At 42.2% G+C, this 144,179-nt stretch overlaps 3 protein-coding genes across 4 annotated transcripts; 1 reads left to right on the top strand and 2 right to left on the bottom strand.

Moving 5' to 3' along the window:
• Positions 1-815: 815 nt before the first annotated feature.
• Positions 816-68,419, top strand: TRPC1 (transient receptor potential cation channel subfamily C member 1). 2 transcript variants are annotated; one of them, XM_072143070.1, is made up of 15 exons: positions 816-1,257; positions 11,391-11,545; positions 16,282-16,356; positions 16,585-16,686; positions 17,140-17,342; positions 19,193-19,324; positions 21,989-22,184; positions 22,794-23,130; positions 42,973-43,112; positions 43,334-43,477; positions 52,994-53,169; positions 55,711-55,818; positions 64,781-64,874; positions 65,954-66,148; positions 67,496-68,419. In XM_072143070.1, exons 1-15 carry the CDS (start codon positions 1,131-1,133, stop codon positions 67,721-67,723), a joined length of 2,412 nt encoding a protein of 803 aa, XP_071999171.1. In that variant the 5' UTR covers positions 816-1,130; the 3' UTR covers positions 67,724-68,419. The 2 variants fall into 2 exon arrangements, with proteins under 2 accessions (XP_071999171.1, XP_071999172.1); XM_072143071.1 differs by lacking the exon at positions 16,282-16,356 and having other exon boundaries at positions 817-1,257.
• Positions 23,267-29,109, bottom strand: LOC140120776 (uncharacterized). Its single transcript, XM_072139720.1, has 2 exons — positions 28,451-29,109; positions 23,267-23,330 (listed from the first exon to the last, which is right to left on the bottom strand). Exons 1-2 carry the CDS (start codon positions 29,107-29,109, stop codon positions 23,267-23,269), a joined length of 723 nt encoding a protein of 240 aa, XP_071995821.1.
• Positions 68,420-78,895: 10,476 nt separating the features above from the next.
• PCOLCE2 (procollagen C-endopeptidase enhancer 2) lies at positions 78,896-124,099 on the bottom strand. Its single transcript, XM_072143072.1, has 9 exons — positions 123,867-124,099; positions 106,635-106,743; positions 98,106-98,361; positions 97,420-97,544; positions 96,225-96,361; positions 93,473-93,627; positions 82,721-82,804; positions 81,219-81,386; positions 78,896-79,498 (listed from the first exon to the last, which is right to left on the bottom strand). The coding sequence occupies exons 1-9, from the start codon at positions 123,947-123,949 to the stop codon at positions 79,368-79,370; spliced, it is 1,248 nt and encodes a 415-aa protein (XP_071999173.1). The 5' UTR covers positions 123,950-124,099; the 3' UTR covers positions 78,896-79,367.
• Between the last annotated feature and the right edge of the window lie 20,080 nt (positions 124,100-144,179).

Genomic DNA, 144,179 nt, shown 5'->3' on the forward strand with positions numbered 1-144,179 from the left:
TAGGGTTCACAGTATGAGGGGGAGCTGATTGCTTTTAATAAGATGTTCTACCTAATGCTTGAATTACATTTTTTGAAGACATGTAACTGACATGCCCCTCTGAATGAGCCATAAAGCTATGTTGTTTTTATCCTTGTTCTATTAATTTTTTTTTAACTGATGGAACACTGACACATGAATATTAATGGCCCCATACACATGAACATATGTTCCACGCACCCTTGTAGAAGCTTGTCCTGTTTCTGGCAGTTTTTGTCGCTCAGTGTGAAAAATATAGACGACAAACGGTAGTCATCCGTGTGCTATCAGTAATTGCAGATCAGTGTATAGGTAACACAATTATAGGTGAAACCAGAGGGAGAAGTGGGAACTTTCTATGGTGGTAAAACCAATACTAGTACCTGGTATTACTAGGAACCAAGGAGCTCTGGCTTACTATCCTCCATCTATGCTAATGCAGGCCAATAGCGGGTACCAGTGGGAGAACAAATCCATGGCTGCTCTTAGCACTGACCTGCTTACACTAGGAAAATATTATATTCACTAAGGGGGATATGATATATTAAGCAGATATTATGAGCAGATAGTTATGATGTAAATAATATGTACATATAGCGTTTATGTTACATAATATAATAACACTTTTCCAGTATTTTGATCAGGATATTCTTATTATCATTTGTCAGCAAAGGAAGGATCCTCAGCTCCTTCTACTGAGTCACTAGCACATGCCTGAGTGGAGCTGAAGTGGTTAATCTGGGGATGTAATAATATCTGGCAGCAGTAAGCATTGTCCTGTGACAGCTGATGCAAAGCAACTCCTGAGGGAAAGCAGTGCACATCACTGACCATTCTGCACAAAGACCAATGAACGCACAAGCAAACGCCATGTAAGAGCCAATGATAAATCCCTGAGCACTGGCTGATAGAGACACAGAGCAACCAATGAGGCCCCACATTACATCCCAGCAGCACAGACCCCTGTACAGCTGGAGACTGTCATAGGAAGGAGTAGGAGGAATGTGATGGAGCAGAAGGCACAACAACACCACAACAAGGGAGAAAGCCACCTCTCCGACAGCTAGAGAGAAGTATAGAAGGACGAGGAATCCGATGGGAGAGCGCCCACCATGGCTGCTCTATATCAGAGCACTGACTCTTCCTCCCCAAATAAATTCCTGGCTCTAAAAGATGTCAGAGAAGTCAAGGAAGAGACCACTTTAGACGAAAAGCTCTTCTTACTGGCCTGCGAGAAAGGTACGTCACAGATAGGGGCTATATACATCTATCAACGGTATATAATATCTATCTGTAGTATCTATTAGTATCTACGTTATCTATCTACATCATAGCTATCTATCTACAGTATCTATATATATACAGTATTTACAGTATCTATGTATCTGTGGTATTTATCTATATATGCTATGGTATCTGTCTATATACAGTATCTACTTTTATCTATATACTTCATCTATAGTATATATCTTTAAATGGTATCTACATTATCTATCTATCTATCTATCTATCTATCTATCTATCTATCTATCTATCTGTATATCTATCTGTGGGTTAATCTATCGATTTATTCTATCTATCTGTTCATCTATATATCTTTCGAATAAATCTATATACATTATATAGAATTATTCTGTTTACTTATATAGCACATATCTGGTGGTGTTTCACAGAGAACATCTGGATTTTACTAAGATATATAGAGATCGATATAGATAGTTTTTACTTGGACCATTTTCATAGGAATTTAATAAACCTTTCTCTTGGGTCATGCAATGAAATAAGAAGCAAACAAGTCCAGGTGGGTTCTCAAATAAGCACATAGAAAATTACATAATTTGTCTATTTTCTAAGCATTCATTTGGAGCTGGAACAAAAGTTCAAATTGGTGCCCCCCTTTCCATATATAAAGGGGCATTCTGAGACAAATTCCAAGACCCTCACTACAGCCGTTGGCGGATGACACACAGGCCACAAAACCCGGATCAGTTGTTTTGGGACAAAATGTAGCACATGTCCGTGTACATGTAGCCTTTCCTCTATTACATTAGAGGATACCAAGGACAGGTCTCCCCTGTGAATTTGCTCTTGTTGGAGTTATCCTCTCTGTCATTTTTGGTTGTAGAAGTGGGCACATCTGTAAGAAGCGTGGCAGGTCTCCTACTGGTTTCTACCTTCTCATTACAAAGCAGGAATTAGGACTCAATGGGGCTTATTTACTGAGGGTCACCCTGCTCACTTTCAGTGGACTGTTTGCTGTTTTCGGTACTTGCACAGCTTTGACAGTTATTTAAGAGGGGTTTGCGCTGGGATTGTGTCGCAGGTGATGGTATTGTGGCGCAGCTGCACTGGCTTTCAGCTGACAGAAATCGGGGGCGGGCCATCAGACGATCCAACTGATTCAGACTGAGCGCTGGATTTAAGATTCAAATTGTGTCGCAAGACAATTCACTTACATGCACCAGGAAGAGGAAGGTGAACTCTATTGGACCTGAGCGGGGAAGCAACACATGCAGGATATCGGGCACACGTTCTTAGTGAATCGCGGCACAGTGCATTATCGTCTGACAATGCATTTTCTATGAACTCCAAGGAACAGGTAAGTAAATGTGCCCCATTTGGTTTTCTGGAGCTCAATCTTCACTGTAGTTCTCCTGAAAGACTTTAGACTGTTAGATACAAATTATGTAACTTTAGCCTTTAGGGTACATCTGCAGAGGAATGATAAATGCACATGTAATGGACCAAAACCTTTTAAACCTTAAAGGAAACCTACCACTTTAAAATGACCCTTCTGACCCACAAATACCTTAAGCTAGCTCAGGATGAGCTGATGCCGAACCATATTTTCAATTAAACCAGAAACCGCTGTATTTGTAGAAAAATGATTTTCTTGTGGTAGTAAAATCTGTCTTCGGCGCTTCTGTAAGCGTCATGCGGCGCGCACCCCGGACCCTGCTCCGCGGTAACGCTCTCGTCAGCGCCGCTCCCGTCACTAATTTTGCAGTGCCCGAGAGCCGGTGACGTCACCGAGCTCTCGGGCACACTAGCGCATGCGCACCACCTCCTCCCGGCGCGTCGCGGCCGGATCCCATTGCGCATGCGCGAAGTCCCGAAGCCTCGTAGTATCGCGAGGCTTCGGGACTTCACGCATGCGCAATGGGATCCGGCCGCGACGCGCCGGGAGGAGGTGGTGCGCATCCGCTAGTGTGCCCGAGAGCTCGGTGACGTCACCGGCTCTCGGGCACTGCAAAATTAGTGATGGGAGCGGCGCTGACGATAGCGTGACCGCGGAGCAGGGTCCGGGGTGCGCGCCGCATGACGCTTACAGAAGCGCCGAAGACAGATTTTACTACCACAAGAAAATCATTTTTCTACAAATACAGCGGTTTCTGGTTTAATTGAAAATATGGTTCGGCATCAGCTCATCCAGAGCTAGCTTAAGGTATTTGTGGGTCAGAAGGGTCATTTTAAAGTGGTAGGTTTCCTTTAAAGAAAATCAACCATTAAAATCAACCATGATAAACCAGGGACACTTACTCAGAGATCCAGGCACCATAACTGTGGTAATCATATTTTATTTTATATCCATGGTCTCCTTTCTTCTAAAATACACTTTTTTAATAATGTTAATGAGCCAGAAAGGCTCTGGGGTTGTTACCAATGCCCCTCTGTATTGCAGCTTGACAGACTGTTACATTGTGCAGGACACTTCCTCCTCCCTCTGTGTGAGATTACAGAAGGTAGAGGTAGGGGCAGTAGTGAGGGAGCAGGGTGAGGGGGAAACTTGCTCTTTAATAGTGTAAGGCCACATTCACACGTCCCCCATAGACGGCAATGGCCGCATGGAGTGACATGTCCTATCTTTTCCCCTGTACGGCCTGTACGCTATACATTTCAATGGAGAGGGGAGGGGCAGAGGAATGGCCGCCGGCCGTAGCCGTGCAGGCATACAGCACGTCACTGTGCATGTGGCCTAAGACCTTATGGTTTATTAGCATAATTAAAACTCTATTTTAAGAAGGAAGGAAGCCCTAAATAAGAATATGAGAATATTACAACAATGGTCCGAAGTCAACCTACCAGTGATGTGGCAATGTGCCCAATGTATTGTTCCTTATGACTTATATATCTACCCCTAGCTATAATATTATTATACTTTTATATTCATACAGTTGCATAGCTATAGGTGGTGCAGGGGCTGTAATAACACTAGGTGGTCTTAAGGTCCATCTTCCACATTCCAGTATTAGAAGTTTAACCTAGATGTCAGTAGATGGCACCCATATTTCTCTATTAACAGCACAATTCTGGTAATAGTGATTTATGCACTGGTAATACTGGTATGTAGTTCTGTCTTAGGATCTGTACATTACTTTTATACATTACTAAAATACAATCTGAAGCCTTAAAGGGAACCTGTCATCAGGAAGGTAATTTTTACATGATGAAAGGGAGGGCAATGAGTGAAAATGAGAGGAGAAATTGCGGAGAAGACAACTTGTGCTATGTGAACCAACACCCAGCTTCCCTGTGACTCACCACACACTGCTGGCACAGTGCCAGGTAATGTTAAAGAACTTATTAAAAAGCATTGAAATGATTCAAATACACAAGAAAGACATATTTGAAATCAACATGCCACAGGCTATTGGCTTCTGTTATCTTGTAAAAATGACCTTCCTGATGGCAGGTTCCCTTCATTTTCAGCATTTTCAGTTTTTACTTCTCATCTTCTAAGAGTTCTTGACATAACCAAGGAGAAAATCTGTGGCAAATATTAATTAATTTGTAACGCGAGCTATTTTTATTCTGGGAATTACATCTCATCACATGAAACGTAATTACTCTTCTCCAGGCACCAATGTACCAGTCATCCTGTAAAATTACAATTCTGTACAGATGAGAGGAGTTATCATGTTATTAATGGACGGATTTATGTATGTTCCATCAACAGTAAGAGGTGCAGATAGTAGTGTATGTCAGTGCCTTGGTGTAACTATTTATTTGGAAATATCTTTTCTTAGAAAAGTTACATTTGTTATTCTTTAGGGTACATTCACACGAATGATATCCGGCTGCGCACATGTTGTCGCACCGCACTGTGACCGTACATGGAGAAATATAGGACATGTCTTATACAGGCAGTCCCCTACTTAAGAACACCCAACTTACAGACGACCCCTAGTTACCAACGGACCTCTAGTAATTGTTAATTTACTGTACTTTAGCCTTGGACTACAATAAACAGCTATAAAAGTTATCAAAGGTGTCTGCAATTATTATTTATTTTTCATCCTGGTTCTTATGACAATCCAACATTTTTAAAATCCAATTGTCACAGAAATTTTTTTTGTCTGGGGCTACAATTATAAAGTACACAGTTCCGACTTACATACAAATTCAACTTAAAAACCTACAGAACCTGTCCTGTACGTCATCCGGGGACTACCTGTATATTGCCGTGTTATGGCACCGGCCCTGCGCTGCTCTATGGAGAGGGGAGAAGTGAGCAGTGCCCTTCTTCGCTCCAGGATGCTGACATGTGCTGACACATTTGTGTGAATGTACCCTTCCTCTGTTATTCTTTCTTACAAAGTGTGAATTAACTGTAAGAGTTTCTCATGTCCCTATACGGTGTCAAACTAGCTCTTCTACTTAGGGACACCTACCACTGACAAGGAAAATGTTACCACGCACTTAATAATAACAAACTTATAACAAACTTATAACAAACTTATAACAAACTTATAACAAACTTATAACAAACTTATAACAAACTTATAACAAACTTATAACAAACTTATAACAAACTTATATTCCACAAGAGTCCAAATTTAGAAAAAGGTTTGACTTGAGGTATGAAGGATCATGAATGAGGCTTAGGTTAATTTGTGTTGTGTTGGTTATAATATTGGTCTAAGCTGGATGGAGGCAAAATGGAAATGTTACAATTTCAGATGTCACCAGATCTATGGAGGAGCCATCACCTCTCCTGATCTGTGTGTTAGAGTAAGTTGTTCTATATTGCCTATGAGATAATATAAATGGAACATATTTATGTGGAAGTCTGTGTGTGAGGTTCTTCTGTTATTCTTCCTTAAAAATACATGAATAGGGCCAGTTGCCCACGGACGAAGTATCAAACATTACATTTTGACCGCAGTTTGGTTCTAGCATTTGGTCCCAATGCTATCCAAACCATCTGTTTTTTACAGTCATAGGGGCGCATGTATCACAGTGGGACACATTTACTTACCCGTCCATGCACGTTTTCCAAGGTGCGTTGCCCAACGAGAATGCACAGCTGCCACGATTCACTAAGATTGTGCGCCCAATTTCCTGCATGTGTCACTCCTCGCTCAGGTCCGCCGGAGTTCACCTTCCCGGTGTATGAAAGATTTTTCTAAAAAAAGTCACAACTTTCACATCTGGATTCAGGTGATAACTCAGGGAACACAGCCGAAAACTAGACAATGGGGAACTTTCATGTGAGACAGTTTTAAGCGCAAAAAAAGATGCAAGTGAGCACAAGCACCACGAAAAGTGTTAGAAATTAAAAAAAAAGGCAAGACAAAACTTTGATACATGTCCCCCATATTGTCATCCTGTTTGTGACAGATTTTCACATCTGAATTTCACAGCTCAGATCTACTTACTTGAAACATGAGCATGAAGAACTGATGGCATTAGCATGGTATCTTAGTAGGTTTTTTTCACCATTGACCTCAATGGGCGGGTTTCATGTACTTGATGTAGTGCATACTGCATTTTTCTCTCATAAGATGGGATCAGATAAATGGACTGTGAAATGAATCTGACATGGTGATTGAACATTTGGCTATCCAGGTTAGACTAGGCCAGAACTCATATGAGAAAATTGTTTAGGAACAAAGGACATAAGGCCGGCTTACAGAGAGAACTGAGTACACTGTTTGAGATATCATGTACCAGAATGCAGTGATCACTAAAATGTTCTATGTAGATCAGAGGATTTTAAATGGATCTTTCATGTATACAGAAAATTATATCTAATGCTATTTACTATATCAGACATTTCTAGAACAGTAACCAACTCCTAAATTGTCATGTATCACCATTGACTTCTGTGTATTATCATGTACAGTCTGCAGGGTGATAATACTCTGCACAGCACCTATATGGACCTTGTATCTGGAATCTATAGGGTGACCTTATGGCTATTTGTTTTAGTTGAGTTTGTATAGTGATAGCACACACCTGTTCTTGTGATTAGTAAAAAGCGAAATTACCTACAGCATTCATCTGCGGATCAATAGTGATGCTATTGTATGTGAGGTGGTTGTATGTCAGGGCTGCTTTTTATCCTAGTTCTGCTCTGGCCAGCCAGTATCTGTAGATAGAATAGAAGGATTTCTCTGTGTATATGGAAATATCATTATCAGTATCAATAATTCTATTCCTCCTATAGTCATCCTCTCCGTAAAATATGTTGGTTCCGCAGGGGCTTAAAGGTGGACTGCCCCTGAGGGGGTCCTCTGATCTGGGTCCGTCTATATTAGCCAGAGTAGAGAACCAATGCAAAGTGTTTTGGAGAACTTGTCATGACATGTATTGCATATACAGTAGGAACCTAAATTATACATTTTATCCATAGACCAAGTTCCCAAATACCTTAAAGGGTTAAGCCTGCACAATCCATGAATCTATGAGCAAGAAGTGACATTGTAGAGAGCTACCAAACATTGAGTGTCCCCTGCTAAGAGATTTACATGTAGATTTACTTGTGGACAGGTACTAAACGTGCACAAATCTATAAGGAATTATGTCAGGTGAAAAAAAAACTGTAAAAAACAAATCTGAGCCCTAATATATAGGAAAATAACATGTAAGGGTTTGTTTTTTGCACTATGGGTTGTAGTATCTAGTGTCAGTTTGGATGTTATGCCTTTTAAATGTATTTTTTTGGGAATATAACAGAAAACTAATTTACAACTATTTTCTTATTGCTTTATTATGTAATTTTCAAGATGTAAATTATTTTAATAGTAAAGGATGTTAATATTCAATATGTTTTCCATTTTTTCTCTAAACTAAGTATACTGTCATTAAGAAATTACCGTATATACTCCAGTATAAGCCGACCCAAGTATAAGCCATAAGCCGAGGGTGGTAATGCATTGCTTACAGGCTCCCCATTATATAGCCTGCCGGACCCTGCCCCATAGTGTATAGCCAGCATCCCCCCAATATATAGCCTGCCAGCCAATATCCTCCAGTATATAGCCAGCCCCCTGCCCCAGTATGTAGACAGCCCCCTGCCGCAGTATATAGCCAGCAGCGGGGGAAGCCGGAAAGGTGAGTTTTGATATATTTTTTGACTCGAGTATAAGCCGAGTTTGGGGTTTCATCACATTTTTTGTGCTGAAAAACTAGGCTTATACTCGAGTATATATGGTAGCTATTTTAGTTTTTTTTACATTTTCAGTATATGTTGTTTGAACTTTTTAAAAATACTTTAATATATGTTATTTGAACTTTTATTGAACTTTCCCACTAGAGGATGCAGATATTATACACTGTGGTACAGAAAGACTGCAGTGCATTAAACACGCTCACATTATACACTATTTAACTCTGCCTCCACATAGCTGCAAATAAGGGGCTCCTCCACTGCTCAAAACCCTTAGATGACCCACTAAATATTGATTGAAGCATCTAAGAGAATGAACATTCCTAATCAGTGTCTCTGAGCTAGAGCCACCTTAAAGTGTACCTGGGAGGGGAGGGGGGAGGAGAAGCTGCAGCAGCAGGTGTGCTGTGTCTCATGCACTATTCCACTCCTCCTCACATCCCCCTCCTTCCCCTTCCTGCTCAATGCACATGACAGGAAGTTGGATAAGTGTGGAGGAGAGAGACAGGCTGCTATAGCTGTCCCTCCCCACAACCCCCTACCTCTGGGACTACCCACACGCTGCTGGCAGGGAGCCAGGTAATATAAAATAAACTATTAGTAACTGAAAAAAATATTCAGAATGCTGACAATGGCATTTTAAAGGGAAGATCCTGGATAAAAACATTTTGTGGACATTAGCATGGGATATCTAAAAACGTATAGTCTGTACATCAGATAAGGTACTGAACCAATTTATTTGGTACGGTGGTGGGGTTTGCCTGTGCCACTGTATGTATCTGACAAAGGCCTTGGATCACAGCCATGTACAATAACTACTTTATTGATATAAATTAACAAAAAAAAGTCTTCATCGACATCATCTGTGACAAACACAGTCTAGCGGGGTTAATGATGTAAAAATATCACTGCACATCCCATCTCCCATATATATAAACACTTTCCTCTAAGCTTTTATGTGCAGCATTGCCCTATTCAGTGTTACCTCTCTACTTTCTCCTGTTATGCAGCGATGCTGTTGTACTTGTTTATTGCTGTATACGACCCTTAGGACATGCTCATTAAAGTTCTTTATTCAATTCACCCTCCCATCATGGTTAACCACTATATGCTGTCCTCAGGGGAAATGGCCGCTATGCATGGCATGATGACTTAGATCCTCTGGGGGATTTTTTACTTTAAAAAATTGCGCCACAATTCTCGCCCTTATTTATTACTGATCAAAACAGCTGTACAGACTAGGGGGATTGCATATTTATGGAGTTAGATATCGATATCATGAAATGATTTGCAGGAAAAATCTATTCTAAAAAATGGCCTTCCTGGTGAGTTTTTTTTTTTCTCAGGTTTTTTTAAGGGGGGGGGGCATAATAGGCAAACATTTTTGAGTACACAAAATGTCTTAGGAAAGTATTAATGCTTTGACTCAAAAATTGTTGATAAAAGCTCGAAATCCATTTCAGCTAGATGGATATGTAATAGCGGAGTAGTCAATGTTCAATAATGTGTGGTTTCCTTCCTTTAAGTAGGTAGATCTTTCTTGCAGTATCCAGCCACATCCTGTCAAGTGTTGCAATTATCCTCTTAAGTAGCAGTCTTTGCAGCTAAGTTGATGTCCTTCAAAGACTCTGTCCATCTCTATACATGTGAGGGCCTCTGCCCTGGTAACATGAGAATGTGCTTGGACCTACACTTGTGGATGTAAAGTCCTGGACCAGCTGGACTATGGTCTTGTCTATGACCTTAGCCTGAAAATGGGCACCCTTTGTGATGTTGTCGCTCCAAGTAACTGTTGTCACTTTTTTGCTTTATAGTAGATGACCATAATTCACAAATGTTCATGCTTCCTAAGTGGACAGATGGGAATCCCTGACGTTAATTGATTTGCCATCATGTTGATTAAAGGAAACCTCTAATTAGGAAGGTCATTTCTGCATGATGACAAGTTCCAATAGCCTCTGGCATGTTAATTCAAAAAATGGGGGTCATTTACTAAGGGCCCGAATCGCGTTTTTCCGACGTGTGTCCAAAAATTTCCGATTTGCGCCGATTTTCCCTGAATTGCCCTGGGATTTTGGCGCACGTGATCGGATTGTGGCGCATCGGTCCCGGCATTCACGTGATGGAAACCTGGGGGCGTGGCTGTACGAAAACCTGACAGATTCGTAAAAACCGCTTGACATGCGCTTACCTGCACCCGTCCCGGCTTGGTGAAGTTCAGTGCACTCCGACGAACTTCAGCGCAGCAGCGACACCTAGGGGACGTCGGAGTAACTACCTTAGTGAATTCCGGCAGAACCCGAATCCTCCACAGAGAACGCGCCGCTGGATCGCGAATGGACCAGGTAAATAAATCTGCCCCAATGCCTTTGTTGTGCATCTGAATAATTTTAAACATTACCTGGCATCTTTAACATTACCTTGCTCCCTGCCAGCAGTGGGTAGTTTGTCCTGAGTGGAAGCAAATTAGATGACAATTGCTGGCTGCAGTGAGCTGATGTATGTAAGGGGAAGGAGAATGGGAGAATTAAATGTAAATTAAAGCATTGTCTATGTTATAGCGTGGCTGTTCAGTGCATCTCTATTTTCTGTGAATGGAAAAATATAAAGACAAGATGACAGGTTGCAGACCGTACCATTCCTTAATCATAGAATGTAGGCGTCTCAGACCTTAACCGTCCTTATCCATAGCCTAAAGTCTATCGCTAATACTGATAAGGTCCGAAATTTGTCAATTTGTTTGTTATTTTTTCCATTTTTTGCTACTTTTTATGCTGTCATCTGTCTAATATAGCATGCAGCAGATATTTTGAAGGAACATGGAGTTCAGACCTTCCTTCTTCCATATGAAATACCCTGGGGTCGGCGTATCGGCACTTGTCGACCTTGACTTGTGAATTGAAATCCACTCTGGCCTAAATACTAATTTCTAATGTCATTCTAATGTCTAATGCATTATTTTTCATCTCTTTTGTTATAGGTGACTATTATATGGTTAAAAAGCTCTTGGAGGAAAACAGTTCAGATGAATTAAATATTAATTCAGTAGATGTCTTGGGAAGAAATGCTATTACAATATCCATCGAAAATGAGAACCTGGACATCCTACAACTTCTTTTGGACCATGACTGTCAGGTATAAGTAGTTATATTGTGTACAGCTTCTACATATTGTATATAATGTACATCACAGCCTGGTTGCCATTTCTATTTTACTTCATACATCCATATTTTCTCATTCTCAGAATTTTTTTTATAATAGTCTTGGAGATTAGTCCGCACAGCAGTGGGATGGATAACGTAAGCTTCCTCTTTGTGATGCAGATTTTCTGTGTTAGGTTTTCATATAATCCCCAGCATGTTTCAGCTGCTTATGAGATAATACTGTGTCTCTCTTATCCATTTTATCATTTTGTTGACATTTCCAATATTTTCTCCATGTCTCACATTTAGATACTATATATTTTTTGATCCGTTTAGATGTTTTTGTAGGGCGCAAAAACAATGGCTGAATCTTATGGTTAGGAATTATAGAAGGTTAACACATGACAAGGTCAACAACACTTCAGTAGTTCAATATTAGCTACAAGCCAAAATTTCCGAAGAGTATTATGTAGGGGGATCGCTACAGTGGTAAAAGATCCAATGCACATGTATCACACTTACAGTAATGCCCACTCCCGTACACAACCCCCTCACATTTGGTTGTGCCAATAACAACTTTACTGACGGTATATATAGCTACAGACAACACCGGAGAAATCCCTACTTGTTACATCCAGTGACTGCAGTTGACGTGTCCTCCATCTTCTAACTTAGGCCCAGTATCACCACATCTTATCTTCCTCATTGTCCCTACATCTTGGTTTGCTGACTGAGTTATCCTGGTGCTGCCCATTACACTCTGCCCAAATACTGTAAGGCTGCGCTCACATGTTTGCCTTGCATTTAAAGAATACAAGATACCATGTGCTTGGTACTGAACTCATGCGTTTCACTGGAAATGCATATGTGATCAAACCGAGGCCTGCCCTAGTGCCATGTGTGAACACGCCCCCAGTAACCTGCCCCACACAGTTACCCCCAGTAATATGCCCCACACAGTTACCCCAAGTAATGTGCCCCACACAGTTACCCCCGGTAATGTACCCCACACAGTTTCCCCCAGTAATGTGCCCCACAGAGTTACACCCATGTTCTCCCCCTACCTTAGCCCCTATCATGTTTACCCCTCAGTAGTGAGGTAGTGCAGCTCTGTGTACTGCTTTCCCCTGCAGGTCATGTGATCATGACATCATCACAGGTCCTTTAGCCTCCAGGTAGTAATATTCTCTCGGAGGCTACAGGTCCTGTATCATGATCTATGTCCTGAGGGCACAGATCATGATGAGAGTGGGAAGGAATGTCCAGACAGTGGGACAAATGTCCTACTGACCCGGCGAGATCCGCGGCTTCAACCAAAAGATTCAGGGAACAGGCCCCGTATGTTTTGACCTAACGATGACCTTGTATTATGTATGGTTTCCAATCATGGTTATTTGGATTGGTGAGGGTTATCGCAGTGTGCATTTAAAGGGACAACATCACCAACTTACTCCAATAAACTACCAGCCTCCTCAGGTAGGGTATGTACGGTAATAGAATTTCTAGAATTTCCTCCTTGATGATAACTCTCCAATATTTACTAAAAATAAAATCACCTCCAAAGTCAAGTGAAAATAGGCAGAGAAGAGACTTTTGTTTGATATATTTTGTTTCAGTGACCTTTTGAGGTTAGAGGGGTTGCATCATTCAGATTTTCACATGAGGGGATATGTAAAAGGTAGAACCATGGTTCTGGTAAAAAATGTAAATTGTGGTTCTGTGTGTCTATAATACCATTTAAAATACACAGGGGCATATCTACTAATTTGGCTTGGTCTTTTCCTTTCTTTTTTGTGACGTTTCATGGTGCATGTGAAATTTTTGCACCTAGACAATCTTCCTTTAAAGTTCACCATTCTATCAAAGTCATCACCTAAATCCAGATGTAAAACTTGTGACTTTTTAAAAAAGTCGCAAAAAGTTGCAAATTTTGGCACAAATCCATACCTGTCCCCTACCAGACATAGAAAATAGATTACAGTTGTTGTGTTGCGCGTTGTGGAGACTTTTTGTGACTTTTGTTTTAAAAAAGTCACAAATTCACTAAAAACTCCACAAATTACACATGTATCAATAAAGAAAAACTATATAAGATATGTGTAACCACCAGAAAAGCTAAACAAAACAAGGATCTTTATCTGCAACTCCCATTCCTAACTACAGGCAGTCCCCGGGTTACGTACAATATAGGGTCCGGAGGTTTGTTCTTAAGTTGAATTTGTATGTAAGTCGAAACTGTATATTTTATAATTATAGATCCAGACAAAAAATTTTTTTGCCCCAGTGACAATTGGAGCTTAAACATTTTTTGCTATAATGGGACCAAGGATTATCAATAAAGCTTCATTACAGACACCTTACAGCTGATCATTGCAACCTGGGACTATAGTAAAGCATTCAGAGAGCATCACCAGAGGTCAGAGGGGTCTGTCTGTAACTATGGGTTGTCTGTAAGTCGGGCGTCCTTAAGTAGGGGACCGCCTGTATGTCTTTAACTATCTGTACCTATAGTTCTGTAGCTCACAGAACCACCTGATGCATTGTGAAAGATAGGATTCTCATCTTTACTATAACACCAGATGGTTCTAGGTAGTGTAGAGCACAAAGGAAGGGCCCCTGAAGTGACACTCCTCTTCTTGCCTCTAAAAGTAATAGTAATTGTGTATTTAAAGGACATCTTCTATCAGTTTTACTGATGATAGATGTGTCCTTCTGACCAGTTCCTGAGGAATTATTTTCCTCAGGACTTCTCTTATTGTGAATGTGTGCACTGAGATTTCAGCAATATAGAGTTATAAACATTTCTCCTCAGAGAACCTCATTTGTTAATTTCATTGCAAAGCGAGGGATACCGAAAACTCAAGTATGGGTGGTGCTCATGTGGGGTTCTCACCCCAGCTTTATCAATTGAAGAGCATGGCACATACTACTGCCTATCTCTTCTATTCCTTTATTTACATAAATGTCGAAAGTTTTAAGCCTTCACCAAGAGATAGATATATATATATATATATATATATATATATATATATATATATATATATTACACACACAATTCCATCTACACAGAAACCAGATCAAATTTGGCCTTGGTCATCACAACCTTTGTGTGAGATATTATACATGGAGAAGCGAGGGATGATGAGGACTCAGAACGCCTCATCTTTTAATTTATTCACTTCCCTGTTCCTCTACCAGTCCCCTCCATCCACAGTGCATAGAAAAGGTGATGTCAGGGACATCATAATGTTGAGTGAATAAATTAAAAGATAAGGCATTCTTAGGCGCTCTGGTCACACAGCCGGAGAGCCCCAGATTGATTAGCATAATTTTATAACTCTATATTGTCAAAATCCTGGCTTATAGGTTTATATTGAGAAAAATAGTTACCTGGTTATTAGGACAAGTCTACCATCAGTAAAACTTTAAGGTTGTTTTTAAGAGATTATCAAGTCCTTAGCATAAGTCATCAATATAAGATATTGGGGGTTCAGTTTCCGGTTTAGCTTTCCAGCTGTTTGAAGGGATCTTCTCGTTGTCCGTCAGTCACACTGTTATGCAGTTTTATTTAATTTGGCTGACTACTGCTAGTAAATGAGATAGAGCTATGTATAGTGCCAAACATAAAATATAAAATACATTCCTTCTCAAGGTAATGAAGGCGTCACAGCCAAATCAAACACCTGCAATATAATATTGATAATCTATACTCATCATAGTTCATTAGTATTAAAAGGTTTAGAGATTTTTACATTAGTGTCTGGGTTTAGGGATTTTTACAAGGCCTTGAGGTAAAGGGGTGATGGGTGGCACCGTGCTGAGCGGGAGGGCCAGAGTGGCAGTCCCGGGTTACATTCAAGGTAGGTTCCATAGATTTGTATGTAATTCAAAACTGTATCTTTAATATATAATTTAATATATATAAAATACAGGCAGTCCCCGGGTTACATATAAGATAGGTGTCAAAGGTTTGTTCTTAAGTTGAATTTGTATGTAAGTCATAACTGTATATTTTACAATTGTAGATTTTTTTTGCCCCAGTGACAATTGTAGTTTCAAAAGTTTTTGCTGTAATTGGACCAAGGATTATCAATAAAGCTTCATTACAGACACCTTACAGCTGATCATTGCAGCCTGGGACTATAGTAAAGCATCCAGAGAGCTTCATCAGAGGTCACAGTGGGCAGAGGGGTCCGTCTTTAACTAGGGGTCGACTGTAAGTCGGATGTCCTTAAGTAGGGGACCGCCTGTATATGTAAAATTGTAAAACTCCTAAATTCATGAAAAATGCTTTACTGCTTTTTACTGTGTTTTGTTACCCAGAAAGATACATTATTAGCAATTTTTCAATGACTGGATACCCTTTAGGAGTTTAAGACTTAAGACTTGTCCGTGAATGTAGTTCAGCTAACCAGGGGTCTTCTTGATTTTCACTTTCACAATAGCTATGCCATTAATAATCCTTCAGGTTTTGGGCTGATCCCGCAGATCTAATAATTCACTATGTTATTGTGTTTGGTATCAATGTATTTTTCTGAACGGATAAAGTCTCCTCATCTTTACTGTGTCTCTCCAGTTGACAAGGACTTGTAAAGTTTTAGGCATAATCTATAACCATACATTGTGCACATCAGTTTGACATTATGATCGTGTGTTTACCCCTTCCATTTCTCATTATGTCTTTCTTCATGTCTCATCCATTGTCTTCTCTTGTCATGCCTCCTCAAGTGTCGTCGTATATGGGGTAGGAGGTGGTCTCCTTTTGTGAGCCCTGATGATGTCAATGACGTAGAGGGCTCTTTGGTAAGTTTTAGATGGGTGTTTCGATTTGTTTTATTATTATTACCATAATTTTTTTCTGCCTCCCTAATCATCCTTTTGCAACTTAATGCCCAATATATGTTTCAGCTTTTAGTTATGTAAAAAAAGTTTTCATAAGGTGAATTAGTAAATATGCACAAATACTGGGGAATCAAATGATACAATTATAAGTTCATGGATTTCATTACTATACACACAATTTTTCCACAGTCCACAGATGCATTGCTGGTGGCAATAGACTCTGAAGTGGTGGGAGCAGTAGATATACTACTGAATCATCGTCCAAAATGGACTACAAGGCCAACAATTGTGGTAGGTGTCAATGTAGCCACATGAATAAATGTGCTAAGTATTAGATTTTTAGTCAGCAGACGATTGTCTTCCATTGAAAGTTAAAGAAAGTTATTTTCATGTCATTATTTCCATCAGAAGTGACACAAAACAGATGCTCTCCAAGCTCCATTCCAGGCCCTTACTAAAAACAGATCAGTTTTGCATTTGCAATAAAAGTAATGGCATCCAGGTCTGAAGTTAATAAAATTGTAAATCTCAAATATGTGCAATTTCAGAGACAAATTTGTTACTTGGTAATAAACTTACCCTGGGATGGGAGTCATATATTTCCTAATATCAGGAATAAAAATATTGAATGTTATAACATTACTTGCATTGTCGTTATAATCCACTTTAAATTTAGTAGAAAATATGAGCATTTTGTATTATTCATAGATTCAATGTTTCTTTAACATCTGCTTCACATTTTAGAAACTCATGGAGCGTATACAGAACCCAGAATATTCTACAACTATGGATGTGGCTCCTGTTATCTTAGCTGCTCACAGAAACAACTATGAGATCCTGACAATGCTCTTAAAACAAGACGTCTCTCTTCCCAAACCTCATGCCGTAGGCTGTGAGTGTACCCTGTGTACAGCCAAGAATAAGAAGGACAGTCTGAGGCACTCCAGGTTAGGACTGTCAGAGATAGATGGGAGATTTCATGGTGGCTGCCTCTGTGCTCTTAAAGGGTTTGCTCATTTGCATACATCTAGCTCCTTACTGCAAAAATAATTGGTAACATAACTGAATGCTATCAAATCACCCCACGTGTAAAAAGAACATTGGCCCACGTTTACTAAAAACAGTGCAAACTGTACTATGTGCAGTTGCCAGTCTAGTGTGCAGAGGGTGTAGTGTGTAGTGCGCAGCCGCGCCACAATTGTGTCACGTGCGCCAAAAATGTGTCTCAGGCACTTCCTAAATACCTGTGCAAACAGTTTGGACTAGAAAGAACGTACAAAGTCAGCCAGAAAACTGGCACAACCTTTAGTAAATGTGGGCTGTTGTAAATGGAACATTCTAGAAAAACCTTTCCTGTGTCCTAGTGATCTTCTATATAACATAATTTTCATGTCTATGCATACTTCTAGGTGAACCATGTGACATGCATACTGGTGCAACCTATTTCTTTTTCCTACACTTCAACATGCAATGGCACTCTCAGGGGCGTAACTAACAGCCATAGCAGCTACTATGGGGCCTGATGTATTAGGGGGCCAACTGACCTGTCACATTACAGAATGGAGAATGTGCACCATTGTATACATATTGGGGGTCATTTATTACTGCCCTTCAAATGGAAAACTGGAGGTGTTTTTTTTGCTTTCTGCGTCTCTTGCACCTTAATTTATAAAGTGTTGGCACCAGAATATTGGTGTTTTATGACACTCTCAACATTTTTTGGTGGCGCAAAATTGTGACACTGCTTGTGAAACCAACAGTTTTCTGGCGCTTCTATTTTTCCGACTTATTTTGTGGCGCAATTTGTAGTACAGAATTCATGCAAGTCTAGGGAGTTCTAAACCTACTTCCCACCGGCCACGCCCCCCTTCACGGCCCTCTGGCGTGGAGGGGGTGGAAAGAGAATAATATTCGCAAGTTCTAGCAAGTTCTAGCAATAGTCGCAATCGATTATTGCGACTATTGCCGGGCTTCTTGGCCACTGGCATGGCGCAGATATGTGAATATGACTGCATACATGTATATATGCGTACATAAATGTGTGCATATGAGCATATACCAGTATGAGTATGAAAGTGTATAATTGTGTGTGGATCTGTAAACGTGTGTACACAAATATGTGTATATTTTTTAAGGGGTAAGGAGACCTCATGCAAATCTCTACTATGGAGCCCTGCCTCATGTCTACTATGGGGCCCAGCCTCTCCTAGTTACGTCCCTCGCCAATTTACACAATGATTGATCCCGTCCATAGAAATAAAGTGTGGTAACAAGAAAGTTTATTTGCATGTAGATAAAAACTGCCTTTTCATTAACCCTTCGATGATTGGTTAACGTAAAATTGCGATGAAGAAGGCTAAATGCAGTTACCTGTTAGGTATTCTGGTCGAAACCCCACTGCAACAATTATATTTATAATGGTGACCTTCTTGACATCATCATGGGAGCTTAAAGGTTGCTGGGAGAATGGAACAGGCTTTACATTGTATAAGAAATCAGGTCCCCTAGGGTTCAAGCACCCTAGGGGCCCGAAAATAATAACATTATTAATAAAGATTTTTCATATGAGTTCAAATCACCCCCCCCCTTCTCTAAAGTGCGGGGTTAAAGCCAAAGATTACTGGCGAACAGGATAGATATGTCTTAGAGCTTATAAAGTGTCCTATGTAATGCTGGTTTTACCTAGTATATCTGTCTGTTTTACAGTATAAGCCAGTTACAACACAACGTATTCTGTAGAATAATATCTATTTCATTACATCTATAAATATATGTGTGTCCCCTTTGTGTGTTGCAGATTTCGTCTTGATATTTACAGATGCTTGGCCAGTCCAGCCCTCATCATGTTAACGGAAGAGGATCCTATTTTACGTGCATTTGAGCTCAGTGCGGATTTGAAGGAACTGAGTCTTGTGGAGGTAGAATTTAGGTTAGCAACAAGAAATTACTCTGTTTTATGCAGAATCAGCACAGGGGCGTTACTAGTAAGCATGGGGCCCTAAAGCAAAGCTAGAAGTGGGATTCCCAAAATAAAATCACACATTTCAAGAGGCATAGATAATGCACACCGTGATGTCATAGTACAGGGATAATACACACAGTGATGTCACAGTACAGGGATAATAAAGAGGGATACATAGAAAATAAAGAGAGTGATTTCACAATTACAGGCAGTCCCCGGGTTACATACAAGATAGGGTCTGGAGGTTTGTTCTTAAGTTGAATTTGTATGTAAGTCGAAACTGTATATTTTATAATGGAAGTTCTAGACATTTTTTTTTCTTTTGCCCCAGTGACAATTGGAGTTTCAAAATTTTTGGTGTAATTGGACCAAGAATTATCAATAAAGCTTCATTACAGACATCTTACAGCTGATCATTGCAGTCTGGGACTATAGTAAAGCATCCAGAGAGCTTCACCAGAGGTCACAGTGGGCAGAGGGGTCCGTCTGTAACTATGGGTTGTCTGTAAGTCGGGTGTCCTTAAGTAGGGGACCGCCTGTAAATGGATAATAAACAGAGAGGTCACAGTACAGGATAATACACACAATGGCCCAAATCTATTAAACTGGCTGCACCAGTTTTCTGTCCTACTTTGCACTAGAAATAACGTCTTTGGAGCTTGCACATTTATTTATAAAGCCCCTGCGCAGGTTTTGTGTTGTGGGTGCTCTGTGTCCGTCTAGACTGTGCAAAAAATGTGCATCTAAAGGGGCATGTTAGTGCTTAGTCGGAGTTTGCAACACATTTAATACAGTGTCTCGACAGAATTGTGTCGCACGTTGTTTGTTAATCCCTTAACAAGGTGTGATGTATTAGTACGTCACATTCCGTCTGGCAAAGTTTGGAGAGAGTTCATGGGCTGAGCCCTCTCCAAACCCCGAGGTTGTTTGCTGCATATTGCAGCAAACACCAACCTGTAACACCTGCGATCAATGCTAGCACCGATAGTGGGTGTTTACATTACTTTCGAGCAGCAAAGATTGTCACTCCCTGTGATGTCAGGCATCTGGTCACAAGACAGCCAAAGACCCTAGGCTGTCTGAATTTAACTATTTCATTAAAATGTGCGATTTGCACATTGGAATGAATGTTGAGGAAAATCCCCAAATACTGCCAGGGTTAAAGTACCCTAGGGAGTCTGAAAAATAGTAAAAAAGTTTTACATTTAAAAAAAAAAAAACCCCTTTCCCTACAACTGTTATAAATAAACAGTAAAAATCATAAACATGTAAGGTATCAAGGCGCCCCAAAATGTCCCGGTGTTAAACCCTGTAACCGAAAATAGTGCAAAGTTGAAAACGCCACTTTTTTGCCTTTTTGCAAACTATAAAAAATTTAATAAAAAGTGATCAAAAGTCCGTACAGTCATCAAAATGGTAGCATTGAAAACGCCATAACATTTGGCAAAAAATGACTTCAGACACAGCTCTGTACACTGGAGTATGAAAAAGTTATTAACGCCAGGGCAAAATGAAAAAAAAAAATTTATGTACAGGAGGTTTTAATTTTTGTGAATATATGAAAACACTTTAAAACCTATATAAATTTGATATCCCCGTGATCGTACCGACCCAAATAAAAAGGAGACATGTGATTTGTGGAGCACAGTAAAAGCCGTAAAATCCTAGTCCACAAGTAAATGGCGCAAATGCATTTTTTTTTACCAATTTCACTGCAATTGGAAATTTTTTCCCGCTTCCCAGTACACAGCATAATTATTTAATACTGTCACTATGAAGTGCAATTTGTTATGCAGAAAACAAGCCCTCACACAGCTCCATACATGGAAAAATAAAAAACTTATAGATTGTTGAAGGTGGGGAGTGAAAAATGAAACCACAATGAAAAATGGTCATTAAGGGGTTAAAGGTGCACCAGCAGGGCGTAACTTGAGGGGGTGCAGAGGGCGCGGTCGCAAGAGTTTTAGGGGGCTGTTACTTTCCCATATGAGGAGACTAGTATTAAAAACCATAGATTATCTTAGGTGACCTGGTACAGACTTTGCACTGGGGCCCGTCAACTTGCCACTGTGCACCAGAAAAAGATGGGGCACACTTTCCGAGCAGCACAGGGTGCGCCAAAATTAAAGAGATGTCACAGTACAGAGGCAATAAACACAGTGATATCGCAGTACATAAACAATATACAATGTTACAGTACAGGGATAATACACACAGTGATATGACACAACACAAGTATAGGACACACAGTGATGTCACAAAGCAGATATAATACATACACTAATGTGACAGTATAGAGGTAATACACACAGCAAAGTCACAGTACAGAGATAAAAGGCACCCCAGCTGTCACAAACATACAGAGATATCTCCATAGTAAAATATGGTACAGCTAAGGAAAAATGTGAATGCAGCTTTTCAGTCTCTGCTGCTATGTCTGCTACCCTAGTAGTCTAGTAGTTATGTCCATAAAATGTCCTGTGTATTACTATGCTTGTAACAAAGTTGTTAACATCATAATTGTTGCACATTTAGCACTCAATACGTGAACAGGTTCTAAGTGCATTGTAAGATTTTGATTTACCACTTTATAGACCACATTTATCATGTACAAACATGTGAATCTTTTAGAAATGATTATGAAGAGCTCGCCCAGAAGTGTAAGACCTTTGCTAAGGACCTGTTGGCTCAAGCCAGGAATTCTAGGGAGCTGGAAGTGATCTTAAACCATCAATCGAGCGATGAACCAGTGGACAAGAGAGGACTTTTAGAAGAGCGGATGAACTTGAGCCGCTTAAAGCTGGCGATAAAGTACAACCAAAAAGAAGTAAGTATAGCCAAGAAAACACCACAATAAGTAAAAAAAAACATCTCAGCAGTGAAAGGGTCCATTTCCACTACAGTGTAGATAACTGACCCTCAATTTCTCTGGGAAACTACATACATGCATCTCAAGAAATTAGAATATCAGCAAAAAGTTATCAATTCAAAAAGTGAAACTCATATATTATATTAACACAAAAATGAACTTTTGCAAGTGTTACCAAGTGTTTATTTATGTTACCGTTGATGATTATGGTTTACAGCCAAGAAAAACCCAAAAGTTATTGGCCCACATTTATTAGAGCGGTATTCCCACGAAGACAAGTTTCTTATATGTACTCAGGATAACAAAATAACACATTCTCTAATTCACTGTTATTAACAAAAATGCAGCATTTCACAGATATAAGTCCAACCTGTCTCTATCAGTCCTGGTGTCCACAATTTCCGTTTCCCCTAGACACAACCCAGTAACTTCTCACTGTGCTAGCCATTGAAACAAAAGCTAGCACATGTCTCTAAACAACGTATAGGCCAGTATATGTGTGTATATGGCATTACACAGCATTGAACTATACAATGGAGAATCATAATTCATTATTTTTCTTTCCAGTTTGTATCCCAATCCAACTGCCAACAGTTTCTCAACACAGTCTGGTTTGGACAGATGGCGGGCTACCGGAGGAAACACACCTGCATGAAGATATTGATTGTCCTCACTGTGGGGCTTTGCTGGCCAATTCTTTCCCTGTGCTATCTGCTTGCCCCAAAGTCACAAGCTGGACGCATGATCCACACACCTTTCATGAAGTTCATCATACATGGTGCATCTTACTTCACTTTCCTACTCCTTCTTAATTTATATTCTTTAGTCTACAATGAGGATAAGAAGAACACTATGGGACCAGCCCTGGAGAGAATAGACTACCTTCTCATTATATGGCTCATAGGTAAACTATGACGTTTGCATGATTTCTGTTTTGGTTAATCTATGCTTATGCAGTGTCATTTCTCTGTAATGTGTTGTTAGGTTATGTTTCTATCTAGTTTTATACTCTCTTGAAAGTATATCTCAGCAATCTATATCTAAGCAATAGCCATTGATTTGCTGCTGATGTTATGGCATCCTCCATATATGGCAGTTACATCACTGTGGGGAACACCCACAGTTTATATGTTTAGCGGAGGACGGGGATGGCTGCCATACAGTTGCATTCATTACCCATGGGCTATTAAGGCGTCTGCTGAACATACTTTTTTTTACAAGCTTTTCATTGTGTTTTTCTGCTGTATGTGTAACATCCCGTCGGACAGTTATGTTACAAAATTGTGAACCTTTAATGCCTTCTAGATGTAGGAGGAGTGTGGCCAAGTAATTCTGCAATCTGTGTAGGTTCCATAGGACAGACACCTTTAAGAAAGAGTATTCTACCCAATCTAAGATGTCCATCCCTTAGCAATGCCGCCATCTACTGATTCAATTCGCTACTGCAGCTGCTTAACATTGGCTTGAGACTAATGTTGATTATTGTGACCAATCAAATGCATTCTTCCGATTGTATTATACAGAGGTGCTGGTTGAATAACCTGGACACTTCCAACTCACCACTACTCACAGCACTCCTCATCATGTGACCTACAGCCATCAGGTCTCTGCAGGACTCTGAGCAACCTACCCCTACTCCAAGACTACCTACCTACCTGCCTTGGAGTACTGCAGAGCAACTCCTCACCTCCAGCCCAAAGCTACTTATATCAGGTGGTCAGCAACCTCTGCCGAACACCACCAGTTGAATTGCTCCCTATTGTTATGGCCATTGTTCCAGAATAAATTAACTGTGAGTTTTATGGTTGACATCCCTTGTCTCTGCGTGATCCCTGCATAAAGCTGCTAACATCAAGGGTGCCTTATTTACCCTTACTCTGGGATCCCTACACCTACATCAGGGTTGTCCTAAGTTGAACTATCATATATCCACAGCCTATCCCTCCTTTCTTGCAAATCCCCCTGTTGGATATCTGCCAGGCGTGGATGAGGCTCAGCATGTAAATTGGGAAATGGGGTACATGCTAAGCATGTGCAACTTCCCCCACCGGGGCCTAGCCCTTGAGGTGAGGCCTGGAGACAGCCGGGGCCCGCGGTACCGGAGTGGCTGGCGGTTGCGGCCTAAGCACGCTATTGTCACGGTGCTTGGTACAGGGGAACCGGAGGGCTGTCCTACAGCCTGGCAGGTCTCCAGCAGGGTGGTGTTGGCAAGAAATGATGAGGGAGAGGCTGCTATAGCGGATCTCCCTGGGGCAACCCCTTAATGTCCCGAGTGTGAGTCTCTGGGTGATGGACAGGGTGCCGGTGATGAAGGCAGCCGTATTAGCAGGGACCAGACGGAGACAGAAGTTGAAGAAAACAACTTACAGTTCTTTATTTGAACCGGCAGGAACCGCAGCAACGTGCCTTTAACAGGTAGATGGAGTGCTGAGATGTAAGTTGGAGGGAGCCTCAGGAGATAGTTCACCAGCCTGGATGTAGAGGGCAGGCTGGGAAGGCAGCTGTGTCCTAGTAGGAAGCTTCAGCTTGTCCTGTAGGGCTTCAGGTATCACCTTTAAAGGTAAGATGATACCCCTTTTCCTCACTACACTAACTCTAGTCTTAGACTCCACTCTTCAGAGGCAGGGGCTAGGCACTTCCTGCTCTGGTATGGGCTAGACAGAGATTACTCACTCACTCACTGATCTCTAGGATTCTCCTACACTGGAATCTCTCTGAAAGAACTCTAGAACATTCCTGGCCAGGGGTTTTATTACCTCCCTTTGGTCAGGTGGTGGCTGCTCCTCCAATCACATCTCAGCTTACAAAGGACAGGATGTAACACAAATCATTGGACAATAGCATCTTGCATCATACAAAATACTTAACCTCTGCCTTGCCAGGCAGGATTCACCACTGCAATATCCCCCATGTCCTATCAGGACCATGTAGTGTGATGTGGGTACATGCAGGTGGGACGAATTCGCAAACACTCCCTCGCCATTGCATCAGCGAGGGTGTTGCATACCCCGGGGGCAATTGAAAGAGCCGCCCTCGGCTCGACTACAGATGGTTTGGGGCACAGAGGGGGCTAAGGGCACTTCTGGGAAGTGCAGGCTATGTGAGGTGTAGGGACAAACCGCCCATGGTCCTGGAGACAGGCACCTGGGTTGGTGTTGGACTAAGACAAAACATGTAACTGTATGACAGTTGGTCGCTGACGCCATTAAACCAAACTGTACAGTAGGAAAGGTGTGGTGTCATGTACTGTAATCCACTCCTTGCACCAAGGCCTGTATATTTGTTGTATCAACGCTTCTTCCCTGGCGGCAATTATATAGTGTGTGTATATGCATTACATTGGCATATGTGACACGAGTACCTCCTGACTGGCATCCTTACCCATGTATGAGTGGCATCCAGGTGCTATCTTTGTAACACCCCCGGTCCCCTAAAGACCCGCAGTTTACGGACTACCCCCATGTGCAAACCTCGGTTTGAGGGATCAGGTAGCGGTCAGTGTTTTACAAAAAACGACGGTCCGACACAGCCACACTACAACCTGAAAAGCCTATGAAAGGGTTAATGCAGACTACTGGCATACATTTTGACAGTGTGCAAACAGGTTAACTCACATTGGCTTAGAAGCCCAATGGGTACACATCTTATAACATGACAACGTTACAGATAGATAGGCTACTCAGGGTAGCACGATAGTAAATGTCTCTTTTCCTGCAAAGAAAAGGCATAAAAAGTGCAAGCATAATGTCCATACCTAAAAAGGAAGGCATTAAGTGCAGAATGATAATAAATTACATTGCAACTTTTCCTGGTAGTATCTGGCAAAAGTCTCACAGAAGGTCTCTAATGACAAAGTCCATCTTCTGGGTACAGCCCTTGATGTGGGGAAAAGTGCACTGAGAAGCAAAGGGTCTCCTCTTTGTGTAGAGGGACAGAGTCCTTTGGTAGGAATCTCTGCTGTGGCAGAGGAAGGGGTGCTATCACAGCACATGACAATAATCAGTTCAAGGTATGTCTCTTGACTGAGATAAATAGGGATGAGAGTCTCAGGAAAGTCTCTGGCTCTTTAGGGAAAATGGAGATAAATACACAATATGTACAGTACCTGAAGTGGGCTACAGCCCAGTTACTCAGTATCTTCTTCGGTGGTAAGTACTTCGGTAAGTACTTCGGTGTCAGAAAAACGTACCTGCCTCCTCCTTCTGTGTGACACCAGCTGATACTCCTGCAGGTACGCAGGAGCTTTACCTTTTGTCTCCCTTTGAGACCTCCGCAGTTCCGGCTGGGAGAAGATAACAATCTCCTCATCGTCCTCCTCTGATTCAGGCGCTGGAGTCGGAGTCTCAGCTGGCTCTGATGCTTCAGGGGTTGCAGACAGTGGAGCCGGATCATCCTCCACAGGCAGCAGTATTGGAGACTGCGGTGGGGATAATGGTCTCTCCGAGGTACCTCTTACTGGAGTGGAAACAAAACAGAATTGAGGCACAGTCACAAGTTCCAAGAAACTGGGGGTAGGCTAACACAAGGAGGTCTGTAAGTTGGGGGTCGAGGTGAGAGGTGTGGACATAGGGGCAAAAGGACGAAGACACCTCTTCAGCCGGTTCCTATGTACCCGGAGTGGTGGACGGTCTCCTCTTGAAATCTCGTAGACTTCAGGGGAGAGACTGTCCCTAACTAGGTATGGCTCACGCTCCCAACGCCCATCTAGCTTACTGGTAGGATGGTTGTTGCGCAGCCACACTCGATCTCCTGGGGCAAAAGGCTCAGCACAGGCATTACGATCAAAGTCCCTTTTTTGTTTCTCCCGGGCCTCTTCTAACCGCAGATCCACAACTTCTCTGGCATCCGCCAGGCGCCTCTGGTGTTCGTGAACCCAGTCAGTCTGGGGGAGTAAAGACTGGGAATCAGGGGACTCCATGTCCCAGGTCATATCAGCAGGGAGATGGCCGTGTCTCCCGAACATCAGATAATACGGGGTGTACCCTGTGGAGCAATGAGTGGTATTGTTGTACAGGTACACTAATTCGGGCAATAGTTTTGGCCAGTCAGCCCTTTTTGCAGGGGTCAGAGTCCTCAGCATATTGATTAGAGTCTGATTCATCTTTTCACAAAGCCCGTTGCCTTGGGGATGATAAGCTGTGGTCCTCAGCTTCTTGCAGCCATATAGAGTGCACAGCTCCTGGAAGACTTGGGACTCAAATGCTGTTCCTTGGTCTGTAAGGATCTGGTCCGGACAGCCATAGGGGAGGATGAAGCTCTTCCACAGGGCCGCTGCGGTGGTCCTTGCAGACAGGTCTCTGACAGGTACTGCAACCACAAATTTGGTATAGTGGTCGATGATAGTAAGAGCATAACTGTGACCGGATCTGCTGGGCTCCAACTTCACGTGGTCCAATGCCAGGATCTCCAAGGGCCGTTGGCTCACAATGGGACGTAGAGGGGCCCTTTGATTGTGTCGCTCTCCTCGAGCGATGGCGCAGGCTGGGCATTCTCGACACCAGGCTTCAATGTCGGACTTCATGTTGACCCAGTAGAATCGCCTTCGGAGGGTGGCTTCAGTCTTCTGAACGCCAAAGTGTCCGGACTGGTCATGGTACATTTCCAGTACTATTTTGGCATCCCTCCTGGGAATCACAATCTGGTACAGCCGGTCATAAGTGATAGGGTCCAGAGTTCTTCTCTTTAGCAGACCCTGGTGCATGCTCAGAGTCTTTCTCTGGCGCCACAATTGAGACAGTTCTCCATCAGCTCTTCTGCGCCGGATTCTTTCAGGCACTCGCCCGCTAGAGAGATAGTCCATTACTTCTCCTATGGCACGGCTATCAGCCTGAAGACTCATCCAGAGGTCCTTTTCCGCAGGGGGCTCTGACTCTTCTTGAGGAGTAGCTGGCGCTGCCTCTGTCGGTAGGGAATAAACTCTCTGGGCATCTTGACGCACAAACCGGGCATAGAATGCTGGCATCTCGACATCTTCCCACTGAGCATCTGTGGAGGGTCCCTCCCACTGGTCAGGGAGACGGGACAAAGCGTCGGCGTTGTCATTGGTCTTACCAGCCAGGTACTTGATGGTAAAGTTGAAATTGGCAAGTCTGGAGGCCCACCGTTGTTCCAGTGCTCCAAGACGTGCGGTGTTCAGATGCGCAAAAGGATTATTGTCTGTGAAGACAGTGAAAGATGATGCAGCTAGGTAGTCCTTGAACTTTTCGGTCACAGCCCAGACTAACGCCAGAAACTCCAACTTGATGGAACTGTAGTTCTGGTCGTTTTGCTCCGGTTCTCGGAGGGAACGGCTGGCGTAGGCTATGACCCTTTCAGTTCCGTTTTGGAGCTGGGATAATACCGCCCCTAGACCTTGCTTGCTGGCATCAGTGTATAGGGTGAAAGGCAGACTATAGTCTGGATATCCCAACACCGGGGGCTCAGTCAACCGTTGCTTGAGCATCTGGAAGGCAGCTTCTCGTTCGGCCATCCACTCAATGGCTACTCGGGAACGTTGGCTCTCTTTTGGCAGGCCCCTTAGAAGCTCTTGCAGAGGAGCCGCCAGCTGAGCAAACTTCGGGATGAAACGCCTGTAGTAACTGGCAAATCCCAGGAAGCTTTTGATGTCCCGTACGGTTGATGGGGTAGGCCAGTCGTAGACAGCTGCAATATTCTCTGGATCTGGCTCAATTCCATGAGCGCTCACCACATGTCCCAGGTACTTGACGCTAGGTTGTAGCAGGTGGCACTTGGATGGCTTGACCTTCAACCCATGTTGGGTCAGGATTTGGAAGACTTCAGCCAGATGGTGGAGGTGGTCTTCATAAGTCTTGGAGTAGATGATAATGTAGTCCAAATATAGCAGGACGGTCTCGAAGTTGCGATGACCCAAACATCTCTCCATCAGCCGTTGAAATGTGCCTGGGGCGTTGCATAGCCCGAACGGCATGTTGTTGAACTCGAACAGGCCCATTGGGGTGGTGAAAGCCGTCTTCTCTCTGTCTTCCGGCGCCATGGCCACTTGCCAGTAGCCACTGGTCAGGTCCAGGGTAGAGAAGTAGGCAGCTGACCCTAGGGCTGCGAGGGATTCCTCAATTCGAGGCAGAGGATAGGCATCCTTGTGGGTGATATTGTTGATCTTCCTATAGTCAACACAGAAACGAAGGGTTCCATCCTTCTTTTTCACAAGGACCAGCGGGGCAGCCCATGGGCTGTGACTTTCCCGGATAACATTGGCTGTCTTCATCTCTTGTACCAGCTTCTTCACCTCTTGGTAGCGGGCTGGAGGTATGGGCCGGTATCGCTCCTTGATAGGGGGATGAGAGCCAGTAGGGATGGTATGTTGGATCAGGGTAGTCTGCCCAAAATCCAGTGGGTGTTTGCTGAAGGCCTGGTGGTGCTTCATAACGACATCCAGGACACCTTGTACTTGGTCTGCAGGAGTAAAATCGTCGTCTCCAATATTGAGCTCAAGCCACCAGGATTGCTCGGCAGGCTCACCTTCAGCACTTTGCTTCAGTTCCAACTGTTGGGAGGCAGACAGAGAGGTTTCCACCAAGTCTCCAGGATGGACGCTGAAGAGAGTGGCTACGGCTTGGTACTTTCTCAGATCCACTGGGGAGTCTCCCACATTTAGTAATCGAATGGGTACTTGTCCTCGGGATACAGTGACTAGGCTCCTGGCGGCTAGAATGGGCCGGTCTTCATCAGCTGGTAGAGGTTCTCCTATCGCCTGGTAGTCTTGACCTTGGATGCCCATGCAGGCTCGAAACCATACTAACGTCTCAGTCCCAGGTTGAAGGCGGACAGGTTGGGGATCCTTGATCCGGGCTCTGCAGATTTCACCATTAGGGCCAGCAAACTTCTGTTGCGCCGCTAGAACCTGCATAGTCTCCTGAATTACCTTCCGGGAACCGTTGGACACTGTGGGCAGGGAGTCGTGGAGAGCCTTCAGCACTTCAGGGTAGCAGTTGCGGAGGACATTGGTACCCAGTACCAGGGAGAAATTACCGTTTTCGGGCACTCGTGTCACCACTACGCCCTGTCTGGTTAACTCAGTGTCTCCAATGGTTAGCGTGGGCTCCCAGTAGCCGCGGATGGGTACGGGTTTTCCGTTCGTAGCAATAATGTTCAAGTAAGCCTGGGGAGGCTGGACTAAGGATGCTTTTCCTCGGCATTTCTCGAAGGCAGCACTCCGGAGGGTGGTCACTTGAGAGCCGGTATCAATTAAGGCCGGTAGGGTAACTCCGTTGATGGTTACATGAACCATGGGGCGAGTCCCCACGAACCTGGGCATCCAGTTGGCATCTCGGGGACTTACAAGTTCTTCCCTTGGAGGTCGTCCCTTAGCTCCAAGGGTTTGTCGTTTAACTGACGACAATCATTCTCTTCATGCCCATATTTATGGCAGTAGCTGCACCGCTGGCGGGGTTTCTTCTGACTCCAAGTGCTTAACGACATCGCTTCTTTTGGGCGCTGTTTAGTCGGAGAGTCACGAGGAGTAGCTGACCGTACCGGGTTCTCTGGAGGTTTCCTCCTCATAGCGGAGACAGTTACTTCCAACTGGGTCAACCGATCGAGGATTTGATGCAGGGTGTCCGCCAGATTAGGGCCCGGTCCTGTTATGCCAGTAACTTCCATAGCCGCAGGAGTAGGTGATGCTGACTGCGTGGGATGGCAAGCGAGAGCAGATTCTTCCATTTCCACGGATTCAGGCTCTTTCTGCGGCCCAGTAGGTGGTCGGTCTCCTAATATGTCAATGGCAATTTCCTTAAATTCAAGGAAAGAGGCCTGGGCATGTTGAGAAGAGATGATCTTTAGTTGACACCTTTGATTTCTATCAACAAGTCCATTAATAAATTGTTCCCTTAAGGTTTGATCAGAGGTTTCAGCGTCTTTGGGCTCAAGGCAGGTGATGGCCTTCCATGTCTCCTGTAGGGAGAGGGCAAAGTCTCGGAGGGACTCTTGGGGCTTCTGTCTTTTCCCGAAGAATTTCTGCTTCAACTCAGAGACAGTACACTTGTCAAAGGTGTTGCGTAGCCTATCAAGAATTTGGACCACATTCTGACACTGTTCTCGGGGCCAAGACTTGACTTCCCGGAGAGCGGGTCCTTTCAACTGCCCGATGAGGATGCCCACTTTCTGTTCCTCTGTGAACGGGAGCAAGGCGAAGGTGGCTAACAACTTGTCCCTGAATTCAGGGAGAGTATATGATTCTCCCTCGTAGTAAGGTAACCAGGGGGCCCCCAGATAGTAGGGCATAGTCAGAGGCATCATGGTGGGAGTCCCAGGGACACTAGCTGTAGCAGGGCTGAAGGGACTCTCTGGAGGACTTAACATGCTCCGGTACCCTGAGGAGGGACCAGGGGACGGGACTTGCTCCAGTCCCGTATCTTCGAGGGAAGTCTGCAGGGTTACACAATGTCCGTTGCTATGGGCGATGGCTAGAATGGGACGTGGGCACTTTAAGACACAGTCACTATTCCCTGGGAGGTGAGCCAATAACCTAGCATCAGAAACAATCTCTACCCCCCTTTAACTTCCCCAGCGGTACTCACTCAGGATCAGCCGCGGTGACAGGACAGCTCCGGTGCAGGAAGGACTCCGTTCCCGATGTCCGGCAGGCAGCAGGGGCTCGGTGATGCTCAGCGGTGTTCTCCAGTCGCAGGACACGTGCGCCGGAACTCCGGATGAGGCGCACACTGCTGGCAGGCTTCAGGCGCGGCCTGCGCCGAAATCCAAGATGGCCGATTAACCCTCTTCGTTGCCGGCCGCACACGCTCCAGCTCCTCCTCCACGGTGCTTCGCGCCACTCGCGCAGGGGGCGGAGCCTAGTGACGCCTCTGGAGTTCCCGCCAGTGAGGATTTGGCGGGCTGGAAATACTTGCTGCGCCACACGCCTCTGAGGTAAATGCTTCAGGCGCAGCAGCGCCGGATGTAGCAGAGCTTAAACAGTTCTTGCAGGAATTAACCTCTTGCATGCTGGAGCGGCGCTCGACAGCACGTGGCAGCAGTATAACAGTTCAATGTGAAACACACAATCACTTGGGCCTAAACCCGGATGGCAGCAGGGTTAGGCAGCACAGTCTTTTCAATAAAGGAAAGTCTTTAATGCCGGAATAAGGCACAGAAGTATCAATCCTGTTCGTGACGCCACTTGCAACTTCCCCCACCGGGGCCTAGCCCTTGAGGTGAGGCCTGGAGACAGCCGGGGCCCGCGGTACCGGAGTGGCTGGCGGTTGCGGCCTAAGCACGCTATTGTCACGGTGCTTGGTACGGGGGAACCGGAGGGCTGTCCTACAGCCTGGCAGGTCTCCAGCAGGGTGGTGTTGGCAAGAAATGATGAGGGAGAGGCTGCTATAGCGGATCTCCCTGGGGCAACCCCTTAATGTCCCGAGTGTGAGTCTCTGGGTGATGGACAGGGTGCCGGTGATGAAGGCAGCCGTATTAGCAGGGACCAGACGGAGACAGAAGTTGAAGAAAACAACTTACAGTTCTTTATTTGAACCGGCAGGAACCGCAGCAACGTGCCTTTAACAGGTAGATGGAGTGCTGAGATGTAAGTTGGAGGGAGCCTCAGGAGATAGTTCACCAGCCTGGATGTAGAGGGCAGGCTGGGAAGGCAGCTGTGTCCTAGTAGGAAGCTTCAGCTTGTCCTGTAGGGCTTCAGGTATCACCTTTAAAGGTAAGATGATACCCCTTTTCCTCACTACACTAACTCTAGTCTTAGACTCCACTCTTCAGAGGCAGGGGCTAGGCTCTTCCTGCTCTGGTATGGGCTAGACAGAGATTACTCACTCACTCACTGATCTCTAGGATTCTCCTACACTGGAATCTCTCTGAAAGAACTCTAGAACATTCCTGGCCAGGGGTTTTATTACCTCCCTTTGGTCAGGTGGTGGCTGCTCCTCCAATCACATCTCAGCTTACAAAGGACAGGATGTAACACAAATCATTGGACAATAGCATCTTGCATCATACAAAATACTTAACCTCTGCCTTGCCAGGCAGGATTCACCACTGCAATATCCCCCATGTCCTATCAGGACCATGTAGTGTGATGTGGGTACATGCAGGTGGGACGTATTCGCAAACACTCCCTCGCCATTGCATCGGCGAGGGTGTTGCACATGTTAACAAAAGAGATCTGAGATCTACCCACAGGATTATTATCAAATATGTCCATAATATTTTAATCCAATAATATAGATGTTACCTGGCTCTTTTACCAGGATTCCCATTTATTTATCTTTCTAAACAATTCTCCAAAGTATTTGCTTGCACCAAAATGTGTAGTTGTTAAATCTACTTAACAATCTCAAATACTTCTGTTGTACTTCCATATACCACATACTTGTCCTTTTACATCTAGATATCTTTTCTTGGGACTTAGGGGGACACTATTTAAAATATAAGGGGAACATGTAAGCAATACAATGTAATTCACAATCAATCCCACTTCTGTGAAATCAACCTGTCCAGTTATGAATCAACACTGATTGTGAATCAATTTCTCCTGCTGTTATGCCAATGGAACAGACAATGAATAGAAATGAATGGCAATTAGCAAGGCAACCCATATAAAGGAGTGGTTCTGTAGGTTGTGACCACAGACCATTTCTCTGTTATCATCTATTTTGGCTGTTGTTTGGGTCACTTTTGCACTTTGCTATTGTGCTCTTCCTACAACCCACAGAAGTTGCTCAGGTAGTGCAGCTCATTTATGTTGCCACATATTTATACAAGCTGTGGCAAGAAGGTTAGCTGTGCCTGTCAACAAAGTGTCCAGAGTATGAAGTAGATACCAGGATACAGGCCAGTACAATCAGAGATGTGGATGGGGCCATAGAAGGGCAACAACCCAGTAGCAGGATCACTACCTCCTGTTTTGTGCAAAGAGGAAAAAGAGGAGCAACGATAAAGCTCCAGTAGCCTATTAATATCTTTATCTTATATCTATGAATACTATCATAAGGTCCTGGCAGGTTGATTGTTTATGGACAGACAGAGATTACAGCGGTTATTTTATGGTCAGGAATGTCTGGCTGATGAGGAAAAAGAAATGAAGCTCCAATTAACGTATCAATAAAGCGGTTCATAACTTTTAATAGATGCATATTGGTAAATTACATAATATCCCCCCCACAACACACACTTACACACATATTACAGAAAACAGGAGGTAAAGTGGCCAACCCCTTTAATCATAACTATTGCAGTAAGCTGATGATCAGTGTTCTTAACAAAATAAAAAAACACAACCCTCCAGGTCCTGTAAGATTTCCGGGAATCCCTTATACAAGTAGTAAGTTTTGTTAGTTATATGGCTTTCTTGAACATTCAGATCCAATACATGATTACATTTGGTCAGCTCACTACACAGTCTGCCCTGTGCTCTGCCAAGTACCACATCACTTTTCTCCATCACCCAAACTTTTTATAAATGATCTCAACTGTTTGCTGACCTGCGGCCAGGCTTGGAATAAGGTCAACATGTTTACAGGGATCTGTGTACTAGCAGTTATGGAGCTTACAAACAGAACAGAAAAGCATCTTTCTAGTCCCCCTGATTCTGGTCCTCAAATAGTGAAGACTGATCTGTGTCATTATGGAAATGACGGAGGAGGTAAAGTAAGCCGGTTCTGTCGCCCCTGTATATTCAGAGTTAACTGAAATGATGTCTTGTAAGAGAAATTACATATTTATGTTCTTCCATGTGCCTTGGATTATTGACTTTTTTGGACCACCAAACAAATATATCTTTTCCCAATATCATTTTGGTTAATGGATAAGAGTCAGTTTGCTGCCCCGATTTATGCAGCCTCAGCCTGGGTGTCTTTTTATTGAACATGTGATTCAGCATGTGTGAGGTCTTTTTTTTAATTTTTCTTTAAAAAAAAACATTTTCAGTGTATGAATTTGGTCATTGGAAATGGATCATGATTCATAATCTATAAATAAAGAGAAGCGAGCATGCTCACAACATACAGCCACAAACCACTTCTATGTTAAGAATAAGCACTTCTATGTAAATACTGTATATACTAAAGGCTTTGATAAACCATTGAGTTACAATTTCCGGATAAGTCACTGTATATGCAAGGCCTGATTTATTATGAATATTATATATTTAATTTCGAGATAACTTCTTTTGTGAAATAAAGTTATGATGGTGATCAGTTGATTGTAAAGGCCTAGTTACTCTATCCTTAGTTAAACTATATTTAGATTACATTGCCCAATATAACATTTCATTGCACCTATTCACTTAAAGTAGCGCTGTGTAACCTAGAGATAGACAGGTGAAACATGTGGCTTTAATTTGGAAATGAAGGTTAAAGGGGTATTCCAGGAATATGAACTTCTGATACAAAAATCCATAATGCTATAAATAAACGAACACGACAGAACTCAATGTTATTAATCACAAAATGAAGCTTAAATAGTTGGCTTTTATGGTTTTATGCACAAAATTTTATGGGCTTTTTAAAATAGGCAGATTTATCTCCAAGATGGCCGCCAGGGGATACTACAAATCCCATGATCTTTAAGTTCTCAGTAACTCCTCCTCCCTCTTATGCTCTGCTCCCAGTGATTGTGTAACAGACGTTCCTGCTCTGTTACCATAGTAATGATGTGTAACTGCCATCTCTGCACATGACCACAACAATGGCCATACTGGATGCACTGCACCCGGGCAGGTGCAGGACATGTGATGTGGACATGTGACCAGCGGCCATCTTCTGTGCCGTTTCCCCTCCACAGTGGCTGATTAAAAGGCCAGTAGCTTTTTAATTCTCCATCATAGTGTATGTCCACAACATTCTTCTGCTAAGGGTGGCAAAACAACAACTAATTACATATTACCTGATATTTTAATGACCCATTGGAATTTTACTTATTCCTGGAATACCCCTTTAATGAATGCAGGACAATCATAGTATCATAGTATATAAGACTGGAAAAAGACGCAAGTCCATCAAGTCCAACCTTTAAGAATTAAATTAATGTTTTTTCCCCATAACCGGTGATATTTTTGCTCTCCAGAAAGGTATCCAGGTCTCTCTTGAACATGTACATAGAGTCCGCCATAACAACCTCCTGCGGCAGAGAGTTCCATAGTCTCACTGCTCTTACAGTAAAGAACCTTTGTCTATGTTGATGGTAAACTCGCCTCTCCTCTAGGCGTAGAGGATGCCCTCTTGTCCTGGTCACAGGCCTAGGTATAAAAAGATCTTTGGAGAGATCATTGTACTGTCCGTTCAGGTATTTGTACATTGTAATGAGGTCTCCCCTCAGTCGTCTTTTTTCTAAACTATATAATCCCAAATTTTGTAATCTGTCATTGTATTCTAATCCCCCCATTTCCCTAATAATCCTGGTTGCTCTCCTCTGCAATCTGAGAATGTGCCATTAATGACCACCCTCTGTTTTCTATCACTAAGCCAATTACTTACCCAAATCCACAGATTTTCTCCTATTCCCAGCAGTCTCATTTTATATACCAACCTTTTATGTGGCACAGTGTCAAATGCCTTTGAAAAGTCCAGATATACAACATCCATAGCGTCCCCCAGATCCAGTCTTGAACTTACCTCCTTGTAGAAACCAATCAGATTAGTCTGACAGGACCGATCTCTCATAAACCCATGCTGACGCTGGGTTATAAGGTTGTGCACAGTGAGATACTCCAGGATAGGATCTCTAACAAACCCCTCAAATATTTTCCCCACCACAGAAGTTAGACTCACGGGTCTGTAGTTTCCAGGATTGCTATTTGATCCTTTTTTGTATATTGGTACCACATTTGCTATGCGCCATTCCTGTGGAACATAACCAGTCCTCAGTGAATCTTCAAATATTAAAAATAACGATCTGTCTATCACGGTACATAGTTCATGCAGAACCCGGGGGTGTATGCCATCTGGCCCCAGTGATTTATCTATCTTAGTGCTTGCGAGGCGGCGCCATACCTCTTCCTGGGTTAAACTGTTGACATTCCAAAAAGAATTTACATTATTCCTCATTGTGTCTTCCACCAGGGGATTTTCCTGGGTAAAGACAGTTGAGAAGGAGACATTCAGTAGACTGGCCCTTTCCTCATCTCCTTCCACCATGACCCCCATGTTATTTCTAAGGGGACCCACACTCTCTGTTTTTAGTTTCTTATCATTTATATACTTGAAAAATAATTTGGGATTATTTTTGCTCTCTCTGGAATTTTTCTCTCAGTCTCTATTTTTGCAGCCTTTATCTGCTTTTTACAGGATTTATTTTTCTCTCTATAATCCTGTAATGCCTCATTGCTACCTTCACGTTTTAGCACCTTAAACGCTTTATCTTTCTCGCTTATTGCTTTCCTTACAAGACTAGTTAGCCACATTGGCTGTTTCTTGTTCCTCTTATGCTTTTTCCCATAAGGTATGTGTTTCTCACAGGACTTTTTCAGAATATATGAGAAAAATTCCCATTTTTTTTGGGGGGGGGCTTTTGTCTTTGAGAACATTATCCCAGTCTATGCCTTTAAGGTCTTCCCTTAGTTGCTGAAAATTTGCCCTCCTGAAGTTTAGAGTGTTGGTTGCCCCTTCCCTAACGTTCTTAGTAAACCGTAGTACAAAATCAATGATATTATGATCACTATTCTCCAGGTTCCCCCCAACCTGTAGTTTTGATACCCTATCAGGACTGTTGGTTAGGATAAGGTCCAGCAGTGCCCCCCCTCTTGTTGGCTCCAGGACTATTTGCGACAGGTAATTGTCTTTTGTTGTCACAAGAACCTACTACCTTTGAAGGACCTGCATGTTTCTGCCCCCCAGTCAATATCTGGGTAATTGAAGTCCCCCATGATAAGTACTTCACCATGATTTGAAGCCGCATCCATTTCACTTATCAGCATTTCCTCTGTTGCCTCCATTATATTTGGAGCCTTATAACAAACCCCTAGTAATATTTTATTATTCTTTTTCCCTCCCCCTATCTCCACCCATAGGGACTCCACATTTGCATTTGCGTTACTGATGTCATCTCGCAAGACAGGCTTGAGGCAAGAATTCACATATAAACAAACCCCTCCCCCTTTTTTATTTATACGATCCTTTCTAAAAAGACTATAACCATCTATAGCAACAGCCCAGTCATAGCTACTGTCCAGCCATGTCTCGCTGATACCCACTATATCATATTTCCGCTCCAACATCAAGAGTTCCAGTTCCTCCATTTTGTTTGCGAGGCTTCTGGCATTTGTGTACATACACTTTATATGGTTTTCCCTGTCCGTATTCCTTTTGTTCTTATTCCCCAATCTCATTCCAGCCCCCCTTCCTCCCCCATGGACTATGACTCTTCCCAACTCTCTATCTACACTGTCTATTTGCCCTGCACAAGTGTAGTTGCCCTCCCCCCAGGTCTCTAGTTTAAACACTCCTCCAACCTTCTAGCCATTTTTTCCCCCAAAACAGCTGCACCCTCCCCATTGAGGTGCAGCCCATCCCTACTGTAGAGCCTGTAGCCAACAGAAAAGTCAGCCCAGTTCTCCATGAATCCAAAACCCTCCTTCCTACACCAACTTTTGAGCCACTTATTTACCTCCCTGATCTCCCGCTGCCTTTCTGGTGTGGCACGTGGTACAGGCAGTATTTCGGAGAAAACTACCTTTGAGGTCCTTGCCCTGAGCTTATGGCCTAAATCCCTGAAATAATTTTTAAGGACCTTCCACCTACCTGTTACTTTGTCATTAGTGCCAATGTGGACCATGACTGCTGGTTCCTCACCAGCCCCTCCCAGTAATCCGTCAACCCTCACCAGAAGAAAGTGCCCCTTTTTCCCTTTATCAGGTTTTTTTGCTCTTACTTCCCCTCCTTAATTAATTTTTACTAAAAATTGTCACCTGAATAACATTTACAGGAGATTTACAAAGAGATTAACAGGCTGCAGCTCTGTGGAGAACGCACATAGGTTTTCAGGGTGGGAAAACTATTCCTGCTATGGTACATTAAATAAGGCAACACCCTCTATATCACTGCCAGACTTTGAAGAAGCCTAGTGACATGATGTGGAATAGGAATAGACACCCAGCTGCAGACAGTACTGTTTCAGTGGCCTTACGTATCGTCAGTACCATGTAGGGAACTGAGACGAGACGAGTGAGAAGGGAGCGACACAAGAAAAGACAAAAGTTGCTGTACTAGCCCAAATGCTTTATGTCACAGGTGGTCCTGCAACCCATATCGGGGGTCGCGGGCTCACCCGTGCTCCCCGGGGCTCGCAGGCGCGGCGCCTGTGCGGTTAAACCTTTCCTGCGCATACCCGTCTCTTAGGGCACGCGTGGCACTTCCAGGAAATTTAAAGGGCCAGCGGATCGTTAATTGGTGCGCTGGCTGAACTTCCTTAATGCCTTGCTGGATCTTTCCGGTGTCTCCTGCGCTCCTGTGTCTCCTGCGCTCCTGTGTCTCCTGCGTTCCTGAGTCCCTCCATGTTCCTGTGTTACCTGGGCTCCTCGTGTCCCAGTGTACCAGTGTTGCTCTGTGCTGCTGTCCTGTGTGCAGTGTTCCCTTACCCATCTGCTTGGACCTCCTGTTGCTGACTCTGGACCGGACTCTGACGTTGCACCTCTGCCGCCTGCCCTGACCCTGTGCCTGGACTTTGACCACGAGATTGTCTGCCGTCTCTGTACCTCGACCTTGGCGCCACTGCAGACAAGTCACGCCTGAGGAACGACCTGGTGGTACCACCCTGCAGCTTGTCTAACCCCCTTTGTGGCGGGCTCTGGTGAAAACCGGGTACCACTTAGACTCCGGTCCCAGGTAATGGCTTGTGTCATCTTCTGCAGTGGTCCAGAGGATCCACAACCTGCTAGACTGACACTTTACTTACAACCCTGCTGCTTAGTACTTTTCTTCAATGGTCTATATATGATGAGCAGGCTCCCTTTTACTCTATGTGCCGTGTATGGAAGACATGATAATAACTAGATCTACACTACCACCTGTCATGTCCCCACAAAGAATAGTGTTTTTATAAGAAAACTAGCTTTTTCCAATAAACACTAAAGTTAGATGAAAGTTTACCTTTCTCTCTGCAGAGCGGTGTCCCATGGGAGTGGCCACTGAGAAGTGGTTCTCCGCCCTCAGGAATCCGCTCCATCATGTGTCTATTTCAAATAGGAGGGATATGGGTGTTTTTTAAAATTTGAAATATACACATGACAGGGGGGGGGGGGCGCGGGACACTTTTCACTGGCCACATCCATGGAACACGGGACGCTGCTTACCAGAGAGAAAGGTTAACTTTCATTTAACTTTTCTTTTTATTGGAAAAAGGCGGTTTTATTATTAAAACACTTTGGTAATGTGCACACTATTCTCTGTGGGGACATGGGGGAGCCAGAAAAAGGGCTCCTGATGGCAGGTTCCATTTAATTCTGGCTTTGTGTGCCTGCCTTTTTTTGTTTGCTGGTTAGATGTATTTTAGGACTCTTCCATTAATAATACACCCGTGTTAAGCAGTGATGAATGGATCAGTGAAAATTCTTTAAAATGTAATAATCTGTTTCAGTCCAATTACTGGGGTTGGGGGGGGGGGGTTAGGCGTGGACTGAACTGAACCCAAACATCTAATAATGTTTGGGGTCAGGTTCAGGGGACCCAAACTGCCAAAGTTCGGTGCAAACCAGAAATTTGTGGTTCATGTCTGTTTAACACTAGTGTTAAGGTGTTTAATAAGTTTAGGACAAACATACCAAAATGGTAGCAAACAGCACTAAGCTTTTTTCTATACCTGACAAGAGCAGGTATAGTTTTCTGCCAAAATTAGAGATTCTCTCGCAGCTTCTATATCTGGAATCGGGTGACAACACAGGGAACAGTTCAGAACTCGCCAAAGGCGATCTTTGAGGGTAAAGTGGCTTAGGTGCAAAAAAAGTCACAAAAGTGCACATGTTTCTAAAAAGTCTCAAAAAAGGAGAAACAGCCAAACAAATCCCCATACTATACTTTTGCTTCATGCAACATTTGGTAAATAAATAATACATATCTATTTATGGTGCCACCATATTCTGCAGCGTTTTGCAGATAATGGGGTACATATAAAAACAAAATAAGATATTACTAGAGATGAGCGAGTATATGATGCTCGTTCGAGTATTAAGGTGCTCGAAACGGCTCGTTGCTCGGACGAGTATTTCCCCTGCTCGAGATCGAGCATTTAATTAAAAAAACACAGTGAAGAACAATGAAGAATAGAATAAAAACAGTGAACACAGGATCATTTAAGTGAAAAACACAGTGAAAAACACAGTGAAGAATAGATTACAGATGTTCGGCACATCTGCTTACTTGTCGGGAGATACACGCGGAACGGTGCGAACAAAATAGCATGTGAAGAACACATTGAAGAACACGGTGAGCAGGACAGAGACACCAGGGAGCAGCACAGAGACACCGGGGAGCAGCACAGGCAGCGGCAGGCCCGGAGACAGCAGGGCAGCGGCAGGCACGGAGACAGCGGGGCAGCGGCAGGCATGGAGACACCGGGGCAGCGGCAGGCACGGAGACACCAGGGCAGCGGCAGTCATGGAGACACCGGGGCAGCGGCAGGCACGGAGACACCGGGGCAGCGGCAGGCACGGAGACAGTGTGGGAGCGGCAGGCATGGAGACAGCGGGGCAACGGCGCGCACGGAGAAAGCGGGGGAGCGGCAGGCACGGAGACACCGGGGCAGCGGCGGGCACAGAAACATCGGGAACGGCAGAGAGATCGGGGAGACTTCAGTGGAAGAAGAGGAGCGGATCCCGGGACAGCGTATCTCCCGACAAGTAAGCAGATGTGCCGAACATCTGCAATCTATTCTTCACTATGTTTTTCACTGTGTTTTTCACTTAATCCTGTGTTCACTGTTTTTATTCTATTCTTCACTGTTCTTCACATCTGCTAACTTGTCGGGAGATAATATACGTGCAGAACAGTGAAGAATATATTGCAGATGTTTGCATACATCTGCTAACTTATCAGAAGACATTCTTTTTCAATTAAATAACACATTTTATTCCTGAACCATGGTCCCTTTGAAAAATGCTCAGGTCTCCCATTGACTTCAATGGGGCTCGTTATTCGAGACGAGCACTCGAGCATCAGGAAAAGTTCGTCTCGAATAACGAGCACCCGAGCATTTTAGTGCTCGCTCATCTCTAGATATTACATATTTTTTTTTAGTAAGTCAGTTCTCAACAAAGTGTCTCATACCCAGCCGTTTTATATATTTAGGAGTCAGGTCCTGCTTTATAGCAGGTGATTGCGCCCCTCATGCTGCCCTTTATCTTCCTATAAATGGGCTGCCTGCGTCAAGATGCTCAACTCTCCTTATGGACGGTGTACTTCTGCTCTACTCGCAAGAGCTTACAGACTATGGGGCATATTTCAGGGCGCAGAGGCATGCTTGCCTATTGGTGGCACTTGCGACTATTTAGCCCTCTCCACCACCTTCACGCCAGTGGGGAGTGAAGGGGCGTGAGGGGGAGGTGCGATGGGCCGAGCAGAGGGCGCGGCTGGCCGGGAGTGGGCCGGCGCGGGGTGTCCCCGAACCGGCGCACTCACTGTTGCCGGCGACTTAAAAGTCCTGCCTGTCATAGAATAAATGCGGCGCAGCCTCCTGCCCCGATACGTCAAGAGGCTTTCGCCAGCGTATGATAAATGTCCTCCTATAAGTCATTTTAAACAATTGTTTGACATGTATGTCTTTATTTTTTCATTAATCGTGTATATTTCTTTTTCAGGCATGGTTTGGTCGGATGTAAAACGTCTTTGGTATGATGGTCTGGAAGATTTTCTAGAAGAATCTCGCAATCAGCTCAGCTTTGTGATGAATTCACTGTATTTAGCAACTTTCACACTTAAAATAGTGGCTTACAGCAAGGTGAATATATTATTGTCCTGCAAGTAGAAACAATCATTATGGAATTACATTATACAAGCATTTACATTAGTTTTGCCCTTAGTTTATCTTTATCTTTTACACCATCAATCAATTCAATAATGGTGTTGACATCATTTGTATTTTATTGATTTACAAATAAGTCTCTGGAAGAAATAACCTGAGATTTGATTGTACAATGTTTCTTTCCTCCACTGTGACAGTTCCACTGCACTGCAGAAAGAAAGGATTGGGATGCTTTCCACCCCACACTGGTGGCAGAAGGTCTCTTCGCGTTTGGCAATGTGCTCAGCTATCTACGTCTCTTCTTTATGTATACAACCAGTTCAATTCTGGGACCATTACAGGTAAATACTAAGCTGTAATGATGTGGCCAGTTGCTCTGTAAAATACAATGCTTAACACCAGAGTATCATAATTTAGGTGGTTTGGGGCGGTAGGTTTGGGGCCCATGGCGACCCAAACCACCCACCAAATTTTATACTTAGAAGGAACTAAAACACATGTACAGAAGAGCCATTTCAGGACCTTTGAAGGTCCTAAAAAGGTCCTGAAACTGCAGATTAAAAGCAGGCAGAAGGGATGCATCCTCCATTCCCCTAAGAAGCTTGATTCTAGTACCACATGTAGGAAATGATCCCAGACTTGTAGGGACTATAATAATCATACAGCCCAGGCCCCATGGCAGTCTTATCCGCCCCCAATAATCAACCTTGAATGGTTTGCGATGTACATGTAGCAGTAATGCAATTCAATAATCCAGACATTCCATGTTTACATATGTATCAGTCCTTAAGTCAGAGTTTTTGTCTGGAATTGGGATTGGTTCTGTTTGTGACCTTCAGGACTTGCATTGGACTCTGACCCATGGCATTCAATTGCATTGGCTTTCTTCACCCACTTTCTTCACCTGAATAGTGTCCAAAAGCAAAACTGACCACACAAGTTTTCTGAATAAAATCTTCCTTTTACTTCATAATTTCTCGTAAAACATTCACATTTTTTGATAAATTGACCATATATTCACTATGATAAAGTTCAAAGAGCTTGCATTCTCAGACCACGAGTACGTGAGTATGTTAACATATTTGTAAACTTATTTGTAAACTTGCATAAGCATAATCACAGTCCATCCTTTGAATGTCCTTTTAAACAACTCACGTATCCTGGTGCTGACCATATATTCACTATGATAAAGTTCAAAGAGCTTGCATCTTCAGACCACAAGATAGCGTATCCTGGTGCATGAACGGAGAGAGGAAGATTTTATTCAGAAAACTTGTGTGGTCAGTTTTGCTTTTGGACACTATTCATTTGATGTGTTTGGGGAGTGAAGGAGAGCTCCTAGTCCTAGACCACATCACAGATTAATATTAGCTCCACTGTTTACGTATTTGTTGTGTGATCCCACTTTTTTCACCAGCAGAGCCTCCTCAGCTGAAATGGCACTGCTGAACCTGCGCCAAGGAGACTCATCTGAGGGCGAATATGCTGTCAAGTCCGTACCCTGGCTTTTGAGCTCTCCTGGAACGACACGGCCTTGTCAGCGACCTTCAAAAAGGGCCTGTCTTTACAGGTCAAATATGCACTGGCCGCCCGTGACATGCCGGCTACTCTGAGTGGTCTCATCACCCTGGCCACCCGGATAGACGTGTGTTTCAAGGAGCGTGCTGAAGAGTTGCATCACCAGCAATCACAAGTCAGGCTTTCAAGTCCAAGCCTCGCTTGGCTCCGATTTTCCAAAAGCCGCTCCAGTCTCCGGCCGCACGGTCTGCAGTGGAGCCATTGCAGGTTGACAGAGCCCGACTTACGGCTAGGGAATGTTCCAGACATTGTCAAGAAAACCTCTGCCTGTACTGTGCCTCATCGGGGCTTGTCCAGTCCATCCCCAAGGGCTTCTGGGCTTCTGCAGATCTTGAGTCCCATCAGGTACGTCAAGTTCTTGGCCAGCTCCGTGCCAACCATCTCTACGCCAAGCTGGAATTTCACCAACTCAGCCTTCCATTCCTTGGGTACATAATTTCCGACCGAGGTCTCCAGATGGATCCTGCAAAACTGTCTGCGGTTCTACAGTGGACACATCCAGAAGGTCCACGAGCCATACAGAGGTTTTGCGAACTATTATCGGCAGTTTGTTCAGCATTTCTCCACCAAGAAGGGTGTCAATCCACGTGCCTGGCCTCCTACAGCTGAAGAGGCCTTCTCCAAGCTGAAGTCCGCTTTTTACTTGGCTTCTGTGCTCACTGGTCTGACACAGACAAACCCTTTCATTTCAAGGTGGATGCATCCTTCGTAGGAGCTGGAGTGGTGCTCATCCAGAAAGGGCCTAAGGGCCAAACTCTCACATGCGGTTTCTTTTCTAAAAATTTTTCTCCCACAGAAAGAAATTGTCTGATTGGTGATGGAGAACTGTTAGCCATCAAACTTGCTCTGGAGGAATGGCATTATCTACTGGATGGAGCTCTCCATCCTATTTGTGTGTACACTGACCACAAGAACTTACGGTACCTCCAGACTGCCCAGCGCTTGAATCACAGGCAAGCCCGGTGGTCATTGTTTTTCTCCCGCTTCAACCTGCTGATTTATTTCCGTCCTGCAGACAAGAATGTCAAGGCTGATGCACTGTTCCATGCTTCGGATGTTGTTGGAGAAGAACCAGTTCCTTGGCATATCATCTCTCCCTAACCAGCTTGTTGTAGCAGCTCAGGTGGATCTTCTCTACCTCTCAGCCAGACGTATGTTAGACCAGCTCTCCGGAAGAGGATTCTGTCTTGGGGAGATTCTTCACTTGTGGCCGGGCACCCATAGGTGCAATGTTCCGTTGGTCCTCATCTCCCGCTACTACTGGTGGACGAACCTGGTCAAAGATGTTCGAGAGTTTGTGGGATCCTGCTCCTCCTGTGGCTGCAACAAATCCTCTTGTCTCAAACCGGCTGGACTGTTACTTCCGTTGCCATTACCCAGTCGCCCGTGATCTCACGTGGCAAAGGACTTTATCAGTGATCTTCCTGTCTCCTCGGGCAATACGGTCATCTGGGTGGTGAGGGACCGGTTTTCCAAGATGTCTCATTTTGTTCCCCTTTCAGGTCTTCCGTCTTCTCCACGTATACCAGTTTGTTCTTCAAACATATCTTTCGGCTGCATGGACCTCCGCTACTCATGGTGTTCGACCAAGGTGTCCAGTTTGTGTCCTGGAGTTTCTTGTGTAACCAGCTGCAAGTCAACCTTGACTTTCTGCATACGACCCTCAGTCAATGGCCAAGTAAGGCTGTTACCACTACGCCCTAGCCCGTCAAGATAACTGGGATGATCTGCTACCATGGGCTGAGTTCTCCTGCAATTCCCTGGACACTGGGTCTGCTGGCGTGGCTTCATTCTTTGTGGTCTATGGATGAATCCCTCGTCCTCCTCTCCCGCTGTCTACTCCCTCTGATATCCCTGCGGTAGAGGATCTGGTGCACAACCTCAAATCTATTCGGGACCAGACCCGCCAGTCTCTTCTTCGAACCACTGACTGCACCAAAACCCAGACTGAAGATAAACAGTTACAAGCCCAGTTCCCAGTTCCTTGGTCCCTTTGAGGTAATCAAGCACATCAACCCAGTGACCTACAACCCCCGCCTTCCTCCTTCCATGCACATCCTGAACTCCTTCCATGTCTCCCTCCTGAAGCCAGTCGTTCTGAACCGCTTCTCTCAGTAATCTCCCCCTCATGCTTCTGAGGCTCACTCCCCATAGGTCTATGGGGTGAAGGAGGTTCTGGACATGAAGACCGTGAGTGGTTAGCAGTTCTTCCTTTTTAGACTGGAAGGGGTCCAGGCCTGAGGAGAGATCCTGGGAGCCCGTAGAGAACATTTTGGATCGGACTCTCCTCCAGAGGTTTCTTGGGGGAGGCCAAAGGGGGGGGGGGGTACTGTCATGGGTGCGGGATCTGAAAGCCCCTCTGTGTTCCTGTGTTCCCATGTTCCTCATCCTGTGTTCCCGTTCCTGTATTCCGGTCCATTCCTGTGTTCCTGTTCCTGTGTTCCAGTCTGTTCCTGCGTTCCTGTTCCGTGTTCCTGCTCCCGTGTTCCTGCTGTGAGTTCCAGTGTTCCTTCCAGCGATGTTCTCCCGCTCTCACCCCAGGCTCGGACTGAGTTCTGTATTTCTACCTTTGCTGCCACCGCGGGCTAGTCGCACCTGTGGAACTACCTGGTGGCACCCTGCCGCAGCAAGACCATCCTGCTTTGTAGTACCATCTCCCGCGGTGGTCCAGAGGGTCCACAGACCCAGAACCATGACAGTTATACTATGTGGAGAGAGTGTCAATGATGATCATTTTCTCTTATCAGCCACCACATAATACCTTTTAAGCACCATTTATCTGAAAATTGATCTTTATTTTTTTTCAGACCCTACATGTTAATACATCTTACCCATCATATGTTCTTAGTAACTGCCCTAATAACCGACTGCTCAGTCCACCCCAGTAAGACTCTGTCGCTCATGCAGTAAATTGCGTGGGTGGTCCATTTCCATTGTTCCATTTTTTTTTCCATAGTCCCATTATGTGGCAGAAGTATTTTGATGACATCTTTGCAATAATGCAGAAACACCTTATTTTGCATGAAGTTATGTCCTCCATTATGCAGGAGAAACAGGACCTGTACATATATATATATATATATATATATATATATATATATATATATATATATATATATATAAACTATTGGATGAATACAGCGCTCCTGAATGTATTTCACTATCTATCTGTTGCTTGGATTCTCACATTAACAGTCCACAGTCAGACCATTCACTTCCAAACAGTGTAGCTTACATTTCATGTCCTGACCACTACATTGCAGTTGTCTGTGTTTTTACAAGTTTCCACACACAGAACTCCAAGTTCTGAATTTAAGATTTGTACAAGATCTATTTATACCTCAGAGTAGATGTTATGCGTCATGTAGGGAAAATGATTACATTATTTTAAGAACTATTAATATCATGGGAAACTGCTTTGATAACATATCTGAAATCTATTTAAAAAGTAGTTTGGCAAATCCATTGTTTTACTTATCTAATACTGAGTAGTAGCACATGATGTTTTCTACCGTGCAGCACATTTTCACAATTTCACCAAGAATGCTGGTTTCTGAAGGTCTTTGCTTTGCACTCAACAATGGGAATGGTAGTCTCATGAGTCAAGATTTTTTTGTGTGTTTTTTTCCCTTGGTTTTGGACTTGTTTGATTTATCTTAGAGGTCTCAGACTCTTCTTCAATCCCTTCCAAAGTTTTCCTACACCTGATTGGACTTGAGTTTATGTGCAATATTTAAACGATGATTTGTGCCAAAATTGTGACTTTTTTCATACGTCCACATCAGGATTTTAAAGATACAGGCGGTCCCCTACTTAAGGACACCCGACTTACAGACAACCCATAGTTACAGACAGACCGCTCTGACCTCTGGTGAAGCTCTCGTGATGCTTTACTATAGTCCCAGATTCCAATAATCAGCTGTAAGGTGTCTGTAATTAATATTTATTGATAATCCTTGCTCCCATTACAGCAAAAAATGTTTAAACTCCAATTGACACTGGGGCCAATTTTTATTGTCTGGATCTACAATTATAAAATATACAGTTTCGACTTACATACAAATTCAACTTAAGAACAAACCTCCGGACCCTATTTTGTACGTAACCCGGGGACTGCCTGTATTGTCAGATGCATCAGATGCAACACTGAAAATTCATGCATGGCTTTGCTAGGCAACTGGAAAAGTCGCAGATTTACTCGCAAATGTACAAATGTGTGCAAATATAAGAGAAGGTTAAGAGAAAATGTAACCTAAAATAACTGACCCCCTATGAGTTCCTGAAATTGCTGAGTCACAGGAGTAAAGTGAAACTCTTGAGTTTCAATACAGACTCTATAAAGGAGCCCTCATCTGTAATGTATAATGTATAGCACTGGTTTAATTTAATGTGAACCAGAAGACTTTGGGTTCTCTAAGAAAGCTTCATTGCTTACAAGTGAAATTCCAAATCCTCTGTTAGGTAAGGGTCTCAGAGGATAAAATTATGCATATCAAGAATTTTTAAAATACCTAGTCTGTGACACATGTCTAAACGCACATATGTTTATTCAATCACACACACTTATACACTTCTGTCATGGACGCGGCCATGTTTTCTTCCAGCAGGCGGATACTATGAAGCGGCCGCTGGTGATGTCATAGTATGCGCCGGCCAGAAAGATAACATGGCCGCGTCCATGACAGAAGAAAGAAGAAGAACTTCATATACACGAGTATATACGGTAATTCAAATCGACCCCACCCCTTTCCTAGAACTGATATGAAAATAAACTGTAAAAATCATAAACATGTCAGTTATCACCGCATCCCAAAATGTCTGATCTATCAAAACCCATATAATATAATAACATTTAATAATATTAAAACAAATTAAAATATATACAATTTACTATCCCTGTGATCCTTACCGACGCAAAGAATAAAGGAGACATGTCATTTGTGTCACACAGTGAAAAACGTTTTAACCAAGGCACAAGAGATTGGTGCAAATGGCCTTTTTTGGTGCAAATCTTGAATTTTTTCATACTTCTGCAACATCCCCCACCAGGGCCTAGCCTTTTCTTGGTGCCTGGAGGCAGCCCGGGCCCAGAATACCGAAGTGGCTGGCGGTTGCGGCCTAGGGCACGTTGATGTCACTGTGCTTGGTATGGGGACCGGAGGGCTGTCCTACAGCCTGGCAGCTCTCCAACAGATGGTGTGTGCAAGAAATAAGGAGAGAGAGGCTGAAGTACTGGTTCTCCCTGTGGCAACCCCTGAGTTTCTTTAAGATAGGTCCCTGGGTAATGGATGGGGAATCCTGTGGTGTAACAGTCTTATCCAGGGATCAGATGGAGGCAACGTTGTTCTTTATTTGTTCTTTATTGAACAACAAGTAGCAGGCAACGGACCAGAACGGTCAACTGCAGATTCTGGTACTCGAGTGGTCCTGGAGAGTGGTCTTCAGGAATAAAGCACCAGCTTAATGCAGGCTGGGATAATTGTCCAAACTGTGGAAGCTGCAGCTCTGAGTCTACTGACTCTGGTCCTGGGATTAGTTCTGTGTCAGTACTGAAGGTGTACTGAACAGTGTCTCTCTCTTCACTCTGTCCATGTGCTGAGAGACCTGGTGGTACAGAGGAAGAGCTCGAAGAGGCCTATGCTCACACTGCACAGGGGTTTTATGCTCCCCCTGGTAGCACCTTTACAATCACACTCCAGTTTACAATATAGCCAACATAATTGAATAACATTCTACATCCATTTAACTATTGCCTTTCCAGGCTACAGCTGCAGATTATTGGGGTGTATGTTTATTGGCCTCCTAGGATCCCCTATAGAACCTATCACCATGCTTACGGGTAAGCAATAAATGATTGTGTGTATGGTGGGAGACGGTCGGTACCTCCGGTCCCCACTTCACATAGGACTGTATTGAGGAGATATCCTCTTTGTTACACTCCCGTTTGCATCATTTACCACCACCCATCAGACTGTGTAGTCTGCAGCACTAGTTCTTTTTACATTAGGTTCTGGGGTTTCTGTAGGGCGCTTATGTTTTCGATGGTTGCCCCAATTTCCATCAGGGGCTAAATTGTTCCCCCTCTTATTTCTGTCCCTATAATACATGTTCTTGTAATGTGTGCATTGTCACTTTAATAAAATACATTGTTTATTTTATTTATCTATTGATGTTTTCTTCGGCTCTCTTTTGGGTTGTGTATTGCATAGTTTTTTGGGAGTTGCGGTGATATACTGCTGTACCAAATTGGGCTGCCTCTTTTTTTGGTTTGTACAGCTGCAGATTACCTGAGATGTCCCTGCATTATCCTTTGGGTGAGCTGCGCAGGCTCACCAAATGGATCCTGACAGGGAGAGGACCTTATTCGCAACCACCTATACGTTGGCAAGGGTGTTGCACTTCCCTGTACACGGCATGCAATGTTGAATACTATCACTATGAAGTGCAATTTTTTACGCAGGAAACAAGCCTTCACACATATGTATATGGGTGTTTATAGGGGTTTATATTATGTACATGTGTATAACAGCCTTTATACATCAGGACCCACAGAGTGTCCTGCAAAATAACAGAAGAGCAGGCCCCTAATTTTGAAGAATACAATCAATTTCAGAAAGACACAATCATACTACACATCATATAACTGCAGTACAATTTACTTACAGAAGGTATAGTTTATGTATTGTCCTGAGGATCATTTGTCAGTATTTATGAGCATACAGATGCTACAGCTTGTTATCATGCAAAAATGTTTAAAATAAGTAGTGGGAAATATGCTAATATATTTTTTCAAGGTGGGAAATGGAAAACAATGCCTCCTTTTGCTGCCTTGAAAGGGGTATTCTCATCTGGCTATTCACATTCTGTTTCATTAATCAGCTATATATAAACATTTCTTCAATTAGGTGTTATTAAAAAAAATTAACCTGTGTGAAGATAATTTCTCATAAATTTAGTCATATGGTCCCTTAGAAACAAGACTGTGTCCCTGGATACGGCCACCTCTGCTGGAGGGATTGCACAAAGAAACAAAAGGTTTTTGTATATGAAATGTCCGGGAGTTACTACATGTCACACAGCCGTCCTGTGGTAATGATCGCTGAATAAGGCAGGACTCAATAGCTCATGTCTGGCCACTGCTTCCAAAATGTGAGGGGGTCGTATCCGAGGAAGCTATCTCGTTTCTAAGAGACCATATGACTACATTTATGAGAAATTATCTTCACACAGGAACATTTTTTTTAATAACATCCAATTGAAAAAATGTTTAAAATGGCAAATCAATTAAATGAAATTTAAATGCCCAAATGGGAATAGCACTTTAAAGGAAATCTACCACATGGGTGCAAGGCTTCTAAACCAAGCACACTTACCTGCTGGTTTTCACACCCTGATACAGGATCTATTCTTCATTTTGCTTCTAATTACTTAGTTTTTGAGAAAACAGATTTTAAAACTATGCAACCTCTGGCTACGTCACAGAACCTCTTGAAGGTTTCAGGAGGGGCACATCAGCATGTAGTGCTTGGTTTGGAAGAACTGCAACCATATGGTAGATTTCCTTTTACACACGCTGATAAGGAGGCCTTAATTGGAAAACTCTCCATAAGGAAAAGTCTTACTTCCTGACCCTAAAATAAGAAGTGGAACTGTAAAAATGTATCTAATCAAACTGTCCCAGTGATGTTCTGTGAACTATAGATATGGTATTTATGTTACACTCTACACTGTTTTAAAATATTGAACTAACAATGGAACAGCAAGATGTGATATTTCATTGTTTTCTAAAGCTAATAAGTCATCATACACCTGCAACCCCCTGCATGAGGTTTGTTTCGATAACCCAGAGGTACAGAGGGCAGCAGAGCGATCTCAGCTGTATCTGGTAACCAGCAGAGCAAGGAATGTCAGAACAGCACATCAGCTGCAATGTGAGCCGGATAGTCATGGCTGGATTTATACTCTAATTCCACTCTGTTATATAATGATTTCCCTCACTGTATTTGCCAGAGAAGAGATAACAACGTGACTCTGCTAAACTTGGGAAGTCAAGCGCAGGATCACAGGATCACATCTCAAGGGTATCAGAAATAGAAACCATTTAATCCTTAATCCAGAATCAGATTTTTTCTTTGAAGTCAACATTTAATGAGAACAGAACTATCATTTATAACTTTATACTCATATATAGGACCTCATGTAAATGATGTGTACAGAGATTTTGTAAAAAATGTCTTAATGATTTTATTGCAATCAAATATAATACTTGCATCTTTCAGATATCTATGGGTCAGATGTTACAAGATTTCGGTAAATTCCTCGGCATGTTCCTTCTAGTCCTTTTCTCATTCACTATTGGACTGACACAATTGTATGATAAAGGATATGAAGAAACTGAATCCAAGAACTGTACTGGTATCTTCTGTGAACACCAGAGCAATGACACCTTTCATTCGTAAGTCCCTTCCTCATTTTAAGTGGTTTTAAGATTCATGATAAATCCTTCTTAATGCTGCACATCTGCTATAAGTATAAAGTGGATTCAATAATCTATTATATCTTATATATTCCTCCCCATACCTTGTTCAAATCTCACAAAATTGGTGTCAAATGTTTGTGCTATGGTTGTGCTGGTTTGTGCATTAGAAATTTTAGTTTTTGCTGCTTTTGTATTGGAGATATTAACGAAATTGTAAAGGTCAAAAGGTCAGCCACCCTTTCCCACCATAAACCAAATCAAACAAAACTGGTGTAAAATGTTTGTGCTACATATGTGCTGGTTTGTGCAGCAAATTTTTTTGTTTCTGCTGCTTTTGTTTTTAATCTATTGCTCATTTTTTCCAGACGTCATCTGAGTTCATTCTTTCCACAGTACAATGGGGCTCATTTACTAAGGGTCCGAATCGTGCAATTCCGGCAGGTATCCCGACGATTTCCGATTTGCGCCGAATACCACCGGGATTTTGGATTGGATTGGATTTTGGTGCCAGGTTGGGAGAAATTGGGGGGCGTGGCCATTGGAAAACCCGACGGATTTAGAAAAACATCGGTATTTAAAAAAAAAAAAGTGTCACTTGACACGCACTTACCTGCACCAAGAAATAGAAGGTGAACTCCAGCAGCAGCGACACCTAGTGGATATCGGCGCACGGACCTTTGTGAATCCTGGCCGGACCCGAATCATCGTCGGAGAACCCGTCGCTGGAACGCGACTGGAGCGGGTAAGTAAATCTGCCCCAATGTGTTTGCTAGCTCCCTCTGGTGATCAAACCAGAAAAGTTTTTTTTTTTAGCAATTCATCCTAAACACCTTAACTTATGTAAACACTTTTAAAACGATAGCGGCACAAACAAAAAAAAATTGCTTCACAAATGTTTGACACCACTTTCGTATGATTTGGTTAATGTGTATGGAGGGGGGGCTGGTTGACCTTTTGAACTTTACAATATAGTTAACATCTTCAAAATAAAAGCAGCACAAACCAGCACAAACGTAGCAAAATTGATTGGCAGCAGTTTTGTTTGATTTGGATAATGTGTTTGTGGGGGGGGGGTGCTGGTTGATCTCTGATGACCTTTGGAAACTTTTATTAATATCTTAAAAACGATAGTGGCACTAACGAAAATTTCTGTTGCACAAACCAGCACTCCCGTAGCACAAATGTCTGACACCAATTTTTTTAGATTTGAACAAAGCGGGGGGGGGGGGAGGGGGGGGGGTTCTGGTCAACTTCACTCAAGTCTTATATACCAATTACCAAAAAACTGTTAGTTTTGCATATGATGCATTGTTTTGGCATTATAGAAAACTTTATGCAGATTAAAAATAGCATTTCTTCTCAGTCTGCCTTGCATCGTAGGGATAGATTTCTAATACTCGAATGTACATTAAGAACCGTGTTGTTATACACAGAAAAGTATTTTTTGAAAGCATCTTTTATTACATACATAGGCCCAGATTTATTAAAGCCTCTGCACCAGTTTTCTGTGTACATTTGCACATTCTTTTCAGTGCAAACTGCTTGCACATGTATTTAAGGAGTGCCCGTGACACATTTGCACTGAAAGGGGGGTTCCGGTACAGAGTCGGACCATGGGCCACAATTATCATGCAGTCTCCGACAGAATTGTGTCGTAAGCCCAAAGTTAATGGTGCACCAAAAAAAGTTGTTGCATTCTGTCGGAGCAGTGCAGGGGGCCCAGATTCATGCAGAAGGGACGCTAACATTCATAAATCTTGTCACGGGTGCCCCTGCGACCTATGTCTCGGGTAGCAGGTGCACCCATGTGCCTATGTGTGCCTCTCCGTGCCTGCTGCATTCACACTTAACCCTCCGTGCTCCTGCGGCGTCTTCCATGGCTCTTTTTAATAGCCATCCTCTTCCTATGACCCCTGCCCGGTCTTCTTGCCTTGTGCCTTTGATAAAGCTTGTTCCCTATGTCCTCTGCGTTTATAGTGATTTCCCATTGTGACCTTGATTCCCTGCTGCCTGTCCTGATCTCCTGCCTGACTCCATCTGCACCTCGCGTTGGCCGCCAACACAGACAAATTTGCGCCTGTGCAGCAACCTTTGCAGCGGGCTCTGGGGAAAACCGGGTGCCACTTAGACTCCACTCCCAGGTGTTGGCTTGGCTGAATCCTGACAAATCTGTTGCACAATGCACCCCCTACAAGCAAACTGTATATGAGCAAAGCAGACATATGTGACCCACATACCAACTGGCCCAAAGATTTACATGCAAGAAGTATGAAAGTATTTGAAGAATTTTATATGAATAAGAGCAGTAAGTGTAGATTAGTTCTAAACAGTCTGTTCCATTGATATCTCGGGAAACCGACAGAATCGCGGACCCTTAGTAAATGTGCCCCAGTATGTGCTTTCATTGTGTATCCATTATATACTTGTCGCTACAATACTGAAATTCCATATATGATCATTTGTGCAGATATGTGGATGTTCATACCCTGCTACTTTACTCTCTCTTGTTTTGTCCAGGTTCATCGGGACATGTTATGCTCTGTTCTGGTACATTTTTTCCCTGGCACATGTAGCTCTCTTTGTGACCAGATTTAGCTACAATAATGAACTTCAATCTTTTGTGGGAGCTGTAATAGTGGTTACACAAAAGGGCCTTGCGGCCCCACTAGGAACCCATTAGTCGAGAAAGAATTATTTATAATATTAAAACTATAAATTTTATTGAAATGCCTTAAAATGTAATAAAGAGAACACTGTCAAAATAGGTTAAAAATCTACAGTCGATAAGGTCTCGATTCAATTATATTTTATTTGTGACAGGCAAGTGTTTTCAATATATGTGTTTGGTGTGATCTCAATTTGTTTGTCCTTTATAGTTATTGAATTTTATGTAGAGGTAGAATGGTAATGGTGAGAGTTGAATATTAATTCACTCTACAAGCAGATGGACCTATTTACTTATTATGGACACTAAGTGTCGCCGGTGAGCCGTGGCCACAGCTCTATTGAATGATACTTAGTATCGTATTTCCAGGATTGTTGTTAAATCCGTAAGGTTGTATATGTGTCCATCTGATCGGGGTAAATAGTGAATATACGTTGATGTATATATATATATAGAGGCACCGTGCCACTCTTGGTATTTGAGCTGATTGTCTTAGCGGTCACACCGCTTACACATACTCTCACACATACATAATTTTTAAGCCTGCAACTAGACTAACTGTCTTTTGGAGACTCACTGACTGCTAAATAAAAGAACAATCACTACAGCCCCCCCGACATGTTTCACCACCTCAGTGGCGTCCTCAGGGGTGCCGGGGCTAAGTGTGAGTGTAGACTCGTGGAGTCCTGACTGATATAACCTCTGTTTAGGGAGGTCTGAAATGATGTCAGATCCCTTTCAGGGAAGAAATGCAATTATTTGCTGAGGAATCGTACAGAGGAACTACCCACCTACATTTTATTGGTCCGTCTGTCCTTCACTCCAGAAGAACGCGCATGTGAGGGAACTTTGAAGTTATGATGACCGGGTCCGGGTCAGGGCGGCTGCGCAAAGTGTTTGAAGTTTATTCCGATCGATTGCAAGGAGAGTATGCGCATGCGCCAAAAGATAGAATCCCGTGCAACGGAGTATACTACGCGTGCTCCGGGAGGCGGCGCATGCGCACCAACTCTAATTATTTCGATGTCCCGATATGCAGGGAGCATATGCGTCCGAGGAAACTTAATAGCTGCGCAGGCGTGTGGACTTAGAGTGGTGGAAGGTTGATGTTTCAGAATAAGTATACCGGACAAAAAGGTGAGTATATCCTATGAACTTCCATTTATTTAGGATCGTGATAGTCTCCATCTGTCTACTCCTAATATTCAATTATCTAATGTACAGTATGTTGGTCTCATTACTCAAGTTAGAGTGTATCACTATATATACCATATTTATTTCATAAGAAAAGGGTGTGGGGCGACCGTATATGTCCCTAAATCACTAAGGAACAAATTCTCCAATGATAAAACTATAGGTCAGAGTATTAGTTAGATTAGAGGAAGGCTGAGAATGTAAAACCCTCGTTCAAACCATTGGGGCTCATACTGTCTAAGCGGTCGATCCACCGGGCCTCTAGTTGTAAAAGTTTCTTATCGATGTTACCCTTACGAGGGCCTACAGTAAGTTGGTCGATGGCCCAAAATTTTAGATGGTCCATCCTGCCCTCGTGAGATGATCTAACATGTCTTGCCAGTGACGTGTCCTTGTCTGTTCGTACTGAGCTCAAATGGGAAGATATACGTCTCCTAAGCTCCTGGACCGTTTTTCCGACATAGATTTTTGGGCATGCACATTGTGCAATGTATATAACATGAGAGCTTCTGCAATTCATAAATTTACGAATCGCATAGGTCCTTCCGTTTACCTCGAATTGTTTAGTCCTTGGCATGTACCTGCAAAAAATACAATTTCCACATGGGAAGGAGCCAGTGATAGGCACAGACAGCCAGGTTTTCTTTGCTGGGGTGCTCACATCAAAATGGCTATGTACCAATCTATCCTTAATATTTTTGCCCCGTCGATAGGTGATTGAGGGTCCACTATCTATTACTCCATTTAAGTCCGTATCTGCCTGGAGCAGCGGCCAGAATTTTTGCATGATGTTCTTAATGTCCTCAGCATAGGCATCGTAAGTGCCAATGCAGCGTACGGTTTTAATGTTTTTATTCTCAATCCTATTGCCTCTATTAATAAGGGTTTCTCTATCTGTTGTTTTTGCGCGTTTAAACGCCCGTTTCAGTACTCTCTTGGGGTATCCTCTCATTTTAAAGCGATTTAGAAGTGTATAGCATTCACTCTCAAAGTCACTTTCGTTAGAACAGTTCCTCCTAGCTCTTAGGTATTGGCCGGTAGGGATGCCCTGTTTTAATGGTTCTGGGTGCCAACTTTGCCAATTGAGTAGGCTATTCGTAGCCGTAGTTTTGCGGAAAATTTTGAAGCCCAGATCCCCCTTCTGGTCAATGTAGATTGTAAGGTCCAGGAAGTTTATACTCCTAGATTGAAATTCTGGGGTGAACCTCATCCCAATGGAGTTATGATTGAGAGCCCCAATGAACCGATTGAAGATGTCCTCATCCCCCTGCCACAGGATGAGGACATCATCAATATACCTGCCCCAGAAAAGAATGTGGTCTGTAAATAAGGTAAGAGTGTCGCAGAAAACAAAATTCGCCTCCCACCACCCAAGGAATAAATTAGCATATGTGGGTGCACAGACAGTGCCCATGGCGGTACCTTTCACCTGATGGTAAAAGGTACCGCCAAACAGAAAGTAATTGTGCTTGAGTAAAAAATCCAATAAAGTGAGAGTGAAGTGATTATGTTCTTTAAATTGTGTGCCTTTCGTGTCCAGGAAACTTGTTACCGCACGAAGTCCCAGGTCATGTTTGATATTTGAGTAGAGGCCTTCAACATCTAGACTTGCCAAATGGGTACCCACTGGGACTCGTATATCTTGTAGTTTAGTGATGAGATCTTTTGTGTCTCTAATGTGAGAGGGGAGTGAAGTGACAAAGGGTCTTAGGATGTGATCTACATATTCACTAATACCTTGTGTTAAATTGTCTGTTCCGGATACAATTGGTCTTCCTGGGATGGGGGTGACCCTCTTGTGAACTTTTGGTAGTGCATAAAAAGTTGACAAAGTGGGTTTTTTGTTAAACATATATTTGTGCTCATCCTTTGAGATCAGGTTATTTCTTAGGGCATTATCAAGAAGTTCTTTTAGCTCTTCTATAAATTGTTCTGTTGGGTCTCTTAATAGGACAGAGTATGTGTCTCTATCATCAAGTAGGCGTTTAGCCATCCAAATGTATTGTTCACTATCTAGGAGGACAATATTGCCCCCTTTATCGGATGGCTTTAAGACTAGGTTTCTAGCTTTCTCCAGTCTCTCAAGTGCCAGTTTTTCTTGTCGCTCAAGATTAGACGCTATCTTATCAGTCCTCGGTTTAATGTTCTTAATCTCTTTTGTAACCATTTGGACAAACGTGTTGATTAATGGATATTGTGAGAAAGGTGGTGTATTCATTGATCTGGGCTTCAAATGAGTGAGTGGGGGGTTTATACCTTGTGGAGTGGTAATGCCCTCTTGTTCTAAATCCAGTAATATCTGTAACACTCTATCGTCTTTCTGATTACTTCTTTCAAGATCAGTATTTTCCTTCAGATGTTGTTTATGTAATGCCAGTTTCCTGGCGAACAAATTTATATCCTTCACCCACAGGAAACCATCAAACGGCGGGGTTGGGGTAAATGAAAGGCCTTTTCTGAGAAGTTTTTTAACCTATTTTGACAGTGTTCTCTTTATTACATTTTAAGGCATTTCAATAAAATTTATAGTTTTAATATTATAAATAATTCTTTCTCGACTAATGGGTTCCTAGTGGGGCCGCAAGGCCCTTTTGTGTAACTAATGTCGATTTATGAGGACCCAGTTGAATCTTCGACCACAACCTTGTTAACTTGTGTTTAAACCAGCGGGTTAAACCGCACCTTTAGTGGTTGGGAACAAACAGTTGTAGTTCCACACCAACATTATTAGCGACCGTATCTCTCTAAATCAATCTCCTCTCCTCCTCCCTCCCTCTCCTTTCTACTCCTACTTGCTCTCTAAGTAAACACAATCTGATTATGGCCAGTTTTTTGTCTCAAAAGATTACCTATGAAAATATATCAGGGGAGGTTTCCCAGGTCTTTTCCAAGGAACCGGTACCTCTAAACCAAACAGATATAAATACAGCTTTTCGCAATTTACAAAAAACGTACAGACAGTATGTGAAATCAACTTGGGAAGTAGCCAGTTTTGATACATATCTCAAACAAAATTTAGTCTATCGGGGGTTACGCATTAACCTTGTTCCTAACTCACATCTAGACGACAGCGAGTTTATAAAGGGGTGGCAGAAATTGCTCACTGAAAGTTCACTTCGATTGATTCAATACCTGTCTGAGTATGAAAGAAAAAAACTTTCTTAACCATCTAAGCGAAAAACTGGATAGAGAAATCAGGGAAATTCAGGTTTTTAATACCCACTCTGATTTTCAAAATCTAGAAAATAAACTACAAAAAAACCTTGCCTCTTTGACCAATGACATAAAAGAACGTAAACACCGCAAATTTATACGCGACTGTGGCGACTTCGAAACGGGACAAATATATCAGAGAAAACAAACACAATACAATAGCAGACCTGCTTTTTATACTGACGTCTCAGAATCAGACCTTTCCTCATCTGAGGATAGACAACCAGAATCGAACCGCACACGAGAAGGGTTCAGTACCAAGAGAAAGTCGACTAAGTACAAGGGAGGACAACAAAATAAGAGAAGTTATAACAATCGAGGCCCCGAGAAATGCCAGATACAAAAACCCTCCTTTATAAATCCCTCTATGGGCTATTCTTCACAATCCTCCTCATCAATACAACAGAATATGACTACCCTTATTCCCACTCCAACCGGAGGAAATTATGTCTCCCAAACAATAACAGACGTACCCCATGTAATTGCGACACCATTCCCCACAGGAACAAATACAATAACCTCCACCAGTATGACAAATCAACCAGGAACAGCACTAAATGGAATGATACAAAACACTACAAATACAGGAGCCATACCAAGGACCCCTTTTTTAGCCCAATCGACCCCGATCATGCAACTCAGAGATCGGGAAAAATGGGGCTTCAATGGGAAATAAGGGAGTCCTCAATGAATTTTGAGGAATTAAAAACTAAAAACGAAGAAGACAAACTTGTAATTAATCTATCAACATATGTATTAGACGAACATGAACTAAGACTTCTCAGAAAAGGCCTTTCATTTACCCCAACCCCGCCGTTTGATGGTTTCCTGTGGGTGAAGGATATAAATTTGTTCGCCAGGAAACTGGCATTACATAAACAACATCTGAAGGAAAATACTGATCTTGAAAGAAGTAATCAGAAAGACGATAGAGTGTTACAGATATTACTGGATTTAGAACAAGAGGGCATTACCACTCCACAAGGTATAAACCCCCCACTCACTCATTTGAAGCCCAGATCAATGAATACACCACCTTTCTCACAATATCCATTAATCAACACGTTTGTCCAAATGGTTACAAAAGAGATTAAGAACATTAAACCGAGGACTGATAAGATAGCGTCTAATCTTGAGCGACAAGAAAAACTGGCACTTGAGAGACTGGAGAAAGCTAGAAACCTAGTCTTAAAGCCATCCGATAAAGGGGGCAATATTGTCCTCCTAGATAGTGAACAATACATTTGGATGGCTAAACGCCTACTTGATGATAGAGACACATACTCTGTCCTATTAAGAGACCCAACAGAACAATTTATAGAAGAGCTAAAAGAACTTCTTGATAATGCCCTAAGAAATAACCTGATCTCAAAGGATGAGCACAAATATATGTTTAACAAAAAACCCACTTTGTCAACTTTTTATGCACTACCAAAAGTTCACAAGAGGGTCACCCCCATCCCAGGAAGACCAATTGTATCCGGAACAGACAATTTAACACAAGGTATTAGTGAATATGTAGATCACATCCTAAGACCCTTTGTCACTTCACTCCCCTCTCACATTAGAGACACAAAAGATCTCATCACTAAACTACAAGATATACGAGTCCCAGTGGGTACCCATTTGGCAAGTCTAGATGTTGAAGGCCTCTACTCAAATATCAAACATGACCTGGGACTTCGTGCGGTAACAAGTTTCCTGGACACGAAAGGCACACAATTTAAAGAACATAATCACTTCACTCTCACTTTATTGGATTTTTTACTCAAGCACAATTACTTTCTGTTTGGCGGTACCTTTTACCATCAGGTGAAAGGTACCGCCATGGGCACTGTCTGTGCACCCACATATGCTAATTTATTCCTTGGGTGGTGGGAGGCGAATTTTGTTTTCTGCGACACTCTTACCTTATTTACAGACCACATTCTTTTCTGGGGCAGGTATATTGATGATGTCCTCATCCTGTGGCAGGGGGATGAGGACATCTTCAATCGGTTCATTGGGGCTCTCAATCATAACTCCATTGGGATGAGGTTCACCCCAGAATTTCAATCTAGGAGTATAAACTTCCTGGACCTTACAATCTACATTGACCAGAAGGGGGATCTGGGCTTCAAAATTTTCCGCAAAACTACGGCTACGAATAGCCTACTCAATTGGCAAAGTTGGCACCCAGAACCATTAAAACAGGGCATCCCTACCGGCCAATACCTAAGAGCTAGGAGGAACTGTTCTAACGAAAGTGACTTTGAGAGTGAATGCTATACACTTCTAAATCGCTTTAAAATGAGAGGATACCCCAAGAGAGTACTGAAACGGGCGTTTAAACGCGCAAAAACAACAGATAGAGAAACCCTTATTAATAGAGGCAATAGGATTGAGAATAAAAACATTAAAACCGTACGCTGCATTGGCACTTACGATGCCTATGCTGAGGACATTAAGAACATCATGCAAAAATTCTGGCCGCTGCTCCAGGCAGATACGGACTTAAATGGAGTAATAGATAGTGGACCCTCAATCACCTATCGACGGGGCAAAAATATTAAGGATAGATTGGTACATAGCCATTTTGATGTGAGCACCCCAGCAAAGAAAACCTGGCTGTCTGTGCCTATCACTGGCTCCTTCCCATGTGGAAATTGTATTTTTTGCAGGTACATGCCAAGGACTAAACAATTCGAGGTAAACGGAAGGACCTATGCGATTCGTAAATTTATGAATTGCAGAAGCTCTCATGTTATATACATTGCACAATGTGCATGCCCAAAAATCTATGTCGGAAAAACGGTCCAGGAGCTTAGGAGACGTATATCTTCCCATTTGAGCTCAGTACGAACAGACAAGGACACGTCACTGGCAAGACATGTTAGATCATCTCACGAGGGCAGGATGGACCATCTAAAATTTTGGGCCATCGACCAACTTACTGTAGGCCCTCGTAAGGGTAACATCGATAAGAAACTTTTACAACTAGAGGCCCGGTGGATCGACCGCTTAGACAGTATGAGCCCCAATGGTTTGAACGAGGGTTTTACATTCTCAGCCTTCCTCTAATCTAACTAATACTCTGACCTATAGTTTTATCATTGGAGAATTTGTTCCTTAGTGATTTAGGGACATATACGGTCGCCCCACACCCTTTCCTTATGAAATAAATATGGTATATATAGTGATACACTCTAACTTGAGTAATGAGACCAACATACTGTACATTAGATAATTGAATATTAGGAGTAGACAGATGGAGACTATCACGATCCTAAATAAATGGAAGTTCATAGGATATACTCACCTTTTTGTCCGGTATACTTATTCTGAAACATCAACCTTCCACCACTCTAAGTCCACACGCCTGCGCAGCTATTAAGTTTCCTCGGACGCATATGCTCCCTGCATATCGGGACATCGAAATAATTAGAGTTGGTGCGCATGCGCCGCCTCCCGGAGCACGCGTAGTATACTCCGTTGCACGGGATTCTATCTTTTGGCGCATGCGCATACTCTCCTTGCAATCGATCGGAATAAACTTCAAACACTTTGCGCAGCCGCCCTGACCCGGACCCGGTCATCATAACTTCAAAGTTCCCTCACATGCGCGTTCTTCTGGAGTGAAGGACAGACGGACCAATAAAATGTAGGTGGGTAGTTCCTCTGTACGATTCCTCAGCAAATAATTGCATTTCTTCCCTGAAAGGGATCTGACATCATTTCAGACCTCCCTAAACAGAGGTTATATCAGTCAGGACTCCACGAGTCTACACTCACACTTAGCCCCGGCACCCCTGAGGACGCCACTGAGGTGGTGAAACATGTCGGGGGGGCTGTAGTGATTGTTCTTTTATTTAGCAGTCAGTGAGTCTCCAAAAGACAGTTAGTCTAGTTGCAGGCTTAAAAATTATGTATGTGTGAGAGTATGTGTAAGCGGTGTGACCGCTAAGACAATCAGCTCAAATACCAAGAGTGGCACGGTGCCTCTATATATATATATACATCAACGTATATTCACTATTTACCCCGATCAGATGGACACATATACAACCTTACGGATTTAACAACAATCCTGGAAATACGATACTAAGTATCATTCAATAGAGCTGTGGCCACGGCTCACCGGCGACACTTAGTGTCCATAATAAGTAAATAGGTCCATCTGCTTGTAGAGTGAATTAATATTCAACTCTCACCATTACCATTCTACCTCTACATAAAATTCAATAACTATAAAGGACAAACAAATTGAGATCACACCAAACACATATATTGAAAACACTTGCCTGTCACAAATAAAATATAATTGAATCGAGACCTTATCGACTGTAGATTTTTAACCTATTTTGACAGTGTTCTCTTTATTACATTTTAAGGCATTTCAATAAAATTTATAGTTTTAATATTATAAATAATTCTTTCTCGACTAATGGGTTCCTAGTGGGGCCGCAAGGCCCTTTTGTGTAACTAATGTCGATTTATGAGGACCCAGTTGAATCTTCGACCACAACCTTGTTAACTAGCTGTAATAGTGGGCACATACAATGTGGTGGTTGTGATTGTACTGACCAAACTTCTCGTGGCCATGCTGCACAAAAGCTTCCAGCTCATAGCTGTAAGTAATCTATACATTAGATGACTTTCATATATGATACTTTGTACATTACTGTGCTCATTGCATGACGAATTGTAAAGCTTTTAAGATTATTAACAATGACTAATAAATAAAATAAAAGAAGCACTTTTGGTCTTCCAAGAGCCATAACTTGTAAAATTTCTTTGTCAAGGCAAGACCTAATAGAGATGTCCTGCAGACAGAGCTCGGGTCCTTCAATGGAACCCTGTCTCCTGCGTGAAGCAGATGAGCGACAGCGTGGAGGCATCAACCAGAAAATCAACTTTGAAGTGTGATGTAAAATGTATAAAGTCATGGAAGCAAAGAGTTCAATGGGTCACCGGGAAGACCCCCTGTGAGGGCTTACAATCTATATTGGAGGGTAGATGGAGACATGAGATGAGGTAGCAGAGCACTGCAGTTAGTGTATGCTGTATGTGATCCTAAATAGATGTGTTTTCTCACTTCAAAGTTGATTGTCTGGATGATGTCACCACATTGGACCATGAAAGAAACATGATCTGGAAAATGTTCACCATACATACAGTATGTATACCATACATATAAATGAATGCAAATTAGGTACATTTCTGCTGACAGATTCCCTCTAAGCACCTAGGATTGCAGCTTTTCTGATCCAGTGTGTTAGCTCAGGAACATGGGCAAGAACTGATGTCTTACTATCTGAATCTTCCCCAAAGAAAAGTGCATCGAAAGAAGTACTTTCAAAAGGCTGCAGTAGAATTCTGATACCTTGGTCATTGAGGTGTTAAATAAGAATAACAGGGACGTGTTGGCACTAAAGAAATAAAGATTCATTCATGTGTATTGCTGTTACTTGTTTTCTGTGTGCCTTAGTAAATATATAAATATTAGCAAATATAATGTACCGTAAGTATAATTTGAAAAATCCAGTTTAGTGTCACGTCGTATATCGGTAGTATATTAGTAGTACTAGCTCTTTAAGCTGTGGGACCTTCAATATATTTTTTTAACATTGAGACTTCAAGACACCTTAGGAATAGTATTTCTCAATATCCTCAACTCGGTCTGATCTCTTTGTATCTTTGGCATCCTAGAACCATGAGGATAAAGAATGGAAGTTTGCCCGGGCCAAGCTTTGGCTGAGTTATTTTGATGACAAATGTACGCTCCCTCCACCTTTCAACGTTATCCCATCTCCCAAGACTATTTGCTATTTGTTCAACAGTCTGAGTAAGTGGATCTGTTCTCATACCCCAAAAGGAAGGGTCAAGCGACAAAACAGTCTCAAGGTAAGAAGGGTAATCGCTTCTAAACTCTCCCAGAAACCATAATATGCACTTAATATATATTTAACCCTCCAAGAATTTAGAAATACATATCAAGGATTTATGGGAATAATGTGGGCTAGAAGACCACTATTGCAGGAACATATTTATTTACTTAACTTCTTAATGGACGTAAAAATCTAACATTCATTGGTATGTGCATAAATCCTGTTAAGGATTATTTAAAAGTTATTTTTAACTAATAGTTGAACATGAAATAAAGTGTGAAATGCATAAAAAAGTAAAACATGATAAGGGTACATTTACACAGGCATATGCCGGGCAGGCTGGCATACCTCTGTTTGCTGGAGAGAAGAAGACCGCTCCCCCCTCCATAGAGAAAAGAAGCACACAACCGTACACACGGAGAAAGATGGAGCATGCTCTATCTTTTCTACATGTAGGACGCGGAATGGGGCCACTGGCCCACCATTGCTGTCTATGTGGATGTATATGCGGCCGCGTGTACATACCCACAGATGGCCGTCTGAATGTACCCTAAGAATGTACAAGCATACTCACAAGGGCAACTTTTATGTATTTTTCTTTATTGCATAGTGCTAACAGATTATGTAGAGGCCATATTCTCCCTTGTGTCATTTTTTATATATGAAAAGGCAGTAATTAGACCTAATTCACATATTGCAAATTTGGCCAGTATTTTTGGCCACATTTAGAGGGAGTGTTCTGAATTCTATATAATATCTTGCTTACTATATTCCATCCACAGTAGAGTATAGTGGTGGGACCACCACAGACCTAATAACAGGGGCCCTTTGTACCCTAAAAGAATGGAGGAGCAGGTAGATTATGGCAATGATGGAAGTGGATGAGTATTTCTATGACTCTGTCAGTGCCTTATAAATGAATACAGTAGCAGGACTGCTCTGTTCATTTGAGGGTACAATGGACCCTCAATCTTGTGCTGACTGGAAGTGCCAATACTCAAATCACCATCAATCAGCAAGTTGTCACCTAAACTGTGGAAAGGGGATAACTTGTTGAAACCGGACACAGTAAATGGCAGAATATTTCAGATCAATCAGATGGTTCTATGCAAATGTAGAGAATTGAGGCCAAATCCGCAGCAATCTTATTGTAGTTTCAAAATAATCTGTAGTGCACTACAAGTTATTTTTGTAAATCGAATTTTGTGGATCAGATTGATTTGCAGATCGGGGTATTTCCAGAGAGCTTCCCCAGAGGTCACACAAATATTTATATCATATATTTTCTGGTTAACATCTGTGTAAAGGTTCACATGCAAAGAAATCTTGAAGTTTATGGAAATAATTTTTTTTAAAATTCTAGGAGTGGAAAAGTCTGAGGCAGAAGAGGGATGAGAACTATCAGAAGGTCATGTGCTGCCTTGTACATCGATACTTGACATCAATGAGGCAGAAGATGCAAAGCACAGACCAAGCCACCGTAGAAAACCTAAATGAGCTCCGCCAGGACCTTTCTAAATTCCGAAATGAGATGAGAGATCTCCTTGGCTTCAGGACCTCGAAATATGCAATGTTCTACCCAAGGAATTAAGACCCTCAGTATAGAACTGACCCTTTTTATCCTACAGAGCTTTTATCCTACAGAGTTTGTGCTGGTATTCTCTGCATTTTATGTTCCACTATTTTATTTTGCATCATCCTTAAAATGTACATCTGGTTATAGATATTTCTTTAAAGAAAACAGCAGGACAAATCATTCTTTAGCTTTTTGGTCTCTTGGAACAGAGGATTGATCCTACATATTAAAAATGTATGATCCTTTAGTAGCTTAATAAAATCTTACCTCCATCCCTAGCTCATTTTAAAACTTTGTGTTTGAAAAATGTGATTTAGGATTTGCCAAAAGGTGGATTATTCTAATTTTAAATTATTCTAATTATGGAAGGCACTTATTCTGACAATAGCTCTAGTTCAGTAACTTTCGCCCACCCCCCATGATGCCTTGCTGATGATTAGTTGGTTGGTTGGTTAGTTATGTTACATGATTGTCGAGATACACAGAGGCAGACAACAGAGTGGCTGTACATACATGTTACAGGCAGTGTAACTCATCAAATGAACACATATAGACTGAATCTTACCTGATAAACATAGTGGGGGTTATTCATCATACCACTTTTATCATAATGTTGCGACCCCTCTGGTGCAGCCAGGCTCCGGTGGCCGGCTGTGCAGTGTTTATTTCCAGAAATATTTGTCCGCATGCTAACTTCAGCTTTCAATGTTCGCCTGCTGCTACTCTGCTGCCGGCCCTGCACCCTTCACGCCCAAAAGGTGTGGAACTGGCGTAAAGGGGGAAGGGCTGGTGGATCAGACTATTTCCAGGCTTCTATGCCAATTTTCTGGCATATAAACTCTGATAAATATCCCCTAGTATCCTCAGCCATCTTTACATCATAGTAATAGGAAGCAATTATGTATGACCCAGCATGGACATGGCAACAAGGAGATAAGGGGGAAAGGTTTGGGGCTTGATGGTGTAACTGGTGGGTGGGAAGTCTTATCTGAGGACGTGGAGATTTTTCCAGCATGGCCTTCGTTGCAGTGGAATACCTGACAAGACCAGGAGACTCTCAAAAAGTATCAGCTTTCCTAGAGCTCTGACTCCTGGGGGGACTGGGACTTCCTTATCCCAGACTTCCAGAAAGGATACTTCCTGCTGTGCTCCAGCTCTAGTTCTCCACACAGCCCTCCCCACCCCCTGGGTCCAGTCACAGCTCCTGGATGTAGGCTACTTTTTGAGAGCCATTCTGCCGCAACAAGAGCCAAACAAAGCAGAAAAATATTCCACAACCTCCCTGTCTCAGGACTTATCATGAATCGGCAGGAAATTCATTCATTTTTTATAAAATTTTGATCGAATTCCACTTCTTCCAATTCAATTCACTTGTCTCTAGAAGAAATCTAAAAAATATTTTGTGCCATCTCATTTAACAGGGACTCCTTGTTGGTTGTTACCCCGGTTGATCCGTGGTAATCAATAAGTTATGTATTCAATTCTATTGTCTGCAAGAAACAGCAGTGACATTAGACATTGTGATCCCAGTTAAAAAAGCAGTGGGAGATTAGGGTTTTTACTGGAGTTTCCATAAATTATGTTGTCAAAATGCTGCAAATTGTTAATCCTGCTGCTGTAAAAAGAACAAGTTATTAAGTGATGTACACTTTAATGATTCCCTCACATATATATCGTTATTGTTTACTACAGTTCAGTATAACAATGTCATTCCTTCTACACACTTTTATTTAACTGAACAAAATAGCAGATTATTTATGTCATTGATCCGTTAAATCACGTTGATATGATGGATTTACAGAGCAGAACTTATCATTTACTATTGTTTATTTATGACAGAACACTATAAAAAAGTTAAAATAAATATATTATTCTCAAAAATGTCTCTGGTGTAAACATCCTTTTCAATTTGGAAAGGGGGATTGCACAATCTGGGAGGAAAGGGGTGTGTGACTGTTTTAGTACACTTTTGGCAAACTTTTCCAGAATATTTTAGAGAAGAAATTTGTACCTGGCTAATTAGAGCAATAAGCTTAACCCTTAGGGGATCCACAAGACTCATTTTCCCATTCCTTGTACTCTTAATGATAGTCTACTAGCAGTATTGAATATACAAAGCTGCAGAAAGAGTTTGGTATCCGCCCTGGAGATGTGTGTAACTATACTATTGAGTGTGTTTTTAGATGCAGGTGTTATATTCCAGGTTTGTAGCACTGGGGCAGTGTACTTACACTGCTGTATCCTTTGATATCTCCATTCAAACGTCATAGCAACTATCCTCTACTGTAATATATAACTGCAAGCTTCATACTCCTCTTACTCACAGCAAAAGGCATGGGCTGTACTGTGAAATAAAACACTATATTGCACCCAAGTGCAGTCCAGTTACAATCCTGGAATCTAAATGCATTTCTAATAGTCCTGCTGCTGCTACTAGCAACAACACACAAAGGTACGGTTACACAGATCTCCAGGGTCAATACCAAACATTGTCTGTACCTCTGTATGATGAGAACTTTGGTAGACTTCCTTAAAGTAATAACACCACTGCCATCAGCTATGGATTGAGTAGGGTACTGGCCCTGCACCCAAAGCTTTTATCAGAGGTAAGGGGTGGTGAAGACTAACTCAAGATCATTCAACACTAAAGGAATGGGGGGGGGGGCATAAAGTGCTATAGGCTGAATTCTAAAATGTTGCTCCACAAAACACAGGGGGGCATTTATTATCGTCTTTCAAACGGAAAACTGGCAGAATTTTTTTACCCTGCTGCTCCTTTTGCACCACTGTTTTGGTAGTTTTCCAACACTCAGCTTTTTCTTTGGCCACTTTCTTTTTTTTTTTGGGCATTAATTTGTTGTTCCGCTTGTGAATTTGTTACTTTTCTTGTGCTTCTAGTTTTCTCACTCCTTTAGTGGCTCAGTTTTTGGTGCAAAATTAGAGCTGCTTAAAGTTGGCCTATGGAGTTCTATTTCACATTCATGGATAGGGAGAAGGTTCTATTCCTTTTTGTTCATTCTCCAAATCATTAATTCCTTGAACCATCTTCCATCACACTGAAAATTATAGCACACTTCCAGCCCACACTGTGCCTAAATTAATAAATGCCCCCCTTCCTCCACAGAGTACCGTATATACTTGAGTATAAGCCGACCCGAGTATAAGCCGAGACCCCTAATTTTACCATCAAAAACTGGGAAAACCTATTGACTCGAGTATAAGCCGAGGTAGGGAAATGCATTGGTCACAGACCCCCCCAGTATGTAGCCAGCCTGCCCCCAGTAGTATACAGCACAGCCCCCAGTAGTATACAGCACTGCCCCCAGTAGTATACAGCACTGCCCCCAGTAGTATACAGCCTGCCCCCAGTAATATACAGCACAGCCCCCAGTAGTATACAGCACAGCCCCCAGTAGTATACAGCACTGCCCCCAGTAGTATACAGCACAGCCCCCAGTAGTATACAGCACAGCCCTCAGTAGTATACAGCACTGCCCAGTCTGCCCCAGTGGTATACAGCTTGCCCAGCGTTAAAAAAAAAAAAAACTTATATACTCACCCTCCGGTGGCCCCGACGTGCAGCGCTGCTCCCCCGATGTCCGCGCGGGTCCTCTTCTGGCTTCCGCGGCCGTCTTCTTGCTTCTCTAACTTCATGCCGGGTGCCGCCATTGCTCTCCCGTGGACGGCGCCTAGTATGACGCGCCGCTGCTGACGTTAGAGAAGTTAGAGAAGCAAGAAGACGGCCGCGGAAGCCAGAAGAGGACCCGCGCGGACATCGGGGGAGCAGCGCTGCACGTCGGGGCCACCGGAGGGTGAGTATATAAGTTTATTATTTTTTAAGTATATATATTAAGTATTGACTCGAGTATAAGCCGAGGGGACGTTTTTCAGCACTTTTTGTGCTGAAAAACTCGGCTTATACACGAGTATATACGGTAGGTCCTTTGTGAATTTCAATGAAAGGTTAACCACTGGATCCAGTTACTTGCTGCCATACGGTAGATTTCTGATTCTTGGTACATTGACAGTTGAAGATTCTGCCTCCTTATCATTTAATATGGATGATCAGAGGTTGACTACCATTGGTGCCACCTGCAGCCTTGGTACACAAGGACCTTGTCGTTAAGGGGGCACACTGTCCACTAAAGTAACTTTCTATACGTAACTTCTACAACTTTCTGATAAGCTATAGAATTTTAAGTGTCCCATATACTGTTCTCGGGTCTTCGTGACTACTGGAGTACTACATGTGATCCCAATAAATTCTATTCAGTTCCTTGCAGTATGCATACTATATCTACAGTTTGCCCCTAATAATACAAATTGGAATTAAAACTTTCCCATAAATTCAAATAATTATCTCCATTCCCCTTCTGAATACAAGCATATGATATCTTCCATCTCAGCAATATAAGCAATCTAAATGCATTTCATGGCTTTTCAAGCTGATTATGGTGAGTGTGAAATCTATCTAACAGTTGTGATTTTCCATTTTAATACTGAGAAGGTTCTGAGCAATTGTGGAATGTTATGGGCTGGAATTAGATTTTTAGAAGGAAAAATGAAACATTTTGCCAGTAGTCAACTTTTTAACTCCATATGTGAAAAACAATGAACTATTCGGCAGGGGAACAGAGTGGATGCCAGTCTAGATCAATATGTATTATAAAGACAAGTCTATACTTTAGTTACATTTAGAAAATATAGTTAAAATAAAATGAAAAATAATATATACGGTATATATATTGCCATCATAAACATTTGAGGCTTTTCCATAGTACCTCCGTTTTTACCCCATCATCCAGAGTTGTTTTCCAGACCTGTTAGTGATTATGTAATAGTAGGGATACATTTGAATCCAGGGACATTGGCATCCTGGCATCCTAGATTTTCCGATTCTAAAATATTTTTTAACAAATAGCTGAGAAGACTCACATGGAATTGTCTGACAGCATTAACAGCGAAAAAGAGGTAGATGTTACTCTGTGTACCGGTTTTATGCAGTAAGATAACTGCTTGGATGGACTAAAGGACAAACAAGTATAGTGAGTCCTGAAGCTAAATGCTATTCTTAGTAAAGGTTCAAGGAATCCAAGATACAAAAGGCAAGATAAACACAACTAGCACCAAAAAGAACTTATAGCAAGTGCAGGAAATGCCAGGCAAACATTAAATGAGATGTTAAAGTCCCGGGCCAATAAATGATTGGACAAGATCCCTGACATCCAGACAAGTAGGGAAGAAGAGTGAGTGGAGGAAAATCTGTCCATCTGAAATAACTTAAAGGAAACCTACCATGATGATTCTACTATCAGTAGTAGATCTGATGGGAGATTCCTCCTGCCTGCCTCTGCCCTAATCTGTAATTTAATAATCCTGGAATATAATTTAACTTATTAAAAATGTATTTAACTGCAGAGGCTACTGGGGCGTGTACTAGCCTGGCCGGGCACTGGGATCTAAGGCTACTCCATGCCCCAGTAGCCTCTGTGGTTAATTTACATATTACTAAAATAAAGTTTTTAACAAGTTAGGTTCCAGGATTATTAAATTACAGATTAGGACCGAGGCAGGAGGAGTGTACCATCAGATCTACTTCTGATAGTAGATTCCTCATGGAAGGTTTCTTTAACTGTTTGCACCCGAAAGTAAAAAGGTTGTGCTGGAAATCAATTTAGACAGGGTAGGAATAAAGCAGTGTTCACAGTACTAAGGACAGAATGTAACCTATTAACACGCTCATCATCATTCGTACTTTGTGTAGGATGGCACTTAAGTTCCAACGGGCACAGATGTTACAGCCTGTCTCAGGGAGATACAGGAAAGCAATCACTTTTGATAAATCTGGGCCTCTGTGCCTACATAATTTACCGAAAGGCAAAGGGAAACAGAACTTTTATGGCACATTGTTTATAAAGGAAGTTAATAAAAAGTACTATCAAGATCAGCATAATGTACAGGGAGAAATAGAAGGCAATTATCAATATCAGTTATAGGTAGGGAAAGACTGTACTTATCATTTATAGTGTAGATAGGCAGTACTGTAATATTTACATTGTTTAGAGAGTAATCGGTTCACATAAGTGTGTAGGGGGGGTACAGAAAGTGGTTACAGAGACAGTTACAGTAGTTATAGATTTTAAGTGGGGTAAAGGGAAGGGGGTTTCTATGATTGGGGGCTACAAAAAGGGGGGCATTATTTTTTTACCACATTAGGTGCCTTAAACAGTATGGGGGGTATTATTTCGTTTAGATGTGCGCCAGAAAGGAGGGCATTATTGAAGGAGGTGGTCACAGAAAAGGGCATTATACAGAGCACAAAATGAAGGGCAGTAATATACAGTGTGTGTAAACCACAAAAAGAGGGCATTATACAGAGTACAGGAAGGGTGGAATTATAGAGAGTCATAGGGGCGACATTATACAATACACCTCTTTTTTCCTAGGAAGGTGAGAAGAGAGTGTGTACTATCCTATCTATATCATTTACACCATAGGAAAACAATTATATATTCCATGTTATATTTATATGGATAAGTGGGCAGTAATATTGGCCCCTTTATCAGCTAAATAAAGACATAGGGGGAGATTCATCAGAGTGCAAAACTGTTCTAGTTGCCCATGGCAACCAGTTTAAAAATGTTACCTGATCTCTTATTGGTTTCCATGGGCAACTAGAACAGTTTCACCTCAGACACTTCTGATAAATCTCACGCATAGTGATCTCAGTAACAAACTGGACAAGGGTTGTTAGTTTATAATAACAAAACATCATTACTTTCCAAGTAGCATTGACCTCTAGGGATGGTGCCACTGCATCAGCACCGAGACAAGTAGATCAATGCACGATTATTTGGTTCATTTTCCTTATTATGAGAAAGTATGACAAGAGAAATGCAGCACTAATCAGTAGTCATTGTCTATAAACTGTGTATACTGTAATTCGGACAATATGTACTGCATGCATTGCTATTATACCTTTATTTGCTAAGTGCTATGTAGAGCAGCTAAATAGATTCTCATAGTAACTCTCCAGCACTAAACCAAACACAGCACAGGTAGTGTAGTAAAAGACGTTACTGTTTACGCCTTCTTCCTATAGTCACATCACAGATATCTAGCTATGTATGTAATAATGACTTTAAACAAACATGAAACCCCCTTTTGTGTTCTCCCTTCCTAAGCAGAATAGGCTGAAATAGTGTGAGGTTTCTAGCCACATTTCTATGGAATATGATATTGTGATTTTTGCTTTTTAACATCTCCTGCCAGCGGAGATGGCTATCATAGCTGACTGCAGTCCCAGTGGCTTAGCACTATTTCTGGAATGTGTAAACTATAGAGGAGCGAGGACTAGAAAAGGATTCTCGTACTCACATAACAACCTGGACGTGCTCTCTGGTCACACTCACAAGCTGAGGAAATGTCCAAGTCACTGCAGGGCGTAACTGGAGGGGGTGCAAAGGGTGCCCAAAGAGGCTTAGGGGCCCATAAGTTGTCACTTTCCCATATAAGAAGACTAGTACTATAAACCCTACATTATAGTCGGGGGCCTGGCACAGACTTTGCACTGGGGCCCATTAGGTTTAAGGTATTCCACTGGTACAGTAGTCTGCAGCCTGATAAGATATGTAATGCACAGTATTTTCACGCTTAATGTAATTTCATCCTAAATATAAGTGTAATGGTATAACCTGGAAACACTGTATATGGTTTAAGTATATAATGTAATAAAGGGAGATTACGTAAAATTGTACTGGTTCAATTGCAGAACTTATTATTAAATAATTATTAAATAATAATAATATTTATTTATATATATAGCGCCATCATCCTTTAAATAATGCATGTGGCAAAATCCTGCACCTCTAAAGCTTAGCCATATATACAGTATATACTTTTGTTGGTGCGTTGGCGCGGTGCGTTATCCGATGAGGATTCGTGCGCCCGAGTTCCTGCATCCGTTGCTTCTGCTTCGAGGTCCGCCGGAGTTCACCTGCTTCTTCCTGGTGCATGTAAGTGCGTGATCTTGCGACACAATTCTTTTATTAAATTCCGCGTTTTTTCCGAATCCGTCAATTTGTCCGCTGGCCCGCCCCCCGATTTCTGTCGCATGCAAGCCGGCGCCGATGCACCACAATCCGATCGCTTGCGCCAAAAACCCGGGGCAATTCGCCGCAAAAAGGAAAAAAAGTGAAACCCGATGAAAGTGTGCCGTTCGGACCCTTAGTAAATGTGCCCCAATGTTCCCAAAACTATGCAAATGAAGCTAAATGCAGCTTAAAGGAAACCTACCACTTGTAGTGGCAGGTTTCCGATGGAAATACCGGGCACCAGCTCAGGATGAGCTGGTGCCGGAGCTTATTTTAGTTAGTGTTTTAAACCGCGGTTTAAAACACTAACTAAAATAAGCTCCGGCACCAGCTCACCCTGAGCTGGTGCCCGGTATTGCCATCGGAAACCTGCCACTACAAGTGGTAGGTTTCCTTTAAATGTTTCCATAAATCTCTCCTCTTTACCATGTAATCTAAAAACATTGCCTTTTCACTGGGATATGTGCTGGGAGTACTTTCCTAGAAAGTAGCTGCACAGTAAAGTCCCCACCATCCCTATGGTAAGTAGTTATGCATTGAGGTGATCACCTTGGCTTGCCAAGATGCCTTCAACCTAAAGAGAGGCCTCCACCTCCCCAAGCATTCTAATGTATTATAGTATATATTATTTCTGTCCATTATGCTGTTTCTAATAAATGCACCAACTGCCTCATTATCATAAAGATTAAAGTGGGAATATCTTGGAAATTACATAATGGACAGAAATAATAAAGGTAAGATGGAAATCAATATGGTTATCTTTACAACTTTCTGCCAGTGGACTAAAGCGCTTGGTGGAGATGGCAGAAGCTCTTTAATAAGGGTTCCCCTCCTGCTAGCTTGAATAGCTGAAAAAGGGAGAGACACATTACAATATTATAAAGTCATCTCACGCTTTACAGAAAGAAAGGGTGAGCAGTGGTTGCAGACCAGGTATTCAGATATTCATGGAGGCCTCGTAGAAGAGAGACACTGGCACTACTAAGAGCTGTGTAAAGATGGGGCACGTGTTTTTGCTGCCCTAAACAACCAAACACGTCTCAGCTTTCAGATTTCAAGGACAGAAAACACCAACCAATATGACAATATAACCACAACAAATGTCATTTATTATATTTTTATGTATTTCTTTGGATGTTTCATGGATAACAATGTTAGAATAATTAGATACTGTTCCCTCTAAACTTTCCAATCTGTAAATGATAATTACAATAGACAGGGGAACTTTTAGTCCCCGGTTCTGCCAATCTCTGTGGATCCCTGCCATGTGTATCTTATTCACTGTCCTTTAAGGGATCTGTTGCGAGCAGGACCCGCACTGTAATGTCTTATTTTATTTGTATATTTCCGCTATGATTTTTTAAGCACTATAGAAATAAATCCATATTATTACTGTATATACTTGAGTATAAAGTGACCCGAGTATAAGCCGTGACCCCCAATGTTAACACAAAAAGACGTAAAACCTATTGACTCGAGTATAAGCCGAGGGTGGGAAATGCATTGGTCACAGCCCCAGTATATAGCCAGCCAGTAGTGTATAGCTTGCCAGGCCCTGTAGTATATAGCCAGCCCCTTGTAGTATATAGCCTGCCAGCCCCTTTAGTATATAGAATGCCAGCCCCCTGTAGTATATAGTCATTGTTTGTGCTGAAAACTTGGCTTATACTTGAGTATATACGGTGGTATTATTATTATTATTATAAGGGATAGGTCATTTTGATTGGACATCCCCCTTATGGCTATTCTTTCAGATTACCCAGTTTACAGAGAAACATCTGTTGGGGCACCGAAATGTTCAAAATAGAAAAAAAAATAATTATGAATCTTATTATGCTCAGATTTATCAACACTGGGAAAACATCAGTTTATTTAATTTTCCTCCAGATCTGAAATGTAAATTACAGCTGTTCAGGGGAGGGTGGATAGACAGGTTTACCTAACAGACTCCCACGCTCCACCATTGCTACTTGTTACTCACTAGTTGATGAAACCATCTTCTCCATGCCGCAGCTTATTACTCACACAATTAATTATGCTGAAGACCTCTGTCTCTTTGAATTAGTCATCAGAAGCAGATTATTTCATCATGTCCTCCCTCTGTTACCGTCTGATCAAAACATGCATAGGGAAAATGACACAATGAGTCTAAGACTTTATGTAACCAAGAATGCTTTCAATGTGCCAAAGTGCTCTCGACATCTTACATCTGTCAAGTCCATCTAAGTCACTTGCCATGTTTTATGTTTCACAATTATATTGTTTAAAAGACTTTCACTAGATCCGGGGTGGAGAGGAAGAGTGCTGTTTATCTTTAAATGGGTTGTCCAAGATTAGTGAAATGAATAGTTTGCTCAGATTTATGCTGGAGTCTCTTCAGCTGCTACAAAACACAAAGGCCCTGGAATGGGGATGAACTGCACATAGGTCATGTGATGAATGGACATGGGTTTGTTGGTTGGGGAAACGAAAGTGACACTTACAGCAGTATCAATCTGTAACATCCCAGAATTTTATGTAGGTGTAAGGAGTCTTACAGGTAATGCATATACAGTTTGCTTTCAAGTTATATGAAAATTCCTCCCAGGAGTTCCTGTACCACAAATACCTCTGGTTTTCTGGTTTGCATAATGACCAGAAGCTTCTGTAGGGTGTTAAGGGACCAACCTTTGCCAATTATTGATGATTCAATGGGTAAAGGTAAATTGGTTACCGTGCCCCCTCAGAACTTCTGGCCGGGCACACACACAACAATTGGAAGTACCAGAGCTACAAGGGAGCCGGGAGCCAGGATGAAATTAGTATTTTTTCCCTAGCCAATTGGGTCCATCTGTAACCTGCTCACTTAATAGAATCACATCCCAAACTGTCTGAATCCTCTGTTATTTTCTACCTAGTGTGTAATTATGTAATGTAACATGTAATTCTTGTTGAACCTTTTCTTATAAATTATGTAGCCACATTTTAAGCTTATGATTTTATATACTACTTAATATTAGTTGCTTTTGTAACATTAGTACATAAAGAAATACCTTCTTTTTATAAGCGCCAATGTTTTCATTGTTGGTATTCATAGAATAAATAGGCTATAACATAATTAGAGGATAGTTTTTATTAAGCATAGGCTGAACACCAAAAAACGCATTTAAAAATATTTATTACACTGGAAAAAAAATGCTTTAAAAATAAAAAAAGACCAAAAAATATAAATATTGCACTTAAATTTTTTTCATATGTTACATCACCATACTTTTAACTCCTAAAAATATAATTCTCATAATTATCAGAAATGTATAAATAAAACAGATTTAAAAGTAGTCGGAACCTAGAACAGTTCAATTTATAAGTCAATGGAATCTCGATGGGAGAAGCTTATATCAGCACTACCCTGACTGGAGGTGCAAGGAATTACAATGGTTAATGATGGCCAGCCCCGTCTAGCAGTGAACGTACGTGGAAACACTGCCAAAAGATGATGAAGACAGACCGAGTTACAGAATTCCTAACCTCATACTATCTTCAATCAGGAGAAGCACAGTCACATACATCAAGATAAAAACAATCATCTAACATCTCTTGTTTTTCAATGTGTTCAGCATTTTCTGGTTCTTTGTTTTGAAACTCATGACAAAGTTGCTCGGTAAAATCTTTGCTCGTCCCTCTTCATCGACTTGACCCATGATGATATAATTCAAACCTGCAAAAATAACATAGGAAGATAAAAAAAAACCTCACTTTTTACATGGTATGGTTCAGTCAACAGTCAACTTTCATGAAGATTGATAAAAGTTACCCATGAAAATTGTTGTCAAGTTTTTTACATTATTTGTACATTGTTCCCTGTTTACCACACACACCAGCGATCGCTACATGCTTTAAAGGGTCTAGTCATGCTATTTTTTTCTTTATCCTCAGAATAGCGCTGTACTTGGCAATGTCCAACAGTCCCCATCAGTATTCTTAGTTGTATCAATTAAAGAAATTCTCTATTAATATTTGTTAAAACATGAGTAGGAAGAATGTAGTCAATGGGGGAGATTAATCAGAAGTGTTTAAGAGCAGAACTGTTCTAGTTGCTCATGACAACCAATCAGAACTCAATTTTCAGCTAGAACAGTTCTGCACTCAGACACTACTGATAAATCTCCCCCTGTGTCTCATTAGGATATGTTGCTCCCTTTTTCCTAAAACCTTCTAAGCTACAGGACCTGTGCTTAAACAAAAAAGAATAGCCAAGAATCACATGACCACCTAGATTTGTATTGTCCACATGCCCATGGACAGACAGCCAGAGGCCTGGGAAAATAAAAGCAGGTACGGATTGTATTGTTCGATTTAGCAAAATAAATATATTAATCCATTACATTTATTGTATAGAGCAAGACCTAAAGAAAGGACCATGACTCAGGTTTCATAGGTTTACTCTCTGCATAGTAGTAAATTCCTAGTACTCTTGTTTGTCACATTCTTTTTCATAATTCATCACTAATAAGCATAGACAGGCTTCACTTTAAAGAGGACCTGTCACCCAAATTTTCGGCCCTAGTCCTAGTGCTTGATCAAACGCTGCAGTGTTAGAGTGATAGTGTTACCGGAAACCTCCGGTAACGCTATCTAACACTGCTGCGGGGTACGGTGTAATTGTCGGACAGCTCACAAAGCTGTCTGACATATTCATGAGGGGGCGGGGCTTGGGGCATGGCTAGGGGTGGTGACTGCCGTCCTATGGAGCGAGCGGGGTGGTCCGGGGAAGAGGCAGCGCCTTGGACCGCCCCCCTCATGAATACATCGGACAGCTTTGCGAGTGGTCCGATGATTACACTGTACCCTCCCGGTAACGCTATCACTCTAACACTGCGGCGTTTGTTCAAGCACTAGGAGCTGCTTACTTTAGTGCCAAAAATTTGGGTGACAGGTCCTCTTTAAATGTTTTGGTCATGTGTTCTTTGCTATTAAAAGACAAAGCAATGTAAAGCATCTGTGGTGCAATGTCACAGTACTTGGCATAGCAGAGTAGATTTTGCCTACAGTTTTCTGGGCAATTAAACATTTTTAGTAGACTATTTATTAAATTCTTCATTTCCTCTTCCGTTTATGGCAAGTTAAATATGTATTGTAATTCCTGTTTCTTATGTCATGTTCTAGAATAAGCTCAGGATCAAAAATCTATAGTTTACATTGTACCTTATTACTGCAGGAGAACCCCTGAAACATGTTTTTTTGCCTTGGATAAGAATTATAGAATGGCTCACCCTTCAATGAAAGGTAAACATTTTGGAAGAGATATGTTTACAGCACCGCGATCCAATGTTAAAGTGTCAGGAAAGCAAGGAACCCCTGGAAACCTTGGTTGAAAACCCCTGTTACGTATCATCAAGTTTAGACTGGCAGATAAAACCAATTATACAAAAACTTACCTCTCCTGATCATTGGGCACTGTTTACACACCACAACAATCTTGGCACTCATGGATTTTCCAGCTTGCTGTATGGCTAGTGTACCTTCTTTATACACATTGATAATAGACACTGTTGCGTACACACTGCCACCTCTGCCCACAGTTGTTATAACCGTGCCAGTAATGACTGGAAAAAAGAGAAATTATACAACAATGTAAAACTAAAATAAGTAAAAAATAGTTACAGTATTTAAATACGCAATAATTGAGATCCCGGCACTTTTAGCACCAAAAATACTCTTATCGGAGGAGCCGACTCTTTAGATCTTATTGTCTTATTTTATGTCAACCCATTCATGTGAGTATTTAGATATTATAAAAGATTTCTTAAAATATCTTCCCTTAGTTGAACTACATGCTATTAATATTATTGCTATGCTATCCCTTATCCCACCAGAAATGTTGGCGTCAACTTCTACCACATGGGCTTCACATGGGAAGCAGAAAACTGTCAATGGCTGCTGAGCGGGAAGTGTCGAAAGATGGTGTGTGATACCTCATGAACGTATCCATGGTGCAATAATAACATTTTTTGGACCACTGATCTATACCTTATTCTTGTTACACACAAGCAATAAACATTTAGCCAATAAAGATGATCGGACCTGAACTTTCTGTTTGGGCTTGGGTGCGCCCCACACAACACAGTCAAATTGTTGTATTGGCTGCTGAATAGCCAATCGGCATATTAATGCCGTAGCTACTAGACATGGCTGTGATTGGCCAAGGGGACACCCCTGGTCAATCAAAGCCATGGCTAGTTACTGCGGGTGTGTGCGAACCCCAAACATGAACAAATAGTTCAGGCTCTGTCGTCTCTGTTAGCCAATCACTGGCTGCAGAAAGGATTTGCTAGTGATTGGATGAGCAGCCAAGAAGGAACCAGGAGGTGTCAGAAGGGGATTGGATGAGAATCAGCATAATTTTTCTAATTATATTTGATTGAAAACCGCTTTAGCTGTCATCCCATTATTTCTCCTTTATATACAAAATACCTCATTACAACATTAATAAAAGTAAAAAAAATATATAATTTGATCTCGTTCTAAATGTATAAATGGTTGTTTTCCACCATTTTGAACATCTTATGAAACTCTTTTAACGCAATATATTCTCGTTTGCTTCAGTCTTCTTATGAAATACAACATTAAGAAGGTTTGGATCCAAAGTGACAAACTTGTCCTTGTAAGCCAAAAATACACACAAAGTTCCAGAAATACAACATGTAGCAACGAGATGTCTGAATAAAGACCTTTATATAGTAACAGTTCACCTTCTGTCTGGCCATTTGTGTTTACGCTGTTTGCAGAGGACAGATGTTTACAGTTTTCTAAATGGCTCAAGGAATCTTTTGAGCTGCAGACATCAACATAAGACACAGAACCAGCAACGAGCCGACTCACATTTTACCAGTTTCTTGGTATTAAAATGCAAAGTAGTAAATTAATGATTTTTTTTTACCAAAGTTACTTGAACAGTAATTGCTCTCCAGGCTGCCACTTCTCTTACACTTTTGCTGACACAGTGAAACTGTAGGTTTTAAATCTAAAAAAAAAACACGAAAGACAAGATAAATACATAAAGTAGTAAATGGAATTATTATAACTAATGTTAAAGTCAGCCTACACCTCCCAACTTACCCACAAGTACATTGTGTGGGGCACTCTATAGGCTTTCAAGATGTACCTCTAAGGTTTTCCACCAATTTTTTTCCAAATGATATTCTCGATGTATTCTGTTAAAGCCGTGTCTGCTGGTACACAGGTTTTCTTCTTTCTGGGTGTCAACCATTGTGCAATGGGTGCTGATGCTGATGCAGAGCAGCTAAAATGGAAGAGAGCAGGTGCACCAGCAGGCGTGACCTACACCACTGAGGAGCTCATTTGCATAAACATCAAGACTTATTTTTTTCTAAAGTAATAAAAAAGTGCCTTGCTCGATGCTGGTTTTACTTGTCGGTGAGTTGGAAAGTAGAAAACTCCTTTAACGTAATTAATAAAGAACACTGAAAAGATAAGTCATGTTAGATATGTTATTCTCATCGTAAACTTCTATACCAGCATCTACAATATACACAAAAAAGGAATTTCTTTTGGATCCAATATTACCACTTTATTCGGATTCAGCTTAGGTGCCATAGATATTCACCCTTTAAGCCAAGGTCAGCTCCAGGTTTCAGTAGGCCCCTGGGTGACAGAGCCTCAGTAGGCCCCTTTTCAGTGAACTAATTTAATGATATTAAACCTTTACATAGACAACACTGATTTATCATTACATCACTACTGACAATAGATGATGTCACAGCTTATCTCCTCCCCCTCCCTGTACAATGACCTCTATATAGATAACACTGACCCATCATTACATCACTACTGACAATAGATGATGTCACAGCTTATCTCCTCCCCCTCCCTGTACAATGACCTCTATATAGATAACACTAACCCATCATTACATCACTACTGACAATAGATGATGTCACAGCTTATCTCCTCCCCCTCCCTGTACAATGACCTCTATATACATAACACTGACCCATCATTACATCACTACTGACAATAGATGATGTCACAGCTTATCTTCTCCCCGTCCCTGTACAATGACCTCTATATAGACAACACTGACCCATCATTACATTACTACTGACAATAGAGGATGTCACAGCTTATCTTCTCCCCCTTCCTGTACAATGACCTCTATATAGACAACACTGACCCATCATTACATTACTACTGACAATAGAGGATGTCACAGCTTATCTCCTCCTCCTCCCTGTACAATGTCCTCTATATAGATAACACTGACCGATCATTACATCACTACTGACAATAGATGATGTCACAGCTTATCTCCTCCTCCCTGTACAATGACCTCTATATGGATAACACTAACCCATCATTACATCACTACTGACAATAGATGATGTCACAGTTTATCTCCTCCCTCTTCCTGTACAATGACCTCTATATAGATAACACTGACCCATCATTACATCACAACTGACAATAGATGATGTCACAGTTTATCTCCTCACCCTCCCTGTACAATGACCTCTTTATAGATAACACTAACCCATCATTACATCACTACTGACAATAGATGATGTCACAGTTTATCTCCTCCCCCTCCCAGTGTAATGACCTCTATATAGATAACACTGACCCATTATTACATCACTGCTGACAATAGATGATGTCACAGCTTATCTCCTCCCCCTCCCAGTATAATGACCTCTATATAGATAACACTGACCCATCATTACATCACTACTGACAATAGATGATGTCACAGCTTATCTCCTCCCCCTCCCTATACAATGACCTCTATATAGATAACACTGACCCATCAATATATCATTACGGACAGTGGCCCACATTTACTAAAGCGCCTTGTGCCAGTTTTCTGTCTGACTTTGCACATTCTTTCTAGTGAAAAATGCTTGCACATGTATTTAAGAGATGTCCGGCCATATATGTGTCACACTGCGCACATGACTCTTTTTTGTTGCTGTTGCAATACATCCAAAGCAACACAAAATTGCGTGCAACACATTTATCATGCAGAGACCATCAGAATTGTGTCACACGCCCTATGCTAAAGGTGGACCAAAAAAAGTTGTTGAACTCTGTCGGAGCAGTGCAGGGGGCACCAGATTCATGCAGAATGTGTGCCAAAATTTCTGAAACTGGTGCACTCTGCACTATACACAGGCAGAATGCACATAGTGTAGTTTGCACTGTTTTTGATAAATGTGTGCTCATGTTAGCTTATCACCTCCTCCTTCGTCTAAAATGTCATGTTAGTCTATCGCTGCTATGGCAATTAGGCTTCAGTAAAGCAAAATACAACTTAGGCAACATGATAACCCCTATAGTCACGGAAAGTTACAACCAAAAAAGAAAAACAGATTAGAATAAAATGATATGTTTTGTTATATAATGATATCAAACACAAAAGAAAACAAATGATAGATTTGCTTTAAAGGGAAATTAACCACCGGGAAATCTGCCGACATCATGTTGTTATTCCCAGATTATTCTGTATGATAATGAGGCATTTGGTGTACCGTATATTCCGGCGTATAAGACGACTTTTGAAGACAGAAAAATCTTCTGTCTTCTCTGGGGTCGTCTTATACGCCGGTAATCGCGACCGCCCACCGTGTATTCACGCCGGCGGTCGGGTCCCGCTGCATGGAGAGGGCTCACGGGCTGAGCCCTCTCCATAGCCGGTAAGTCTTTGCTGCATATTGCAGCAAAAGCTTACCGGTAACACCCGCAAAGCTGCCGGCAGCCTCAAAAAGATAGCGGTGCATGGGCGCCGCCATCCTACCTGGGATCGCCGCTTCCCATGACGATCCGTCTCCATGGTAGCCTCGGGTCTTCCGAAGACCCGAGGCTATTTCGTTTTAACCCCTTCATTACAATGTGCTGATAGCACATTGTAATGAATGAGGAAAATCCCCATATAATGCCATACTGTAGTATGGCAGTATATGGTAGGATTGATCGGACAACCCAGGGTTAAAGTACCGTAGGGAGTCTGAAAAATAGTATAAATAAAAATAAAAAAAAGTTAAAAAAAAAAAATTATAATAAAAAAACCTAAAATTTCAAATCACCCCCCTTTCCCTAGAACTGACATAAATATAAATAAACAGTAAAAATCATAAACACATTAGGTATCGACGAGTCCGAAAATGCCCGATCTATCAAAATATGATAACGGTTTTTCAATGCGTTTAACCCCGTAACGGAAAACAGCGCCCAAAGTCGAAAATGGCACTTTTTTGCCATTTTGAAAAATATAAAAAAATCTATAAAAAGTGATCAAAAGGTCGAACAGTCCTAAAAATGATATCATTGAAAATATTATCAAATTTCACAAAAAATGACACCACCCACAGCTCCGTACACCAAAGTATAAAAAAGTTATTAGCGCCAGAAGTTGGCAAAATCAAAAAAATAATTTTTGTACAGGAGGTTTTCATTTTTGTAAATGTATGAAAACATTATAAAACCTATACAAATTTGGTATCCCCTTAATCATACCGACCAAAAGAATAAAGTAGACATGTCATTTGGGGCCCTCAGTGAAAGACGTAATATCCAAGCCCACAAGAAAATGGTGCAAATGCGTTTTTTCACCATTTTCATTGCATTTGGAATTTTTTTTCCACTTCTGAGTACATGGCATGGAATATTTAATAAAATAAAAATTTAAGGTACAGTATGGTAACATTTACAGTAAAATGGACGATGGTAATGTTGTTGTTGTATGCCTTATGTTTATGAGCGACAGTTTTCCTGCTATATACCTGCATGTCATAAGAATTTAAATTAAAAAAAGGACCATGTTAAATTCAAATCAGTTTTTTTTTTAAATTTTTACCGGTGTTTTGTATGCGTTGGAAAAGGGGTAGTCTTATACGGCGAATATATCTTAAACTCTATATTTTAACAGGAAAGTAGGGGGGTCGTCTTATACACCAGGTCGTCTTATACGCCGGAATATACGGTAAGTTCCCAGCACCAGGAGCCCTGCTTTTCCCATCTAAATCACTTCTTCTTCCAGTGACAACCCATAAGATAAATCTCCTGCTTATCTGATAGTGAGTCCAGGCAGGACTAGCAGACATGACCTTGGTGCAAGACAGGATTAGGATCAAAAATAATAAAGGGATTTTGGAAATGATATTGCATTTCATCATGACATGCAGCCAACACATTATAATGCTTGTGGAGGTGGTAGACTCCCTCTAAATATCCTACATATTTCATCTGACCGTACACATAAAAGTTATTTCAGCTGAAGTCAGACGGCCATCTGAAGTGTATGGGGCCTCCAGAGTCTCTTCTAATGGCAGAGGTCAGAGGATAGTAGGGTCAAGCTGCTTTCAACAGTCTGTCAGATGCTAACATCCTCTCTCCCATTCAGAGCATATGCACATGTGTTTGCAACCAGATGTAGCAAAGTTTATGTATACAACAGCATAATTGGGCAACAGTTACTAACAGTAAATGCAGTTTGCCTGCGTATAGTGCAGGGGGCGCCAGATTCATGATTTCTGGTCTCCGTTCTTCATGAATCTGGCGCTCCATGCACTGCTCTGACAGATTGCACCAACTTTTTTACGAGCACCTTTAACATAGGGTTTGCAACACTCTTCATGATAAATCTGGCACAAGGTCCGACGGAGCACTGTAATGCCCCCTAATTTGTGGCGCATGATGATAAGCGCAGCTGCGCCACAAAATGGTCGTGTGTGACACAAATGTGGTCATGACACTTCTTAAATACCTGTGCAAGCAGATTGCATGAAAAAGAATGTGCAAATTCCGACAGAAAACTGGCGCAAAGCCCTTAGTAAATGTGCCACAACATCTTATGACATTGAGGCTGCAATCCCACAATGCACTTGTGTTACGTTTCGAAACATGGGGAGAAACGCAACATCCAATGCATGTGCACATTGAACAGCACAAATGAGCTCTGTGAGTAGCAACATGTGATTTGATTTGTTAAATGGCGAAACACACGTTGCTATCTACCAAATGCATTCATTTAGGTGAAAACCTATATGCATAGGGTGATGTGTTTCTAATATGTTTGCAAAGGGTCTCAAAACACAAAACAGAACACAATAAAATGTATTATTTAAACAATGACAGTTTTTCAATATACTTTATATATCAATTGCTCATAGTTTTTATAGTTTCTTATTATACAAACAATCACATTCATTTGCTGCTACATTCATTCAATCACATTGTACTATATCTACTGTATATACCATATATACTCAAGTGTAAGCCAACCCAAGTATAAGCCGAGGCCCCTAATTTTACAACAAAAACCTGGGAAAACCTATTGACTCGAGTATAAGCCGAGGGTGGGAAATGCATTGGTCACAGCCTCCCCATTATATAACCTGCTGGGCCCTGCCCCATAGTATATAGCCAGCACTTGCCCCCAGTATATAGCCTGCCAGCCCATATACCCCAGTATATAGCCAGACCCCTGCCCCAGTATATAACCAGCCCCCTGCCCCAGTATATAGCCAGCCCCCTGCCCCAGTATATAGCCAGCAGCGGGGGAAGCCAGAAAGGTGAGTTTTGATATATTATTTTTTACTCAAGTATAAGCCGAATTTGGGTTTTCAGCACATTTTTTTGTATATATGGTACATGGAGGATGGAAGAGATAGCTGTCTGCAGAATGAACAATCGGAAATATATACGTCCAGTCTTACATTCATTCAACTCAAACAATGAAATTTGTTTTAAAAAAGAAGCAGGAAATATAAAAGGAATGGGATCGGTAAAGCTAGAGATTTTAATGTTTTTCTTCTCTCTAATAACCTTTGATCCCAGGCTGTTTCTCATTTATTATACAGGAAGGAAGAGAGAAAGATTAAATAAAAAGTAATAAAGTACAGGAGGATCCCCTCAAAGACCTAAGATTTGGTAGTAATCCTTGGTATCTCAAGCTCGTATGCCATTTAATGTACCTTATATGTCAGGTATTTCGCAAACTCACAAAAATGTAGTCTACTGTCCATATGATATATAAACCCTAACGTGGGTCTTATGATATTTTTTCTAATCTTCATATACATTAAAGAAGAACATCTCTTGTTTAAAGGGGATTTTCAATGAAAGATCCACAGGATATCACTTCTTAGGCTTGCACCTATATCCAAACTTAAAGGGATTGTCCAAGATTTAAAAAAAAAAATGGCTACTTTCTTCTATAAACAAATCCACACTAGACCATATTATATTATGTGGGGGGATCGCAGCTCAGCTGTAACACCACACACTACACATGATCAGATGTGGTGCTGAAAATCTTTAAATATTACTGTATACAGTACATATAAATGGAAAATTTTGTCCAGAGAAGTTCCAGTACATGTGATTTCATCCACCTGGCCAAGTAAAAGAGAGGCCTTGTATTAAAAGTTTAATAAGCGGTGGGGATCTCTTACAATGCAGGGGTTAATGCCACATACTGTAACATTAGTAGCCGGCAGTGTAGGAGGCTGACCACAAATTGGCTATGATTTATCATCCTTCCTAACACAGTTTTCCATACTTTCCTTATTGCATCACTCATTGCCAGCCACTAGGAAAGGCAAAACATGGCGCATTCACGCTGAGATTAATCAAAAAGTAATGAAGCAGTTGATAAATTACTTCTCATGTACTGAGATCTTTGTATGGAAAGTATATTGATCATTGTGAAAACACATCACATCTGCATCAGAGGCTCTGTTAGGTGCCTAAACTGCAAATTTCATCAAAATCACAGACAAAAAAAGTGAAAAAATAAGAAAAAGGAAAGTATAACAAAGGGTTTTACATACAGTGCGATTTACATAGAAGTTATGGAATTCTGTCATACAAAACAGTACACAGTGTTAGTTATTAGAACTGGAGATTTGTGTCTATATTTAGTAGCAACAGAACTGTTGAAATTGTATATATATCCCAGGATTGTAGTATCTATTTAATAATCTATCTTTATAGAGATGTGATCACAATTTGGGTTTTTTTATGTACTCTATATACATATAATACTTTGCAAGTATACATTGGGAGGACTATTCCTTACAACGTGTTGCTAGTACATATCTTTCCTATGGTCCCTCCTCCCTTGCATCCATCATGTTTGCTCCTGAATGTGGGGGGAGAGGTGAATATCTGTAAAACATGCTGTGAGCATACTGTTATTTCCCCAGTGATGTCAATACCCTTATATGGACAGTGACATCACTGAGGCCTCCCTGAGAGTACACTCAGCAGTGGCTGGGGGGAGGGTGCAGTACTGCCGCATCCATCCCCATAGACTTCACTCACCCTATACGTCACTCAGCAGGAGGGAGCAGCCTGCTGCCTTTTTATCCGTTTTTTTGCACCGTATACAATATGAACTGTGCAGATGGATGCAAAATATATGCCTCTACATGCCAGTATATGTCTAGGTATACACTCAGCATACATACCGGGAGCTTTCATGGCACATATCTGAGCATATACAAAGAAAACCATGTGAGCCTAATCTGAGACTGATATACTGGACACCAGAAGGATCGAATGCTTACACACCACATTTGCTATGTGCATGCTATGTGGTCAGCCACATTGGAATGTATGAACAGCAAAGGTAATCGTCAGAAATTACAAGTCTTTAATTCATCTGACCCAGACAGATTTATTTTTAGTACTAAACATAGAATTTCCAGTGCCACTTCTAAACCTCCAAAGAAAAACCTACAGACAATTGAAACAAGACAGACCTCAGTTGTATGGAAGCTAAAAATAATGTCTGGAACAAATGCAAGAGATGTATCACTGCTTAGATTATAGAGTCACCAGCACACCAGGGAGTATGCGTGGTAAAAGGTCAAATGAGTGTGAAGTTTCGACATCTTAAAACATCATTACATTTAAAGCTCAATAAAATGCCACATGAATGTACAGAAGACCAGTAAGGTCACTCCAATCTCTACATTTAGGGGGTCATTTACTAAGGGCCCGAATCGCGTTTTACCTGCGGGTTACACAAATTTTTCCGCTTTGCAACGATTTTCCCTGTATTGCCCCAGGATTTCGGTGCACGCGATGTGAATATCCTAAATTCAGCTATCTACACAGGTAAGGTATAAAGGTTCAGAACCCTCAGCTGTATGGAGGAATCCTGAATTTAGGGGGCTAAATTCTACTTTTAAGCTGTACTGGATTATGCACTATACGAATAAAAGATGAAATTTTAAATCACAAACCTGGGTCAAGTGCTGGATTCACTTCCGTTTCTACAATTGTAACTAAATTCTACTGCTAGGTTCCCTTTTATAATAAATTGTCCAGCATGCTTATCAGCTTCTCTATCATATCCAGCAATGTTCGGGGAACTTGGATTTGTTGCAGTTAGTGCTAGTGGCTGGTATTCTCATTACTAATTGTACTCCTCCTCCCCTGTGATTGTCATGACCTCCAAGAATGGCAAGTCAGTTTATTTTAGTGATTTTAACACAAAGATTCATTAAAACAGCTTTGTGTAAGAACAGGATAACCTCTTCATTAATGATACATCGTCCTTTGGAAAATGGCATACTCCCCTACAATTAGCAATTTAACAATCCAGGGAGACTGTCCTCCTATAGTCATACATAACATAATTTATGTTAACATTCAAAATATCCAAATCCATCTAAATATTGCATTGTAATATGAATACCAGTCATAGCACATTAGTATCATCATGTACAAGACCACTAATACCAGTCAATTATAATACTCTGAAGGATCCCATTAAAGAGGACCTGTCACCCAAAATTTCGCCACTAGGAGTTGCTTACTAAAGTAAGCAGCTCCTAGTGCTTGAACAAACGCCGCAGTGTTAGAAGGATAGCATTACCAGAAATCTCGCAAAGCAGTCTGATGTATTCATGAGGGGGCGATCCGAGGTGCTGCCTCTTCCCCGCTCGCTCCATAGGCCGGCAGTGACTGTCGCGCGCCAGGCGGCAGTCACCGCCCCTAACCATGCCCAAACCCCGCCCCCTCATGAATATGTCGGGCAGCTTTGGGAGCTGTCCGACAATTACACTGTACCCCCCCGCAGTGTTAGATAGCGTTACCGGAGGTTTCCGGTAACGCTATCACTCTAACACTGCAGCATTTGTTAAAGTACTAGGAGCTGCTTACTTTAGTAAGTTAGAAAATTTGGGTGACAGGTCCTCTTTAAGTAGAGTCTGGAAAATTTCTCTTTAGGACTGACAAATCCATTGATGTCCTCTGAGAACAGCAGGTAAACCAAGAAGACATAAGTGTGTTTAGACTTTAAGTTGTTCAGATGGCCTTATGACTACAGAGTAACTCCTTACAGGGCTGGAAAGGGTCACACAATGAAGTACAACATTTTGTAAACTAATAATAGGTAATAAATGAAAAATTTAACTAATGTTCTTTCTAACTATTTTCGCCCTCTCAAATACATAGAGTAAGATAGTATAGTTGGTAAAATATGGACATGAAGTTTTCCTGGCATGTATTTTTCCCTACTAGGGTGGAAGATTCTAGAAACACATAGCACTTAGAGCAAGCCAGGACTTGAATGGAGATCCAACAATCCATGTAAGGTATCTGGTCTTGAAATAATTGGTGCGAATAAAATTGTTATAACACTGGGGTTCTGTGATTTGTTCACAGTGAAATAAACAAAAGATAGTAGAAAATTCAGTGTGTGTGTGTGTGTGGGGGGTGTTTTATAATTTTTTGTCTATGTTTGGCATTGTTTTGGCGAAGTTGTGGTACAAATGCTGTTTTGCCACTTTCTATTGCACCAAATGAACATAGGATAGTGCAAAAACAGACCCTGCTTGCGCTTGCAAAATTCAATACTAAACTAAATTCTTGATTTGCAATTTGGCACAATTTTTCGTTTAGGTGCATTTTTTGGTGCAAAATGACTCCTGTCGCCCACTGACGTCGAAAAAAGACAAAAACCACTACCAAATTTATCAAGACCAATTGCTCTTCATAGGGACAGGTGTGCCAAAAAGCAGAACACTTAGACAAACAAAATTTAAAAAAACCCAAATACAAAAACATACATACACTCACTTGATTCATTCATAAAAAACAAAAATGGAATTGAACATAGACAACCAAGTCAAAGACAAATTGTAATGATAAATCCCCCCTAGTGTATCAATATTTTCTTGTTTCACATATGAGGAATACAAAAATGACAATAATAAATGAGTATATTGGTAAAATCTTTCTTTTGTACTGCCCAATGTTGTGTGAAAGGGGAAACCATACTGTGACTATGACAAAGGTCATACATGAATTCACTGAATTCTGCCTCAATGCTCCTGATAATGTTCCCCATCGAGGTTATTAAGCGGTGCTGAGTGCCATCTATTACAGACATGGCTAATCACACTAATTCCTGGGAACCTCACTGATCTTCACAAGAAGTTCCTTGCACTTCAAAGACCCTGTTTTGATAAACATCAGAACTATTCCATTAAAATACCATTTTCTTATCTGTGATTAGCAGAATTTGGTATTTTAGAGATTAACATCACAACTATTAGCAGAGGAATGTATGACAGGTAGACGTCTCCTTCAAAAAGCTTAAATGGTCTTTAATGTCCAGTAACTTACAGGAGTCCTGTACTTATGGAAAGGCAGATTCACTTACTTGCAGTGGTGGGAGCAGTTGTTGTCACAGGGGAGGATGTGGTTGTTAATAATCTTTTTGGCCTGAATTTGTAATGTCCAATAAACCCATCGGCAGTCAGACTTAGGTCTGACAAGAACTGAATGAGGAGTTCATTTTTCTCAGATACAATCGGTCTGTAATGGGGAGAACACATGTTACTTCACAAAGACAACAATGTAAAAGTTATAGATTATGTTTCATATAACAAAAAGTTTTCTTCTATACATGTGACTCAACATTTTCCTAAATATTCTTGTATCTCTAAATACTGAGCACCGATATGACCACCATTAAGGCTTGAAGAATTCCGGGAAGAGAGCCCAAAGCATGCGCCTCTATTAAAAAAATACAGGAGTGTAGTTAGTTTCTTACTGATGTTTTACTGAACTCAACTACACTTCCATATTTTTTGTACACAAATTTAGGTCATGGGGTGACATAAAAAGTATCACCAAGAGGATTTAGGCTACATTCACACTGACGTATGGAGGACGTATATACGGCCAACGTATATACGGCCGATATACGTCCTCCATAGACGTCAATGGGTGCATGGCGCTCTACGGGAGCGGTACGGTGCAGCAAACGTGCGGCACCGTACCGCTCCGTACCCGTACTCCGTAGTACGGCGCCGTGCGCCATTAATTCCTATGGAGAGGGGCGGGGGTGAGCTGCGCTCACCTCCTCCTCCTCTCCCCGTACACTGCCGTTGCCCACTACGCTACGGGCGGGCAACGGCAGTGTGAATATAGCCTTACTGTGGTCTAAAAACCTTGTGACAGGAGACGTGTGAAGCACAGCTAAGAACGTTTGGTTTCCATTCATGGAGGTTAATTGTTATTCTTTTATCATTTTCTCCACCATCGGTCCACCTGTATGGTCAGTAATGAGATCTAGGTGTAACCATATAATGAGGCTTCTCTAATAGGGGAAGTTGTGAATAAATAAAAACCACATCCAGTCCCGATTTCCTGTGACAGATTGTCCATCCCGTCATATGCTGTACTATATTGTGCTTTCTGGGGATCTTCTTGGAGAAGACCACACTTTTCAATGGAATTTTGCGAGGTCATATCAAAGAAGGATCACAATGATCTGCTTTTATTCAGTGATATAGCTACTGTGTTGTTTTTCTAATGAACAGCACAGATATTTACAAAAAATAAATATATCAAACAATTATTGTTCCATATTATTTTGTTTTGCAAATTTTAACATAACCATGACACTCTCCTGTGGCATGTTAATTGAAAGCAACGTCAGTCTCAACAACACCAATGTTCTAGTTTTTGGCCACGTAGTTCTGTTTTTCCCTGGTTTTGCTCCTAGAGCATGTGCCATTTGGAATGGACACAGTGAACCGCACCCACTTGTGAGAAGAGAAGAGTTAGAAAAGAATATCAGAGAAATGTACTTATTATGCCTGATTAAATATCTAATATCAGTATTATTATAAAAATTAAAGGTTGTGCAATACAACATGTACATTTAGACAACAGTAAAAGTTCATGTGATAGAATTTAATAGGAATATGCATTAATACCCTAATCATTCATTTATGTTGAATTTTTGGGATCTGGTGATCAGGACTCCTGTAATCAGTAGAACAAGGGGTATATGTTGAAGTAACAAGTACAGTGATACCTATGTATCCAGACTGTGTAATAATAGCTATTTAAGTGGTGTAGATCAATGGGTTGCTTGTAGTCTACTTATTGCTAAGGATTAGATTAGCCATCAATCAGTATGGTCAGAAGACTCCAGTTGGCTTCAGAACTGAAGACGACACAGTGAAATAATGGGGTATGTGCTAAGGATAACACCAGCTTACTGCATAGTAGTTTTCTAGCAGGTGGAGGTATATAAGTTTAATGCCTCATTTAAGTAGAAATTTAAAGGAAATCTCCCATCAAAATCCAGCATAATAAACCAGGAACCCTTACCCATAGATCGATGCTCTTTGACTGTGGTTAACTTCTTATATGTCTTATCCAGGCCTCCTTACTTCTAAAATCAATGTTTAAAATTATGCAAATGAGCATACCTGAGGGAGTATAAGGGAGGGTGAAGCAGTGCACCAGTCTGTAGCACGGATCATAGAAGGGCTAGGGTAGCCCTTCTGGCTCATTAACATTTTAAAATTAAATTTAAAATCAATAATTTTAAAAGTCTATTTTAGAAGGGAGGAGGCCTTTGATAACAAATATAAGAAGATTACCACAGTCACAGGGCCTGCATCTATGTGTAAGTGCCCCTGGTTTATCATAATCATGGTGGCTTAGTGGTGAGCATTAGAGCCTTGCAGCACTGGGGACCTGGGTCCAAGTCCTAGGGTCAACATCTGCAAAGAGTTTGTATGTTTTCTCCGTGTTTGCATGGGATTCCTCCGGGTCCTCAGGTTTCCTCCCACACTCCAAAACACACTGGTATGTTGATTAGATTGTGAGTCCCATTGGGGACAGGGACCGATTTGGCAAGCACTATACAGCGCTGCGCAATCTGTGTGCGCTATATAAATAAAGAATTATTATTATTATTATTAAAACGGATTTTGATGGCAGATTTCCTCTAGTGGGAAATCCACTTTAGCACAACAGGGCCAAAAACTGCACTAAACCACGCTATTCCAATCCTTAGTAATTTATTTACACCAATCCAGATCTGTTATCATGTTACCCTATGCAACAACTGCTAATTTGATACAAGCATAACATGAGTTAGGTTTACTTACGCCGGTGGACTGTCCCCACAAAACTTCCCAATCCTCTTAGCGTCATTCATCTCTCCTCCATTAAACACTGAAACATAATCATATCTGCAGTAATTGTCTCTCTCCACGTCAAATTTCTCAAATTTAACTTCAATTACCTAAAACAAAAAAAAAATTCATGGAGCTTCTTCTATGTGTGTTTCAATCAGCAATAGCATGAGATGCATGTAAGGCAATGCAGTATTATTCATACTGGGCATCTTCATATCTAGAAAATGAAAGATTTCTCTAGAAGATTTTTTTAATGTAATGTTGGGTGACGGGGGTGGCCCGCAGGACTGGAGACAAGAACCAAGAAGGTATAAGTGATTGATTATTTTTACACCACGTGAAGCTAATAGTAAATAGCAAAGTATTGATCCTGGACAACCCCTTTAATGTGTCAGTGCAGAGCGCTGTCCAATGTGTGCAAAGGCCTTTAGGCTTTTCAAACGAAAATGTAGTGTAAATTGTCCTAATTTCTTCTGTAAAAGACCAACAATTTTCCATAAGTTTTATTTTTCTCAGATTTTGTTCTTCATTTAAGTTTTTATGCAATTTTTGATTCAGATTTTCACCTTTATTCACACATAAAGAAAAACTGATGCATGTGGTCTTTGTTTTCTATAAGAGTCAATCAGTAAAAACTGCCTGCACTTGGATGTTGTGCAAGTTCTTTTAGTATTTTTTTTGTCTGACCCATATTCTTTATAAACGACTCACATGTAGTGGAGGATATTGCAATTTCCTTGCAACGTTTGCAGTTGTTCCACAGGCTTGTGTATGTGAAACAACAAATGTCTGGAGAAACCCCACATGTTAACAAACCCTTAGATATGACACCACAACTATAAGTATACAAGTCATATAACAAATAATCTGAATTAATGAAAATCTCTTTTATCCCCTTTAAACAAATATATCAGTATAGTATAGGAACAGGTCAGCATGGCTGATGGCTCGAGCAATGCAAAACATATTGTGCCTTTTGGAGTAGAGTATTCATGAGGGAAGTCCTCTTCCTGCTTCTCCCTACCCCCTCGCCAGTGATTGACAGGCTACATGTATACACATCGTATTCACCCAGCCTGCCAATCAATGACGAGGAGGCAAGGGGTTGCATGGAGAATATATAGTTGGTTAATGTTTGGAACAAATCCTTTCTTTTTGGTTTTACCTGATGTTTTGGAGCCACAATATGCCATGAACATGTAACTCCAGCAGGATAGTCCCGGTCTGGCCAGTTTGGTGTTTTAAAGGTTCCAGAAGGTTTGTCTAACCGACCTCCACAGTATTGATCGCCTGCAATTATAGGACATATAATATATAAAATCACCTGGCTGTCATCTACACAATTGGACTTGATGTGCTTCATACACAATCAAAGATTAGTAAACAATATTTCTTCTTGCTTTTGGCAAACAAGTGTTAATCTGTTAAAACTCACTTCCTGTCTTTAGTTGGCGGCCTCTGACCCATGTAACTTCATCCTCACCAAGCTCATTGACTCTTCTGCCTGCTGCTTTGTTGTCAAGCACCAGACTTGATATTCACCACATTTATCATCTTGTCTGACCTTGTGTCCAACTATTTCCTTTTCTAACACCTATTACACAAATAGAACTGTCCAACTACATTCTGTACTTGTTATATGAGTCCTAAAGGCTACAAGTGTTCACCCCAACCACCGAGGAATGCTTTTGGCATCAGTTTGAATACAATAGAATATAATAGAATAAAACCTAAATAGCCTAAATGTCCTGGAGGTGACGCGTTGCAGAGGGGATTTTATTTGAAAAACACAATCGTCCTTAATCCTAATGGAGACTATTGAGGCACTTCTAGAACTGCAAAATACATTACCTCTTTCATTGGGTTCAGCCGCAGAAAACATTGCAATGAAGCCGTTCCCTGCTGTATTGGCATCTGATACCATCTGGACCAACATTTTATTGCTGTTTGATACAAGAGCACCTGGTCTAAAAGTGCCACAGAATCTTCCGATGCGTTGCCCATTAGCGTGTCCATTGTAAACGTCTACAAAGTCGTATCGACATAGATTATCGTTCTCCAAATCAATAAATCGGAAAGAAAGAACTACAACTTTACCCTCAGGTACCTGTAAGACATAAAAAAACATTGAACTGTTTTATAATTAGAATTGTGAGATTGACCCAATAGGTAATAAGTACCCTGTAATGCTTTATATACCTGAAGTGGCAACGCAGGGGAATTAAAACTTGCTTCGTATTGGGAATCCTTCTTTCCAAAGCAATACTTTAAAATGTTTTTACCCATCTGTAAGATATGCCGGCACTGCCATATGTGTCACGGGTGCTCCTGCGACCCAAGCGCACCTGTGCCCCTCTCCGCTCCCCGGGACCCCCGTTGTCTTTCTTACCTTGCTGCGTGCCAGCGCAGGCTCCGGCGGCCCGCCGCACGGCCCTGCCGCACGGCCCCGCCTCCACAAGAGAAAGCTGTGTTCTATGCCCTTTGCGGTTATACTGATTTCCAGTTGTGACCTCGATTTCATTCCTGACTTCGCTCCTGTGCTGCCTGTCCTGACCTATCGCTACGTTCCCGACTCTGATCCTGTGCTGACCTCCTGCCTGTCCCTGACCATGCTTTTGTCTTACAACTTTGTACTACGCCTTGGCTGCCATCACAGACAAAGTCGGGCCTGTGGAGCAACCTGGTGGTACCAAGTCCAACCTGCTTTGCGGCAGGCTCTGGTCCGGGTACCACTTAGTCTCCGCTCGTGCCACTACCCCTGGTGCCTGACAATATGACATGCAGGGGTCTGACATGTAGGAGGCAGTTGCACTGTTTTAGCATTGCATCTCCTTCTCCACTTTCCAGGTACAGCAAGTTAATGTCTATGAACATAACTACATTACTAGAGTGGTTGTACTTATTTTTATAAGCAGCTGGTGGCTGGAGTAGTTCTATGAAGGGAAAAACAATGAGAGGTTGCAATGCTATTAGTGCTGTAGCTCCTTATTCTCAAGATTGGTGGGGGTCCCAAATCACCCAATTAAACTGTGATTTGTAATCCTAGCACTACACGATCCCTTTAAAAGTACTGAAACAATATATACTGCTTTTTTGCTAGAGTTTTATATGTGGATATATACAGTAATACTGGGAGGTAATTTCTGTTGAATAAAGCATATTGAGAACATTCATGTCATGTGTACCATCTGCTACGTGTTTCTCCAACATACCAATAAGAAGGAAGTGAAGATAAAAGAAACACATTTATTTGCAGTTGAATGTACTTCTGACCCTGTCAGGACGTAACATGAAACAATACTCGGAAACCCTAGAAAGTCCTAAGTTCTCTGTCTTGAAATTTCTTATTATAAATGGAGCTTTGAAAACTTAAATATACAGAGTCAAAGCATTTTACTGTAAATGGAGTTATGAGACCCTGCGATCCCCTTCTTCAGGTCCCTCAACATGGTGCTTCACTGATGGATATGTACACAGGATGTGATTGATTCCAGATCAGGATCAGATGCTCAGAGAAACATAAAGCAGAGATCGTAGGTACATGGGGCTGATTTGTATGGTTGAGCACCTTCTCTCATCACAGAGAGGGGAAGAAGAATGAACCGACTAATGTCTGTATCCTTGACTCAAAAACTTAAATGGAAAATTCCAAATATGGACAATGTTTAGAATTAGTTTTTCTTATACTCATGAATTTATATCATAATTAGAGATGAGCGAGTATACTCGTCCGAGCTTGATGCTCGTTCGAGTATTAAGGTACTCGAAACGGCTCGTTGCTCGGACGAGTATTTCCCCTGCTCGAGATCGAGCATTTAATTAAAAAAACACCGTGAAGAACAATGAAGAATAGAATAAAAACAGTGAACACAGGATCATTTAAGTGAAAAACACAGTGCAGAACACAGTGAAGAATAGATTACAGATGTTCGGCACATCTGCTTACTTGTCGGGAGATACGCGCGGAACGGTGCGTACAAAATAGTATGTGAAGAACAATATATATGTGTGTAAAGAACACATTGCAGATGTTTACATACATCTGCAATGTCTTCTTCACACATATATATTGTTCTTCACATGCTATTTTGTACGCACCGTTCCGCGCGTATCTCCCGACAAGTAAGCAGATGTGCCGAACATCTGTAATCTATTCTGCACTGTGTTCTGCACTGTGTTTTTCACTTAAATGATCCTGTGTTCACTGTGTTCACTGTGTTCACTGTTTTTATTCTATTCTTCACTGTTCGGCACATCTGCTAACTTGTCGGAAGATACGCGCGGAACGGTGCGAACAAAATAGTATGTGAAGAACAATATATATGTGTGAAGAACACATTGAAGAACACGGTGAGCAGGACAGAGACACCGGGGAGCAGCACAGAGACACCGGGGAGCAGCACAGAGACACCGGGGAGCGGCACGGAGACATCGGGCAGTGGCACGGAGACATCGGGCAGCGGCACGGAGCGGCACGGAGACATAGGGGCACGGAGACATAGGGGCACGGAGACATAGGGGCACGGAGACATAGGGGCACGGAGACATCGGGGCACGGAGACATTGGGGCACGGAGACATCGGGCAGCGGCACGGAGCGGCACGGAGACATAGGGGCACGGAGACATAGGGGCACGGAGACATAGGGGCACGGAGACATAGGGGCACGGAGACATCGGGGCACGGAGACATCGGGGCACGGAGACATCGGGGCACGGTGACATCGGGGCACGGAGACATAGGGGCACGGAGACATAGGGGCACGGAGACATAGGGGCACGGAGACATCGGGGCACGGAGACATCGGGGCACGGAGACATCGGGCAGCGGCACGGAGCGGCACGGAGACATAGGGGCACGGAGACATAGGGGCACGGAGACATCGGGGCAAGGAGACATAGGGGCACGGAGACATAGGGGCACGGAGACATCGGGGCACGGAGACATAGGGGCACGGAGACATAGGGGCACGGAGACATCGGGGCACGGAGGCATCGGGGCACGGAGACATCGGGCAGCGGCACGGAGCGGCACGGAGACATAGGGGCACGGAGACATAGGGGCACGGAGACATAGGGGCACGGAGACATGGGGGCACGGAGACATAGGGGCACGGAGACATCGGGGCATGGAGGCATAGGGGCACGGAGACATCGGGGCACGGAGGCATTGGGGCACGGAGACATAGGGGCACGGAGACATAGGGGCACGGAGACATAGGGGCACGGAGGCATAGGGGCACGGAGACATAGGGGCACGGAGACATTGGGGCACGGAGACATCGGGCAGCGGCACGGAGCAGCACGGAGACATAGGGGCACGGAGACATAGGGGCACGGAGACATAGGGGCACGGAGACATAGGGGCACGGAGACATCGGGGCACGGAGACATCGGGGAGACTTCAGTGGAAGAAGAGCAGCGGATCCCGGGACAGCGTATCTCCCGACAAGTAAGCAGATGTGCCGAACATCTGCAATCTATTCTTCACTGTGTTTTTCACTTAAATGATCCTGTGTTCACTGTGTTCACTGTTTTTATTCTATTCTTCACTGTTCTTCACATCTGCTAACTTGTCGGGAGATAATATACGCGCGGAACAGTGAAGAATAGATTGCAGATGTTTGCATACATCTGCTAACTTATCAGAAGACGTTCTTTTTCAATTAATTAACACATTTTATTCCCGAACCATGGTCCCTTTGAAAAATGCTCGAGTCTCCCATTGACTTCAATGGGGCTCGTTATTCGAGACGAGCACTCGAGCATCAGGAAAAGTTCGTCTCGAATAACGAGCACTCGAGCATTTTAGTGCTCGCTCATCTCTAATCATAATCATTTAGAATTTATTCTACAACGATTAGGACTCCTTTAAACAGAAGGCATTTGCATAGTTCATTTCCATCACATCCGCATGGGTTTGCACCTTCAAGGTCTGAAAACTTCTAAATGTAAGATACGGGAATCGGGCAAGTATACCAGCTGTGCAGCCAAACAACAAGTACCCTTAGGGCAAATGGGAACACCTGGATCTTTCTATTTTGTGGCACCATGCAGTCTGTGGAAGGAAATCTTCTAGAATTTTCTTCTACGTAGCTTTGGGATTTTAGGTATAAAAATTATGCTATCAAATACTTTATATTATGCAACAAAAAGGAAGAAGCAAAATGTTTCACACACCTAACATAATCAGATGAAACAATAAGTGCAAGGAGGAGTCTATAATGATGAAGGGGTGACACAGAAGGTGACTTGTACAATAGTCCAGCCATTATTTAAGGGTTAAAATAAATAATCAAATAAATAAATAGATAAATAAATAATGTTGAATGAACCAGTCATCAAGCCATAAGGGATTAAATAGAAAGGAGGAATCAGTGGAGGTTTAGAGAAAAGAGAGTAAAAAAAGTTACTTGCAGTTAGGGAATGTCATAGGCCTCCCTGAAAAGATGGGTTTTTAGGGCATGTTTGAATGTTCAGTAGTTAAGTATTAGCCTGATAGTTTGAGGTAATGCATTTCAGAGAATAGGTGCAGCTTGGGAGAAGCTGACAGAAGTGGGAGGTTTGAATTAAGGAAAAGTAATCTCAGATCACATGGAATGGGTGATAGACGGAGATGAGGACGGAGAAGTAGGGGGGGCGCAGCACTACGCAGAGCTTTGTGGTTGAGGGTGATTCATTTGACTTAAATACGAAAGGTGATGGGTAGCCAGTGGCATCCATGTAACGTCCGATTAATAGACCATTCTGGCTGCTGCATTAACTATAGAGAAGAGCAGGGAGTTACAATAGTCGAGATAAGAGTAAATCATTGCAATAGTTAGGGATTAGAGGTTTCCTTGGTTAAGAAAGGATGGATTCTAGAAATGTTTTTGAGGTTCAAGCGGCATGAGTATACAAGTGATTGTATGTACAAATGAGAGATCGGAGTTGAGCATAACCCCAAGACAGCGGGCCTGAAATGGAAATGTCACGGTTGGGTTGAACCAGAAGCTCAGTCTAAAGACCAGAAGCTCAGTCTAAGTTAGAAACATCAGAAAAAATATCTCTGGTGTTTTGCAGTAAGGCAGGGGTGAAGTATGGATATCATCAGCGTAAAGTTGGTACTAAAAACCAAACCTGCTAATGGTTTGTCCAATAAGGGCAGTAGAGAGGGAAAATAGAAGAGGACCTAGGTCTGAGCCCTGAGGAACCCCAACAGTAAGAGAAAGAATCGATGAAAGATCCATAGAAGGAAACACTAAAGGTGCTGGTAGAGAGATAGGAAGAGAACTAAGAGAGCACAATGGTATTCATGCCAATGGAGTGAAGCATCCTGAGGAGGAGCCGGTGGTCCACAGTATCAAACACTGCAGAGAGATCCAGAATAACGAGGAGAGAATAGTCACCTTTGGATTTTGCAGCAAGAGATTTTTGTAGACTTTAGAAAGAGCAGTTTCGATAGAAACCAAATTCTAGGGGGTCAAGGATGGAGTTAGCAGAGAGATAACGAGTTGGTCAAGAATAGACTAGGCATTCCAGTAGGTATGAGATAAAGCAGAGATCAAAGATTGGTTGGTAGTTAACAGCACTGTATTGGCCCAGGGAGAAGTTTTTTTTAGCAATGGGGATAGAACAGCATATTTGAAGGAGAAGAGAAAGACACCAGAAGAGAGAATAAAATGCTTAGTGAGGTGAGAAGTGACTGCTGGGGAGAGAGACTGTATGAGATGTGAGGGGATGGGGTCACTGATGCAGGTGATGGGGCTAGCAGAGGAAAGGAGCCTGGACAATTCTTCCTCAGTGACTAGCTCAAAGGAAGAGAGTGAACAGGGTGAGGTGCAGAGGGAAGGGGATCCATGAAGCTTGTGGATTGGAAAATTTCCTGTCACATTCTAGTTGGCGTCACTCATTTGGATCTTCGAAACAAGAGTCCAAAAACAATGAATAATACAGACAGTCCCCGGGTTAAATACAAGATTCTGTAGGCTTGTTCTTAACTTGAATTTACCTGTCGGAATAGGCTTCATGTCCAGGTCATAATCAGGAGCTTCCCATCTGGGTCACAGTGTAGTGCCATAGGTTTCTATGGGGCAGCATCCAGGAGGCACAGAGATCAGTTTTTAACCAGTTTTTAACCATTACTTAGCTTAACTGCCTGAATCCCCCCTATATTACCTCACATTTAATGGTATATTTCACGTAATTATTATTATTAGTAGCAGGAGTAGTTGTAGTTACAGTAATCAAGAAATTCCCTTTATAAATGAGAGTAATCATGTTAAGACTTTAAAATAGACACTTGTTTCTGTCTCAAAATGGTGAAACAGGTGAAATCCCCAGGGGGGGGCCTTTGCCAGAGTGGCCCTTTCAGCCTGATAGGGCCCCTACCCCCTTTTGTAAGAGAAAGTACACCAAATGTTTTCTGTGTTCAAACTTCAAATAGTCAAACTTTAAGTGAATAAAACATAGGTCCGAAAATCATTTAATCTGTGTGCACTGTATAAATCCCATGGGGCTCACAATCTAATCATGTTCCTATGACATCCTTTACCCTCAGACAATTCATTGCTTTTTCTACTGTAATAGGGAATATAATTAGATAAGAATAGACTGATAACTAGAATAGTAAAATTCTTTTTTCAAACTTTTTTTGTAACAGCACAAGAAAGAAAATACATACAAACATACATACATACGTAACACCCCCCCCCCTCCCCGGAGAAGGGTGTCTCAATATCCGACCAAGCTTTAGATCACCTCATACGTGCACACAGTGTGCTCCACCAGACACACCAAGAGAAAGACGGAGCTTAATTGCAATTTGCAGGCCTAACCAGTGCCATGTCACTTAGAACCTCTGAAGATGGCAACCTGGGCGTAAGGATCCATTTCCGCCACTGTTTTTCGAACTTCTTCATATTATCTAGTTTCAAATAGATGTACTTTTCCATTCTAATTACGTGATTAATTGGTGTAACTAATTTCTTGAATTTAGGAGGTGATGCATCTAACCAATGAGAGGCCCCACGTTTCCTTGTCTGATATAGTATCTTAGTAGTAGTTAACTTTTGAGCCAATGTTATAGGGAGCTCCGAGACATACCCCAACCAGTGGTGACTTTGGAATGTTAATTTTGAAAATTTTCTCTAGTAGGCCAAATATTTTGCTCTAGAAGCGTTGAAGCAACTGGAATCCCCAGAACATACGCAAAAGTTCTACCGGGTCTTGCGGACACCGTGTACATTTTGCATCTGAACGATACCCCCTTTTCTGCAACATGGCCGGTGTATGGTAAACTCTGTGAAACAGGAACAACTGGGATCCCTATGGCCAATATTTAGGGACACAATGGGCACCATAGAGAGGATTTCCTTCCATGCTTCCTCTGTGACACCGTTTATTTCAGCTGCCCTTTTATCACGTAGTCTATCCAGAGAACTTGAATTGAAGAAGTCTAGAATATGGCTGTATAATATTGAGGTTAGACCACTAGTTGAGCCTTCGTATTTCAGCAAGTTAACAAAGACAGAAGTTTGAATCTCCAGAAAGCCCTTGCAGCTCTGAGCTTCTAAAGCATGTCATAGTTAGAGATACTTAAAGAATTGTGTTTGTGGGAGAGCAAATTTGTCTTGCAACTGCTGGAACGACTTTATAGTGCCATTATGGTACATCTGAGAAATATGGGTTACCCCTTTCTGTTCCCACTGCTCAAAGAGCCCTCCGGCTGATACACTTCCCACTTATCTGTGTTATGCCACAACGGGGAGAATAGTAAAATTCTAATAAAAGAATAAAAATCCCTGGAAGCGTTTGAAAACTATAATATATTTAGTAATCAGTTTTTTATAAAATTCTCAAAACTTTCATTCCAGTATGTTGGAGTTCTATTGCTTATTATAGTATATAACAAAGTCATTAACTTTCACAATGCAGCCAGATGGTAAGACAGAGGGAGACATACACTGCTGTCTGCTACTGATATGACTCATGGGGTTCACGCTAGCAACTGGTTCAGGATTGTAAAAACAGACATTTTGTATTCTATGAGATCTATAGTCATTACATTGTCAGGTCCTACAGCATTTGAGTCATCAGTATCTTAGTAACCTTCTGTGACTAACAGTTTTCCAAAAAAATGTTTTGCTACTAAATTCTGCAATGACTGTGAGAGCAAGAGAATCTCTATTGGTTCTATAGTCATAAAATGTATAACTGCATTCCTTTGTGATATCTTCATTATCTTGTTATACACATCAAATTATATTGAAATAATTTTATTGAAAATGTAAATTTCAGGAAAAGGGACAGAGTTATTATAAGTTCAGTATCCACACAACATTTTTCTCAAACTCAGAATTTCTTAAACAGGTATGCCAATGTAAAAAAAAACATTAACCTACTGTAATTTTCCATGTACATTTGCTGTTGGGTGGATAGACTCCTGGAAACCCTTCACTTCCCAGTACTCCTGTTTCTCCGGTTAGGTTTCCACCACAAGTAAATGTGTACCTGTCATAGATAAGATGTAATTCAGTAGCCAAATAAGTTGCTTAGTTTATAAAGTACTAAAACTAATGCATTCATGGTATCTGTGTATCCATGTTCAAATACATGTTTAAGCATATTCAACATAATCAACACATTTTTGTATACAATGTACTAAATAAACACCAGGGTGGAGACTTAGATAGAGTTAGACTCTCACTTTGAACACTGTGTGCACAAAGCTTTAATAAGGCATAACCCTAAAGGTGAATCTGATATGGGGAGAAAGCAACACCGCTTGACACACCTTTTCAAAAATACCGCTGCTAACTTTTGTATAGCTAGTAATAATAGTAAACTGTGTAATATATTTTAGTAAAGCAGCTTCCCTGCGCATTTTTTTTACTCCTTCTTTCTCCTGAAGTGAGCAGTGAATAACTCCTTTCATACCTACAGAATATTTCCCTTGATTCAGCTCTCCAAGGAGATTGTCTGTAACTAGGTCATTACACATTTTGGTATTTATTTATTATTTGTTTTGCTGGGCTTGTTTTTCGTAAAAAAGGCTGAAAAACATTGCATTGGGGTTTTTAAATGACTTTTCACTGCTAAGAAAAAGATCGCCCAATTTCCGCCACTTTACTATTCTAAATATAGAACTACAGCTAATGTTAAACCCTTCAAAGCCAGATTCATGACTTGGAAGTTGCATAAAAAGTTGCATAGTCTCTCCAATGTGCTGGGAATTCTTATGAATTTGACTTTTTAAAAACCAAAATCCCAGTACAGCATAAGAACATTTATTACTTCCTTTACAACTTCTAGGTGCCTGTCACACCCACCTGCCTACTGTATGAATGCTGTATTGGGTGCTGGGACAGAAGACGGGTGCCAGGCCGCCCAAAGTTGTTGGAGCTGAGCTCCGACAGACCATGGTGCAAGATGCTGGGAGCAACAAAGGAGGTTTATTTTTTTAAAAAGCCCTCCCCAGCCTTGCTCCTAAATCTTTCTAATTCTGTTTTAACTCTTACATTTTGCACTACTGAGTTATACAATTTGTTACAAGTTTGGTTACATTTTCAATTGAGAAGCAGGCGATATTATTCCATTTGTCAAAGTCTGATCCAGGTAGCACTAACTGGACAATGTCAGGGTGTATAAGAAGAAACCATCAAACTGGTGTAAATTCGGCCATACATAAGGAATTACAGCAATGACTATGCAATGTACAGATAAGAGAGAAGACAACATAGAACTGTTATAGGATGTTGTGGAGAATCCCAATTTATTAAAGCACACATAACAAGAGAGGTTACAGGTTCTCCTTTTAAAATATCCTTTAACAAGACTCCGATATCAAAGAAAATAAAGATTTTTAAAGTATATAAATACGTATTCTAATTTTGGTTGAAATTCAATCCCTATCAACAATAATTGTCATTAGGGACTCCCAATGGCCAACCCAATGTTCACCTGTGTGTCTCCAGGCTAAGCAGATATTCTACAGAAAGGGGGCAATGCTACAGAAGGGGGGCATCAGGTTTTCGAAAACCAAGGATAAGCCCTTTAAGCTTTTTATAGAAATTATATTATTATTAAAGTTTGTTTTTTTTATATTATGTTTTGTTTAATTTTTGGAAGTTTAGAACTTCTCTTTACAACTCCTTTGCAATGTAAACAACAGAATCTGAAATGATGAGAAATGATAAGAAATAACGATTTGTGTAGCACTACTTTGTCTGTGAAAGTAATAGGCAACTAGATGGAATCTAATTCATCATTCTGTAAGTCATTGGGGTCTGTTGAGCACCAGGCGATAGATTTGACAATGGCCCATATTTATCAAAATTAGTGCAGTCTGCACTATGTGCAGTTTGCCAGTAGAGTGTGCAGGGGCACAGTCTGTGCATCAGAACTGGCGCAAGCTCTTCTTTAATCTTATGCCCCCTGCACTGCTCTGGAAGTGGGCACCATTATTTGGTGCACTTTGTTCATGCTGCAGAATTGTGGCACAGACAGAATTGTCCCAAACATATGTAGTAAATGTGGGCAAATATTAAGTTGTGCTGAAAACCACAATGTAATTGTGGAAGTATGTGAATTATTTTAATATGGAAATACACCACTACAATCCCAAACATGTAGCTAGCTCAGTAGAACTGACCAGCATTGTAAGCATACAAATAGTTAATAAGTATATCATCCTATTCAGACTCTACAAATAACGCCTATGCTGCGTCTGACTCAATACTACACAAGGCAAGATGTCATAGACAGGCTGTGTATATCATCTTACACCGCAATACATGTCAGACTCCCCTGGGACCTCATAAAAATCATGCATGCTTGTTAGAAAAATGATGTCAAACTTTCCACCTCTTTCCCTACTGTAACATCAGAAAAACACATACTGCATGTGACAGGGAGAAGATGCTGTATGTAATATCTGTACATTCAATACGGTTCTGCACTCATTATAAATTATGGCAATCAGTATAAGTCCTGCTTTCCATAGAGGAACATTGCACACGGCGCCGTATTCCGGAGAAAGAAGGGCATGTCCTATCTTTCTCCCGCATACGGAATGGTATAGTGCCGCACGTGTGTGTGTGTGGGGAGGGGTATAGGGGAGTAACGTATATACGTCCCCCATACGTTCGTGTGAGTGTAGCCTTAATGATATATTTTTACTGTGACTTGGGGGATTTTTCGTTAAAGCATATGTCATAATATATTTTTTGTATTTTCTTCTTGTTATACTATATATAAAGCGACAAAAACTTACATTGTGCATTGTACAAAAGTAGTGGTAACTGTTAGTAAATCAGTTGCATCAGGACGAAAAACAATGGCCACTGATTATATAAGTTGCTATCCATCACAGGATTGTACAGAAATATTGGCCCCTTCCTGGACTGCACGGCCATTGGGGGGCATTTATTTCCGGCTCTGCACCAGTTTTTTTTTTGCGTTGTTTTTCTTTTTGTTGCGGCACCATGTGCGCCATATTTTTTATATTTTGACACTGCAATATAGCTTCTTTTTCAACACTCATGCCTTTTTTTAGCAACTCAATTTTGGAACAGCTCTTCAAACCCAACACTTTTGCTTCACTTCTAGTTTCCCTTTTCACTTTTTTTAGTGCATTCGTCGGTGCCAAATTAGACCAACAAAGAGAAAGTCTACCAACTTCTAAATCTCTTCATGAGTGCAGTTTGACATTTCTGTCGCTCATTTGTTTTACTTCTGATAATATATAATATTATAACACACAGCTCTGATTACTCTCTGTGATACTAACGAGCAGTGCACCTGTGTGACCATGGTCAGATCTCTGTCCAGCAGAAGTAAACATAGAAGCTTTCTGTAAAATGACCGCAAGCAGAGGTCTAGAAAACTGTAATGAATTGATACAATTTTCTAATATACTTTCTGTATTAATTCCTCACAGTTATTTGGATCTCCGCTTGCTGTAATTCTATAGAAAGCTTCTAGGTTTACTTCTACTGGACAAAAATCTGACCATGGTCACACAGGCATAATATGTATATCATGGGCGCACATCATCCATTCTTTACTATTTAAGGTCGGATGATAGGGCCCCTTGACACTGCGGGCCCCATAATGGCTGCTATGGCTGCTACCACTGTAGTTATCCCCCTGCTTTGGATTCTTTTCTAAGTGTAGTGTATATGTAGCTTCCAATACAAACCCAAAAGTTTGGCGCTTCCTTGCTGTATTAAGTATAGATATCTAATAATAACATTCTAGAACAAAGATGTTTCTAAAAGCACTAGATGTATAATGCCAGGTTTCATAGCGCAAAGACTGAGATTCAGCTGTCATTGACTCATGAAACATTCCTGTAGCCACAGTTATACATCGAGAATTTTGAGTAATACTTAGAAATGTAAGAAAGCTTTAAGTAGTTCCTTATGGAACTTCTTCTTCATCTCTAAAGGATAACTTCTTTATATGGAAATTATATCCTCACACTACCAATATTTCTGATATCTGATCCTGTGTCCTGCATATGTACAGCAGCATCAGACACAAAAGGGATTTACATGCTACACATGTTAACAATTCATATGGCTTCCACACTGCACCATGAATAGCAAGCAGAGAGAGAAGGGACCTATGCAAAGAGAAGGTGCTCATTCAGATGAGAAAAAATTAGTCAAATGTGATAATAGTATAGGATACATACTCCTACAGACACAATTATTCTCTCTGAAACAATAAGGGGTTTTCCAATATGACTAAATTAATGGCTGATGCTTGGAATTTGGAACACTAGGATTCCAAATTAAACGCTCTTTATGATTCACTTATTAAAGGGTCACTCCAGAAAAAAACTAAAAATGTTGGCATTTAGTGAAGCTCAAGTAAGCTAAAGAACTAATATACCAAACAGCAGGACACCAGTGGTAATAAATATATGTTAAATAAAGTTGATGATCCTAAAGTTGGATAAAGTTAGAATTATAATGTACAGTGCCTTGCGAAAGTATTCAGCCCCCTTGAACTTTTCTACCTTTTGCAACATTTCAGGCTTCAAACATAAAGTTTTAAAATTGTAATTTTTTGTTGAAGAATCAACAACAAGTGGGACACAATTGTGAAGTTTATTGGATATTTTAAACTTTTGTAAAAAATAATAAACTGAAAAGTGGGGCGTGCAATATTTTTCAGTCCCTTTACTTTCAGTGTAGCAAACTCCCTCCTGAAGTTTAGTGAGGATCTCTGGATGATCCAGTGTTATCCTAAATGACTGATGATGGTAAATATAATCCACCTGTGTGTAATCAAGTCTCCATATAAATACACCGACTCTGTGATAGTCTCAGGGTTCTGCATCATGAAGAACACACCAGTCAGGTCTGTGATACTGTTGTGGAGAAGTTTAAAGCCGGATTTGGGTACAAAAAGATTTCACAAACTTTAAACATCCCAAGGAGCCCTGTGCAAGCCATCATATTGTAAGGGAAGGAGTATCAGACCACTGCAAATCTACCAAGTTAAAGTTTGCCACAAGCCACCAGGGAGACACCAATCATGTGGAAGAAGATGCTCTGGTCAGATTTTTAAACCAAAATCAAACTTTTTGGCCACAATGCCAAACGATATGTTTGGCACATAAGCAACACATCTCATCCCCCTGAACACCCCATCCTCACTATGACACATGGTGGTGGCAGCATTAGGGTCTGGGCATTTCTTCAGCAGGGACAGGGAAGATGGTTAAAATTGACCAGATGATGGATGGAGCCAAATATAGGACCATTCTAGAAGAAAACCTGTGGAAGTCTGCTAAAGACCTGAGACTTGGACGGAGATTTATCTTCCAACAAGACAATGGGGGTCATTTACTAAAGGCCCGATTCGCGTTTTCCCGACGTGTTACGCGAATATTTCCGATTTGCGCCGATTGTACCTGAATTGCCCCGGGATTGTGGCGCACGCGATCGGATTGTGGCGCATCGGCGCCGGCATGCGCGCGACGGAAATCGGGGGGCGTGGCCGAACGAAAACCCGACGTATTCGGAAAAACCGCCGCATTTAAAAACCGAAAAAGTGTCGCTTGGGGAGCGCTTACCTTCACTTGGTCCGAGGTGGTGAATTCCGGCGCGATGAGATGACTTTCAGCGCAGCAGCGCCACCTGGTGGACGGCGGAAGGACTACATTCATAAATCCCGGCCGGACCCGAATGCAGAGCAGAGAACGCGCCGCTGGATCGCGACTGGACCGGGTAAGTAAATGTGCCCCAATGATTCCAAACATAAAGCAAAATCTACAATGGAAGGTTCACAAATAAATGTATCCAGGTGTTAGAAATCCAATCGAGAATCTGTGGAAAGAGATGAAAACTGCTGTTCACAAAAGCTTCATCCAACCTAGATGTGCAAAACTGATAGAGACCTGATATCCCAAGCTACTTGCAGCTGTAATCGCAGTAAAAGGCGGCGCTACAAAGTACTAACTTAAGGGCAACAAATAACATTACTTCCCACATTCAGTTTATTATTTTTTATAAATGTTTAAAATATCCAATAAATTTAGTTCCACTTCACAATTGTGTGCCACTTCTTGTTGATTCTTCACCAAATAATTAAAATGTAATATCTTTATGTTTGAAGCCTGAAATGTGGCAAAACATAGAAAACTTCAAGGGGTCCCAATACTTTAGAAATGCACTGTAAAACCACTTCAGTTTTATGCCCATCCAGAACCATAACACTAAATTCCTAACTGGTAGCTGTCCAATTTTAATACTTTAGGAGGGGCTAAATTGTGTGAATCACCTGGTTAAAATATAGTCACCAGGCCTGTGCCTATATCATAACTTTCATTCTCTCTTTGGTAGTCACAGAATGACTGTACATTACAGGCTGTGAGTGATAAAACACTAGGCACTCCATTTAGTTATGCAAAAACACAGAATTTTTCTGGTGTATAAAGTATAACAATCTGAAGAGCAGACCTTCTTCAGACACGGATTGCAAGGTGTTAGAAAAGTAAAAACTCTTCATAGGAGCATGTCATTGAGAATAATGCATGATACAGGTTGTTCCTCAGGGTCTGAGAGGTAGTGGGTCAAAAACATTCCATGGCATATACTTGTGGATCTTGTGATAGAAGTTGTAAGAGGAGGTAAGACAATATGGGGGATTTGCCAGTGGTTGGGATATTTTGCCTTGCATTTTCTAATATTCATATGTACAAAGTGCAAAATCCATCTGAGGAAAAACTAAGCACACAAAACTATCAACAGCTTGTAGAACCACCTTCAGCAGCAATAACTTGTATTATTTACCCTCCATGTGACTTAAAGAGAACCCGTCAGGCAAATGAACCCCCTAAACTAAATATATTTTCATAAACTGCCATTAGAAAGCATTGCCTCTATCCCTGCATTGTCCTTCTACATGCCTGTAAACTTAAGTAATGAGGTCCTAAAGCTGGATGCAAATGACCTGTGAAATGTCCAATGAGTCATTTTCATATTGAAGATGTCCAGCTTATTCATGAGTGGGATGAGTGGGAGGCATGGCCACACCCTCAATGCTTGACTGACAGCATGTATAATGATGTGAGGTATAATGGTGTAATGGCTCCCCCATGTGCTTTCTGGTGCTGGCAGCCCCTTCAGCCTATGTGTGTATGAGATACTCCTATACACATGACTGACAGCCTGTATAATGGTGTGAGGTATAATGGTGTAATGGCTCCTCCGGGTTCTTCCTGGTGCTGGCACTCCCTGCAGCCTGTGTGTGTAGGAGATACTCCTATACACTTGACTGACAGCCTGTATAATGATGTGAGGTATAATGATGTAATGGCTCCTCCATGTGCTTCCTGGTGCTGGTGCGCCCTGCAGCCTGTGTATGTGTGAGATACTACTATACACATGACTGACAGCCTGTATAATGATGTGAGATATAATGATGTAATGTCTCCTCCATGTGCTTCCTGGTGCTGGCTGCCCCTGCAGCCTGTGTGTGTGTGTGAGATACTATTATACACATGACTGACAGCCTGTATAATGGTGTGAGGTATAATGGTGTAATGGTTCCTCCATGCGCTTCCTGGTGCTGGTGCCCCCTGCAGCCTGTGTGTATATAGGAGAGATACAACAGTTCCAGGCAGCCATGTTATAGCAGAACATGTCAGGTACTTGTGTATCTGATGTCTGTGTCTCTCACATGTGTATAGGAGGAGAGAACATGCCAGCAGACAAAGCACAGACACTAACAATGCTTTACAATACATTACACACAGACATGAGTAGGGGGAGGAGGGGGAGGGGTAACAGGGGTGACATCACTGCCTCTGACCATGTGACCAGCCTCATTTACATAATAAAGAAAATATTATTTTAGAATGATTAATGTATGAAATAACTAGATAAAGGCTGGGATGGGATCCTTGTGAGCTGCTCCAACAGGTAGCGGTGACAGAAATACTGACAGAGACCTGATGACAGGTGTCCTTTAATCATGTTTTGGCCCACTTTTCTTCACAATCTTACTTCAGGTTATTGAGGTCTCTGGGCCTTCCTGTATGCACAGGTCTCTTAAGGTCTTATCACAGGATTTCATTTTGTCTGAGGCCTGGTCTTTTTCTGAGCAATACCTTTTTATTCTTTTTGATTTGAAGTTTTTTCTTAGATTTCTTTGGTCTCGGTCAAGCTTAATCTGCAGAGTTAAATGACTACAAGGTTACTCAGCTCTGTGGCTATGGATCAAGCCCAAATTATCACACTTCCACCACATGGATTTGACATTATTTGATTGTGCAGATTTTCAGTTGTTGGCTCTCACCAAATGTGCGATGTGTGTTATCGCCAAACATCTTCACTACAGCCTCCTTTTTATGCAAAGGAAGTCTTTTTACAGAGGTTTGTTCGGATGCAGCTTTGCAAAGGTAAGCAGCTCTACATGTTTGTTTTAGTAAAAGAAGGCTATCTCTTTCCAACCTGTCCAAACAAGCCATACTTGTTCAATCTTTGTCTGGCTGTACTACCATGAACTTGAACATAGCAAGATGGTCAACTTTCCTGAATGTTTAACACGTTTGAATAAGCTTTGTAGATTGTTTGGATTGATGACGTAAACATAGGATTTAAAATAGTTTGACAAAGGACCTGATCGGCAGTAACTAAAGCTTCTACTGTCCCACCGCCTGATACAGCACATTAGAACGGGTTGCTGTGCCAGGCCACCGGAAGTTCTCGGAGCGGAGTTGCCGTGCCCCTGTAAAGAAACAGCTTTGATGGACCACAGCGCAGGACACCGGGAGTGTCAGAGGAGGTGAGTAAAGGTTTATTTTTTAAAAATACCTCCCCAACCCGCCTGCTAAGTTTTTCAACTTGGCGGACAACCCCTTAAGCATAATTGCTGATGTATTTTCTTGTTGCATTTGTAATAGCTAAATGCTCCAGCGTGCAAACTGCAAAATCTTCTGCTTTTACTGAGGTGGTCACACTTGCTGATGATCAATTAATAAGGCCAATTGTTTAGCATTATCTGGATGCTAAGTACCCTCTTTATTCCTAAGAAATCATTCAGGGTATAATTAATATTTGTGGTCTACTTTTTTTAAAAAAAAATGACACATTTCATTTCAAGACCATCTAAGGCCCAGATTGACTTATAGAAAAAAACTATACCTTATGACGGTATATGCAAGAACTGATTGCATAAAATACCAGCCTCTAGATGTGTGGTGCAGTCCTGTCACATAAGACAAGTGAGTAGGAAATTAGTCTGCTCACAAGGCCTGGATTTCACATAGATTTAGTTATCTGTGTCTTATCCAGGTACATAACACACCCCTCATATGTAAGTGGGGTTTACACAACCCTGTTCACTTGCAAATAAAAATCAATCATGCATATTTTGGTGCCACTGTTGAAAATAAAATATGTGGAAATAAGTAACATATTTCATGTGAAAATATGGAATTAGACTTACCGGTAATTCGGTTTCCACTAGTGACCATGACGGCCCCCACCTGGAGGATGCTCCTATATCCTGTAGGGACAGGAAGCGCAAGAGATTAAAAGCTCCTCCCTAGCACCCAACACCAGTGTCTACCAAAGTACCACCCGGAAGGATGCAAGTGCAAAGAATTTACATAGAACCATCTCCAAGAAGGAAGAAAGGGAGGGAAATAATGGGGGGCCGTCATGGTCACTAGTGGAAACCGAATTACCGGTAAGTCTAATTCCATATTTCCACCACGTTCCATGACGGCCCCCACCTGGAGACTTACCAGATTACCCCATTATTTGGGAGGGACCACCGCCTGCAGGATTTTCCTGCCGAATGCCAGGTCCTCCTGGGAGGCAATATCCAAACGATAGTGTTTTGCAAATGTCGAGGAACTTGACCACGTTGCTGCTCGGCATATCTGGTCCATCATGGCCTTTTTTCGGCCCATGATGTTGCCATGGCCCTAGTGGAATGGGCTTTAATATCCCCCGGAAGGGAAGTGTTTGCGGTCTTGTAGCAGAGAGATATGGTGGATTTTATCCATCTGGCTAAGGTTGCTTTTGAGGCTTTCAACCCTCTATTCTTTCCCCCAAAGTTGACTAATAAACTGGAATCTTTACACCACTCTTTTGTTGCTTCTAAGTAAAAGAGAACACATCTCCTAACATCTAAGGTCTGCCACATCCTTTCCCGATCAGATTTAGGATTAGCACAAAAGGAGGGAAGAATAATTTCCTGTTTACGGTGGAATTCAGACACAACTTTAGGGAGGAAGAGGGGATCTAGTTTGAGAATTATTTTGTCATCTAAGATTCTTAGAAAGGGTTCTCTGCGAGAGAGGGCCTGGATTTCGCCCAATCTGCGTGCTGTGGTAATCGCTATCAGGAAGATAGTTTTAAATGTGAGGATTTTCATGTTTGCGGAATCCAGAGGCTCAAAGGGGGACTCTGTGAGAATATTCAGGACCAGAGAGAGATCCCAAGAAGGGACTGGGTTGTGTATACGTGGTTTAATACGAGAACAGCCCTTAATGAATCTTTTGACCCATCTGTGATCTGCTAAGGGAAGGTCAAAGTATATACTTAAAGCCGAAATTTGGACCTTAAGGGTGCTTGGTTTAAGACCTAGAGAAAACCCAGCCTGTAAGAAATCTAAAATTTGACCTAAATTTGGATTTTCTGGAGAAGGAGGATAATCCCCGCACCAAGTACAAAATTTTTTCCAGATCTTGGCATAAATAGCGTTAGTTACTGGTTTCCTGCTTGCTTGAATAGTGTCGATCACTCCGGTAGAAAGGCCTTTGGTCATTAGGTATGCCCTCTCAGGATCCAGGCCGTAAGCTTTAGATGTCGCACGTCTTGATGATACAGTGGACCCTGTAGAAGAAGATCCTGACGATAAGGTAGATGAACAGGATTATCTATAGCTAGTTCCTGAATAACCGGGAACCAACTTCTTTTTGGCCAGAATGGAGCAATAAGAATCAATGATGCCCGTTCTGATCTTAATTTCTGCAAGATTTTGGGAATTAGAGGTATGGGAGGGAAGGCATAGACTAACCCCGACCCCCATGTATGACTGAAGGCATCTAACCCCGTAGGAGAGCCCCTATGGTCTAAAGAAAAGTATTTAGGGGATTTATTATTTAGATAGGTTGCGAAAAGATCTAAGGTTGGAGTCCCCCAGATATGACAGATTTCCCCGAAAGTTTGTGGGTTTAGAGACCATTCATGAGGATCTAATGTAACCCGGCTTAAGAAGTCTGCTTCTATATTTTCTGAACCTTTGAGATGGACAGCTGAGAGGGATAGAAAATGTGTTTCTGCCCACCTAAAAATTTGATGTGATAACTCAGACAAAAATTTAGACTTTGTGCCCCCTTGCCTGCGCAGATAAGCTACTGTAGTAGTGTTATCAGAAAGAATTCTTATGTGTTGATTTTTTATATGCAAGTGGCCCTTTTTGAATGTTTCTAGGACTGCCTTTAACTCCCGAAAGTTTGAGGACCTAGAACAAGTCTGGCTGTCCCACTGACCCTGAAAATAGTGGCCTGCCGACGCAGCCCCCCAACCTGACAGGCTTGCGTCTGTTCGAATTGTTAAGATTGGGTTTGGATTCCACCAAACTCCCTTCTTTAAGTTTATGGGATTCTTCCACCAGGATAGTGAATGTTTGACTGAAAGGGGAATTTTTACCTTGTGGTCTAGATGTAGAGGGTTTTTGTCCCACACCCGGATTGTCCAAGCTTGCATAGTCCTTGTGTGGTTTTGAGCCCAAGACACGCACTGGATACAGGACGTCAGAAGGCCCAGAAGACTCAGAGCTGCTCGAATGCTGCACGACTCTCTCCTCTGGAAGAGACTTATATTTTCCTTTATTTTTTGGATCTTTTCTAGCGGTAGGAAAGAACTCTGTTTCACAGAATCTAGTTTTACCCCTAGAAACTTTTTTACCATCTCTGGTTTTAAATCTGATTTTTTCTCGTTTATGACCCAACCTAAGTCCTGGAGGAGACCTATGACTAACCGAAGGTGGGTCTTTAGTTCTGATTTGGTCTTGGCAACTAGAAGTAGGTCGTCTAGGTAAGGAACTATAATTATGCCCTTCAACCTTAGGTGGGCCACTACCTCTGCCATAATTTTTGTAAAAATACGGGGTGCCGAAGAGATCCCGAATGGTAGGGCTTTGAACTGAAAATGAAGTATTTTTCCCCCCGGGGAACGAACTGTGAATCTTAGATATTTTTGGTGATCCTGGCAAATAGGGACGTGATAGTACGCGTCTTTTAGATCGATCGTACACAGAAAATAATTTTTTCCTATCAAGGGGGTTGCTGACTTTATCGACTCCATCTTGAAGTGTTTGTACTTTATAAATTTGTTTAGTTTTTTTAAATTTATAATTAGACGGTAAGACCCATTGGGTTTTTTTATCATAAATAGAGGGGAATAAAATCCTTCCCCTTTTTCTATCTCCTGGACTGGAACAATCACATCCATCTGAAGTAACTGTTGGATGTTGGTCCAGAGATGGAGAGTTTGACTTTCTGGCAGATTTGGGTTCTGAAAATGTTGTGGGGGAATATGGAGAAACTCTACCCTGTAACCTGACTGGATGGTCTGGAGTATCCAAGGGTTTTGGCAGATTTTTTCCCATTCGGGCCTGAAATGGGAAAGTCTCCCCCCCACCTGTAAGTCATTGTTTCCTCTGCTTGTGGTCGGGGTTAGAGAAAAAACCTCGACCTGCGCCTCCTTTTGTGTAGCTCCATCTACCTGTTTTCCCTTTGCCCCTAAAGGGAGGTTTCTCTTCCCTGGAGGTACGAAAGGGAAAGGGAAAAGAAGGTTTTTTAGGGGGAATTCTATTAATCGGAAACCCCTTTTTTCTGTCTGCAGCATTCTCTAGTATAGAGTCTAATTCGCTGCCAAACAAAAATTCACCTTGGAATGGGATACCGCAGAGCATAGACTTAGATTTCGTATCCCCACCCCACTGTTTTAACCAGAGAGATCTCCGGACAGAATTGGTCAAGGCCGCCTCTTTGGCCGAAAACCTTAACGCTTCAGCGGAAGCATCCGCTAAAAATGCTGTGGCAGATTTGAGGAGGGGTAAAGACTCTATAATGGAATCTCTAGAGGTTTTATTTACCAGGTGTGATTCCAATTCTGACAACCAAAAATATAAAGTCCTGGCGACAGAAGTGGAGGCAATGTTGGTTTTAATATTTAAAGAAGACGTCTCCCAAGCCCTCTTAAGTAAGGCATCAGATTTACGGTCAAGGGGGTCTTTTAATTGGGCACTATCTTCAAATGGGAGATCCGTCTTTTTTACTACCTTAGCCACTTGAATGTCGACTTTAGGTATTTCTTCCCATAATGTATTATCCTCAAATTGCAATCTATTTCGGAATTCTTTGGGGATAGAAATTCTTTTTTCTGGCTCCTTCCATTCTGATAATACTAAGTCTTTTAGTGTGTCAATTACAGGAAAGAAACTTTTCTTTCTGTATTTGAGTCCCCCAAAGAGATCACTCTGAACTGAGGTTGGTTCTGACACATCCTCAATTTCTAGTGTGTTTCTCAGGGCTTTTAATAAGTTGTCTAGATCTTCGGACGCAAACAAATACTTTGTGTGCCCCTGATCTTTTGAATGTCCCCCCTCTAGGCTTTCTTCCGGTCTATCATCTATAGAACAGGAAGGGAAATCTGAATCTTGATCAGAAGAGGATGACTGAACGTATCTAGGTTTTTTCCTAGGTGGTTCGGGTAAATGAGCAGCAATAGAGGAGGAAACTTCTTCCTTTATTGCGGATCTTATTTCGTCCATTAATGACGATCTTTCCTCTTTTAAAATTTTGGTCAGACAATCTGAACACAGGCTTTTCTTATAATCCTCGGGTAATTTAGAATTACATAAGCCACATCTTTTAGAGGGTTTTTTAAGGGGTTTATCTCTCTCTCTCTGTTCTTTCTCTTTAGGATCTTTCTGCTCTTTTCCCTAAGAGAAGCATACATGATAACAGTTAATAACAGGTATGAAATGTATGGTGAGAGAGAAGAGGTCAGCCCAGGGCTTGTACTTACGGGTACCAGGACCTGGAACAGGTTGGATGCGTCATCAGCCATATTTGCTGGAAGCACCAGAGCCACCGACTAGGCTTCTCCAGGGACGCTTAAATCTGATTCTTGCCGCGTCTGGAGAGGCTCGTCCCTCCTCCCCCTTCCGGAAAAAAACCGGAAGCGATCGGGCTCCTGGACCGCGCATGCGTCCACGGAGCCGGCTTTCGGGTCCGCCCCCAATGACGCGACCCTGTCGCCCTGATGACGTGTTTACCGGAAGTCGCGTCATCTGATGACGTGACGCGGCCGACTTCCGGTACGCGGCCACCCCGGACCACGCACTAAGAAGCACGTGCGCGCGCGCACGCTATCATCCTGCCGGAGCCGGAACCCTTCGCCGCCGAGGACCAATGCCCCTCACACACCGGTCCTCCAGCAGAGAAAGGGCCCCAGTACAGGTATTCGCTGCATGTCCCCCCCGCAACCACCCAGCATTGGTCTCCCGGGACCGTTGGTTGGGTTGGAAAAACGGGGGGTGGGGAGGAGGTACATTTTGGTGTTCCCCCCACTCGGTTGTGAGGCGGAACCCATCAAAAAGTAAAAAGTAAAAAGTAAAAAATTTAAAGAAATCTCGTGTCTCCCGGGGGAGACTCTCTTGCATCCTATATCCCGAAGGGACAGGAAGACACTGGTGTTGGGTGCTAGGGAGGAGCTTTTAATCTCTTGCGCTTCCTGTCCCTACAGGATATAGGAGCATCCTCCAGGTGGGGGCCGTCATGGAACGTGGTGGAAAAAAGAAATAACTTGCCTTGTTGAATGGAGGACAGTAAGGCCCCTTGCACATGACTGTTTATGGCGGCTGTATGCTAGCTGTACCCCCGGTATCTAGTGTATGGCCTAGTACAGTGCGGTGACATCACCGGAAATAATCTAAAGCGTTATATTAAATACGGCCCAGCCACAGGCTACCCTATGGAGAGGGTAGGAGTGAGCCGCGCTCATCCCTCCACCTCTCCAGTTGAACGTATGCTATGCCCCGATCCTGGCCCAGGAGTAGCATTCGTTTGTGTGTAAGGAACCTAACTCCTACAATAGTGGGTCTACTGCACACCTTAGGCTTAGGCTCTACTTAGGCTCCTTACACACTAATGGATGCTACGCCTGGGCCAGGACCCTGGTATGGCATCCGTTTATGTCTAAGGAGCCTAAGCCCGACTATTTTGGGTCTACTGTATAGCTACAATAGTAGGATTTGGAATTCAGTGATTGTACAGAAAAAAACGGTGTCCAATTTGTACACAATAGTAAAAATGTACACTGGATGCTTTCAGAGCGGTGTTGGCAAACCTATGGCACGGTTGCAAGAAGTGGCACTCAGGGTCCTCTCAGTGGGCACTTTTACCCAATTTTGCCCCAGAACATCATTCATGAGACAGGCATTAAGAGATCCTACTAGAATTCCAGGTAGCCCAGGACATGCCATGCTCAGCGTTATTTTAAAGTGAAGCATCCTGGTCTACCTGACACTGCAGGAAGAGAGAGAAGTTGTGGACAGGGTCAGATTATCATTGGAGCTCCTGCTCTTAACCCCATGAGAATCCTCGTTCAGAGGGCTCCAAAGGGAAGCTGCAATGGTAATCTAAATTTCCCCTCCTTCTGTCAGTGATACTGGGATCCTCAGGACCTTAAGAAGATTGCAATAAGTTACTGCTTGAATTGCCGTTTTGTCACTTTGCAATAAATAAGTGGGTTTTGGGTTGCAGTTTGGGCGCTGGGAGCATTAAAGGTTCACCATCACTGTATTTGAGTATTACATTCTCCATTCTTATAATCCCTGATATGATACGGGCAGTAAACAAATACTGTATAATAAAATCTATGAAAATAATCTCCTTATAAAACTTAAAAAGGAGCCTGATGTTCACGCAGACCAGTTAAGATTGCATTAAACTGAAACATTCAGAGAGGGATCACACTAAAGTGGTTAAAAGCTTTCCCACATGAGTTGCCAAAATGGATCATGTATATCAGAAAGTCTGCCTAATACCATCTATGAGCTGGTAATATATCCCAAGATAAACCATTTCTAATCAAATCAAGAAACTAGATACTGTGTGCGGAGAATGTTATGTAATTCAAGGTCCTACTCACAGCAAGAGGTAAGGGAGTGGAACATACTGGCCAATGACAGCAGATCCAGTGTAAAGGCATACCACTGTATCACACATGGGAACAGTCATTTGTGCTGTCTTCTAAATCCTGTGAAGCCAGCAGTCAGACATTTGCAGAATGGGTTGCTCATTCATGGCAGAATTATAGGAAAGATTAAGAATGGTGACGGGGATACTCTTATTTAGGGTGTTTGATGTTACAACAGGATGTAAACGTGGTGAACTAAACTAAAAGTATATGTGAGAAGTGCAAACATTTCACACACATACTGTATAACAAAGCAACAAAACCAACCCACATACCAAAGTGTAGATAGATAGATAGATAGATAGATAGATAGATAGATAGATAGATAGATAGAAGGCAAAAGATACATAGAGAAATATGGGAGAGGCAGGTGTAAGATATGCATGGGATAGATTAATCAATCAATACGCATGAACATGGATTGATAAATAGTGAAGAAGAGATGCAACTATTGCATTTTTGCATCATAACAACTGATCAGTCATTAAAATAAAATACATCACGTGACTCTATTCAGATCACAGGTAACGCATCTCATTGCCATCACCAGTTGTGACAAATATCAAGTTTATAAATGTTACCAAAATGACAACCCACTAAATACAATGCAAAATAAATAGCTGTTCGTACAATGTTGTGTAACTGTAGTGTAAATAAATTCAACATGCAGAATCCTACTATCAATCATTATTGATATAGCACCAACATATACCGCAGAGCTGTACACAGGGTGTATCATTTCCCATAAAAAGGATTTGCTAATTCTTCTCAGTATTTTATATAGAAAACCAGCAACAGTTCAGCTAGAAGAGGATGGCAGCAGAATCCAGCAGATGCCAGTGCAGAGGAATGTGATAAGATGAAGAAGACCCCCATAGCATTGTCTCCCCTTACCTCTCATTGGGCTGATGCTGCTGGGCAGAGCCATGAGCAGCCAGGAGTAGGGAGATGAGCAGCACTCTGAGTCCAGGGCTCATGACTGTCACTCACACTAGAGGAAGGTGTGTGAGCTGCAGAGCTGGAGGGGCTTTATAAGGAGGATCGCCCTATAGTCTGAGTCTACACTCATTTCCCTCTGGGAGGTTCTCTGGCATAGACATACTCCTGATGAATATCCCATTTGTTCCTGTAGTCCTGAGGAGGAGGGGATCCAGTTCTCCCTAAAATCCGATCCTCCCCTCTCCTCCCTGTTGGCTTCTTTTGGAAAGGCTACCATTAACCCTTTCACATCTGTTCTTCCATATGCATAATATCATTCTTGCCTCAACAAAGGTGCAAAAGAATACATCACTGCATGGTAATACTCCTACAGTAACACAAGTACAATGTCCTAGATGCACCTTAGGCATTGACAGTTCACTTGGGAAATTTCCTATAATTTACACATATTTGGGGCATATAGCTAACAATGTATGTAAGTTGTATGCAACAATGCAGTTGCTTATAGCAACCAATTAAGATGCATTTTTTGTCAATAATTGTGCTTTGTGTTTCACTGGTTGCTCTTGGCATACTGATACTTTACTTTTCCATAGCGCTAGATTTCGTAATTTGCTTCTTATGTATTCGATTCTTAATGTATCACTGTGAATCATATTATGCACACTCATTGCAAATGAATGTATCTGCTCCTCTACTGTAGATTATTGTACTATAATATCTATTTTAGGCTATATTCACAACTGTGTGGGGGCTTTATTCTGCATAATTATAACCAAAAGTATCCCATTGACTATAATAGGGTCCATGGGCTTCTGTTTAAATGTCTGTAATTTTGCCAAACATTATAGCTCTGTCTCTACATTTTCAGATAAATTCTTCCATGATTTCTGACAAAATCTGCAATGCAGGCTACTGGTGGATCCTCTAACAAGAGATTTAGCTTTATTTTTCAAGATGGCACCAATAGAACGATAAAGAGATTGCCTTTGATCCCATTTTCCATTCCACCTTCAAAATTTTGAATAAACCTACCAGTGTATATTTTGGGATTTCAGAAGGAAACTGGAAGAATCAGACATAAACACAGTGAGAACATAAAGGGGCACATTTACTTATCTGGTCACTATAATGCACTCTGCCACTATCCACTAAGATTGTGCGTCCAATATCCTGCATGTGTCACTTCCCCACTCAGGTCTAACAGAGTTCACCATCTTCTTAGTGGTGCATCTAAGTGCTTGGGCTTGCGGCACAATTTGAAAGTTAAATCCCGTGCTTAGTTCAAATCAGTCAGACTATCCGACAGCACTTCCAGCATGTAAGCCAGCACAGCTCCGCCACAAAAAGGGTTGCGTGCGCTACAGTTGCAGCACGCCCACTACTTAAATACCTGCGCAACCCATTTTAACATTGAAGAACAGGCACGGTCCGAAAAAGTGTGTCGCAAAGCCCTTAGCTGCGTGTGGTTGGATTCAATATCATGACTCTAGTGCCCAAAAGCAATGGTGCTAACCAGTGACTCACCCCATACATAAATACATTGCTTCATACAAGTTATAAATCAATGTTTACTACAACTTTCCAGTAGAAGTAGCCGATCCTTGTCTTAATTAAATTACCATTTTTAATATATATATTCCAGAAATATAATGCTTGCTATTAAACTTTGTCAAATGTTTTGGTTTTAGGCAGACGTGTGTATAAAATGATGTGCCCAAATGTTAATGTCCATGGAGAAGAGATGATTATAATGTTGGATCCTGTAAAACATATCGCTCATTTAGTATTCACAAGGGGTCATCCTCCTTTGGCACTTGGTGATGTTTGGTCTCATTTGCAGTATCACTAGGAGCACAGCTAAGTCAACATTTAAGTAGCAACTGGGCTGTGACAGGTTTATTAACAGTGTTTGTCAAACTCTGGGGAGGGCGTCCACTAATCAGGTACTAAAACATTACTTTTTGTGAAGACTGTGTAAAATATCTCACCCCCCAATAATGGGGAACAAGTACTTTCAGTGGCATAATGTGAAGCTGATGGGCCCCAGTGCAACGTCTGTGCGGGGCCCCCAACTATACTGTATGGTCTACTCATATTGGAAAGTGACATTTTATGGGCCCCCTAAGTTTCTCAGACCCGGTTGCCACCATGCCCTCAGTACCCCCTCAAGTTACACCTCTGAGTAATTTACTGCATAATGAAAAGTTTCTGCTACAGAAAGGATGGATTTCATGGTGTACTCTACCATGATTGTACAACCATCATTCTGCTGGAAGAAGATGGGTGGACTGTGTCCAAGTGTATGTGAATAGGCATCCACAATACTGAGGTGGGCTGCACCGACTCCCCTCTGATTTTATGCCTTTGTCAGCATTCTGAATAATTTCAATACTTTTTAATAGTTTATTTTACATTACCCGGCTCCTTGCCAGCAGCATGTGGCTAGTGCTAGGGAAGGGGGGAGGGGCAGCTGCAGCCTGTGTGTACCTGTGTCAGTCTCCTCTTCTTGCCACTTATCCAGCTCACTCTCCTCTCCCCACTCCCTGCTATGTGCAATGTGCAGGCAGGGGAGGGACAGAGGTGGTGTGAAGGAGGGGAAGATTGCATGAGGAGACATAGGCACACAGGCACATAGACTACTGTAGCTCTGTAGCTGGCCCTCTTCCCCCAGGACTCATCACATGCTGCTGCTAGCATGCCAAGTAAAATAAACTATTATAAAGCGCTGAAATGATTCAGAGTGCTGACAAAGGCATTTTTATAATCAGTAATGAGAGGAGGAAGCCACTGTATGAGAGAGGACGGGGGCCACAGTATGAGAGAGGACAGGGGGCCACAGTATGAGAGAGGACAGGGGGCCACAGTATGAGAGAGGACAGGGGACCACAGTTATGGGGGGAACAAAAGTAAAGGGAGGAGAAAATTTAAGAGGGGGTATTATATGTTGCTGAGTTGCATTATGGGGTATTATATAGGTCCATAGGGGGGGTTTGCCATTGGAACGTGGCGTTATACCATGTGGGTGCCATTAAGGACAATATTATACTATGTTTGGGGGTGCAGCAAGAGATGGGACAATGGGTGCGGTTTCGGAAAAACGGGAAGGAGGAACCAGCTAAAAATTAAATTCCTGGTGATAGGTTTGATTTTAATGTCAACCTTAAAGGGTAAACTCAGTGATAAATCCCCAAAGGTCTTGAAAATGTGTGCCCGAGTCAGACCCTTTGTCGCTCCCTGAGATGAACGGAACAGCCGGCAACACATGGCTGGTTGCCCCATTCATCTCCAGGGAGCTGCCAGAGATTGACGAGTGCCATACTCGACAATCTCCATCAGCTCCATAGCAATGAACCTGGCAGCCCAGACATGTGCGTCCTGCTGCTCTGTTCAACTCGAGGAGCGACAAGGGGTCTGACTGGGGTATGTTGGACCCTTCCTTCTAATGATCTGTGGGATACTCATCACTGAGACCACTACAGATCAGCAAGTTAGGCCCTTCCTGTGGACAGAGCCTAACTTGTTCCGTGGGAAAACCTCTTTACCTCAATGGCTTTTGTAAAGACACACATAGAGGAAATTTTACACTTTTCTTACAGGAAAATCCCTGCAGATAGACTTGAAATATGTTACAGATCTGCCAGCCCTGACCTCCTGCACCATCCCTGACTTCAAACCATTGCCGCCTGCCTTGACCATCTGCCTGTCCCCGACTACGAGATGGCCTGCTGATTCTGTACCTCGACCTTGGCTGCCACCACGGACAAGTCACGCCTGTGGAACCCTGTGGAATCAACCCGCTTGGCGGCAGGCTCTGGTGAAGACCAGGTGCCATTTAGATTCTGGTCCCAGGTGTCGGCTTGTGGCATCACTGCGGTGGTCCAGGGGGTCTACTGCCCCAGAAGCCTGACAACTAGATACCATAGAGTATCCACACACTTTCTGAGAGATTTTCTGGAAATATGCAGCAGAAAGTTGACAGGCTGTGGATTTTTATATCTTCAGCTCCTGACAATTTCTTTGCAGAAAGACCCCACACCTTGTATGCATTACCCTAAAAATCAGATAGATTACAATGTTTCCGTATTCTGCAATGGCTTTCTGCATGCAATTCTTTGAAGAAAATCCACTTACGGTACGTTCACGTTGACGTGTGCTCTCCCGGCATTTTCACACACAATTCCAATGCAATTTTTAATTGTGTTGAACTTGCACTAAACTCTGAAACATTGCTGCTATATATGTTTTAAGACATGCAATTTTTTTCACTCTGTATGTATGTCACATAGGGTGCTCTGCTCGGCTCCTGATTATGCACGCCTCCAGCGTATATTAGATTCTGTGCAAATTGAATGTCTATGACCTTAGACATTTCAGGTCAAGGGTTATTGGTTATTGGTCTAGTCCACTCCAGATCACAGACAGTTTCCCCCAAAACGCCACGTTCTTCTACTGAGGCCATGCAGTCTTTTATCGTACTTATCAGAAAAGTGTCAAAAAACTATTAAAAAACCCCAAACAAATGTGGAACAAGTAATTTTAAGCTTTTAGATACATTTTTGGCACAAATTATCCAAGACTTCTGGCGCAGACAGCTTGATAAATCTCCCCATTGTGCTCAAGAATCCAGCCTGGATCCATAGATGCGCACGATCAAAGCCTTGAACTCACTCATACGTCCACCTGTATGTTATTGCTAACATCTGGCAGGCACCTGAGGAAGGCTCAACCACAGTAATCCATTGTAGCTTGGATATCATGATGATAATGCAGTCTCTCAGATCATATTTACAATACGGTCCATGGTAGAGGGTGATCTATACTGAATGGACACTGTGCATGTATACAGCTTTGCAGATTTTAAACACATCACTGCCAATACCATAAGACCTTGCATTTCATATGTGACACAAGCTCAGCACATCCATCACTGCATAAAAACCACAATAGTATTTCCAGCTCTATGTTCGCTCAGTTAGACACCATACACACAGGACTTAAAGGAAATCTACCATTTGCTTTTGTGCATTTTGAACCAAATATACCTTGGGAATGCTGTAGCTACACTGATGCAGAAACATATCTTGTTCAATCTCTGAACTGAGTGGTTTTGCTGAAAAAACAATTATAAAATGCTGATAATAAGGCTCAGTGCTTCTTCTCACCCTAATTATGCACTGCTCCAGCCTTGCCCCGCATAGTATAAGCCAGGAAAATGTCATCACTGTGTTGTCCATGACAGGCAGAAGTAATCAGTCGCTGCACCATGTCTGACAGTTCAGGCAGCTCTTTTATGCACAGGAGACGTTCTGCGCCCTGAATTTTATAACTGTTTTTTGAGCAAAACCCCTCGGTTCATGGGATTAAACTAAATATGTTTCTGCATCAGTGTAGCTACAGCATTCTCAATGTATGTTTGTTTTACAATGCACAAAAACAAATGGTAGACTTCCTTTAACCCCTTAACGCTCTGCGCCGTAGCTCTACGGCGCAGAGGTATAAGGGATGTATGAAGAGGGCTCACGGGCTGAGTCCTCTTCATACAAAGGTGGGGGTTTTTGCATATTGCACAAAACCCCCACCGCTAATAACCGCGGTCGGTGCTTGCACCGATCGCGGCTATTAACCCCTTCAACGCCGCCGGCAAAGTCGCCGGCGGCGTTTAAAAGACAGCGGCGCGCGGGCGCCGCCATCTTTTTTCCGATCGCCACGCCCCCGAACGTCATCGGGGGGCGGCGATCGGTTGCCATGGTAGCCTCGTGTCTTCTTTTGACACGAGGCTATCTGGCAGCTGCAGATTCGTTACAATGAGCCAGTGGCTCATTGTAATGAATGTGCTGCAAAAATGCCATATATTGCAATACAGAAGTATTGCAGTATATGGTAGCAGCGATCTGACCATCTAGGGTTAATGTACCCTAGATGGTCTAAAAGATAGTGAAAAAAAAAATTAAAAAAAAAGTTTAAAAAATAAAAAAAATTAATAAAATATTAAAAGTTCAAATCACCCCCCTTTCCCTAGAACGGATATAAAACATAAAAAACAGTAAAAATCACAAACATATTAGGTATCGCCGCGTCCCAAAATGCCCGATCTATCAAAATATTAAAACGGTTACAGGCGGCGGTGACCTCCGAGGCGGGAAATGGCGCCCAAATGTCCGAAATGCGACTTTTACACCTTTTTACATAACATAAAAAATGAAATAAAAAATGATCAAAATGTCGCACAGACCTCAAATTGGTAGCAATGAAACCGTCGCCTCATTTCGCAAAAAATGACCCCTCACACATCTCTGTGCGCCAAAGTATGAAAAAGTTATTAGCGTCAGAAGATGGCAAAAATTTTTTTTTCTTTTTTGTACACATTCGTTTAATTTTTGAAAATGTATTAAAACACAATAAAACCTATATAAATTTGGTATCACCGCGATCGTACCGAACCAAAGAATAAAGTAGGCATGTTATTTGGAGCGAAGAGTGAAAGTCGTAAAAACTGAGCCCACAAGAACGTGACGCACGTGCGTTTTTTTTTCAATTTTTCCACATTTGGAATTTTTTTTCAGCTTCGCAGTACACGGCATGTTAAAATAAATAACATTACAGGAAAGTAAAATTTGTTACGCACAAAATAAGCCCTCACACAGGTCTGTACACGGAAAAATGAAAAAGTTATGGATTTTTGAAGTTGGAGAGCGCGAAAAGAGCCGGAAAACCCTCCGTCCTTAAGGGGTTAAGTGATATCTTTCTGCTCTGCTTTCATGTGAAGTAGAGATGTAGCCATCACAGGAACAACTAGAGACCAGTAGAGCGTGTAAAGAGGTCAGTATAAGATGGTTATTATTTCTACAACCCCCCCAGCCTTATGTAACACATATTATTCACCCAGTCTGGTGATTCTTTTCTAATAGAAATGTTTTTATCTTTTCTAATAGAAATGTTTTTATCATCCTCGTAGACTATAAGCTCTTGCGAGCAGGGCCCTCACTCCTATTTTATCATATGACTGCTTAACCCTTTCAGGACCTGGCCCTTTTTTGTTTTTTCATTTTCAATTTTCACTCCCCATGATCAAAAATCCATAACTTTTTTATTTTTCCATGTCCAGAGCTGTGTGACAACTTGTTTTCTGCATAACAAATTGCGAATCGGCCCCTTAGTTAATGACCCCTATTATATGACCAAATGCATACATAACTGCATATATATCTTGTCATCTTAACAGTTTTAATCAACTGTGTCAAGTTTTGGGGGGGTTTTAAGTGTTTTTATCTGTAACATGTATCTGAGTAAAATAGTTTTGTCCTTAATACAGATTCTCTTTTTCCTTGTCATGTTGAAGTATATAATTTGATGTGTGGGGATAGTACATTACACATTTAGACCTTCTGCTTTTCTATAAGTTTTGATGAATCTGGTGCACTCAGCACACTCCAGAGGCAAACTACACATAGGGGGATATTTATCATACGCTGGCGCTCGTGTGGGGCAGGGCCTGGCGTAGAATAAAAACGCAGCCGGCGACTTTTCACGTATGCAAAGTCGCCGGCAGCAGCAAGTGCGCAGGCGCGGGGACAGTAACGCCCCGCGCTGGCCCACTCCCTGCCGGCCGCGCCCCCCCCCCCTTCACGCCCCTTCATGCCCCACTGGCGTGATGGTGGCGGATCGGGGCAAATTTGATGGCGCTATATAAATAAAGATTATTATTATTAAAGCTAGCAATTAGCTAGCATTTGCGATTATTTCAGGGCCTCTGTACCCCTGGCGGTGCGCAGAGGTCCTGATAAATATCCCTCATAGTACAGACTGCACTAGTTTTGATAAATATAGGCCAGTGTGTTTACAAAATGCATGCAGTAACATAGTGTCAACAAAACACATGTGGTAACATTGCATAAACGCGTTTGGTAAACGCACTGTTATCAGCAGTGTAATTAGATAAATCTCATCTTCTCAGCTGTTTTATTGCGTTTCAAAACGAAATGTAAATGCCACGTGTGAATGCAGCCATAGCATCCTAATTCTCCTGGGCACCAACATTTGTGGAGCTCTCAGATACAGATGAGATTGCTTTCTGTATTGTTCTGCATAGAAGATTTCCTACAGACCACCTGCTGTAATGGGTGAAGCAACCTAGCCTCATCCTGACTTATACTAGGCACATGTTATAAAATCCAGAAGGCAGCAGTCCACCAGCAAACAACCCACTGCAAACAAAAAAGCAGCAAGTAGATAAATATCACAGTGCAGTGTCTATGGTGGTTGTGCAGGAAATATCATGGTACAACTCAGCCCTCTAGTGGGACAAATAAGCCTTTACTACAATGTAATCATTTCTTCACATTATCCAGAAAATGATTCTGAAGGTTTTACCTTCCCTGATGAGCAGAAACAGTGCTTGTAGTTTTCAGGACTGATTGGATATTCTGCTGACATGTTTGTATATAATTATTTTATGTTATTATTTTAATGTTAGCTGTGGTTTACCTATGTGCAAACTGTCCATCTATCCACCATAAGGTATTCCAGGGCCCCATACAGGAAGTTTTAGATCTCCTATCCCCAGCGTACATCACGGTTTTCCAACCTACACTGTATTACACAAATATGTTTTTGGCATAGTAATTTCACATTAGGAGACATCTAGTAACATTAGGTCACAACATCTAGTAACTTACATGTGATGTTCTGCATATCACATATACCCCACACACTACAACTGACCAAACTGTGTCCCCCTATATATCATTTACAACCCTCACACCACAACTGACCACACTGTGCCCCCCACAAGTATCATGTAGATCCCTCACATCACAACTGACCACACAATGCCCCTCACATATACCATATATACCCCTCACACCACAACTGACCACATTTTGCCCCCCACATATATCATATATACCCCTCACACCACAACTGACCAAACTGTGCCTCCACATATATCATATATACCCCTCACACCACAACTGACCAAACTGTGCCCCCACATGTATCAAATAAACACCTCACACCACAATTGAACACACTGGGGCACATTTACTTACCTGGTCCATTCGCGTTCCAGCGGCGGCTTCTCCGACGAGCGTTCGGGTCTTCCGGCGATTCATGAAGGTCCTGCGCCCGATGTCCACCAGGTGTCACTGCTGTTTTTTTTATATGGCTGTTTTTACGAATCTGTCAGGTTTTCTGATGGCCAGGCTCCCCCGATTTCCATCACATGCAATCCGATCGCGTGCGCCAAAATCCCGGCGGAATTCTAGCCAAACGGAAGAAATACCAAAACCCGGCGGAAAAACGCGAATCGGGCCGTTAATAAATGTGCCCCACTGTGTTATCCACATATAACATATATACCCCTTACACCATAACTGGTGTGATCTGGTAGATCTGGCCAAAGTAACAAAAGAATTTCTGGAGCACTCAAGGTTCCTGACAGCACAGTGGCCTTCATAATCCTTAAATGGAAGAAGTTTGGGACCACCACAACACTTTCTTGACCTGGCTGTTCAGCCAAACTAGTCAATCACTGCAGCCCTCCAACAGTCGGTTCTTTATGGCAGAATGCGCCGACAGAAGCCTCTCCATATAAAAGCCTGCATACAGTTTTCAAAAGAACACCGGAGGGACTCCCAGACTATGAGAAATAAAATTGGTGTTAATTCTAAGCAGTATGTGTTGAGAAAACCAGGCACTGTTCATCACCTACCAAATACAATCCCAACAGTGACACATGGTGGTGGCAGCATCATGCTATGGGGGTGTTTTTCAGCTGCAGGGACAGGGCGACTACATTTGAAGGAAACATGAAAGCGGCCGAATACAGAGATATCCTGGATGAAAACCTCTTCCAACAAGACAATGGGGGACATTTACTATGGCGTTTCCGCCAGTTTTGTGGTGCTCTCACCACATGTTCTGCTCTCAGACCTATTTATTAGTTGGCGGCGCCAGAAAAAAAGCCTTTTTTCACCTGCTCCGACTCTTCTCCGAAAAGGGGCGTGGCTTTGGCGGAGTGGAAACTCAGACACAATTAATATGTGTCGCAGCCCTTTTTGGGCGCTGAAAACTGGCGGAAAGTAGACCAAAAGAAAACTGGTCTAGCAGGGACTGTTGGACACATTTCTGGTGCTCGGGACAGATTTTGGTCCCAGGGACAGAAAATGGTCTCGGCGCCAGAAATGTCTCTGCACAGCTCCACAATATTAAATGTGTATCTTCTTTCCCAGAGCAGGTCGGTAACAAAGCCAGTGCAGACACCGACACTTTATGTAAATGTCCCCCAATGAGCCTAAGCACACAGCTAAAATAACAAAGCAGTGGCTTCAGAACAACTATGTGATCATTCATGATTTGCCCAGCTGGAAGGTGATTGGAGAGGTGCTACCACCTGAACAGGAGGAGTATAAAAACCCCTGTTGGGTGAAAGTACATGGTTCAGGTTCAGTCTGTGAGTCAGTCAGGAGACAGATTAAGCAGCACACCTTCAGTGGTTCCACTGCCAATAATCCCAGGAAATTCTAGTGCCTCAGGTCTACTGCCTAGCACCCAAGGCAAGTTCGGAGACTTAAGCCCAGAACTGCAGCTTCCACCACTTAGACTCAGTTCCATCTGAACAAGCCCAGCCTGCATCTACTATCAGGCTGCGTGCACCTTTAATGCGGACCAACTCTCCATGACCTTTCCAGTTTAAAGAATCTGCTGTTACCCATTTCTAGCCATTGCCTGCTGTTTAATAAAGAACTGTCAGTTGATTTGCACAACGTTGCCTCTGTCTGATACCTGGATATGGCTGCTTACCACCACAGGCTTCCCCATCTATCACCCAGGGACTCATGCTACAGATACCTCAGGGGTTGCCCCAGGGAAAAACCACTGCATCATCCTCTTCCTCCTTTTTTTTTTGCACACACCACAAGCTGGAGACCTGCCAGGCTGTAGGTCAGCCCTCCGGTCCTCATACCAAGCACCGTGACAACAGCGTGCCCAAGGCCGCAATAGCCAGCCACTACGGTATCCTGGGCCCAGCTGCCTCCAGGCCACCAAGAAAAGGCTAGGCCTCGGTGGGGGGGTGTTGGAAAACTGTCCAGCTTTACATTATCATAAGATTAAATAGTGTTCTGGAGTTATTTTCACGCAACCTAAAAGTAAAAGTTAAATTCAGCAATGCGACCCCCAAAGTTTTATGAAATGTTACTATGAAAAAGATACTAGATAGACAAACAGATAAATGGACAGACAGATAGATTTGGTACATATTAAGTGCTTCTGCAAATGGATGTCACAGCTTATAATAAGGGCTTAAATCAGTATCCCATTAATCATAAAGAGAATTGCTCGGAACAGAGAGAGAAACTATTCATATTTTATACCCTACTGTGCACAGAGGGCCATAATTGGACTGTAATTTCGAGACTGCATGAAAAAAAGGTTTGCAAGTAGAATTTGTTCTTATCATTTTCAATATTAAATAGTTTATGTAGCACATCATGGTAATAACATATTACATTACAATAAGCACAATATTATATGTAATGTATTTTCTAATTAATAAGTGTGTGATAATGTATATTGTGAATTACAGGCCCTAGTTACAGACGGACCTCTCTGTACACTATAACCTCTGGTGAAGGTCTCTGGATGTTACTTTAGTTCCAGGCTGCTATGATCAGCTGTAAGGTGTCTGTAATGATGTTTTATTCATAATCCTTGTCTCCATGACAGCACATTATTTAGAAAATTCAATTGTCACGGGGACAACATTTTCTTTTCTGGAGCTACACTTTTTAAACACACCACTTAAAGTAGTGTATGATGGCAAGTCGTATGGTATACAGTTCTTACATCAGTATTGGATGTAGGTAACTAACAGTCTAAAAATGTATAGGGCAGACCAGAGGCGTTGCTAGGGTGGTAAAAGATCCAGGGCACAGGCCCCAATGCACATGTGTCGCACTTACAGCAATGCCCCCTCCTGTACACACCTAGCGATGCCCCTGGTGCAGACACTTACTTTAGCAACCATATGGAAGGGAATACATCTGTGTAGAGTTTTGCCTGAAGCCACTTGCTGCTGCTCCAAGTAGATGGCCTCCCTCCCATCTGCGCATCCCGGAATTCTGAATCAGTCCCCATGCACGCCGCACCAGATTTATTGTCTGCTGTCTGCCATAGAATTGTACTATAACCTGTAACCTGGTAATGAATGCACCTTGTACAAGCCCACTAGGGAGGAAAAGCCGCATTTTCTACAACTTTTTTATAAAATTGGCATACAGTCTATGATAAATTCCCCCCATTGTACTTATGATCTCTGAGACAATCGCTAGCTGCAGTGGCCATGTGTGCATAAATGGCAAATGGCTATGAGGGCAATGATTGTCTGTTCCATATTAGACTGGAATTACACGGGTCCAGCACACTGAGGTTTTTTTGTAAATGTTGCCATAACAACTAAATAATTGTAGCCGAAGGATAAAGAATAATTATTTACACTAAAGTAAACTGTCATCACAAATGTCATTTTTAGCTGGTGACAGGTTCCAATAGCCTATGCTATGCTATGCTAAAAAATGCCTTTGTCAGAATTCTGAATCATTTCAGTATTTTATATGAGTTTAATTCACATTACCTGGCTCCCTGCCAGCAGCATGTGTTGAGTCCTGGGGAAGGGGGGCCAACTGTAGCCTGTATGTGCCTGTGTCAGTCTCATAGCTCCCAACTGCCCCAGATTCAGCAGGAAAGTCATGTTTTGTAGTCATGTCCCACTATTTGAGAGGGATGAAGGACAGGGGGCCACTATATGATAGGGATGGAGGACAGGGGACCACTACATGAGAGGGATGTAGGACAGGAGGCCACTATATGAGAGGAATGGAGAAGGAGAGGAGGCCACTATATGAGAGGGATATGGGACAGGGGGCCACTATATGAGAGGGATGGAGTACAGGGGGCCACTATATGAGAGGAATGGAGGACAGGGGGCCACTATATGAGAGGGATGGAGGACAGGGAGCCACTATATAAGAGGGATGGAGAACAGGAGGCCACTATGAGAGGGGAATTGAGGAGGACAGGAAGCCATTATATAAGATAAAGGGAGGACAGGAGGCTATATTAGATGGACGGAGGACTGGAGGAGACTATATGAGAGGAGGGAGCCACTATATGAGAGGGATGGAGGAGAACAGGAAGCCACTATATAAGATGGAAGGAGAACAGGAAACCACTATATAAGATGGAAGGAGGACAGGAAACCACTATATAAGATGGAAGGAGGACAGGAAGCCACTATATAAGATGGAAGGAGGACAGGAAACCACTATATAAGATGGAAGGAGGACAGGAAACCACTATATAAGATGGAAGGAGGACAGGAAGCCACTATATAAGATGGAAGGAGGACAGGGGGCCACTATATGAGAGGGATGAAGGAGGACAGGAAGCCCCTATATAAGATGGAAGGAGGACAGGGGGCCACTATATGAGAGGGATGAAGGAGGACAGGAAGCCCCAATATAAGATGGAAGGAGGAAAGGAAGCCAGTATATAAGATGGAAGGAGGACAGGAGGCCACTATATGAGAGGGATGAAGGAGGACAAGGGGACACTATATGAAAGGAGGACAGGGGGCTACTATATGAGAGGGATGGAGGAGAACAGGGGGCCACTATATAAGAGGGATGAAGGTGGACGGGGGTCTACTATTTGAAAGAGATGGAGGACAGGGGGCTACTTTATGAGAGGGATGGAGGACAGGGGGCTACTATATGAGAGAGATGGAGGAGGACAGAAAGCCCCTATATAAGATGGAAAGAGGACAGGAAGCCACTATATGCGAGGGATGAAGGACAGGGGCTACTATATGAGAGGGATGTGCAACATCCCCCACTGGGGCCTAGCCTTTTCTTGGGGGCCTGGAGACAGCCGGGGCCCGCAGTACCTGAGTGGCTGGCGGTTACGGCCTAGGCACGCTAGTGTCACGGTGCTTGGTATGGGGAACCGGAGGATTGTCCTACAGCCTGGAAGGTCTCCAGCAGGGTGGTGTTGGCAAGAAATGATGAGGGAGAGGCTGCTATAGCGGTTGTCCCTGGGGCAACCCTTTGGTGTCTGGAGTATGAGTTCTTGTGTGGTGGATAGGGTGCCCGTGATGGTGACAGCCGTAGTAGCAGGGACCAGACGGAGGCAGACGTTGAACAAAAATAACTTACAGTTCTTTATTGGAACCGACAGGAACAGTAGCCACGTGCCTTGACAAAGGGTAGAATGCTGGGGCTGCAGTTGGAGAGGAACCACAGGAATGGATCATCAGCCTGGATGCAAGGGCAGGCTGGGAGATAGCTGTGTCCTAGAAGGATGCTTCAGCTTGTCCTGGGTTGCTTCAGATATCACCCATAAAGGTAGGATGATACCCCTTTCTCTCACTAACTGGCTTCTCAGAGCTGCTCAGGCAGTGCGCTGAGCTCTGGCTGCACTGGTCTCCTCTCTACTCTGATCTGGGAGTGAACTGCACTGAGTCCAGCCTAAGACCGACTCAATTGATCTGTTCAGACTCCCTGGTGTGACTGAACTTGTCTCAGCTAACTGAACTGGATTAACTCCAGTCTTCTACTGACCTCTAGAACTTTCCTGACCAGGGGTTTTATTACTCCCACTGGTCAGGTGGTGGTTCCTCCTCCAATCGCATCCCAGCTTACAGATACAAGGTATAACACATGTGATTGGTCAACACAGATTACATCACATAAAGAATTAACTCCTGCCTTACCAGGCAGACTCTACCGCTGCAGTTTTCCCCTGTGTTATGTAGTGACCTGCTGTGGGGTTGATCAGACCCTTCACAGGCTGCAAGCTACATGGTGGGGTGTATTCGCAACAACCCCTCTGCCTTGCATTGTCAGGGGTGTTGCAGATGGAGGACAGGGGGCTACTATATGAGAGAGATGGAGGAGGACAGGAAGCCACTATATAAGATGGAAGGAAGACAGGGGCCACTATATGAGAGGGATGAAGGACAGGGGATACTATATGAGAGGGATGGAGGACAGGGGGCTACTATATAAGAGGGATGGAGGAGGACAGGAAGCCACTATATAAGATGGAAGGAAGACAGGGGCCACTATATGAGAGGGATTAAGGATGACAGGAGGCCACCATATGAGAGGGATATATGAGAGAGAGTGCAGAACCGTCATGCACGGCCGACTGTTCCATTAGTTTGAGGAGCGGCGAGGGGTCGGACCCCTGGTTCTCGTGATCCGCTGGCTCTTAGCACTGAGCCCTCCACTGATCAGCAAGTTAGGCCCTATCCTTCTTGGGAAACCCCCTTTAACACCTTAACCTTAACGACATGTGAGTTAATAGAGCTGTAGGGGGCCCAGATCAAAGCCCTCAAGACATTTGTGTGCAAGGGGCCTCTGAAAAGCTTACCCCACTAAAATCCACAACTTGCACAGCACCAAATTATATTGATATAAACCTCACTAGTGATGACGGCATTAGCTAACTAAACCCACTTGTGAGGTCACAGCAAATAATGTACAAAGCAATGAAAAGCAAATGTAAGAAAATTACTATATAATGATACAAATAAAAATCAACTAAAAACAGAAAGGTGGAAACAAGACTGATACTAATTATATATCAGTAACAAAACTGTCCATGATACATATAAAACAGTGAGCTATCATCTATGTATAGTATATAAGTCCTACTCATGGAGGTATTTACTGCTGCTCTTCATAGATAACATTACTGTAGTATTTAGAAAATGAGCACCACCATCAGTCAGTACAGAATGTGTTTCTGTATCATACCACTAGGCGGTGCAGTTGAGGTGTTCAGTAATTTGGAGCAGTGAATTGCCTGTGCTGAAATTGCTTACACTGCTGGAAACTGGGACTAGCAGACTTAAATTGGGATTTGGTCTCCAAAGCAACTATACTTTAAAAATGTGACTTTTTAGACTGCCTGGTGATTCACCTGCATTCAAAAATGTTCTGAGATAATTTACATGTACATACAAGCACTTATCGCAGCTGGGATACACCTCCATATGTTCTATGTCCCTCTAGTCTGTGCTTTGCATACATTTCCATATCTCTGTCTGTAGTCATTTGGCTGACAGTAGTAGTCAGGCCGTGATTCAAGCACACAAAGCAATCCAGAATCTGGCATCCACTCGTCAGGGATCAGCCCCGGTGACTTTGCCATAAAATTGATGCATGTTGTGTGGGGTTGATTTGAGTAATGCAGACAGATATATAAATGTACCAGTGTCCCTACTTTATCCAATTCACAGTTTTTTTACTATGGAAAATGCTGACAGTTCTTATATGGAACCTTGTAGTAATGTTGTATTCTGATCAATGCGCATGCTTTTGATAGTGACCGACTACAAAGTGAGGCGAGATGTGCTTCATCAGGCTTGTGTTGATCCATCTCACAGGACCCACAGCACCGGTTTTCTCAGCATCATCGTAACAGGCTTAGGTGAGTTAAATAGGTTTTGGACCCTTAACTAGGAATACTGGTAGATTAATTATCCTGAAACAAGCAGGGCATTTAAAGAGTAACTGTAAATAGTTTTAGCACAGTTGATGAGAGCCTTTAATAACAATTACAACGATACCTATACAATGCTTCTGGCGTCTTTCTATCCTGGGATATATGGCTAATAGTTATATGAGGCTTTCTGTAAAATCCTTTTCCTGATGTGGGCAGGAATTCCTGGTTGTGACATCAGCTAAGGGTAGTGAGGCCAGAGCACTGAAGGCATTCACATGAATGTGCACAATCATCCCTGCCAATCAGAAAACAAAATCAGGGTTACAGAGCTGACAGTACAGAGCACTGGGTTTCTGCATCATATAGTAATCTACTACACCACAAAGAAAAATATATATTAAAACATGGAGCAGACAGGTGCGCATGACCGTTCTGTTCCATTAATCTCTATATAACTGACGGAGATTGGTGAGCGTGGTGCTCGGCAATTTCCGTCAGCTCCATAAAGATTAATGGAGCAGAACGGTCATGCGCCCCCGTCTGCTACACTTTGTTTATGGGAAAACCCCTTTTTACTTAGTATCTGGCACATAGAAAAAGAGAGATGAGACAGGTCAGAGATGAGAGATGATAAGATCAATGAGATGGATATAACACACAATGACACACTGTCAGCACTGCTAACTCACCTAGTCAATAAAACTCTGTAAGTCTCTGCACAATACTTGCTGGCAGGAGGTGCCTGTGTCTAAACTGGTCTTGTAATGAAAAGGGGAGGGGCAGGAGGCAGAGAGCACTGTAGTGTGCAAACAAGAGAAGCTATTCATCAGAAGAATCTGACCATAGTCAGAACATTTAGGCCCCTTTCACACTTGCATTTTTCACACGTGTCTTCTGCACGTTCTTTGGACGGCAGAACTTGCATTGCACTCTTGTAATCAATGTTTTTTTTCAGACTTGCATACTTTTTCAGGCACACGCACACACATTTTTTTTTAACGCGCATTTAAATCTGAACATGCTCTACTTTTGCAAGTCACAAACGTGAAAAAACGCACCATACAAGTCTATGGAGATGCATTACAAAACGCATTGCATTGCATGCGAATCCAATGCAAGTGGAATGCGTTTTTCACTCATCAATTGCCATAGAAAAGATAGAGCTCAGTCCTGAGTCCTTTTCACGCGTGTTATCTACGCATGAACAAAGCATTGAAATTGCATTGAAAATGCATTGAAACCGCGTGTGAAAAAATGGGACACTGAACAAACTCTGACGGAAAACTGATTGAACTCCCAATGAAAAATGTCAGTTTTTCACTGACCAAACCCTGATCGCACCCTGATCTGACGTGATCTGCAACGTAAGTGTGGAAGGGGCCTTACGGTTACACCCAGGTACAATCAAAATTGTAAACACCAGGACAAATAGAGACAGGTTGGAATTATATCTGTGGAATACATTAGTGTTGTTAATAACAGTGAATTAGAGAATGTGTTATTTTGTTATCCTGACTATATTTAAGAATCTTGTCTTCATGGGAATACCCCGTTCTGAACTAGTAGAAGTTGAACAATGTACTTGAATGGTACTTTAAGGGCTTTTCCCATACTTATCCATTATCCACTTTCTATGCTGAGACAGCAGTAAGACAAGTAAAGTCACTCTTCTTCTTTTCTCCTAGCATATGGAAATTCAATGGCATTTGTGAAAAAATCTACTTCGGTTTCTCTTAGGAATCAATGGGAAGCAGCATTAGATTTCTGTTCATGCTGACTCCAATGAAAAAGTGCAGATATCAGCATGAAGAAGTTCCTTTGTGGACTGACCCTAAGCTATGAACGTGTGCCAGAGATAATCTGACACAATAATATGAATAGTAGTAAAGACTAGGACTCATTCTGGTTGGCTATAGTAGGAATCAGATTACAGACTCTTAAATCTTTACTTTATCAATTTCGGGTTCTATGACATTCATTATGATGAGTGGAAAATAACTTTACCTTCACCCTTTAGTCATCAGATAACAGAGGAGACCACATGGATACAGCTGAAAGTGATGTGTACCAGTTTATAATAGATGAGTAAAGAAAATGGACTGTCCACGAGAATGGTAATCATGGATTTCCTCTATTTCCCATTAAAGTCCAATGTGGGGTTGTTCACCTGCTGCAATTTAATAAAAAATACTACTAAATTACTACCACCTTCTCCACCAGTTATTGGCAGCAAAGGCATGTATTAAGCTCCATCCCTGCCCTGCATGCAAATTTGGGCATGAAGGGGCCGGGATTGTGGTGGCACAGAGGCGAGCAGAGATATGAATACTGTATTTACTATAGAAACCTGGCAGGGTCTATACCTAAAATCTTTGCCAAGTCAGACCTAGTCTCGTATACTAGGCCACAACCTCATAGTAGATCCAGCACACCGAACGCAGCCAGTCTTAAAATATTCCCTCCACTTACAGTACAAAAATTTGGTAGTCAATTTACCATATATACTCAAGTATAAGCTGAACCGAGTATAAGCTGAGACCCCTAATTTTAACACAAAAATTGGAAAAACCTATTGACCTGAGTATAAGCCAAGGGTGGGAAATGCAGTGGTCAGACGTATTTGATAATAAGATACAGAGGTATTTTAGTGAATCTTAGGTCTAGGGCTTCGGGATCTCCTGGTCCACCAAATAAACGCATCTATGAATAGTGCCCTATAAATCAACCATTTGAAACCATTTTTTTGTTTCATCAAGTTTTACTTCTTTCAAATATATACATGTATTTACATCAATTCATTTTCATTTTCTTAAATCTTCTTATATATTACAACATTTTTTCGGCTTGTGTACGTACGTCCTAGTGAGTGTGCTATCACATGAATTTTAGAGATATAAAGAAATTCACCTCATTTGGCGTTCTAGTAGTTTTTTTCTTCGCAGGGAAATGCAGTGGTCACAGCCCCGGTATATACCCAGCAAGCTCCGTGTAGTACATGGCCTGCCAGCCTCATGTAGTATATAGCCTGCCAGACCCCTGTAGTATATAGCCTGCCCAGACCCTGTAGTATATAGCCTGCCCAGCCCCTGTAGTATATAGCCTTCCAGCCCTTCTAGTATTTAGCCTGTCAGTCCCATCTAGTATATAACCTGCCCAGCCCCTGTAGTATATAGCCTTCCAGCCCTTCTAGTATATAGCCTGCCAGACCCCTGTAGTATATAACCTGCCCAGCCCCTGTAGTATATAGCCTGCCAGCCCCCTGTAGTATATAGCCTGCCAGCCCCCTGTAGTATATAGCCTGCCAGCCCCCTGTAATATATAGCCTGCTCAGCCCCTGTAGCATATAGCCTGCCATCCCCCTGCAGTATATAGCCTGCCAGTCCCTTCTAGTATATAATTCACTGAAAGTGGAGGTATTCGTTGCTGGAAATTAAAATGTAGCTTTATATATAATTATTATATATTATTATTAATTATATAAAATTAATAGACAGGACTGTGATTACAGACATACAACATAAATATATTTGCTTCAATTATTGTAGTCCGTTAGTGGGCACACAGGCGTAAGTGTTACATCATTGTCTGCAACAAGCAAATTTTTCCTCAAGCCAACTATAATATATTGGCTACTAGTATCAGACTATTGCAGGCTGATCAAGATTGTATTAGCTACTGTATTGGCTTGTTTTAGCTACTGCTATCACAGTTTTGTGAATAGGCAGCAAGCAGTAATACTCAGCTGATAAACTGCAAGCC

Source organism: Engystomops pustulosus, chromosome 3, assembly GCF_040894005.1.
Source record: "Engystomops pustulosus chromosome 3, aEngPut4.maternal, whole genome shotgun sequence".
Taxonomy (NCBI): domain Eukaryota; kingdom Metazoa; phylum Chordata; class Amphibia; order Anura; family Leptodactylidae; genus Engystomops; species Engystomops pustulosus.

Coding starts and splice junctions, on each gene's coding strand:
- TRPC1 (XM_072143070.1), top strand. CDS start 1,131: ATGGCTGCTCTATATCAGAGCACTGACTCTTCCTCCCCAAATAAATTC. Junction 43,113..43,333: donor AAATAGTGGCTTACAGCAAG/GTGAATATATTA, acceptor CCACTGTGACAG/TTCCACTGCACTGCAGAAAG. Junction 43,478..52,993: donor CAATTCTGGGACCATTACAG/GTAAATACTAAG, acceptor TGCATCTTTCAG/ATATCTATGGGTCAGATGTT.
- LOC140120776 (XM_072139720.1), bottom strand. CDS start 29,109: ATGGAGAGATGTTTGGGTCATCGCAACTTCGAGACCGTCCTGCTATAT. Junction 23,331..28,450: donor ATCAAGTTGGAGTTTCTGGC/GTTAGTCTGGGC, acceptor TGTTCCCCACAG/TGATGTAACTGCCATATATG.
- PCOLCE2 (XM_072143072.1), bottom strand. CDS start 123,949: ATGAGCCCTGGACTCAGAGTGCTGCTCATCTCCCTACTCCTGGCTGCT. Junction 96,362..97,419: donor TTGTGGCTCCAAAACATCAG/GTAAAACCAAAA, acceptor TTTTTGTTTTAG/GTAATTGAAGTTAAATTTGA. Junction 81,387..82,720: donor TTACTGTTCAAGTAACTTTG/GTAAAAAAAAAT, acceptor TCTTTTTTCCAG/TCATTACTGGCACGGTTATA.